This window comes from Pogona vitticeps, chromosome 9 (assembly GCF_051106095.1).
Source record: "Pogona vitticeps strain Pit_001003342236 chromosome 9, PviZW2.1, whole genome shotgun sequence".
NCBI classification, from domain to species: domain Eukaryota; kingdom Metazoa; phylum Chordata; class Lepidosauria; order Squamata; family Agamidae; genus Pogona; species Pogona vitticeps.
The window spans coordinates 18,689,384-18,797,710 of NC_135791.1; the positions used below are offsets into that span (position 1 = coordinate 18,689,384).

General features: G+C 44.2%; 7 protein-coding genes across 11 annotated transcripts; 5 read left to right on the forward strand and 2 right to left on the reverse strand.

Annotated features, from left to right (window-relative positions):
• Positions 1-2,905: 2,905 nt before the first annotated feature.
• PSMC4 (proteasome 26S subunit, ATPase 4) lies at positions 2,906-21,518 on the reverse strand. Its single transcript, XM_072980098.2, has 11 exons — positions 21,368-21,518; positions 17,704-17,802; positions 17,092-17,278; positions 16,164-16,310; positions 15,118-15,227; positions 11,671-11,764; positions 10,834-11,001; positions 7,638-7,714; positions 6,220-6,388; positions 5,318-5,373; positions 2,906-3,174 (listed from the first exon to the last, which is right to left on the reverse strand). Exons 1-11 carry the CDS (start codon positions 21,401-21,403, stop codon positions 3,061-3,063), a joined length of 1,257 nt encoding a protein of 418 aa, XP_072836199.1. The 5' UTR covers positions 21,404-21,518; the 3' UTR covers positions 2,906-3,060.
• An 882-nt stretch (positions 21,519-22,400) lies between these two features.
• LOC110089082 (uncharacterized) lies at positions 22,401-36,048 on the forward strand. 4 transcript variants are annotated; one of them, XR_013538495.1, is made up of 7 exons: positions 22,401-22,488; positions 25,466-26,388; positions 28,617-29,731; positions 31,390-31,507; positions 32,992-33,657; positions 34,292-34,449; positions 35,693-36,048. XR_013538495.1 is itself a non-coding variant. In XM_020811861.3 (7 exons), exons 2-7 carry the CDS (start codon positions 25,776-25,778, stop codon positions 35,699-35,701), a joined length of 2,646 nt encoding a protein of 881 aa, XP_020667520.3. In that variant the 5' UTR covers positions 22,401-22,488; positions 25,466-25,775; the 3' UTR covers positions 35,702-36,048. The 4 variants fall into 4 exon arrangements, 3 of the variants coding, with proteins under 3 accessions (XP_020667520.3, XP_020667522.3, XP_078236383.1); XM_020811861.3 differs by having other exon boundaries at positions 33,025-33,657; XM_020811863.3 differs by having other exon boundaries at positions 28,635-29,731; positions 33,025-33,657.
• A 1,332-nt stretch (positions 36,049-37,380) lies between these two features.
• LOC110089086 (uncharacterized) lies at positions 37,381-43,629 on the forward strand. 2 transcript variants are annotated; one of them, XM_020811879.3, is made up of 3 exons: positions 37,381-37,623; positions 40,136-41,087; positions 41,807-43,629. In XM_020811879.3, exon 2 carries the CDS (start codon positions 40,229-40,231, stop codon positions 41,054-41,056), a length of 828 nt encoding a protein of 275 aa, XP_020667538.3. In that variant the 5' UTR covers positions 37,381-37,623; positions 40,136-40,228; the 3' UTR covers positions 41,057-41,087; positions 41,807-43,629. The 2 variants fall into 2 exon arrangements, with proteins under 2 accessions (XP_020667538.3, XP_020667539.3); XM_020811880.3 differs by lacking the exon at positions 37,381-37,623 and adding an exon at positions 37,681-37,732.
• A 4,909-nt stretch (positions 43,630-48,538) lies between these two features.
• On the reverse strand, positions 48,539-61,757 carry LOC110089097 (gilatoxin). Its single transcript, XM_020811912.3, has 6 exons — positions 61,489-61,757; positions 57,107-57,193; positions 54,716-54,869; positions 52,558-52,862; positions 50,724-50,863; positions 48,539-49,093 (listed from the first exon to the last, which is right to left on the reverse strand). Exons 2-6 carry the CDS (start codon positions 57,156-57,158, stop codon positions 48,938-48,940), a joined length of 807 nt encoding a protein of 268 aa, XP_020667571.3. The 5' UTR covers positions 57,159-57,193; positions 61,489-61,757; the 3' UTR covers positions 48,539-48,937.
• Positions 61,758-67,805: 6,048 nt separating this feature from the next.
• Positions 67,806-78,057, forward strand: LOC110089081 (vomeronasal type-2 receptor 26). Its single transcript, XM_020811860.3, has 5 exons — positions 67,806-68,017; positions 69,697-70,090; positions 75,210-75,434; positions 76,562-76,685; positions 76,847-78,057. Exons 1-5 carry the CDS (start codon positions 67,806-67,808, stop codon positions 77,752-77,754), a joined length of 1,863 nt encoding a protein of 620 aa, XP_020667519.3. The 3' UTR covers positions 77,755-78,057.
• A 1,099-nt stretch (positions 78,058-79,156) lies between these two features.
• Positions 79,157-86,323, forward strand: COX6B1 (cytochrome c oxidase subunit 6B1). Its single transcript, XM_020811913.3, has 4 exons — positions 79,157-79,348; positions 81,881-82,003; positions 84,897-84,997; positions 86,114-86,323. The coding sequence occupies exons 2-4, from the start codon at positions 81,892-81,894 to the stop codon at positions 86,165-86,167; spliced, it is 267 nt and encodes an 88-aa protein (XP_020667572.1). The 5' UTR covers positions 79,157-79,348; positions 81,881-81,891; the 3' UTR covers positions 86,168-86,323.
• Positions 86,324-89,760: 3,437 nt separating this feature from the next.
• RBM42 (RNA binding motif protein 42) lies at positions 89,761-104,539 on the forward strand. The gene is made up of 10 exons (XM_072979570.2): positions 89,761-90,000; positions 91,234-91,387; positions 91,928-92,015; positions 93,494-93,559; positions 96,705-96,865; positions 98,586-98,726; positions 98,946-99,152; positions 101,398-101,518; positions 102,824-103,018; positions 104,059-104,539. Exons 1-10 carry the CDS (start codon positions 89,846-89,848, stop codon positions 104,169-104,171), a joined length of 1,401 nt encoding a protein of 466 aa, XP_072835671.2. The 5' UTR covers positions 89,761-89,845; the 3' UTR covers positions 104,172-104,539.
• Positions 104,540-108,327: the final 3,788 nt, after the last annotated feature.

Sequence of the window (108,327 nt, forward strand, 5' to 3'; positions counted from 1 at the left end):
GAATGTACAAAATGTATTAAGTAATCAGTGGCTGCAATCCAGAGAAGCACCAGCTTCCTGCATGAACAATATGGCTAAACTGACATTCGGATTTAGGAACTGAAACTCATTTAGAAGCAGGCAACACTGATAAGAGGGAGACCAAGACCTATGGGAAAAACAAATTTAAAAGCAGAAACTCTGTGCCCATTGGCCACTTACGTGGGATGCGAGAGAATCACGCTAGTTGGCCTTTATGGGAGTCTCTCCCAACTTTGTGATCCTGAGAATCTAGGAAGAGGCTGTGCTTCACTCTCTTAGACATTTAGCTAACAATAAACACGTCCAGGAGAAACCCTGCAGAGATCAGTAGGGGCAAGAGATTCAGGTTAGATCAACAAAGGGCTGCTGACAAAGGGAAATGGAAGTCCACTCAGTTAATTCTTTACCCAGCTATAGTCATGGAGGCAGATTCCACACATCATGAACCACTGCTCCATGCCCAAAGATCTTCCATTTGAGAGCCTGTAGTTAATTTCTTAACAGGGGTGCAATCAAAACATATGGTATGTGGGCGATACTTAAAGATTTATTATTAACATGACGGTGACTAATTCTTAGGGCACCTGAAAACTTTTAAGTGCTGTAAAAATTCAAAGCAACAGACTTATACGGGGTTACAAGCTAATGAACCTAGGAATTAGCTAGGGACCAAATCTTTGCAAAGTTCAATAGATATTTTTTGCTTCAACGCAGTGGTGATCAACGAAGACTCAGCAATTAGGAGAGGCACTGACAGAAACTATCTACTAACCCTTCTAGATTTTTCTACATATTGGTTACCATTGATAAAGTCTGCTTTCGAAGCTAAGCATTCTGATTTTCAGCTCTCAATCCCTTTTAGTATCATCTGCTGGACACTTCTGTGACATCAGAGCAGCTAAGCCAATAGACAGCCAGAGCAATCACAGCGGCTGTGCTTGCCATGGTTCATAGCACCTACTTATGCTGCAGTGGTACCTTTGGGACCACAGGCTCTCAATGTCTTAGACACGACAATTGAGTAAAGGGAGGGCTGGATCCATCCAAGATCATCAAACAGCTGAATCAGCACAGCTATAGGAAAATGCTAGCGATACCTTTTTTCTCAGCCTTAAAAAAATGTGAACAAGAAGCCCTGTTTGTTTTGTAATCTAATAAACCCAAAGCAAACATTGGTTGAGATTTGCCGCCCAGCTTATCAGACATTCATACTGTAAAGGCCATGCGCTGTGCTGGAATGGAGCCATCAGTAACCACCCCACGACGCTCAGCTGTCCTCCGGCATGAGGCCGAACAAACAAAGCAGGCTTGTTGCTAGACTTCAGAAAACGGACTGTTGAGGACTACAACTCCCAGAAAGCTCTGCTCAGCATGGCCTCCAGTCATAGTCCAAAAAAGGTCACTTTTGTAAACTTTGTAAACTGTTTCCTCTTCTTCATGCCCCCCCTTCTATGAATTGAAGAAAAGCCACATCTTCCGTGTATAGTTTTGGTCTCAAGTGGCCAGATGCTGATGGATCAGACTGAGGCTATGGTCTGACAATGACTTAGCAAAATACAGTACTTTCATCTCAGGCAATTTCACAGCAGTACGGAGAGCTTTCTTCTCCTCAGATGAATATTCTAGCAACCTGGGAGGCATCCATATTGCACTATAATTAAGGTCCTAGATCCAATCAAGCCTCAGCTACCTCAATGTTGAAACTGAGGCTGTCCTACTTTGGGTACATCATGAGAAGGAAGGTTCTGTGGAAAAGACAATAATGCCAGGAAAGGTGGAAGGCAACAGGAAAAGAGGAAGACCAAATACAAGATGGACGGGGTCCCTAAAGGAAGCCACAGGTTTGAGTTTGTAAGAGCTGAGAAGGGCTGTAGAGGACGAAACATTCTGATGAGCACTCATTCATAGGGTTGCCGTAAATCAGAGGCAGTCTGAAAGCACATAACAATGGCTCTTTAAAGATTACACACAGCAATATTAGAAGCACTCAGCTTGGCAATACTAAAGAGCAGTGGTGGGGGCTTCAAAATACAGTACAAGACACTGTGCTCAAATGAGTCCAGAAGGCATACATGAGATTCAGCCTACCTGGTTATATGCTTGCTTCACAACAGTAGTGTTTTGGAAGGATTCAGAAAGACATCGCTTTAAAGTGGCCACAGTGTTGAAGATGTTAAGAGGAGATGCAAGCCAAGTTCCTAGCTGAACCATGAAATAATTTCAAATAAAATGCAACCAAGTTGCTCTTCAGCAAAGGCTACTGCCATCCAGTAAAACCTAGTTTTAAAAATAAGTCGAAAACTTGGTTCTTCTGGCAGGCCTTCCCGCCTCCTATGATACAGCTTCCTTATCCCATCTTGGGTCCTTATTGATCTTTATTGCTTTTATGAACAAAGTTATTTGAATGCTGTTTTTATCTTTATATTCTGTAAGCCGCCCAGTCGATTCCCGAATCTAGATGGGCAGGGTAAAAATGGAATGAATGAATGAATGAAACAGAAGGGAAAAAATAATACTAAATTTGGCCTGGAGGTTCCAGCTTTAGCCATAATGCGTTGCCAAATACTCAGCGGGCTGCCTCAGCCTGTTATCTACTTTAAGGCAACAAAGCAGTTCAGAGAAAGAAACACAAATTCTAGTCTCTTATTTAAAGGGACTAGGTGGCTATTCAGATTTTAATGATGTGGAGGGAGAACCATGCCTGCAGAAAACTACTGCAATCCATTTCAAGTCTTGCTCTTCCATGGGTGCTGTTACATGCCATCCTGCTGCTTCCGACGTCTGAGGACTCTAGGAATGAATGCTCTCCAAAAGGTCCTGGGGGTTATCAATTCCCCAGGACGGCTCATCGCATCCCTACCACCCAAGAAGCGAGCAATCAAAGTGGTGGGTAGTTATTTATTCACAGGATCCGTTTTGCTCACAGACTCCAGACACACACACACACACACGTACATACAAAAATAACGCACGTCCCCCTCTCCCACCCCGTCAAGAACTGAGACCACCAGCCCAGCCGCCCTCCCGCGCTTCCCATCTTTATTTGTAGAACTCGTGTTCCTGCTCGTCTTTCTTGATGACAGTCTTGTAGGCCTTCTCAAAGTCCTTGGCCAGGACAATGTAGCGGTTCTCCCGCACAGCTAGCATTCCAGCCTAGAGAGAGAGAGAAAAGGAAGACGGAAAAGGGTGAAAGAACCACAACAGCAAAGGAAATAATAAGAAGAAAAAGAATGAGTTTCAAGTTGAGGAATCTCAGGATAGAGGCACAAAATGATCAGGATGCCACCACAAAGGTAGAAGATAATAGGTGCCACCGGTAGATCACATCCGGCTATGAACCCACACTGTGTCAGTATCACTTGATTATGTTTATTTTCCCCCATCTTGAACCATATTACTATTGTTGCTTTTTATTTTATTATACTGTTTTTATTCCATTTTTATTGTTAGCCGCCCAGCGTGGGCGGGGTATAAATTTGTGTGTGTGTGTTCGCACAATACAGTAAAGCAGGGTTGTAAATATCACACTCCGAGATCATTTTGGGAATGCCCGGATGATGAAACACACTCCCCATGACAGCATCACCTGGTGGCTTCCCTCGTTTGCACAGGGTTTCTTTCCGATTCTGAAAGACCCAACTGCTTCTTCAACTTGGGGTGGGCAACCTCCAAGAGCCAAACATGCCCACCTAAATCTTGGAATGCGAGCCAATTTTACATCCCTATTCCTAAAAATAAGTAGGCTTTATATATACATGCACATAATGTACACACATGGACACAAGTTCACACATATATAGTACAGTGTGCCATCAAATCAACTGACTTAGGGGCAACCCTTTCCAGGGTTTTCTAGGTAGAGAATACTCAGAAGTGGCTTATCGTTCCCTTCTTTTGGGATCATCCTGTAATTGTGCAGCTTGCACAAAGGCTATACAGGCTGGCTGTACTCCCAGGAGACACACTGGGAAATCATACTTCTGGCTCTGCAGCCAGATACCTAAACTACTGAGCTATCCAGCCAGCTATATGTATACATACCTATCTGCCTACCAGACGTCTCTCAGTCTCTAGTGGCAGCAGGAAGCAATTCTGCCATATCTGGGGCTGCTTCATACCCATCATTTTCTCTCCGAAAACAGCTTGCATTATGATGTTTCTATCCTGCATCTGCACTGCTCATACTTGAAACATTTCCCTTTTTAAACCCAAACCTATTCCTGGTATATCAAAATATTCCCAAGCAGGATTTCTCAAAGAATTCATGACAAACTCTTGGCAAAGTAAAATTATCCTTCCACATTTCTTGTTTATATTGTCTCTGACTTATCTAAATGCTCCGTTATTCTTGGCCAAGATCTTCACACATGAGCACTGCCGCATTCAGTCTGTGTATCATTTCTCCTTAGTCTGTTCAGAAGCAGAAACTGAAAACCCACAACCTGAAACAGGAACTGTTAATTACTATTCAGCGCTCAACAGTCTCGAACCGTGGTTCCCAACTTTGGGTCCCCAGATGCTCTTCTACTGCAATTCCCAGAAGCTTTCACCACTAGCCGCGCTGGCCAGGATTTCTGGGAGTTGTAGTCCAAGAACATCTGGGAACTAGTGTTCCCGGGAACCATTAGTCTAAAATTAGTTTCATGAGATGAAAAATGTGATTGATTACTTATGTTTCACTCTAGGTAACTCAACGTGTGACAGCCATTCATTTATTTTTATGAAAGAATGAGTATAGGTTTTACTTGTCTGCGTACAGACTTAGTTTTAACTATTATTTTAAAATGACAGCGAATGAATTGCTTTTAAGTTGATTTTTTCATAAAAAACAGAATGAATCACATTTTAATTACGAAGCTATTTTTCTCTTTCTTTATGAAAATGTTTATCCACACTGCTGCGAAATAAGGACAACAAAGTGTAGGTGGCATGCTCTAGATGACCTACAGAGGTTTGTGGCAGAGGCGAGATCTGAGCCTGAAGACTCCTGCCTGATAGCACAAAGTCATAGATATTATATTAGCTATCACAAATAAAAGCTGAAAAGGAACATGATTCTTTGCCAATTCATCAACCACAACACTTAATTAGAAAGGTGGGATAAAAATATTATAAATAAATGAATTAAATATAGGAAACACTCCCCTCTTGTTCATGGAGGTTGTCTTCTATTGTTCCAATTGCAAATGATACCAGATTAAAGGATAATCCTATAAACTGAGGCGAAGGACGCCTTCTGGTTTAAATTCAGCATTACAGGAATGCTAGTAAGCTTGTTAAAATTAATGGTACTAACCTCCTGACAAATCGAGTTGATGTCAGCACCTGAGATCTTATCTGGCCGTGCCACATCTGGAAGGAGGAGTGAAGGAAATAGAATGGACAGATCCTGATAGCTAAAGAATGAGGAACGGTCAACCTATGTAAGGCAGGAGATCCCGCTGAGAGCTTCTACACTTCTGTTCAAAACAAAGCATCAGAGGAAGAACTGCTGGTAACTAGCCAATGGAGCAGGAAACATACATTTCAACATATTGACGGCTGGATTTCTCCCAATCAAACTGCTCAGGTGCTAGGACGTGCCCACCCCAACCCCCAGAAGAAGAGTCCCAGAGCAACATCTGAACAGTTACAACAGTAGCCCCAAACCTTGGGTCCCCAGATATTCTTGGACTAAAACTCCCAGAAGCCTTCACCACTAACTCTGCTAGCCAGGATTTCTGGGAGTTGTTGTCCAAGAACATCTGGGGACCCAAGGTTAAGAACCATTGTGTTAGGAGATGGGAACTGTAGTTTTGCAACATCTAGGCCGGTGCTGCTTAACCTCTGCCCCACCAGTATTTTAGACTACAGCTTCCCCGATTCTTCACTGTTAAGTAGTCTGGGTGGAGCTGATGTGTGCTGTAGGTAAAAACACCTGGAAGGCCAGATGCTTTCCACCCATGCCTTAAAACTAGCATAACTGGGCAGAGACTATTCACAACACAGAGACTCATCAGCCACCTTCCATTTCACAAGGAGGGGGTTCCCCGCTTGTTGGGCAGTAGACGGTGCAGAACCCCAGCCCTGCTCTTGATGACACCACAGACCAAGTATGTTCTGACGGAGGGCATCCCATGTTCAAGATGTTTCTTCCCTCCCCAAGGTGTTGTTTTTGCTACCCCACCCTCTTTAACCCTTCGCACTCTAGCAGGATACAATCCTCCAAATCCACTTCCTCCGAAAGGTTCATCTTGCTGGTGATGGTGGAGAAGATTAACCGTTTCTGGCGTCGGTCTGGCAAAGGAAACTCAATTTTACGGTCCAGACGGCCTGGTCGCAGAAGAGCCGGGTCAAGGGTGTCTGCTCTGTTCGTGGCCATTATCACCTAGCATGAGAAGAAGGGCCAGAAAGGTGATCATGTTGTTGCTTCTGAATGATAAAATCCACACTGGTCCCCCATCCGGAGATGTTCTCCCCCACCCACCACAAGTGGCTCTCCTAGAGAAAATGCAGGCTGGGGGAACAAAATACAATTGACAAACCAACTAAAGCCGACTGTAGGTTCCAGACAGACAAGCATATATGTGGAGGTGGCAGAAATCCAGTATTTGTTGTTATCCTTAGCAAAGTACCTTTTCTAAACTCAGCAATGTGTGATTTTAGAAAAAGAAAAAACCCTTCCTTCCTTCCGAGCAATAAACAAGAGTTGAAGAAGTCCTGAAAGGAGGTTAAAAAAAAGACTGCTTGTTTTAATGTCTCATATTTTGGGATCCATAGGCAACGTCACAGCCGTGCCAGACTGTACATGTCCTATAACTGCAAACCCTCACTTGGTGATGCTGACTCCATTACAAAGCACAATGGAAGGACTGAATGGCATGGAAACCTATTTCCAGCGAGAGGCTGCTGTCTAGCACAAGACCACCAGCTTCCAGCTTCTACACAGAGCCTTAACAAGCTACTGGTTCTGCAAACAGAACTGGTCAAACTAGTCCTCTTGACTCCCAGCAGGGAAAAAAAATCAGGCCAACTGGGCAATGCACAGCCAAGCTATACAGTGGTGCCTCGCTTAACGTTAATTCGTTCCAGCGAAATCGCTGTAGAGCGAAAACATCGTAAAGCAAAATTTAAAAAACAATTGAAACCACATTAAACCCAGTTAATGCATTCCAATGGGCTAAAAATTCACTGTCCAGCGAAGATCCTCCATACGGCAGCCATTTTCGGTGCTTGTATAGCAAGGAATCCATCCCTAAGCACAGCGGGGAGCCATTTTGAGCACCCGGTGGCCATTTTGAAAACCCTACGATCAGCTGTTTTGATCGTTGTAATGTGAAGAATCGGTTCCCGAAGCAGGGAACCGATCTTTGCAAAGTGAAAAAAACCCATTTAGACCATCGCCGTGAAGCGGATTCGTCGTAGTGCACGGTAATCATTAAGCAGGGCACGACTGTAATTGGAAAACTCCCAGTCTCCAGGAGCTTTGATCTGCTTGTCAGCTTTCCTCCACCACAGAGTGCAGAGTTACTTCCCAATGGAGAAAGCTTTCAAGACCAGAGAGAAGGCAACCAGGAATTGCCGACTCAGGCCTATTCAAGCCCTTATGGCAACACTTCTTGTCTTGTCCACCTCACCTTGACATTAACGTTCTGGTCAAAGCCATCCATCTGGTTGAGGAGCTCCAGGAGGATGCGCTGAACCTCTCTGTCCGCTGTCGAGAGATGGACAAAACGTTAGAGAAGGCCCAAGAGGATGCAGGCAGCCCTCGCCCCCCTCCACGGAGCAGGCTTGTCTGAACGGCCAGTTCTCTTGTCCTTCTGTCATCAGGCAAAGACTTTCCTCCTCAGGAAGGCTTTTAAGCAGTAAGGTATCTCAGAATGACTCGTTTTTAACTTACAGGTTTTTAAATGTTTTTGAATTGTTCTAAACTTTTTTTTTAAAAAAAATACATATTATTTTTAAAGATGGTTTTTAGATGGCATTTTTAAAATCTGTTGTTTTATATGTTGTCAGCCACCTTGGGTCCCCTATGGGGAAAAAGGAAGCATATAAACAATTTAAATAAATAATGCTTTCACACACTGTGAAGAATATCACACAGGCCTCTCTGGCATGCGAGTCTGCATCATGGGGAACTCAGCCAGAGTTTTAGGCTGCCATCAGCGGGTTATGCTTAGATGGAAGAATCTATTTGAAGATAAACATTGCAAGAAAAGGACTAAAATCCCCAAACAGGCACAGTGAAATAAACCTGCTATGCCCTAATACTTTCATGTTTTTTATTTTTGCTTTTTTAAAATGGAAAATCTCTCTTAGGGTTACTACCGTTCACATAGGGTCAGCAATCAAGGAAAACTACAGAAGCTGACTCTTTCATCAGTTAACCACTTCTCACTCAAACACAACACAATCGTCAGGGCTGTTTTTCGACAAGTGAAAATGGTAGTAAGCGCAAGAAGGTATCCTGTAGAGCAGTGGTCCCCAACCTTGGGCCTCCAGATGTTATTGGACTTCAGTTCCCAGAAATCCTGGCCAGCAGAGATAGTGGTGAAGGCTTCTGGGAGTCTAAGAACATCAAGAGGTCCAACGTTGGGGACCAGTGCTGTAGATGATTCTTGAATGCTGCCATTGGCGCTGTCAATGTTCAGGCTTCCTTTTGCTATGTAAAGCTTGACACCATTTTTCCTGCTGGCAATGTGGACACAATATTGTGCAGCAATATCGGGCCATTTCCTGGCATTCTGAACCGTGGGTACAGGAGCACAATATTCCACATTCACAAACCCAAAGGTTTTTTTAAAGAACTGAATTAAGAAGAATACAGTTAAAAACACAATGCGGTATACATTAAAAAAAAACAAAGTATAAAACCAATTAAAAAACATTGAATAATTAAAGCAGGTAAAACGTTAACAACTGTAACAGCAGAGAAGTCCCATGTTGATGGTCACTGAGCATTCTCAGTCCTCATCAGGCATCTAGGGAGGTGGTCCCTCCACTAGGTTCCCGTTCCCATTTAGTTCTTAGGTACTGCTGCAATCGTTGGTGTGTGGGTTTTATTTGCTGGTGCATTAGCCGAAGGACAAATCCATTTGCCATATTTTATTTCCCCTTCCCAAGTACTGAGAGGCAACTGGTGTGATCTGCAAATCAAAACATCTATCACCTGGCTGCAGACGACTAAAAAAGGCAATCAATCAGCAGGATGAGTCTTGCTAAATGCTGGCCCCTCTGATTTGCGGGTGCTCTTTCAGCTAGCTTGGGATCCACGCTTGGAGAATAAGTTGACTGTCAGTACAGATCCCAGGCAGAGGGTCCGGTGACCAAGGAATAAGGTATCAGTGTCTCACACTTCCTTTCCCTTAATACACAATTTCCCAGAACGATCAGCTAAGCCTAGTTTCTATCCTGCACCTGCTACCTTTCGTGCGCTCTGAATGTGTCATTCTTTACAAACAAACGCATCCAGGTTTGAAATGACCAATTCCCAGAACAGAACTGCACAAAATGAGCGAAGTGCTCACACACAAGTTACCCGGTTTAATCCAGCAGAAGAATCTGAACACATGCAGGCCTGGCCCACTTCGAATAAGCCGCGGACCAAGCGCTAACCTCAGCTGGGCCAAGTCTCTGCTTTGGGAATCACACGCCAACCATGAAGAGGAGCCACTAAGCTCAACAGACAAAGAATTCCGTGCAGGTCGGGTTCTAGCACATTGTGACAACCTGGGGGAGAGAGCGGCACCCGGAGGGAGCAGCCGGAAATGCACCAACTCTGCCAGTCTCCTGGGACCTTGGCAGAAACAAGCAATTCAGGGGCAAACACTGGATTCTTAAATTGCAACCTAAAGTGGCTGCGTATGTGTGTGTAGATGGGGAGATAAGACTTCAAACTTTCCCCAGTTCTTTTGTGAAAACCCTCCTTACTGGGAGCTTTTCAATTTCACTGTATTCATTCATTTCGATTTTTTTATATCACCATTTAGGGCAAAAAAGAGACAGGCAACTATTACATATTATACACAATATAACAGTGGCTGAAAACCCATTGCAGAAGTCTACAGCCACGCCAGCTTATAACGTCCTCAGCTGTCGACTTTTATGGCTAACGTGATGCTTTCTAGTCCCCCCCCCCTTCTCCACTTTCCGAGGTTTCTCGGGGATCCCTTTTGCCCTTTGGGAGCTTTTGGGAAGCAGGGGGCAGGGAGGAAGTTTAAGAACCTGCAAACTGCTGCCAGTAGGGTTGGCAACACACTTCCCACTGGTTTCGGGCAATGAACGTGGGCATTTGGACACTTGTGTCTGCCACGCTAAAAAGTCGCTCTGAATGACTCCAAAGCATCGCCTGCCACCATGCACTCTAGAGCGTGGAAAGATAAACTTTTTATCATAATTCCCAGAACACCCCAACGGGAAAAGATTCTACTGTTAGACTGCAATTCCCAGAATTCCCCACCCATGGGAAACCGAGCCCAGGAAAGGAACTTTGTTATGATTTTAAATTGTTATACGATATGTTGTTAGCCACCCAGAGTACTGTAGTCTATATCACTGGTTCTTAACCTTGGGTTATTCAGGAGTTTTGGACTGCAACTCCCAGAAGCCTTCACCACCAGCTGTCCTGACTGGGGTTTCTGGGAGTTGCAGTTCAAAAGCATCCGAGTACCAAAGGTTAAGAACCACTGGCCTATATGACTAGATGGGCGGGCTATAAATGTAATAAATAAATAAACTTTCCCAAAGCCCTTCCCTCCAATCTCTGCTCAAGCTGCAATGGTTTCTCCAAAAACCTCCCAAGTCCTCCTCCACCTAACCCCAGTGCCTACTCACCCCCAGTCTGGGCATCAAAGCGCTTGGTGGCAATGGCATCAATCTCATCAATGAAGATGATGGCTGGGGCGTTCTCCTTGGCCAAGCGGAAGACGTCTCGCACCATGCGTGGGCCTTCCCCCAAGTACTTCTGCACAAACTCAGACCCCACCACTCGGATGAAGGCAGCTAGAAAGAAAGACCATGTTAGACCTTCCTTTTTCCAGAGGCAGGGGCTGCTCATCAAGCAACTCACCATCATACACTCATCCGGACCGTGCTCAACCAGGCAGAAACCAACTGACCCAAAGGCAAGTAATAACTGAAGTTGGTGAAAACGATAACGTAATCTAGAATCAGTTCAAAAATAAATACAGCAGAGCCCCACTACTGTATCTGCAGATCAGTTCCAAGCCTTCCCTCCCACGAATGCTGAAGAACACAAATACTGTATTAAAATGATATATATAGCGTGGCCTCTGGTTCCGTCTTGTGGCCTGTTCTGGTAACACACCTTGGAAACATCTATTTCTTGGGGTTTTTTTATTTAATATTTTCAGGCTGTGGATAGGTGAAACTGCAGGTACTGATCCCATGAACAGGGCCGTCCTACTGTACAATAAAACACTAAATTGTGTCAACAAAAGCTGTGCCTTCAAGAGCAACCACACAGTATGTGTTTCCCTGATAAGGGGGTTTGTCCGTCAACACCAAACCAGCACGTAGCTGCAGCGAGCCTGCCAGATGGACAGAAACATGTGTCATTGCTCTTGTGCTATTGTGTAAATTTCCAAACAGGAGGAGAAAAGATCAAACACAACCAGGAAGCGATCCATCCATTCCGACAGCCTCGCTCACCAGTGGTGTGATGGGCCACTGCCTTGGCCAGCATGGTCTTTCCACAGCCAGGGGGGCCATACATCAGCACTCCTCGTGGAGGGTCGATGCCAATCTGAAATAGCCCCAGAAAGAGAGAACACTCATGAAGAAGGTAGTTTCCAGGGCTGTCGCCACATTTCACATCACAGCACACACAGAGAGAGCGACACCCACTCCTAAGGAGCAGCACAAGTTTTTAAAGACCCTTTGCAATTCTAATACAAATGCAGAATGACATCTGCATCACTGCAAAATAAATCATCTCTCACTTACACTCTGGCCGCCTTCTGCAGAAGAACGCAAAATGCCCCTTGTTATTGATATTCCACCTTTCTAATGGCACCTATCATTGATACCCCACCAAACCTCCAAGACAACAAATAAAACATGTGAGCTTCTTCCGGAAGGTAGTGAACACACATGTGCACCAGACAGGGTCATATAGAAAACATCTGTTCAGCTGACCCCTTAGATCAAAGGTGGGGAACTTTTGGCTACCATCTTGGACTTCCATCCCCAATATCTCTTAAAATTGAACATGCTGGATAGTACTGATGAGAACCAACGTTCAAACAACTGGAGGGCCAGAGATTCCCCATCCTGGCTTAGGTGCTGCCGCTGCTACCGACACTGTTCCATAGATACAGGCTTTCCTAGTACTCCTCCTTCATCCCTGAAATGACCACATTAAAACCTGGCAAGTAGCCGCAATGCTGCAGGCCCTTCATACAGTGGTCATGCCCTTCACCCAGCTCACATATTGTGAGCAGTATGCACAAGGAAACTTTGCTCATCACAGACAACCACAGAAATAGGAACCAAGGAGCAAAAGGAGTTCCACTTTGATATACAGTGGTGCCTCACATAGCGATGATAATCGGTGCAGCAAAAATCGCTGCAAAGCTATTTCGTCGCTATGCAATATTAAAAAGTCCATAGGAATGCATTGAAACCCCTTCAATGCGTTCCTATGGGCTTCAGGCTCACCTTTAAACGAAAATCCTCCATACGGTGGCCATTTTCACTGCCTAGTAAGCGAGGAATCCGTCCCAGAAAACAGCGGCCGGCCATTTTTTTTACCCGGTGGCCATTTTGGAACCGCCAATCAGCTGTTAAAAAATCATTGCTTTGCGATGATCGGTAAGCGAAACTGTACCAATAATCACAAAGCGATTTTTCCCTATTTAAAACATTGCAATGCGATCGCAAAATCTTTGTCGCTATGTGATTTCATCATTAAACGGGGTGCCCGTTAAGCGAGGCACCACTGTATTCTAAAAGAATGTGAAACCACTTTCATGAGCACCGTTCTCTAAGGATAAGAACGGCAACTACATTGCAACTCAGAACTAGTGACAGGAGAGGCGCAGAACCAATCATTCATCATACTGACAGCTACCAAACCAGAAACTCCTTTGCTGCATTCTCCCATCACTTAAATTCTAGACAACGCAGGTTAGGGAGGATGTAAGTGATTTTGTTCCTTGGAAAAGGCACATAGGTAACACTGTGGAGAGGACACATTTCTCCCCTATTTAATCCCTAACCTCCTCCACCACACAGCAAAAAATAAGAATAAAAAACCTTAATGGCAGTTCTCATTGTTAAGACTAAGCAAAGGTGGATAATAATAATAATAATAATAATAATAATAATAATAATAATAATAATAATAATAATAATAATAATAATAATAATAATAATAATAATAATAATAATAATAATAATATAATTTATTGTCATTGTAAGTATATACACAGTATACCATACAACGAAATTCACAGACACCCAGAGACCAGACACATGCACACACATAACATTCCCCAAACACTCCCCACCCACTAGAAGTCCCCCACTAAAAATACAAACATGTACACCTCAGGCCAAGTAACACAGTCCAACTAATTATTCACTACTGGTGGTCTTTAAGCTCATTATTAATTGCAATTATAGCTCTAGGATAAAAACTATTTAGAAAACGTGTGGTCTGAGTCTTAATTGTTCTATATCTTCTGCCAGACGGTAACAGTTCAAAAAAGTTATAAGCAGGATGGGAAGAGTCTCTCAGGATGCTGTGTGACTTCCTCAGACAGCGGGATGTGAAGATGTCATCCAGGGTTGGTAGCTGGAGCCCGATGATATTCTGGGCAATTTTAATGGTTCTCTGTAGAGCTTTTTTGTCCGCTACAGAGCTACTCCCAAACCATGCCAGAATGCCATAAGTCAGGACACTCTCAATGGTGCTACGGTAGTAGGACAGAAGTAAATGCTGTGATAAATTTAACTTCCCGAGCATTCTCAGGAAATACAGCCTCTTCTGTGCCTTCTTTATTAGCATGTTGGCATTTATAGTCCATGAGAGGTCCTCTGAGATGTAAGTACCCAGAAATTTAAAACTACCAACTCTCTCCACTTCCTCACCGTTTATGTACAGTGGTAAATGTACATTTCTCTTCCTCCTAAAATCAATTATGAGTTCTTTAGTTTTTTTGATGTTAAGTGTGAGATGATTTTCTTTACACCATAGTATCAATCTTTGTACTTCCTTTCTATAAGCAGACTCATTGTTCTTATTTATGAGTCCCACCACTGTCGTATCATCCGCAAATTTAATAATTGCATTGGTGTTATACAGTGGGGTGCAATCATGTGTGTACAGGGAATAGAGGAAGGGACTCAGCACGCAGCCCTGGGGAGCTCCTGTACTTAGTACCAGGGTAGAAGAATGGTGGGATCCCATCCTTACTGACTGTGGCCTATCTGTCAGAAAATCCTTTATCCACATGCAGATCTCCTGAGGTAATCCCAGGTTGATCATTTTTAAAAACAACCTATTTGGTAGAATGGTGTTAAAAGCAGAGCTATAATCCACAAACAACAGCCTCGCATAAGTTCCCTGTTGTTCTAAGTGGCTCAATACAGTATGGAGTACGATGGACACAGCATCATCAGTAGATCTATTTCTCCTGTATGCAAATTGCCATCAAGAGTTCCATAAAAGGCAGTCACAACTTTTAAAACTACAAGAAGAAGAAGAAGAAGAAGAAGAAGAAGAAGAAGAAGAAGAAGAAGAAGAAGAAGAAGAAGAAGAAGAAGAAGAAGAAGAAGAGAGGTATAATCAGAGCTTGGGTGGTTTTTGACAGCTCTCTGGATCCCCTATATCAGTTCTTCTCAATCTTGGTTTCCAAGATGTTTTCTGTTCTGTTACAACTCCCACAAGTCCTGGCCAGCACAGCTAATGGAAATGCTTCTGAGAGTGTTAGTCCAAGAACATCTGGGGACCCAAGGTTGAGAACCGCTGCCCTATAGTCTAAGGAGTCTTGGAATTTTACCTCCCAAAAAAGTAATTTCCCTAAGGACTAACAAACAAAACACACATCCGTGTGCCTCTAAGTGTCTACCCAGCCAGAGATTTAGATCAAATACCTGTTTGTAGAGTTCAAAGTGGGTCAGGGGCAGCTCTACTGCCTCCCTCACCTCCTGCTTCTGAATATCCATACCACCAATGTCAGCGTACATCACATCCGGTTTCTGATCTGTACGGAGAAGAGAAAGAAGAGGTGGAACCAGGCCTGACGGGAGCTGCAGTCCAGCAGCTTCTGGAGGGGTCTCAAACTGTGGCCCTCCAGATGTTCTTGGACTTCAACTCCCAGAAATCCTGGCCAGCAGAGGTGGTGCTGAAGGCTTCTGGGAGCTGTAGGCTAAGAACATCTGGAGGGCCACAGTTTGAGACCCCTGGTTTACACATTCTTCCTGACTTACAAGCATTGTCAAGAAAGTCTGGTTCTCCTTAGGTATCTCTTTCTGCACCTGTACCCAGGGACACACCACACAGCCAGTCCTTTGTCCAAGAGAAGTGAAAGAACACGAACTTTCTCAGAGACAGCTACAAGCGTAAGCAATAAAGGAACCAGCTTATAGGAGGCGGACCTCGTTAAGCGTGCCACACTAGGACTGAGGTCCAAAGCACGCACACCCCATGGCATATACAGCGTTGTCTCTGTCTCCCTCTAATGGCTTGTTCTGGTAAAGACACCATGTTTTTTTAATTTAAAATTTTCAGGCAGTGGATAAATGGATCCGTGGATGATGATCCGGCAGATAGGTGGGCCCTACTGTATGTGGAATAGAACTTGGACTCTGTGTCCAGCCAACCTCAAACATTAGAAAGTAAGACAAAACATTCTAGACCTTAGGATGATGGGAACATCAGAAAACACACCGTCAGCCTTTCTTAGTCTTTCCTCGCTTGGGACACTAATGCCCTTCTTTTAATCCACTCATCTAAAGACAGCATATTTTACTGCCCCCCTCCTCATTTTTATCTTCATAACAATCCTATGAAGTTGGCAAGGCAAAGAAAGAGTGACTGAGCCAATATCTTATGACGAGTTTACAGCTCAGCTGGGACTATCATCCTAACCGCAACACCACACGGTTTTCCATTCACTGTGTGTTCTGCCGGGCCTTACCCGATGTGAGCATCATGATGCTGCTGTCAGCCTCAGGAGGCAATACATCCACCAAGGCATTGCTGTGCTTGTGCAGAGCCACGGAGGCATTGGGCTTCAGCAGTTCCCGGTCAATGGTGCTCAATATCCGGACGTAATAGTTGGAACCTGCAAGGAAGACACAGTCACAAGACAACAGCCTCTGACGAGAAGGCGACTGCCCTGCAAAGGAGGTGGGGCAACACAAAGATTCGCACTCTGCATCGTACAACAATGGCTAGGACCCCAGCAACCACGGCTCACACCTTCACTGGAACCCTTGTATCCTGCAAAAATCAGCTCAGAAACCCATTTTCTTTGGACTACCCCTCCCAGGATCCTCTAGGCCAGTGGTTCCCAATCTTGGGTAACCCAAGTGTTCTTGGACTGCAATTCCCAGAAACCCCAGGCAGCACAGTTGGTGGTGAAGGCTTCTGGGATGCGAGGTCCAAGCACACCTAGGTTACTCAAGGTTGGGAATCACTTCTCTAGACAGTATTGCCTCTGTCCCTGCTAAATGCAAATTCTGAAACATCTCGTTGAAAAAAATAACTTTCCCCAGCTCCGGCCCCAATCAACAACTTAAGCCAATAGTTCACAATTTTTTGTTCTGCCACACTTTCTGACCACTGGCTATGGTGACGTCTAGGATTGGGAAGTCCAAAACATCTGGAGGACCAAAGGCTGAGACCACTGCATGCAGAATAAGGCAAGAGTGGGCAGCTAAGTCTAATTGCCATTTTAGGGCTGGCGCATTCTGGATAACTAGAGCAGCCCAGCCCCCAGCCACCTGAAACCTTGCACTGGAAAGTGAGCTGCTCAGACATCTCAACACAGGGGGGCCTTCTGGATCACACCTTCTTTACTTCCCCTGCACACCTGGCGGTAAGAAAGGAGGTAGCCAAGATACCTGTGGTGGAGCCAACAATGGCCGTGTTCTGATCTACAGCCTCCAAAAACTGGCCAATGACAAGGGGGATGCTCTGGATTCGTTTCACCTCCTCCTGGGCATGCAGAAACTCTTTCTTTAAATTCTTCTGCTCATCCTTGATGTATTCCTCTTGGACCTCCAAGAATTCCAACTCTTGCTGAAGTTTCTGTAAGCAAAGCATACATTTCTAAAGCTCTTATACAGGAGGACCTCCTTATCCATGGGATCAGTATCTGCTGATTTACTCGTCCACTAGCTGAAAATACTATGAATTTTATTCCTAAGGATAGGCACCATTGCATTGAAAAAGAAACATGGTTAGGAAAATATGAGTTAGGCTGTACTGCCTTTGGAGGCTTTACCTTGAAGGTATGGAAATCTTAAATATCTGAAATAAATAAATATATTTTGATTTACGGGAGAATTAGACTAAATTTTCAAGTGGTCCATGTAAAAAAAAAATAGAGAACCTCTGCTATAAAATGACAAATATGGAGTGAAGAGGAGAAACAAGAAGCTCTCACTGTTTTGCACCACCTAGACACTGGCTTACAAAAGGCCAGGGCTGAAGAAAACAATGAGATCACTCACCTTGTAGCGGCTGTACAGATCCTCCACATCTTCAGCCTCGGGGACTAGGAAAGAGAGGCCAGTCTGAGGCCTGGAGATGGAAAGAGCAGGGATCTCATCCTAGAATCAAAGGGCAAAGACAAGAGAATGGACGGTGGGTCAGCAAACCTACTTTCACCGGTCCCACCATCTTCACAGGCACATGGCAACTTTTTAGCTAGGAGGATGTATCACATCAATATCAACACACCACAGTTTACTACTAACTCTAACAAAACGATATAAGGGCCCACTTACACTAGATTGTAACTCGACAAGCAAACCTAGGAAGGCCCATTCTTGTAATGCTGAACCACTACATCACATCCCCATCCAGCCCATAAATTTGGCCATTTGAGTCTCTGCAGAGGCCTCTGTCTCAGTATTTCTATCTCACTTGTCAGTTGTCTTTAACTTCCATCTACAGTCAGAGGAGCTCATGAAAATGTACCCAACTCTCCTTCCCACGTCTCATAATTCTGTAAGGTGGGTCAAGCTAAAAAAAGAATGAATAAATCACATTCATGAAGCCAATTGCCTGACCCCATGGCAACCCACAGCCTGGATGACCCAAATCTCAGTTCAACCTGCACATCTCGTGAGCTCTCATCCACTGCACTGGCCAAATAAGATCTCGCTAGGCTATGGAGGTTTGCAACAATATAAAGCTGTTTTTCTTTCACTGGGCAGAGGGAGAGCTCATATCACATGGAAACTAAGAACAGACTACAAATCAGATCTCTCTTTCAGATCTCACTTTTTATGACAACTGACTGAAGCTGGTTGTGTTCTGGCAATGACTTCCTCCCCCTTCTCTAAATCAGCAAGATGCAAACAGGAGAGGCTGTTCTGTCTCTGTCCCACGGTCTTCATAGGTGTGCTTGGTGGGGACACAGGAGAGGGCCTTCTCTGTGGCTGCTCCCAGACTTTGGAACTCCCTCCCACTGGAGGCCAGGCCGGTCCCACTTTTCCTGGCCTTTTATATGCAATGGTCTTTCTCTTCAAGCAAGCTTTTCCTTGGTGACTGGCTGCCAGAGTTGGGTCATTAAATGTTGTGCTTCTCCCCTTTGAATGTGGTTTTGGTGTTGTTTTTGTTTACTATTTCTCTGCATTCTCAGAGTGATATTTTGTATATTTATTCTTTTTAGCTTTAAATATTGTCTTTTAATGATGTAAGCCACCTTGGGTCTTTCTTAAGGACAAGGGCAGGGTAAAAAGTACTATAAACAAACACCTTAAAATGAGACAATAGTCACAAAGTTCTTCAAAAGTGTTATACAGCGGCTAAAACAGTAACCAATTGCCAACTCTAGAGATGAACAGGTAAATTTAAATGATAAAATTGTTCTGCCTCCAGGATTCATCGGGGGGGGGGGGCATTCCACTTCTCCAAACAGGCACAGTGGCGCAGTGGTTAAAACGCTGTACTGCAGCTAAAACTGTGCTCACGACCTGGGGTTCAAATCCCAGGTAGCCGGCTCAAGGTTGACTCAGCCTTCCATCCTTCCGAGGTCGGTAAAATGAGTACCCAGCTTGCTGGGGGGGCAATGTGTAGCCTGTATAATGAAATTGTAAACCGCCCGGAGAGTGCTTGTAGCACTATGGGGCGGTATATAAATCCAATAATAAATAAATAAAATAAATAAAAATGAAATAAATGCACATTGAAACCTATGAATGGTGACAAGAGAACAAGGTTCTTTCCCCTTATACCTCTCTTTGCTGTCCTATATAGCAGTAGTCCCCAACCTTGGGCCTCCAGGTGTTCTTGGACTTCAACTTCCAGAAATCCTGGCCAGCAGAGGTGGTGGTGAAGGCTTCTGGGAGATGTAGTCCAAGAACATCTGGAGGCCCAAGGTTGGGGACCACTGCTATATAGCACTAGAGAACTCTGGCTTGAAGCTATCACTTCCAAACCGACCTGCACTTTGCCACCTCAGTTTGCTGTTTTAAGACATACTCTTTCTCTTCACACCCACACAGACAAAAATAGGGAACAGAGGAGATCTTGAACCATCCAGAGCTCATAGCTGTTTGCAAACAGATAAGAAGAGCAAAGGGTTTTTCTTTCCCCCACAGAATATTGCATTTTGCACAGAATTCTGATGAAAGGGTTGTGAGGGAGTTGTATTTTTCAAAATAGGTATTCAACATTCATTGCTTATAACCATTCGTTTCCGGTAAAATTCAGGGTGAAATCACATCTAGGCATCCTTCAGTCTCGAGAGACTATGGTAACGTGCTCTGTATGGAGGACTTGGAACAGTGTCTAGTGTGGTTGAGAGTGGCCATCCCTTCCGCATGGAAGACAAACACCATCCGTCCCCTGTCAAGCTGCCTGATTTTACTGCTTTCGTAACTGCCTCTTTGCCTCGGCCTGCTGGACAAGGGTCATTTCAAATTGGAAGAGGCCGTAATGCAACACCTGCCTCCAGGCTGAATGCTCAGATGTCAGGGTTTCCCATCTGTTGAGGTCCATTCCTAATGCCTTCAGATCCCGCTTGCAGATATCCTTGTATTGCAGCTGGAGTCTCCCTCTGGGGCGATTTCTCTGCACTAATTCTCCATATGGGAGATCTTTTGTAATCCGACTGTCAGCCATTCTCACGACATGCCCGAGCCAACATAAATTTCTAAGAACCACATTATATTGCCTACAACTTCTTCGTCTTTACATCCTAAAGCTAGCATGCAGACTCCACATCAAATTTCCTTTACCCATACCTTTTAGAACAAGCTCAATAAAGAGAAGTTTGTAACCTGCACACTTCTGGTGTCTTTTTTTAGGGGGTCAGTTAAAATGATCTGCGTAACATGAAAATTAGAACAAGCCTTTTAAAGTTCCATGGAATTCATTATTTGTGCAACATTAATGAGCACCCAAAAAAAAAAAAAAGATGGTACATGACGTCCATGGATCTACTTAGAAATAAATTCTACTAAACTCAACTTGGCTTTGGAGAGGTTTAGATACCTGGCTGCGGAGCCAGAGGTTTGGGGGGGGGGTCTCCATTCCTCACCGTGCCTCCTGCCTGTGTGGCCTTGGGCAAGCTGCAAAAATCTCAGGATAACCCCCTGAAAAAGGGAATGGAGAGCCACTTGTGTGTGTTCTCTGGAAGACCCTGAAAAGTGTCGCCATTAAGTCAGAACTGACTTTGAGGGCACATGGTTATTATGATTTCCAGCTGTGAACCGATACAAGACTGCAACTTATTGATTGAGTGGTTGGTTGGTTGCATTTATACCCCAGCCATCTAGTCAACTAACTACTCTGGGCGGCTTCCAACATATATAATAAGATAATATAAAATATAACAACATTATAGACATCTTGACACCCATGACACCCATCAGGTAACGAATGAGAGGAAACGGAAACGTTACGATCCTTTTTCCTCATCGCCATCCACCACCACCCCGCCACCCCTTTCTGCCTCCGGCCGGGCCCGGCCAGGAAAGAAGAGTGACTCGGCATCTCTCTCTCTCTCTCGGCTTCTCCACCGGGAGAAGCTCCTGGAGCCGCCCCGCTTCCCAGGCCCCCGAGAAAGCTGGGAAGGCGAAGGGGGCGCCGTCTTCTCCCGAAGCCTCCGGGCCCCTCGCCGGGCACCGCCCGCCTGCCCTCCCTGCCTCCCGGCCGCTCCCCCACCTGAGTCTTCTCCACCAGGATCCCGATCTCCTCCATGGTCGCCGCTTCACTCAAGGCCCGGCTGCTCTCGGCCGCTTCCGGCAAACGCTCCCGGAAGGGGGCCCCGCAGAGGCTTGTGGGAGCTGTAGTCCTCTTTGAAAAGGCGGAGCCGAGACTCGCGCTCTCCGCGTCGCTCCCAGCGGAGGGTTTTTATTGCCTCCGAGGAGGAAGGGGACGACGAGGTGGTGAGGGGAGTCAAGAACCTCAGAGCAGAGAGGTGTTGCTTTGGTGAACTACAATTCCCAGAATGCCCCCGGCCGCCGCCACCATGTCCCCGCCGGCTAGGGTCTTCTGGGAGTTGTAGTCCTCAGAAAGAAAACGTTTCCAAGCGCGAATCGATCCCTTCCATGGCCGTCTTCCCTGTTCTGGTACAGTTGGGGTTGGATCGGCTATTAAGAGCCATTCGCTTGACAAAAGACCCGGCGCTTGAAGTGTTATTGAGGGTTCTGGGAAGCGGCTTCAATTTCCCAGTGAGAAATGCACGACGCGAGTCGGCAGCGAGGCTTTGCCTTCCTGCTTCTTCTCTGCAGGGCCTCCGTCCTGATACATTCGGCTTGGCTTGCCGTTGTGCCAGAAACGGACTGAACGGCTGGCACCAGAAGCTGGCACGGCTCTCGCTGCGGAAGCCCCTGCCTTCGCTTCCACTTTCGTGGAAGATTTTTTTAAAAAACCTTCATAAAAGCCAGCCGTTCAAATCGTGCAGCAGTTCTACCACAGTATATTGTGTTTCTAGCCCCGCTTTACCCTCAGCTTCTGAACCCGAGGCGCAGATTCCGCACCGCCGACTTCTTCTCTGATTGACAAGCGCGCCAAGCGAACCGCGGCGCCTCTTGCCTCTGATTGACAGGAGCGCTCGGCCACGCCCATCCCCGGTCCTTGTCCTCCTGCAAGAACGAGTAGCCGGGAGGAAGAGAATTCCATCCCGAGATCCCGCCCCGCGTCCCTTTTTTCCCTGGCTTGAGTGACAGCAGGACGAGTCAATGATTCCCTCCCGAGCGGAGCCCTAGGCTTTCCCTATTGGCTGCGTCGTCCGGGTCCTAAGCCGGAGTGGCTCCTCCCACCTTATGGTGGTTTAACTGCAGGTAGGTCGGGAGGTGGAATTTTGGTGCCCCGGAGCGGGGGTGGGGGGAGGGAGTTCCTTTCCCGAGGGGGGTGGATGGGGGGGCTCACGAGAGCGGGAAGGAGGCCGGCTGAGGTAACTTTTACCTCAGGAAACGGCGAAGGGCCGAAGAGGGAGGCGGTGTGGGGCCGTGGGTTCGAGGGAGGGACTGCTTGGCCTTATTGGTCTCCCCTCCCTCCGAGGGCGAACGGTCCCTATTTGCCCTTCATCCAAGAGCATCTCTCCTGTTTCTTCAGAGACCCCATTTACTTAGATGAGGGTGCTTTCAGGCCTGATACACACACACACACACACCTCCCACCCCACTCCACACATATATTTGAAACACGATTAGGGTTGCCAAGTGGCCAGGGGATGGTTGGGCTAAGGGAGAATTTTGCCTTTGCCCGCTCTTATTCTCTATATAGCCTCCTTCGGCCAGAAGTAAAAGGTGACCATTTTGGTGCTTGCTAGATGTCACACTTCTGTTAAAGGGACATCTGAGTTGACAGCTTGAGCTCTGTATCTATTTATCTTGACACTTACCAGAGTGACCGACAAACAGAAATATTTCAGATTCCTATGGCAGAAACCAAACTGTTTTGCTTAAATACCTCTGTCTGCCAGTCACTCTTATAAGTGGTCAGATATTTATTAACTGCATCCCTCAAATGGATCCAAGGAAGCCTTGAGTGAGGTGCTGTTTGGTTCTCGCTATCTGTCTGTCTATATGTATACTTAAAAACGTTTGGCCAGAATCCTATTGATGTGCACTTAAAGTTTGCTTAAATTGCTATGCTAGTTGCCTAGTTGATGGGGTGTAGAGCTAAATCTCAGTCCCATGCCTGACTGTGCAGCCCTGGTACCTTACCAATTAGCCATAAATACCCTGTTTCCCTGAAAATAAGACCTAACCTGAAAATAAGTCCTAGTAGGATTTTTCAGGATGCTCGTAATATAAGACCTAGCCCCAAAATAAGCCCTAGTTAAGTGAAACCCCACCCTCCACCATTGTGTGGCAACCAAAAGAAAATGACATGACAGTATTTGAATAAATGTAGATTATTGTACATGAAAAAAATAAAACATCCTCCGAAAATAAACCCTAATGCGTTTCTTGGAGCAAAAATTAATATAAGACCCTGTCTTATTTTCGGGGAAACACGGTAGCCACAGTAAGTCACTCAAACTTTGCACAAATGCCAGTAGGAATCTGTTTGTTTGTGACAGTGATCTCAAGACTTATCACCAAAAAAGTCAGTATGCCATGTGGGGCTCTCTCACACACACCTAACCATTTTAGCTTCACAACAACCCTGTTAGGTTAAGAGACAATGACATGTTAGCTTGCGAGCCAGTGACAATACCCCAGCAAGCTTCATGACTGAGTGGGGATTAAGTGATGTATTTTCCCAGTCCTAGACTAACACTAAATATGTTGGCATGTTCATGTTGGACTTTATGTGTGGGATCCCAATAATGTGTCTGACCATTTTCATGCATGCTATTAAAAGTCTGTAATTCTGGACAGGCATATATGGAAATAAAACCTGTAGACACAATCAAATCTAGTTCTGAATCAGCATATGAGAGGACAGATGGATGACTTTAATTCTATGAATGCTTACTTGTAAGTAACTCTAGAACTCATTTCTGAGGAAGCTACAGTGGAATCTGACTATAGTATGCACATGTCATCCAAGAAGTTTCCAGAGGGGTGGGAGGGGGCATTACTTTACATACATCAGTCCCCTTTGTATACACCGTTTCTGCTAGATGGATGAACGTACATTTACTATAATGTACAGGGCTTTTCAGACTCCAGCATTTTTATTTTGCTTGAAGTGTTATAGGGATAATGCAAAAATTAATCCCAAATTTCCATCTTAGAATTACAGTTCCAAATTAGGAGCCTCGTGGCGCAGTGGTTAAAACGCTGTACTGCAGCTAAAACTGTGCTCACGACCTGGGGTTCAAATCCCAGGTAGCCGGCTCAAGGTTGACTCAGCCTTCCATCCTTCCGAGGTCGGTAAAATGAGTACCCAGCTTGCTGGGGGGGCAATGTGTAGCCTGTATAATTAAATTGTAAACCGCCCAGAGAGTGCTTGTAGCGCTATGGGGCGGTATATAAGTCCAATAAATAAATAAAATAAAATAAATAAATATGCTGTATTCTCTTGGATGGTTCACTGTGAGGAGGGCTAGGGCTCTTCATCTTTCAGGAGGTTTGTTGCTGGTGGTGGTAATGTGTGTGTATGTTTAGAGAGTCAGTGTGGCATAACGCATGAACTTTCAGCTGGAAGGACTGAATCTGGAAATGGATTGCACTAATCTCTGTTAAATTGCACCTGTGGTGTCAACCTCAATTTTTGTTTAGACCTCCATTTTAAAACCCACGGAATGAAAAAAAGTATTTATTAAAATCCCCCCCTTTTTTTTTCATAAATGCTGTCTTCCCTTTTCATCTGAAAATAGAATGAAATAGTTGGGATGGGGACTACCTGGTAGTACAATCTCCTGCTTGATAAGAATTCAAAGATACAGTTCAGATTTTTTTTGACTTTTGAATTTGAGTCTGTTTAGTCTGACTACTGGTTACTCTCTCTCAGACTAAACATCTCTCACATGATTCTTTTGAAACAAAAATAGGGAAAATTCTCATGTAACCTACCCTGTTTGAACGAGTAGTATATAAATATATATACCTACTGTTCCAACCATCATTTAGCTATTGTTCCAGTCATCAGTATCATCATTTAAGCACCTGGGCATCTTTTTAGGGCACTGATCAGAGACACTCATATCTTTTTGGTTTTATTTTTTTTAATGACAGGCATACTACAGTTTATTTGACCTCTGTGAGCCCATGTGGTTTCACTTTCCTGAAACTCAGTATATATACAAAGGTTTTCTTGTTGCATTAAATAATACTTTTTCTAAACTGAGCTTCGTTCCCACAGGAGAAGCAATTCTTTACTTACCTTTTCTGAGTGAGCTGGTGATCTGCATCTGGTATGAGTGGAAAGATGTAACTATTGTGGCTGCTCTGAGTTCAGAATCCTGGTTTTGAAGGCTGCATGGTCTACACCTGTGATATGAATGACATATGGAGGTGGATCAAGCATCACCCAAAAGGCATTCTCGTCATGGATTGTGAACCCTGACTTTCATCACATTTAAATGTCCTTACCCTGTATCTGGGTTGCGAATATTTGAAGTCCTGTAAGCCTTCTGGTTTATTAACATTCACAACAGAAGTTTCTGGTTTCCATGATAACAATGAGGCGTGATAGGCCACAAGAGCGGGCCGCCAGCTGGCCAGCAGAGCACATCAAAGTGCTCCTTGCCCTATGGACTGAGGCAGCAGTCACTCACGATCTTAGCTCCCACGGGAGGAACCGTGCAGTGTATGATGGCATTTCTCAGCGCCTGGCAGAAATGGGTATTTACCGAACTGGGGACCAGTGCAGGGAGAAAATGAAAGGCCTGAAAGTGGCTTACCGCAAAGCGAAAGAAAATAACTCAGTGGGGCGGCCACCCATCAAGTGTCCATTCTATGATGAGATTGACCAGATAATGACACAGTACATAAACTGCAGACCAGGCTTTTCTTCAGAGGTTGGTGAGGGATCTGGTGTCACTGCAGACAGACAGGAGGGCCTCCCCCTCTCTGAGCCCTGGGGAGCACAGTCCAGCATCTCTGAGCGTTGGGGGTCCCAGGCCTCTGGGCACTGGCTGTCACAGACTGCTGCCTCGGAAAGCCAAGGTACTGATGAATTCAGCTATGCCCAAGCAGAGTCTCAGGATGCATTTGGGGAGATCCAAGTCATTCCAGTTCAGGTGAAGGAAGAGGAATCAGAAGATGAAATATCACCTGAGCTGGGTAAGATCCCTTTTTCATTTTGCCTGATTTTGTATCAGCAGAAATCCTACTGAAGGAAACCTCAAGTGGGACTGATGTAATGAGCCTTTTGATTGTGAAGTGCTGGCTTAATTTGAACATTTAACTGGGGCTTTAGCCTTCTAGGTCCCTAATTCACATTTGTTTCTATCTCTGATATCCACATATGTCTCAAGGACTGCCTCCTCTTAAGAATACTCTCTAGGTGTCTTGCAACATCTGCTGTCTTTGTCCCCTTATATCACAGTCTTTATGCCTAACATGAAATCAATCTTTGCTGTCTCCTAATCAAATAACCTCAGTATAAATTCTAGTCTTGCACAGAAGGCATGTCTATTATACCAGCAGCTCTCTCGACATACTGTATTGATGTTCACTTCAGCTAAGACCTACATCATTTTGGGCATCTTTGTGTTTATATAATATACTGTTTATTTCTGACCTGCCCTTAAGCCTTCTTGAGTCAGTTTGTGCCAGGGTGAGCAACCTTCAGACTCTTGGAGTCTTAATTTGGTCCCTCCGCTGAACCTTAATAGCTAGATCTGAGGAAACAGGCAAGCCTCTCCATACATATTCAGCATAAATCACAAAAATCTATTTGTGCTATCCATCACTCTTCCATTGCTGGCATAAATTGGGACCTGCCCCCCCCCAAAAAAAACAACCCTTTGTTATTGTTTCATTATTGTTACTGCCATTGCTTACTGTTGTTTTCCTGTAAATCACCCAGAGATCTATTATTAGGTTCTGATCTACCCTCTTCCCACTCCCTGCTTATGCAATGAAATCTAGTACAATAAGTCTTGCAAAATTAACATTGACAACTAGTTACAGGAATAAAATAACCAACTAACCCAGAAATACATCATACATATTTACAGCTAGAAAGCATCAATAATCCAGTAAAAGACAGATTTCGAAAAGCCCAAGAAACAAATTGGTCTTCATAGCTTTCCTAGTATCTGAATTGTGTGGCCTGATGGACTCCAGGTGGCAGTAATTCCCAAACCATGGAGCCATTACAGAAAAGGTGCTCCCTGTCTCATATGCTATCCTAACCTTTCGTGTCTAGTTGCACTGGCCACGTGACCATGGAAAGTGTCTACAGACAAGTGATGGCTCTACAGCTTGGAAAGGGGCATGAGTACCGCTCCCTAGAGTCAGACATGACTGGACAATTGTCATGCGGGACCTTTACCTTTTTTAACCTTTCAAAGGCAGGCAAGTAGGAAAGGCCTTTCTTGTGAACCTTAAAATATAGGTAAACTCATAAAGGTAAAGGAGGTCCATCAAGTAATGTAGACCCCAAAGTGTTTAAAGTTTTAAATGTTAAAATCAGGACTTTAAATTGCAGCAGATCACCTAGTCCCCCACTAATACTCAGGGCTGGCATTCTGCAGTGCATTCATAGGTTTGCTTTCTGTATCATGAATTAATATTTCTATCTCTGGCCATACAAATAAATTTCAACAAGAGGCAACCCCTTTCCAGTTCCAGCTGCTAAAAGCCAATTGAGACATTTAGAAGTAAAGACAAGTACTATATGTGTCATAGGGACGTGGTGGCGCTGCGGGCTAAACCACAGAAGCCTGTGCTGCAGGGTCAGAAGACCAAGTAGTCATAAGATCGAATCCACACAACGGAGTGAGCTCCCGTTGCTTGTCCCAGCTCCCGCCAACCTAGCAGTTCGAAAGCATGCAAATGCCAGTAGATAAATAGGGACCACCTCGGTGGGAAGGTAACAGTGTTCCGTGTCTAAGTCGCACTGGCCATGTGACCACGGAAGATTGTCTTCGGACAAAATGCTGGCTCTATGGCCTGGAAAAGGGGGATGAGCACCGTCCCCTAGAGTCGGACACGACTGGACAAAAATTGTCAAGGGGAACCTTTACCTTTACTTATATGTGTCATAGCTGTAGCATACAGGTCTGAGCTGTTATGGGCTTGAATGCCCACTGAAAGCAAAATGTCAGTATCCTTTTCTAGGTTTTCTGTGTGGGTAAGTGAGAAATATGCCTTCTTACTTGCATTCTGAAGCAATTTTAAACCTGTGAAGATTATACTAATTTGTTTTTGGTTCAGTTTGAATCTGTTCTTATTCCTTATGCACTGGGATTGTTGAGGTTGTCCCTGTTTGAAAATATCCTGAATATATATGCACTGTTACCTTTCTCTGGCTGGTCACTGTTGGCATTTTGATTTCATTATAGATGTGTCCTCTCCTATAGTTATGGAAACACAACCTGCACCAAGACATCTCATTTCTATGCTTGACCAACGCCCCCACCTTCGAACCCGGAAGCAAAAAGCACAGGGAGATTCCAGTTACCAAAGGAACTCTGGCCAGAAATGTAATCGTTCACATCAGCTGGAACTGCAGAGAATACAGAGGCATGTTGCTAGCCAAGCAGAGGAGAAGCAGAGCCTTGCTGAGTTCATTCATCATGACAAAGAGATGCGCCGGGAAGATAGGGAGTTCCAGGCCCAGCTCTTTGAGAAGCTTTTTCAGAAACAAACTGAGCTTGTTCAAGCGCTGACTCAGAGACCTCCTGCCAGTCCTACGTCCACTGCCTGTACTAATCCTCTACACACGTTTTATGTGTCCACAAAGCCTGCAGGTGGGGCAGCTGCCACAGGTCCTGGCTCACAACTACAGGCTTTGCTTGAGCAGATAATGCAAGCTGAAGGATCTGGGAAAGGATTAACCAGACTTCCAGTGAAAGAAGCACTTGGAGGAACAGTGAAGGTACCCCCTGAAGTGCAGTATTGGACTGCTGAAGAAATATTGAGGTGGCTTCTGTCTCAACAGACTCCTGGAGATCAGTGCCAAGAGGTGCTGACAGGCCCAGTACCCCCTTCTGTTGTGGGACACATGGGAACAGTTGGAAAGGGTGAGAATCCAGAAGCCCAGATCTCTGTTTTGAATCCATTGTGTGATTCCTATCAGAGTTTGGGACAACAGAATAAAGGTCACCTTCATGGCAAGGCTCAGCAACTCTATGATAGCAGTTGCACTAAAACAGTGGAAACAGACACAGATGTAGAGACACAGCGCCAGACTTTTAGACAGTTCCGCTACCAGGATGCCCAAGGACCTGGGGAGGTTTACAGATACCTGTGGCGTCTTTCTCACCAGTGGCTGAGGCCAGAAATTCGAACCAAAGAGCAGATCATGGAACTACTCGTTGTTGAACAGTTTTTAAGTATCCTCCCTGAAGAGATCCAGACCTTGGTACGTGAATGCCAGCCAGAAAATGGCAAGGAGGCTGTAGCCCTGGCAGAGAGGTTCCAGCTTCACTTTGAGTCCAAGCGTCAACGGGACCGGGTAAGATCTTATTGAAAATTATTTGTTTGGAGTGAGTGAAATAGATGCAAAATCTCATTTATGTTTATGCTTGATCTAGGGACTGCAGACTTTTAGAAGCTGCATCTACTTTCAGTGGAAAATGCTAGCCCCCATTATAAAGGAAAAAGGAACAGAAACCCTGAGGCATTGGACAGGAAACTTTGCAAAGGACAGAAGCCAGACCTGCAACTCCATTTAGTCTTTTTGGTTTTGGTAGATTCTGCATAGCCATTCAAACGTAATGGCTTGAACTGTTTCTCTCTTTTAAAAAAAAAAAATCTTGGTTACAAAACATATTCTGAGCAACATTTTAATACAGGTAGAACATATACTTCTAAATTTTTTTGCAAAAAGTATCTGGTAGTATTATTGGTTTTTCAAAAACATTGGCCAAATTATATGAGCCCCGTACCACAGTAGTTACTGTATTTTTCCATGTATAAGATGCCCCCACGTATAAGACCCCTCTCCCCATTTTTCCAATCCAAAATTAAGAAATCTAAGTGGGGCTTAGCAAGTGGAGGGGGAAAGGGATCAAAGCGCTGTAGGATTGCTTTGATCCCTGCTTTCCCCTCCACTTGCTAAACCCCGCGGGACTTAGCAAAAGGAGGGGGAAAGGGATCAAAGCAATCCCGCAGCTGCACAATTGCTTTGATCCCTTTTCCCCTCGTGCAGCTGTGGGATTCCTTTAATCCATTTCCCCCTCCATTTGTTTTTGTTCTCTCCTCAACTTACTTCCATGTATAAGACAACGCTAAATTTTTAGTCTAAAGATTTTAGACAAAAGTATCGTCTTATACACAGAAACATATGGTAAATTGTAGTACTGCAGTCAGGCCCCTGCTTATGACCTGAGCTTGATTATAATGTATTCAGGTTGACTCAGCCCTCCAAGGTTGTAAAATGAGTACCTAGTGGCAGGTGGGGGGAGTTGTTTCTGAGTTGTACAACAATGAATGCCTTCACTAACTCAACTTGTGGCAGCTCTCTAACGAGATTTACACCAACTACTTTACACAAGTGAATATAACTACAGTGGTGCCCTGCTTGACGACGGAATCGCTTAACGAGTTTTTTGTGATTGCTATAGCGATCACAAAACAATGGTTTCACTGGGGTTTTTTAGCTTCACAATGATTTGGACCCTGCTTCGCGAACCGATTGTTTGCTAGACGATGATTAAAAACAGCTGTTTGGCTGTTTGCAAAATGGCTCCCTGCTGTTTTCCGGACCTATTTTCGCTACACAGGCATCGCAAAATGGCCGCCCTATGGAGGATCTTCACTGGACGAGCAGGTATTTCCCCCAATGGAACGCATTGACCGGTTTTCAATGCATTCCAGTGGGTTTTTTCCTCCGCTTGATGACGATTTCGCTGCACAGCGATTTTGCTGGAATGCATTATCGTCGTCAAGCGGGGCACCACTGTAGTGGTATTTTAGCCATTTAGAATTAGACAGTGTCCTCAAAGGGACTAGAATTTTAAATTCTTGGCAACAAGCAGCACGTTCAAATCTGCTGGATTCATCCATGACCCAACAATAGCAAAGAACAATTTCTGTGTCTTAGTGAAGCTGAAGAGCTTTTAACTTGAGCAGCAGATGATGAATGCAGATGTGGCATTCTTCTAATTTCAGAAACAAGTGATATCTGATGATACAAGGGCAGATTCTCCCCAGGAAGAATTTGATGATGATCGGAGACAACCTTGCAACAAAGACAGTGAAGGAAACACTAGGATAACTGGTATACTTGGTAAGGATTTGCTTATTCCATTACATTAAGTCTTCCATATGACAATTGGACCTCTTCACTGATCTCTCCAGGTTTACTTGCTGTAGTCCTCATTTGGAAAAATCAAGCAAGTTTAGTGCATCTCCCTTTATGTCTCACTCCTGTTGTTTTCAATTGTATATCTTAAAATCTATACAACATCATTTTTCCTTTGCTTACTTCTGGCAAGAGGAACCCCATTCTAATATCTCTGGAACAAGATCTTAAAGAATTTAAATATAGTTTGTTTGACCCATTATTTTTTTGTTTGTGGACCTGGAATAATTTTATGTGAAATCTCACCACCCTCTTTAGATTGGTATACTTGACACCACTACAGAATAGATCAACATTCACTTAATCTCATTTAGGTCTAAGGACACATGGAATAGCACTTCTAATATAGCCACACAGGTGGATGAGATCAAAAGTGTTGGAATGCTTTTTCCTTGGGAGAGCAAGCCGGCATCCTCCCTTTTATGCTTCCACCAACAGCTGGATACCCTTCTTTTCAGGCAGGCTTTTAACAATCATGATTGAATTCCTGAATGCCTTTTAAAGTTAACATAGTTTTTAATGTTTACTCACAAAATGTTTACTCACAAAATATGATTATTCAATCATATTTTAATTAGCATATAATTTAATTGTTTTTTAATGTTTAACTTATGCTTTTATTTCTATTCTTTTAATATTTTGAGCCATCTTGAGTACCCTTACCAGGAGAAAGGTGGACTATAAATAAAACAAACAAATAAAATAAAAAATAAATGAATAAACAAATAAAAGGCAAGTTAGTCCAATTCCTTCTTCTAAGAAAGACCACACATATATTCCAAACTGCAGTTGGTCAGTTGCTCTGCAAAGGACCAAAACCCAAAATGACTCCAGATGATTCATGCACATTGGTCAAACCTCAAACAGCGTCACTAGCCTAATATTTGGGGAACTGTTCCTGCATGATCCTAAAATGAGCAGTCAGACCAACATGATCAGAACCCTAACTTATCCTAAGGGAAATGTTACTCAATGTTTTTAGGTGTGGTAAGAGCAGACTTTTTTTTGCAGAACTCAACACAGAACAAGAATAGTGATTGAAAAGTGCGCACTTAGTACAATATTTTAGTTCTTTTGGGGTATTGTAATAAGCGCCCCTGTTTTAATAAATCTTGAAGAACTCAGTTTCTTTCAGTCTCTGGTTTTGATCCGCAAAGGGAATAATTAGGACCTACTTGGAGTATTAGAGAGGAAGATGGAAGAGTGTCAAGCGTAATATTGAAAATTATTTGTGCTGTATCAAAACTCTTCCGCTGGATTTCTGTTTTCAGGTAGTTTAAAGTAGGAAGGCATGAGCCTCCAGGGATGAACGGAACCCTGCTAAATATGTGGGCCTGGAACTCAGATATTCTGATTTCCAGTTTAGGGCCTTAACCACAAGCCCATCTGTTATTTTTGTATCTTGGCAGGTCTCTCAAGATAAACTTATTCTCCATCTTCAGGTACAGAAGCTCACCTCCGGCTGAGGAAGAGACCAAAGTCAGGTCTGAGGGAACGGACTGTGGCCAAACAGGATGGAGACCACGGAGAAGCAGCAACAAAGCAAAGAAAACTAGATAAAAGTTTAAAGGAGCAGGAGATGACAGAGGCTGGGGAGAAATCAAAACAAACACCAAACTCGGTGCCAGGAAAGCAAACTGGGAAAGTAAAGGGGCAGGGAAGATCTATTCCAGGATGTAATGCTACTGTTGTTGGGCAGAGCCAGGTTGAGGGGGGAGCCAAAGTGGAGGGCAGCGGCAGAGTTTCAGAAATTCTAAATGGGGTACCCTCTTCCAATACATTGAGCAGCCAGAAGGCACTAGATGGGCTTGGTCAATCGCGGTTGGCTTTAAATAAGGATGTCACTGCATCCGGCCAACAGCATAATAATGATGGTCAGCTGTCTCCTGAGGTTGATAGACCATCACTTAGTGACAGCATTGACATTTTACTGGATTCTCCCTGGAGTGGAAATGGCAGCGGTGACATAACTCATGATGGGCCACCTGGTTCAAGGATGCTGCCACCCTGTGCCAGTTGCACCATGTTGAAGACTGAGCTAGACGCTGTACGTGAAGAACTCAGGCTAACTCAAGGTAACTATGTAGGCACAAGTGGGGAGTATCTAATGACATAGATTGCTTTTTGGTTTTACATTTGGAGAACAATGGTTTGAATAAGAAAACTTCCAGAATCCATGGAGGTTCTCCATATGAATCAGGATGTTGATTTTCTAGGGTCCCTGCTCATAGTAGAGACTTTCTTCTAACTTATCACTGATCTCATGGATTGTTCATGTTTACTTATCCTACTTAGCAAGTGTGTTTTATTATTTTCATTTTAGATTTGCTTAGTGTTGGGCATACAACATTGAGCAGTACATACTACAAGAGAGCAGTATGATAGAAGACACAAGAGAGATGTGAGCAGTAACAGAACAGAAAGCTAGAGTGATGAGAGAAGGCATAATTTGGGATAAAGAGCTTTACATAAAAGCTCTGGATTTTGAAAAATTGATCCAGAAGGCCAGTGCATCAATATAAGGCAGTGTGTGTGAGAGGAGCGGGATACATCATAAGAATCGGAGAGAAATTACTGACTGAAGAAACATGACAAAATGAAAGATTCCAGAATATTACAAGGATTGTTACAGTACTGGTGCTCTCTTGCTATCACATTATGGTTGTGGCCAGCGCCTTATTTTAATTTCCTTTCTTATCATTTGTACAGCTTCCACTTTGTATGGGCTAAGTGGTGCCTCTTTACGAGATTTATCAGAGGCTCTTGGCACTGTTGTGCATATCCTCAGCAGCAGGAAGTCGTCAGCAAAAAATGCATCCCAGAATGTTGCTGAAATCTCTAGTAGGCCAACATGGCAAGAGAGAAATGTAAGTTTACCCTCTGTGCTTAAACAAAACTGTTTCTTCTATATTATCTACCTCTTTTCTTTCTTCAAAAATGGGGATGTTGTTATACCTTTTCGCACACGACTGGTAAATAGAGCATATAGCAAGGCTTCAGGAATACAGTCGTGGCCCACATAACAATTACCCCGTATTACGACGAATCCGCTTCACGACAATGTTTTTGTGATTGCAATTGCGACTGCAAAACAATGTTTTAAATGTGTTTTTGTTTTGTTTTGTTTTGTTTTTTGTTTTGTTTTGTTTTGTTTGCGAAGATCGGTTTCCTGTTTCGGGAACCGATTCTTCGCATTACGACGATCAAAACAGCTGATCGTCGGGTTTTCAAAATGGGTCCCCGCTGTGTTTTTGGACGGATTCCTTACTATACAGGCACCTAAAATGGCTGCCATATGGAGGATCTTCGCTGGACAGTGAATTTTTAGCTCATTGGAACGCATTGTTGTTGCTGTTTAGTCATTTAGTCATGTCCGACTCTTTGTGACCCCATGGACCAGAGCACGCCAGGCCCTCCTGTCTTCCACTGCCTCCTGGAGTTGGGTCAAATTCATGTTGGTCGCTTCGATGACACTGTCCAACCATCTCATCCTCTGTCGTCCCCTTCTCCTCTTGCCTTCACACTTTCCCAACATCAGGGTCTTTTCCAGAGAGTCTTCTCTTCTCATGAGATGGCCAAAGTACTGGAAAACTGCAGGATGAGGAGGGAGTCTTTAACTACTGTTTGAGCTCTGATGAGCTCTTTGTTTGAAAGCATTTTTGCTGTTAGAATTACTTAAACTAATGGCCTCTAAGCCCTGTTTAGAGAGCACTTGAGAAAAATTCGCAAACCAGGATTTTATTGTGGGGTCAGACATTTGTTCTATTAAACACATCTTGGGTCATTGTCATTGCATATCTGGCATAGCTTAATCCAATAGTTAAAAATTCTAAGAAGACATACATTGTATACAGCTACCAAACCAAGTTCTGCTCTAATGGCATAAGCGGGCGAACTTCTTGGTACACCCAAGATTCCCCTTATAAATTTGTTCTGAACTTTTTCAATTTTCTTCTTAATATCCAGTTCTCATATTTCTGCACCAAAGATTAGTGTTGGCAATACTTTCCCTTAAATACTTTTATAACTGTTTGGAGGGAGCTGGGATATTTGAATGGACTATAGACGTAGATTTTGCTTGGTTACTAATAGTGTTCATCCTTTCCTTAGCATTTCTGAAATGTGAGAGGACCTGCACTTGATTCAGCATCAAGAAATTCAGCAGCAATACGTAACACTAGGATGAGGACATGACTTGAAAAGGAAGGAAAAATGCCCTCAGCTCTTGGTTGTCTGAGACTTGTAACTGACCTTGCTACATCCATACCCTGCCCCACTAGAACATCATGTTTAATTACTCTGGCTACAGATGGCTCTGGGGCTGATGCTCTTTGCCTGCTGTAGTGAAGGTATTGTCATTACTGTGTCTTTTTCATGTTATCCTAGGTTTTGTTTGTTTGTTTTTATACAGTAGTAGCTCTTTCTTCCCTTTCCTGCTTAGATCAAAATAAAGCAACTGGGAATGATTCTGTGTACTCTTTTCGGGGAAATCAAGAGGATGCGTGTGATGATTTCATTGCTGCACGTCCCTGGGGAGATGGAGAGTCTTCATTAAGGCATGAACATTCTTGTATGAAAGCTGTGATCATCCTCCAAAAGAAATCTTGGGCTAGACAAAGGTCTGGAGATTGTACTGTCTGCTTTTATATAAGGTTGAAAAAAAGCCCATGCATTTTGTTGAATTGCAGTACAGCATTATTGTACTTTTACCACCGATGGGAATTAAGACTCCAATAGCATCTGTTGGACCACACTTTGCCTACTACACCCTAGAAACTGAGAACTGCAGGCACCAAGCAGAACCTTTTTAAGCTCTGCTCTTCACCTTTAAAACAGGATCCCCTGCAACTGTGGAGTATATTCTAGGCTGCACTCTTAGAGCAATACAGTACTGAGTATTGCTCATACACCCTGGAAGCATTGTCAGTGCACAACCTGAAAAATGTAGGAATTCTTTATCAGGTTTGTCAGCATGGAAAAGGTCCTTCAAAATAGAAAATAAACACTGCAGTCCTTTGTGTCTACTATTCAGAATTTAGCTCAAGTGAGTACAGAACTGCAGTCTTTGAAGAACCACCTGAATGAGCTGCACTGTAGTTGTATATAAAATTCCAGCAGCCAAGTTCGCGCTGTGCTGAAAAGCAATAACGAGTAGGGTTGAGTTCATCGTGATACAGTGTTGTTAATATGCAACAGCTTCCGATGGGCCAAAGAGTTTAATAACAGTAATGATAATATTGTAGATCTAAACTCCTAGAATGTTAAGTCTTTGAGAATACATTGTCGTAGAATGGTTTGGATGTCCAAGACAGGAGACACATGACTAATTACCGCAAGTATTATATGTGAATACTAAAATCAACATTTAATCTCGGCAAGAGAAGTTTAACGGGTTTCAAGGAAGCTGAAGTACAAGGATCTTAGAAACCCTGGAAAGCAAAGCGTTCCCGTAGGTTCCAATGAGGAGACCGATCGTCGGCCGCAGCTAGCCCGCCTTCGAGCTGCCAAGGAGCGCCGCTTCTCCCCGGGGCCTTCACCCTCCTGGCACCGGAGCTTTCTACAGAAGCGGGAGCCTCGTCGACGATCGGGCGCGGACGGAGAGCCCCTCTCAGGCTCTGCTTTCCGGGCGCCAGAGGGCACAAACTCAGCAGCGTCTCTATTATCGGGCCTCGCCGGCAGAAAGAAGCCTTCATCCCCCCACCCCAAAAAACCCCTCTTCTGCCCCGCGAACCGGACGTATCGCGAGAGAGTCGCGAAGAAGCGCGCCCGTTATTGCGGGAACCCTCAGAAGAGCGCTTCGAGCCCGCAGTTGCGCCACAAAAGGCGGCCAAACCGGGAAGGGGGGGTGCGGCAGCTCCCCTCATGGGAGTCGGTGCGAGAATTGTGAAGAAACCGAGTCTCTCTGGCCTGGCGGAGGTTGCTTGGTTACCAATTGAACCCTGACCCTCCACCTTGGGCGTGCCTTCCTGCTCCCGGAAGTAGCTCAAGAAGTTCCGGGGGGCGGGATCGGAGGTTCTTAAGTAGGCCCTGACGAGACCCAGGTAGGTGCTGCTCCTGCTGAGGGGGAAGTCGGGGGGGAGGGGGGGCTTGGCTTGGCTTGGCTTGGCGGTTTCTCTCAACACATGCTCTGTTTCTCCGAAGTATAGACGGGTGGGTCCTTCTTTACGCTTCTGGTGACTGGCCATTCGGTTTGAATCCGAATAAGGAAGTCTGTTAGGGGGAGTTTGAATCAGAACCGGGATGCTCCCCCTGAAGAGCTGAAGGCGGGTCCCTTCAGGCGTTTCATCCTTGACGTGCAACATTCGTCTTCACCCCCACTACTTTCCTTTAATTTCGAAGGAGCGCAAGCGAGCCTAACCCCCCCCCCCGTGCATCGTTTTTGCCCCGCGAGGCCGGAACCGCCTTCGGGGCTCTCGGCGGAGGGGGCCGCGAAAGGTGGTTCCTGAGGTGGGGGCGTGCGTGGCGTCGGCGAGGCCGGGCCCTTTTCCCGTCCGGGAGGGTCGCTGGCCCCTGACCTCTTCTGAAGGGGGGGGGAGCCGGCTAAGGGGACCCCACAGGGGGAGCGAAAAGAGCAGGCAAGGCCTCGCCGGGCTGTCCTGTGCCCAGTCGCGAGCGGGGGGGGGGGGTGGAGGTGGGAAGGCGGGAAAACCACGGTTTGCTCATTGGTGGGAGACTTTAGTTCTGTCGGGCAGGAACTCTGATAAACCGGAGCCGTCTTCATCCCGCTCCTAATCGGTGTCCTTTGGCAGAAAAGCGGGCAGATCAGTGAGGGGGTTGTTTACCTGCTGCCAAGTAGCCTCCCACTCTTGGGGACCCTATGAATCGCCAAAAGGTCTTGCCCTCAACTGCCCTGCTCAGCACTTGTAAATTCAAGCCTGTGGTTTCTTTTAAGCAGTTACTCCATCTGGTATTTGGTCTTCCTCTTTTCCTACTGCCTTCCACCTTTCCCAGTATTACTGCCGCCTTATCGTGAGCCCCTCCCCCCCCGTCGCTTGTCCCAGCTCATGCCAACCTAGCGGTTCAAAAGCATGCAAAATGCAAAAATGCGAGTAGATAAATAGGTACCACCTCAGTGGGAAGGTAAACAACGTTTCGTGTCTAGTCGGGCTGGCCTCGTGACCACGGAGGATTGTCTGCGGACAAATGCTGGCTCTGTGGGTTGGAAACGGAGATGAGCACCGTCGCCTAGAGTCGGACCTGACTGGACAAATTGTTAAGGGGAACCTTTACGTATTGAGTGCCCAACGTAGGACAGCTTCCCTTTCAGCAGTTTCAAAATGTTGAATGAAGGATTGTTAATAAACAAATGCAAGGCAGTAATGCTGTGTCCTGTTGTAGACATGGAGATTAATGCATGCATTGTAACAAAGGGCTGTGGTTCTGTGGCTAAGGCAAGCGATAAAAGTTTAGCTTTTGGATGAATTCTTATGATGAAGTATAAGGCCACGGGGAATAAAAATGCAAAAAATACTGGCACTGACCATTTCGTTGCTGTGCACAGTCAAGATTTAATTAGGTGTAATTTTTTTGTGCATCAGCTTGGGAAAAACTCCATTAAACGCTTGGTAGGCATTCTTGAGAAGGATGTAGGAATCTGACCACAGTATTTTTCTATTGATTCTTCCCTCTTTTTTTTGTTGAGGGTTTCTGTCTGTTTAATTTCTGTCTAGTTGCGGAAGTACTTCTTGAAAAATGATATGTGTAGTAAGAGGTCACTGTTTTCAAAACTATATGTATGCATTTATAATATGATGTAAAACAATTGGAAACAATTACATTACAGTTACAACTGTAGACAAAAATACTGGCTGTAAATCCTGTAAATATTTGTATGCAGATAAGCTCAACTGGATGCAGTGGGATTTTCTTCTGAGTAAGCCTGCGTTATTGCTATTTTAAGGCACTAAAACGGATCTTGTCTGGAGCAGTAGTTTGACAGGATCTCAGAGCAAGTTCTTCCCCTCACTTCAGTTACTTCAGGTTTTTTTTAAGTGGAGATAGTGGGATTTGAGCCTAAGACATTCTATATGGAAAGCAATCATACTAAGCTACAGGCTCTTTTAATATCTCTCTATTTTTGGAGCTTGACTTGTGTGGAAAGGCTTTTTCTTTGTCTTATAATAATATTGTGCCATCAAGTCAATTCTGATTTATGACAACCCTTTCCAGGGTGTTCTAGATAGAGAATACTTAGAAGTGGTTTACCATACCCTTCTTCTGAGGGTGCCCTGGGACTGTGCAACTTGCCCAAGGGCACATAGGCTGGTTCTACTCACAGGAGGTGCAGTGGGGAATTGAATTCCCGACTTCTGGCTCTGTAACCAGATACCTAAACCACTCGGCTATCCAGCTAGCATTAAAGATATATCATTCCTCCTCTGTGAGTGGGGTACCTATCTATGTGCCAGGGCTTGCCTTATTTTGGAAAAACTGCCCATTCTTTACTCCCCTCTTGAACACGCTTGTGGGCTTTGTGGTTCTCAAAAGTAAGTTTTTGAGGGTCTGAATGTAAATGGTCTGTATTTTCAAAGCTTCACTTTTCCCTTCCTGCAGAATTTTGTTGAAGGAGAGCAAAATCTCAGAATCTGCTGAGGAGGCCTGTGTTCCCCTGAATACCTTAACACAGGTGGAAGCTTGGCAGGAAGAATGGCAACCAAGGTGCAAGAACAGAGTCTGGAGGCTTCCTGCTCTGACCCTGTGGAGGAGAGGGAACCAGGTAGTGACATTGGAGCCGAGCATCCGGACTTGGATAGAAGCGAGCCCGGCCCATCCAGCAAATGTTCAGGAGCCAAACGTTCAGAGATGCCGACCCAGCCTGTGACCCAGTGTTCTGCTGCAAATTTGCAGGTGAAACAGGAAGAGAAGCCAGAGACTGAACAGCCTGCCGTGGTGGCTCGTTCTGCCGAAGTTACGGCGCCTGTTCCTGCACCAGCACTAGGAGAAGGGAAAGGGGCCAAACGGATGATGGAGGATGATGCCGATGGCTTTAAGGAAATGCCAGATGTCTGCCAGGAGGCCAGGGAGTCTGGAAGAGCAATGGTTCTGCCAGATCTCTTTGGGGAGGCTCACCAAGCTTATACCAGCCAGGGCGGAGGCTGTGCCAAGGTGGAGCAAGCAGTCCCCTGCCTTTCCAACATGGGCTCTGAAAACCAGCGCAAGCGCTTCCGAGGGTTTGCGTACAAAGAGACTGAGGGCCCGCAGGTGGCCTACGAGCGGCTCCAGGAGCTCTTGTTCCAGTGGCTGAAACCCGAAGCCCGCAGCAAGGAAGAGATCGTGGAGCAGCTGGTCCTTGAGCAATTCCTGAACCTCCTCCCCGAGGATGTCCAGCACTGGGTCCGGGAGCGTCATCCTGAGAATGGTGATGAGGCCGTTGCCCTGGCGGAAGACTACCAGTTTCTGCACCCTGAGCCTGGCAGACGGCCGTACCCAGAGAGGACAAGGCAGAGGGCATCAGCAAGGAGTTGGCTGCGCTGAACTGTGGGCCAATGGGCAGGGATGGTTATCAGTAAGTAAGAGGAAAGGAACTATTACTGTGTCACAGCAAGGATAGACCGCTGTGGCCCTCCAGATGTATTAGGCTCATGACTTCCATCAGCTCTAGGCAACATAGCCAATGCTGAAGACTTACAGGAGCTGCAGTCCAAAACTATCAGGAGAATCATTGTCGCCTATCTGAGTGCTAGGCCAAATATTCCTTGAGAGTCTGGTAGCAGCACCATGAGAATATTCCTACCACTTTGGAATTTGTACCATATTTGGAGCTAAGTTGTAGTGATTTCAATAATAACAATAATAGCAATTGTGTGCAGCCAGGACATTTCTGGGTTTTTCAGGTAGGGCATACTCAGAGGGGGTTTACCATTTCCTTCTTCTAGGAAAGTCCTGGCACTGCAGTTTGCCCAAGGGTACATAGGCTGGCTGTTCTGGAGGCACAGTGGGCAATTCAACTCCCAACCTCAAGCTCCTCAGCCAGATGCCTAACTCACTGAGTGATCTAGCCAGCTGGAGTGATTTTAGGCATCTGCTTTACTCGTGTGCCACATTCTCTTTATCTAGTTCTTTATGTGTGTAATGGCCTTGCATTTCTTTATTTCCACCTGGCAGTATTGCTTTGAATTTGAATTCTTGAGCATCTTTTCCTGCAGTTCAGTGGGAGAGCACAAACGGGAAATCTATTGCTCATTCCTCTCCTGTTTCTGACAAGTTCTTGTTTGTCATTTACAGATGGAGAGAATCAAAGACCTAGTTATCTACCAAGCTGGAGAGAAACCTAGATGGGCAAGAGGAATCTGAGAATCCGGAACCATGGCATACATCTGCTTTACACAACCTTTACATTTTTCTTCCCTGCTTAAGGCCATTACCTGGAAGGAAGCCTACACCTCATCTGTTGGATGTGTGCTTGTGAGGATGTATGTGCCTGTGTATGTATGCGTGAGAAAAAGCTGACAAAGCCATGCTTGATCCTTGCTGCAGCCTATAGAGAGTGAACTGGAGCAAGAATAAGGCATGGTCTGGAAAGAGCTTCAGGTCTTTGTAAAAGTTTGTGTATGTGTGAGAGAGAAAAAAACAACTGAAAGTGAGGAAAGACTAGCATGACATGTGTATGTACATTTTTCTAGGATGCAAAAAAAGGAGGGTCTTGTAACCATGGGAATAAATACTCTATTCCAGCTTAGCTGTGATCTGGGGGATCTGCTAGCTTTCTATAGTCCCCAAGTGTGAATTATGCAGAGCTTGGGAAAAGGTGTGTTTGTGGGTAGTTGGCAACAACTCCCAGGATTCCCCAGTGGTCCTCCTCACTGTGGGATTCTGGAAGCTGTAATCTAAAAAATGTAATTGTTCCCAAGCTTTGGGGTTACGTTTCTCTGTTATCCCTAGAGGTGTGTAAGCCCATCTCATCCTGCCACTCAACTTCCATGCATTTGCCAAGAAAACTGAATATTGGTTTCTCCTTTTCCCTGTATTCAGCGCTGTGCCTCATAGTTTCCAAGAAATCACTGCCCTTTCTGGGGAATCTGTGTGTTTTGGCAGGGAAACCCCCAGAACATCACTTGGGTGTCACCCTGAGATAGGTCTGTTGGGGGAATAACACATCAGCAACCCTTCTGCCACAGCCCTGCCTCTTCAACAAACTCATCAGTTTGTCCAGCCAAGCCAGCTTGGTATGCAGTAGCTCCATGGCATTGGGGGACTGCAGATGGTTCCACACTATGTGGGTTTGTGTAATTACACAGCTGTCCTGGCATTCTGTTCCCAGGGAGTTTCAGCATCCTGTGGAGAAAAAGACCCCCTGCAACTTACTGCGCCTTCTTTATACCTGTTAGTCGGAAGACTTGTTACATGTATAGGCCAGCCAACTTGGTTATGGAGCCTTGCAGGCCCGAGCTCAGAAATGTTACATTTTGGCACTATAATTGCCAGGGCACTCAGCCGGCATGCTCCATGGCCATGTTGCCCCATACTGGCTGGGAGATTCTTGGAGTTGCGCAAGGGGAAAAATACTTCTCCAAGATTGGGGGGGAGGAAAAGTATTTTAAATAGCAGCTAAACCATATTCTTAACATGTGAGATCACATCTACCTTTATGATGAGATGCGTCTTCCTCCTGGCCTTTTACTTATCAGAAGGCCTGCTGCAATGACCAACATCCTTATTCACAGCATCCTCTCTCCCTGCTTGTTACTGTTGTTTAACGTTTTGTCAGTTTCTTGGAGAGGAGTTGAAACCTCCGATTCTGATTTGAAAGCCATCAAGATCTGATGAGTCAAGAACTTTGGGATGTTTCAGATGGGACTTCTGAAAGGGTGCTGGGGGAATAGGATGGAAGAAGCTCTTCTATCCCCTTCCTCCATTCTGCCCCCTGTTTATGCTAGTGTCTCAAACTTCTCATAGAAACTTAAGCTTTTGAAATTCTTTAGTGACCTGATGTGATGTATACTCTTGCCTTGTATCAGATGGTTGCATCTTTGGCTCTGCTTTATTTGTGTAATACTTCTGGTGTGTATCTGTGGATGAGCACATGGAATAAAAGGTCTTTTCCCCCATGCATGGGTCCTGTGTCTTCTGATGCAGAGCTTCTTTTTCTGTTTCTTTCCCAATTGCCTTCCCTTCCCCTACCCCCAAAATTCAAAGCAAAAAAGGAAGTTTGTGACCATGTAAGCTGCCAGTTATTGAATTGGTGGCCTCTTAATGAAGCAAAGCTGTGGAATTATGGATTTTTGCCTTCCCGAAATAACCTGTGGCCCCAGTGGCTTGGAAACCCTTGGAGATTCTTTGGAATGGTTAAGAGCCATGTCAGATAATGTACACTTTCCCTGCCTGTACTTTTAAATGGAGATATGAAGACCTACTGCTGTTTGGGCAGAAATTACAATATACTGTATTGGCCAAAATCAAAGCAAAAAGTGCTGCTTATATAGTGCTTCAAGCACTCTCTGGGCGGTTTACAAGTTAATTGTGCAGGCTACACTGTTGCTTGGCCTAGTAAATCACACTAGAGCACCACTGAATCTGAGGATTTGGTGAGTCAACTCCGTAGATCCCATTGATTCAAATGGACTGCAACTTAATTTGGCATTGTAAATTGCATTTGAAATCAGCCCATTTCAATCTGAAATGTATGGAGGAGTTGATTCATTCAATTTCCATTGACTCGGTGGGTCAACTGTAGTGTTACTACACTAAGCAACAGGATTTTGGCCATTGCACTCTGTGGAATTTCTCTAATGGTTCTCTTTTTTAAGGGAACATTATTGGCATTTCTTTCCTCTAGACATTTACTTTCCTCACTTTCTCCTGGTTGATTTTTCAGGATGTTGGGGGCTTTCAGGATTGGAGACTTCCCTTTTAATGTTCCCTGTAAATATTCCCTGCATCTAAAAAGAAGATTGGACCAGTGACTGAGCAGGAAAGCATTAGGATCGCACTGGTTGGGAAGCCAGTGGTGATTGGATCACAGATCATCCCCTCCAGTTATGGATATGTAAAAAGGAACAAGGCAAGAGCTGTATTTGCCATGGGGGCTAGTGAAAAATTAACCAAGACAGTTGATCAGCTGAGATAATTTTTAATCATGAGACCATAGTAGATTTTCTTACAACCTTGTGCACTCTGTCTGCTCCAGTTCACGTTCTGTTTATTTGTTCATCGGCTTTCTTCCAGAGAGCCTTGCCAGATCAGGCCAAAAGTTCGTCTAGTCCTACATGATGTTTCTCGTAGCAGGAAAAAGATAACTTTCGCAAGCTGAACCTAAAGAAAACAGTCTTCCCCAGCTGTCTCGTTCACCTTCCATTCCCAGCAACCAACATTGAGGCGATAACATGCTTTTGAATGTAGCGGAATACCTGGATCACATTGTTGGTTTATCTGGCCCAATATTATCAAATGACTGGTAGTAGCTTCCAAGGGTTCCATCAGGATTCTTTCTTACCCCTAGCAGGAGTTCCCTGATTGTCTTCCATCAGCACAGTATCTAGAGCTGAGCCTCTGGTCATGTGCCATCCATGTTAGGTTGATTCCAACCTAATGGCAACTCTTAAGGAGTCCTCTCTCAATGCCACCTCAGTAAGTTTCAGTGACTGAGTATGGATTTGAACCTCGGTGTTCTGAGTCTTGGCCTCAGATCCATCCACTACACCAGTGGTTCTTAACCTTTTTGAAAGAAACACCCCCTTGAGCCATTGAGGAAGTTATCATCGCCCCCCTCCCTGCGGTGATGATATTTATTTATTTATTTGTTTATTTATTTAAGACACTTAAATCCAATGACCCCTGAAAATAAAATTAAATTCTAAGAAAATGAAATGCCCCCCAAAAAGTAACATTTAATGATTTAGTTGCAAGTGAATTTTAAGACGCAAAAAGAAATATAAAAAGGGCCATAAAAACAAATTCAGGAACTAAAAATTTCAAGACAAAAAGTCTGAAACTAAATTAAAATTGGAGGAAAATACTATATATTCATGCACAATGTAAAAAGGCTGCAGCCATCTTCACAGCTTTGGCTTGCTCCAGCGCCCCCCTACTGCCCCCCTTCTGCTCTAGCGCCCCCACACCGCCCCTTTTCGTTCTACCGCCCCCCTGAAAAATGAAATCGCCCCCTGGGGGGCATTATCGCCCACGTTAAGAACCACTGCATTACATACCTCTGTTCTTGCACACCCACTGCTTCAAGTGCTCCTGTTGCCTCTCAATTTTTAGAAGCTTCTTCATTACAATTTACTGCATTGCTTCCTTTTCTTAAGCATTCTTAGCTTCTGCAGGCGGTATAGGATCAGTGCAGATTGCATGGGATGTTGCATTCCGTTACAGTGGCTTCCTCTCATTGTCGTTTACTAACGATAAATACATACCTTATGATTTTATTGTTCAGCTCCCAGCATTTCTCACCGTGGGCTATGCTGGCTGATGGGAATTGTTGCCCCAACATCTACAGGGCAACACATTTCCCACACTTGATCTAGTCCTTCCCGTACCATGTGCATATTCCTTTGATATCTTTTAAGACATCCTCCACCATCAGAGGTGATATAATTAGTAAATCCCTCCCAACACATACATTTTTTTTTTAAAGTAGCGTTTCCAAACTAGAAAATCTTTGAAAGTCTTGCCATAACTTTACCTCCCCAAGGATTTCCTTTAACTTTGTAATTAGATCATCACTGAATGCTGTTCTTCATCTTGCCAGCTGCGGTTCTGTCCCTTGCCATCCAGGCTGTGACAGCAAACAGCTATTTTCTCACTGTTTGACATACCTCTTAACCTGCCTCTCAGAATTGGCTTGTTGCTTCTTTCGAATGTTGCCACTGGAGAGATAATTTTGTTTCCTGTCATTACTAATTGCAAGTCGGAACTGTTGTCTTTTTAATGGTGTGCTGGGATGTCTTGAACCTCTGGTGCATTAATCTATTGCATTCAAAATCAATTCCACAGTGATCTAGCAAGATCAATTTATAATTTGGGTGATGTTGTTTTAGCATTAGGCTGAAATGTATAGCAGCAACTTTTTCTGGTACAGTATTAAGAATACAGTACAAGGTTTTTGACAAGGATATCCCAAACCTGCCTGTTCATGGCATGTGTTGTTCTTGTTATTGCTGCTGTTATGTGCCGTCAAGTCACTTCTGGCTTTTGGCAACCTTATGAATGAGCAACCTCCCAAATGTCCTGCTCAGCTCTTGTAATGTTCAAGCCTGTGGTTCCTCGGTCCATCTCATATTTGGTCCTCCTCCTTTTCCTGCTGTCTTCCACCTTTCCCACCATTATTGTCTTTCCCAAAGAATTCTGACTTCTCATAATGTGCCCAAAGTAGGACAGCCTCAGTTTTAACTGTTTTGCCTCCAGAGATAGTTCAGGCTGGATTTGATCTAAGACCCACTTGTTTATCTTTCTGGCAGTCCAGGGCATCTGCAAAGCTCTCCTCCAGCACCACATTTTATTCCCAGGTTTGCCAAGTGAAAAATTTCAGCCAGATTTCTTTTCTTTCTTATTTCACTGTGGGAGGTAGGAGGCGAATTTTGAAAAGTAGAGGAGAGGAAGGTTTAAGCCATCCCCTGGCCCTGGTGTGTTGGTTCTGACTGAGATCAAGGCTTTCACTGAATGGAATGGAAATGATTCTTGAACTGTGTTGTATATAAGTAAGGAACACTCTTTCTGTGAATACAGTTGGGATGGGGAACCATTAGCCTTCTGCTCGCTTTGGTCTGCTGCTCCCATCAGTGCTACCCAGTATGGCCAATGATTAAGGGCCTTGAAGCAGTCTACAGTCCAAAAAAATCAGGAGGGCCAAGGACTCTGTAAGTAAGTATTCAGCCGCAGAGCCAGAAGTTGGCAGTTTGATTCCCTGCCGTGCCTTGGAGGAGAGCCAACCGATGTGGTCTTGGCACTCTCTGTGGTCCCACAGCACCCCCAGAAGAAGGGAATTGGAAACCACTTCTGAATGTAGTTCTGAAAAGGGTTGCCATGAATCAGAACCGGCTCGAAAGCACATAATCGTTATTAATTCCCAATTAGTCACACATGGGATTGCATTGCCTGTTGTTAAGTGAACCAAGTGGAACATTTTAGATGTTAAAAGTTAAAGTTTAAAAAGAGATTGAAGAGTAGCCTAATTAACAAAAGATCCTTTTTAGTGTGTGTTATGTGCCATCATGTAGACTCTGATGTATGGTACCCTAGCAGGGTATCAGAAGTACGTGAGATTAAGGAATGGTTTTGCCAACACCCTCATCCCCCTCAATGAGTTTTCACAGCCAAGGAGGAATTTGAACCTCCTGATCCCAGTGCCATAATCTATTAACTACACTACATTGGCTCCCATTGCTCAGGAGCGGTTTATCATTCCTGTCTTCTGGGAGCAGTCTACTTGGCAGCTTCCCCAAGGCTATGCAGGCTTCTCCTGGAAGGCACAGTGGGGAATCGAATTCCTGACCAAGTGCTCATGCTCAGCGGGTTGTCCCGCCAAATTTAGTAGCCTCTTCCAAACCATGTGACTTGAGACTACATCTGCTCTTTATCAAATGTACCGTATTTTTCGCACCATAAGACGCACTTTTTTCCCACAAAACGGGGTGAAAAGTCTGTGCGTCTTATGGAGCGAAGAAAACAGATTATATTTTCCTGTTTTCTTCTCCTAAAAATTGGTGCGTCTTATGGAAAGGTGCGTCTTATGGAGCGAAAAATACGGTACTTCTGCTAGATATTCCCTTGCCAGCGCTTGGAAAAAGTTCCCTTTTGGACTGCTGCTCCCAGAGTCTGTTGGCCATCCAGGCTGGGGAATTTTGATCCCAAAGTATTACAAACAAAATATGACATCAAATTCTTGTTTGTCAGTGTTTGGTTCTGGCCAAGTCATATTGGGGGAAGGAACTTTTAAGAGGAAAAGATGTCCATATGCTGTTCCCTTGCTAGTGCTGTTACCTCTGGAAGATAAGAAAAGAAGATGTAGATTGCTGATTAAAGAGTCTCCTTGTTTTACTTTATTTAGCTTTTAGAAAGGCTATTCAGATTAAAACCATGATTCTTATAAACCAAGAGAGTCAAGATAATAATGCTTAGGGGGAAAAAAAGAGTATCTGGGGAATTCTTGTTCCGGCAACAGTAGGACCGCAAACCTGTGCTCATTTATCAGGGAACAGGTTTTTCATTCAATGTAATTCATGGCTTACTTGTAAGTAAACATATGGTATATCCTAACAGGAGATAAAGGTGGCATATGGTGCCATCCAGAACTACACTTTGCATTTAGTTTGATGGTAGCTCCCAGGAAGAGATCTGTCTAAATTTATAGCTATAAGAAAAAGGAGACTTTTGCAAATAGGTGGCACCCTGGTCCTGCAAGCAATGTGATATTACTTAAGAGCTTCCTCCAGTAATATTCTGGATCCAAGCATTATAACTAAAGACCTTGGCATAGATGCCAGGTTCCAGGGGCTCAGCACAAGGGAAGCCCCCAAAAGATACAATGCCCTGGAGTTCGCCATCACAGATAAGAGGTCCTCCAGAGTCTCCCTGTGGAAAGAAGAGCATAATTGGTTAATTAAATTAACAATTGCTATCCCACCTTTCTCCCAAAACTGGGCAGATCACAAGAAGATTAAAACCTGATACAGAGAAAATCACAAACATTCATAAGGTCTCAATTGAGCCCTAACTGAAGTAGGGCTGCGGAAGCAATAACTGAATTATAAGCCAAAACTTAAGGTAAATCTTGATTTATTGGATCTACTGTAGTTGAGGCCACCAACTGGTTTAGGGCACTGGTTCTTAACCTTGGGTTACTCAGGAGTTTTGGACTGCAACTCCCAGACGCCTTCACCACCAAATGTGCTGGCTGGGGTTTTTGGGAGTTGCAGTTCAAAAACATCTGAGTAACAAAGGTTAAGAACCACTGGTTTAGGGCACTAAGTCGTAGGTCCGTGTCCTGTTCAATAGTTGCAGATGTGGAGTTTGAAACATGGACAGCTGCGATGGCGATCTGACAAGTTACTAGGTACATGGCTGGCATCTCTTCACAGTTGGCTTATAATCTCCAAAAGACTGGTATGTCAAGGGTGGAAATGTAAACACCCATCTTTCAACAATCAAATCTCATTAATTTAGTTACTCATATATATGAACTTCCACCAATGCCAACTCCAAACAAAATCTTTTTCAGGCGTGTGGTTAGTTTATATCAATGTACACATCTCACACATTCCTTCCGTCCTATGGCCACCAAGAAAGTACAGTATTAAGAAATGTCTAGCTATTACTTCGGCTGTAAAAAGACTGGCCCAAATATTTTGTTACTTAAGGGAGAAGAGCAAACGACACCACCTTATCCCCACCCCCTGCTGAGGTACCTAAAGCCGGACAAGTTATTTCTGCACATACATAAATACATACATACACACACACATACACACACAGTTCACACTTGACAGCACATAACAATTTTTAATACTTTTAAATCTTGCTTCATTTATTTTAATTGTTGGTTGATTCTAAATTTTATGTATGCTACCTTAGGTGCCACTAAGGGAGAAATGTGGGACAGAAAATCAAATAAACAAACAAACATCCCTAGCCCAGGTCCATGTCCATGGATCCGTGAATATATTCCTCAGAGCCACATAACCTCCTCTTTCTTCCCTGCCCACCACTGAGTCTCCCACATGTGGCTGACCCCTGTGAGAAACAGTGGCCATTATAAGGAGAGCTCAGAAGTCACCGGCTGCCATTGACAGGAGATGACTTTGCTCCGAGAATTTCTATAGCAACATCTGTTGTTATTCTTTCTTCCACAATCCGTGGAATCATGGCAGCCATTTGTAGAGTCCACTAAGACGACTCCCCGCCCACATGCAACACATTTCTGGCTGCTTTGTTGTTCATTTGTAAGCATGTCCGTTCTGTCTTTGTGAATACATCTTACAGCTGGAATTCGGACCCTGCTGAGCACCCTCAGGACGTCTTGTCCTGGGTTCAGTACTCGGGAAAACGGCTGTTTTGAATAACAACTCCCAGGGTCCCCCAGCAGTGGCCACGCCAGCTAGAATGTTTGGGCAGCCATTGCGGGAAAAAACTCTAATGAAGCGGAGTTATTGGTGAACAGAACTCTCTTTCTCAGGGACCCTGTCCACAGAGGAGACCGCCTTACCCGGCACGAATCCTTGCCTCCTTCCAGGACTCCTGCACAAAACGTGTGGCAACTTCCTTCCCACCATGGGTAAGCAGCCTCACACACTGCGCCGTTGAGGATCTCAATGTCAACACAGTATGGAACATGGGGGTACGTCTCTGAAAGCCAAAAGGAAGATCTAGTAAGACGCGTGTGAAGGTCCAGTTTTTCAGGGGATACATTTGAAGAAAGAGAGATGTTGCTTCAATAATGACAGCAGTACCAACAGTGACAGCTTGCCCTCGAATGGTGATGATGGGGTCCTGCTTCTGGACAGCTGGGTCTCAGCAGCGAGGTCTTAGCAAGCTGAGACTGGTACCAGCAAATGTATATGCAGCCAGTAGGCAATCCAGGCAGGGGGAATCCAGAAGCAGACTCAGAAGGCAAAGCAGAGGCCAAGCTACAACAGTCCTACCAGCAAGCAGGTAAATCAAGGGAGGATGATACAGCAGCATTTCATAGTCTACAACTGGTCAAGTTCAAATAACGGTACTGTGGTGCCTCGCAAGATAAATGCCTTGCAGGAGAAAAAACTCACAAGACAAATGGTTTTGGCAATGGGGGTTGATGACTCGCAAGACAAATGTTCCTATGGCCGTGCTTCGCAAGACAAATGTTTTCCGTTTTTTGTTCCTGCCTCATGTTTGCTGATTTTTACATGTTTTTCTATGATGTTTAAAAAGTTAAAGTTTTTTTTAATTGAAATTTTTGAAATCATCTGCACCATATGTATGGCTTTAAAGAGCACTTCATAAACCAAATTTGACTTTGTTCTGACTTTTTTTGCCCATAGGAACGCATTAATTAGATTTTAATGTATTCCTATGGGAAAACGCGTTTCGCAAGACGAATTTTTCGCAAGAAAACATTAACCGTGGAACAAATTAAATTCACCTTGCGAGGCACCACTGTAGTTGAAACACCAAGTCATACACAACATAAGGTCAGACATCGTCAGATCATCACAAAAAAGAGAATTGAGCAATGTAGGAACTGCTGAAGTCCTGAGCACAATGTTTGCAGCAGCTCATGCAGTCTGGAACGAAGATTTTTTTGCAGCTGTTGGGATCCCACCTAGGCTCAGCTGGAGGCAACAAAATATCTCTCAATATCAGTTTCATACTAAATATTGATTGGCTCTTGGATGTACGTTACATTTACCTGCAGTAATTTATGACTTCTGTTGTTTTAGGGTTCTGTTGTAAAAATTCCTCAGGAGACAGAAAACAGACACCAAGCTTGGTCAAAGAGGAGAGAGAGAGAGATTTGGGTGGGTAGCGTTTGAAAATTTTTAAAATCAAGATGGAGAGAAAAAAATATTAAATATAAAGGTGAAAGAACATGGCAGAGGAATGACATGTTTTAATGTAGGGAATATCGACAGTTTTTACCTTTAAGCCTTGTAATGAGAGATGGGCTGTTATTAAGAGGAATGAATATCTGCTAACCAGTCACTAGCAGGTTGGGCCCCATGTGAACGTTTCTTCTTTCATGCCTATGAAACTAGTTTAAGATAAGGGTGAGTATATGTATGGCTCTTCCAGATGTTGCTGGATGACAAGGTCCATCGTTCCCTGTCATTAGATATATTTTCTGATGGAAATTTCACCCTGACAAAATCTAGCAGGCCACAAGTTGTCCACTTTGAGCTTATTGGGTGACCTAATCCTTCAGAAAGCCCTCTCAAGACTTCAGGTCCAACCTGCCCACTTCTCTCACCAGGCACAGAAGGACTTTGAGCCTGGCCTATGGATTCCACCCAAGCCCTGGTGAAGAAGAAAACCACATGGCAGCATCCAGGCGTGGTTCCTACCTTCTGGCGTCGTGATGGAGCCCCAGCCCATGACCTTGCAGGTCGTTCCCACAGGGGAAGGCTCAGTGGGCAAAGCGATGGGGCGAATGTAGTCATTATAAACAACAGAGCTATTCAGCTGGATCAACATGATGTCATCATCTGCTTTTGTGCATTCAGGGTCTCTGGGACACTCGACGGTGTAGGAGGGATTCGAACAGCAGTTATTGTCAGGGCAACAGACGATATCCGCACCAACTCTTAACTGCTCATCCCCTCTTGGATTTTCTCTGTTGTGCACTCCAAACCTTAATTGGATCTCACCTCTGGAAGAGAAACGGAGAAGGTCTTAGATGGATTTCAGGTAGATGGAAGCCTAGCTACACCTCTGTATGGGACATACATGTAATCCACCCGATGCTGTTGCACTCCTAACATGCCCTAACCATTGACTAGGCTGGGTAGGGCTGCTGGGAGCTGAATGCCAACAACATCTGGAGGGCCATGTTGTGCCCACTCTGGATCTATTCCTTCTGTAGTGTGTGCTAAAAGCAGGTTTAATTTTTCCTTTATTCCAATCTTCCAAGTGTTGGTCACCATTTCTGCAGTAAGAGATGGTGCCATTCCCTACAAGAGACAAACAATGATTTTTAATTATGCATTATGATGAAGTCAGTTTTTCACCATTGGCCATGCCGGCTAGGGCTACGGGGAGTTGCAATTCAACGACATCTGGAGTGCTGCATTTTGCCCATCGTGGGGACAGAGCTTTGCAACTGTACCCATCATCACTGTCCGGCCAATCAGGGTTGGAGAACCTTTCATCCTTCACTTGTTCTGGCCAACAACACCCACAAACCCCACCTAATGTGGCCAATTGCAAGCGATTCTGGGAGTTGCAAGCTGACACGTCTGGAGGGCTAAGGTTTCTCTAGTCTTGGTATTTCCTATGTCAGGAGACTAACTGCAGATCATGGCTGTCGCTCATCTCATGCCTAGCCAATGTGCTGGAAAGGAACAGGGATGGCAACTCTGTGTCTTTGGTCACAGATACTGTGGGCAATATGTTTAGCTAATTAATACACGACTGAGCCATGTAATAGACATACTGTGGATTCACAGGTGAACCTATCATTAGATGATTCCCTCTCAACCTTTATTGGCAACCAAGATACTGTTGGAACAGAGGACTAACTCTGAATGAGGTCGGTTGGTGGGAAGTCATAGGTAGAGAATGTGTGTATGTTTTCCCCTTTTTCTCTTGTCTTAAGCTACAAGTAATGGTGCCCCACTTGATGACGATAATCTGTTCCAGGGAAATCACTGTTAAGCGAAATTGTCGTCAAGCAAAAAAAACCATTGGAATGCTTTGAAATGCATTCCAATGGGAAAATACCTCATCGTCCAGCAAAGATAGCCCATAGAGAACCGCTAATCAGCTGTTTAAAATCACTGTCTTCCGAAACTTCTGTCCGGAAAACAGCCATTTTGCGAAGGGAGGGAAGCCATTTTGCGAAGGGAAGCCATTTTGTGGAGCCGGAAAAAATATCGTTTTGCGAACAAATGGTTCGCAAAGCAGGCACCTAATTGTAAAGCGAAAAAAACCCATAGGAACTCATCATCAAGCGGGGTCGTCATCAAGCAGGGCACCACTGTAAAATAATAATCATATGCCATCAAGTCAATTCTGACTTATGGTAACACTTTTCAGGGTTTTTCATGTAGAGAATACTCAGAAGTGGTTTCCCATTCTCTTCTTCTGGGGTTGCCCTGGGACTGTGCAGCTTACCCAAGGCCACACAGGCTGGCTCTCCATATAGGAGGCACAGTGGGAAATTGAACTTCCAACCTCTGACTCCTCAGCCAGATCCCTAAACCACTGAGTTGTCCTTGTGAAAAAGTGATCTCAAAATTATTTACCCATGTAATCTTTCTGAGAAAGCTCTAATCAGAAGGACAGGGTATTTTTAGTGTGTGTTTGCTGTAGGTTCGTCCTTGTTAAGTCTTACACAGAGAATACATTATGCTGTAGTTTCTCTGAAGGTCGAAGCCAATTGTTGCATTAATCTGGATCACTTCAAAATGCATGCCATGATTACTAAAGATTAAGTAAGAACTGTTTTAAGCATTCATAACGATTTGAAACTGGCTTTAAAAGACGTTTGTTAGTGTATCTCACCTTATATAGCAGTGAGCAGCTGTGATCACCCAGTTGTTATTGAGCAATATTCCAGAGCAGTAGGGCCCATTGGCGTTATAGAGCAACACCAGCCAAGGATGCTCAGATTCTGAGCATACTTCACCCCCTATGATGCGGTTACGACCTGCTGACACTGCAATAAAGACCGAGAAAGCACATAACGTGGCATAGCAAAGCTGTTCAATAGACAGTTGGAGCACAGTCCTTCCAAATCACTTGCCCAGCTACATTGGAAGGGGCAGCTCTATCATTAGGTAGCTGCCTCGGGCACTGGATGCTTGGTGGTTTGGAGTGAGCATTGGTAGAACATCGCTGGCCTTTCCCTTCTATGGAAGACACAGCTGTGTTTTCCAACAGTCTGCTCTGTCCTCTGTAAAGCAGGATGCTGCCCCTATATGAAATGAAGAATGCTACCCCACCAGAGCTAGTATGAGATCCAGCTGCCAACCCAAATGGTTTCTGTTCATGGAGTGGAAAGTGCACCATCTTCTCTTTTACCTTGAGCACTGACATCTTTCGGCTTGGCCTGTTAACTGGATTATCTCTTTACATAGGTTACGATTAGGAGGCCAAATTGTCCCAGGCTGGATTAGGATAAATCGTGCTCAACAGGACCACTTTCAGATGCAGCATATCATTGGAGGTGATTCTTACATCCACATTCAAGGACTGAGTGGTTTGGGGACAGAAAAATACCCCACACTTTCAACCATAATATTTGGCCCTTTTTCCCTCTAAGGGGAAAGAAAAATACAGTAAGATTACCTTCAAACAAATCTTCATCCTTGTCCCCTCCTGTCTTCTCCTCCATGAGGGAGTGGGAGGAAGCTTTCAATTTTGAAAACATCATTTCAAAATGGCATAGCACTTAACTGGTTTGCTGAGCAACCAATTCAGCATTGCCTTACAAGGGCTTAAAACATAATACTGTAATAATAATATTTTAAAAAGACTTTGCATCCTCTCTCTCCCCCTCCAAGGAGTGGGTGGAAGCTTTCAATTTTCTGATTTCATGAAGGGGCAGTTTAAGTTATTTGCTTTGGTTTGTTTCCAGCAACCACACATCCTGGGACTGGACCAAAATGGATTGATCCCACCCTCACAAAAGCAAAAACGAAACAAACCAGCCAACAAAGAACACAGTAGCTCCTGACAAGGACTCAAAAAGTTCCAGGGAAGCATGCATCAGGGACCAGCTGCTTCATGCCTGCTCATACATCACATGGACACTGGGAAAAGGAGTGAACCAGCCCATCCTCAAACCAGATTTATGGAACAAATCCTTGTCTGGCTGCACCGTTACTTACGAAGATAAAGTGAAGGAATATCCCACACCTAATGTTCTTGTTAAAGCTTGGGGCAGAATCTTGTTAGTTTAATCTCATGCAGGAAGGAAATTGCAGATGCTACCGAGATTAATGGACAACATGCCACTCACACGCTGATCACATGCCTGTTCATACGCCTGGCATTGAGTGACCTCCCTGATATCCCTTCCATATATAGTTAAAAGAAGTAAGATTCTGGCTTTGATCTACAAGGATGCATCCTAGACTCAGAGACCAATCAGGTTGCCCTCTAAATAAACTGGCTGTAGAATTACAGGAATCCCACTCCCCAAACATCTGGAGAGCACCAGTCTAGGGAAGGCGGTTTGAAAGTGTCAGTTTAATGGGTGTTTTGGGTAGGCGGGTGTTATTTGGATGTGGTGGCGCTGCAGGTTAAACCACAGAAGCCTCTGTGCTGCCGGGTCAGAAGACCAGCAGTCGTAAGATCGAATCCACGCGACGGAGTGAGTCCCCGTCGCTTGTCCCAGCTCCTGCCAACCTAGCAGTTCGAAAACATGTAAATGCGAGTAGATAAATAGGTACCACCTCAGTGGGAAGGTAACAGTGTTCCATGTCTAGTCGTGCTGGCCACGTGACCACGGAAACTGTCTTCGGACAAAACGCTCGCTCTATGGCTTGGAAATGGAGATGAGCACCGTGCCCTAGAGTCGCACATGACTGGACTCAATGTCAAGGGCAACCTTTACCTTTACAGGAAACAAAATGACCTGGACGACGACCACAACTTCTACATGGAATTCTGAAATCTATTTCAAGCCCTGCTAATTTATACCACTACTACTCCCCATATGCTGTGGGTTACGGTTTCTTTGCACCCCATTAATATGCAGAGAAAGTAAGGTAAGAATAGAATGGACACACATCCCTTCAGTCAAAATCACAGGGCTTTTACAAATGCAACTCTTATACAACCATTTACCTATACACATAGGCAGTTAAGTGGAAGAAAAACAAGCCAGTACATACACACATGGCCACACATTCCACGTAGGAACAGTGCCTTCAAAACGGTAATTCTTACCAAAAGACAGCGTCAGCAGCAGGAAAAATGTCCGCAGTCTGGTGAGCCCCATAGCGGCAGATCTGCCTAGTAAAGCGTCTGTACCTACTTTTGAAGTGAGAAGCAAGTTCAATGTTTAAGAAAACGCAGCAGAGTTTTTCCCCCCCTCCCCTTTGGCTCAATACCTTGTTTCCTGTTTGATTTTTTACCCCAAGGAAAGGCCACAGGTGTCCAGAAGGTGCCAAGTTCTCACCACTCCACACCTGGTTTAACCAGGTAGCCATGCATTGAAAAACAGGGTTTGGACACGAAGCCATGCAGAGAGAAAACAGGGTTGGACCTCTAAAGGTAAACAGAAGTGGAGCCAGCATCTTCTACGAAGAGGCGAGCAGGATTGTTTGCTGTGAGGGAGCTCCAAAGAAGAACTGGCGCAGCTGGTCCAGAAGAACGTTGGAAAGCTTTCAGCGGGCCGACATGAAGGGGCAATGTTTCAAGTGATAATGGAGGAAGAGGGACAAAGGAAAGGAATCGCTTTGAGATGGAAGTCCCAACAAAGCTTAAATTAGGGCTGGTCCTCCATTTGGACAGAGTGAGGCACTTAACTCAAGCAATGCGTGTTGGGAGCCTGGCAGGCTGTCTTATAAAAAGAATGTACAGTTACGGATCCAAAACGTGCAAAACAAGTTAGCTTCCAGTGTATGGCAATCCTATAAATGAATGACCTCCCAAAAAAAAATCCTGCCAGTAGGAGCTTTATTCAGGTCACTAACGACTATTACATTTTAAAAATAATGCCTTATTTAAAATAATACAAGAGCCTTGCAGTGCAGTGGTTAAACTGCAGTATTGCAGCCAAAACTCTGCTCACTATCCACATTTGATACCAGCTTGATGTTGAATCAGCCTTCAAGCCTTCTGAGGTCAGTAAAATGAGTACCCAGCTGGCCAGGGGTCGGGGCAATGTGTAGCCTGTATCATTAAAAAATTGTAAACAGCCCAGGGAGTGCTTTAAGCACTATGGGGTGGTATATAATCAGCACACTTTGTTTTTTTGCTTTACTTCATTTTTCTCTAAACATTTACTTAGTTACTAAGAGTAAGAGTAACTAAATGCTACTTTTAACTTTCAGTACTTGTAGTTACACAGGGCTTTTCCAGACAGTGCTTTGATTTGCTTCTTATTTGTCCCTGTTTTACAGCTGTTGTGAAAGATCATGGGATTTATCATGACTGGGACTTACATTAGGCCCAGTAGTATTATGATATTGTTTGATTGCAGGACAAGCTTTCTAACATGGAAATAACATGCTATTTCCTCTCTCATCAAGCCCCCACTTTCTCTCTGTGCTCCACCTTATGTCTGCTCTGTTTTGCTCCTACTCTCTATGCGGGGCATATTGTTCAAGATAATGCTTGACCTGTGTCACATTGCTTCTTATTTCTGAATTCTTAAGGCTATCATTTAAATCCCCTTCATGGATTGCTGCCATGTTGTGGCGAAGGGGCTTGAGTAATTGAGAGAAGCTATGGGCTATGCCATGCAGGGACACCCAAGGCGGACAGGTCATAGTGGAGAGTTCTGACTAAATGCGATCCACCTGGAACAGGGATTGGCAAGCCACTCCAGTATTTTTGCCAAGAAAACTCCGTTGACAGAAACAAAAGGCTAAAAGATATGACACTGGAAGATGAGCCCCTCAGGTCGGAAGGCGTCCAACATGCTACTGAGGAAGAGCAGAGGACAAGGACAAGTAGCTCCAGAGCTAATGAAGTGGTTGGGCCAAAGCCGAAAGGACGCTCAGCTGTGGACGTGCCTGGAAGTGAAAGGAAAGTCCGATGCTGCAAAGAAAAATACTGCGTAGGAACCTGGAATGCAAGATCTATGAACCTTGGGAAGCTGGATGTGGTCAAGCAGGAGATGGCAAGAATCAAGATTGACATCCTGTGTGTCAGTGAACTCAAATGGATGGGAATGGGCGAATTAAATTCAGACGATTATCATATCTACTATTGTGGGCAAGAATCCTGTAGAAGAAATGGAGTAGCCTTCATAGTCAACAAAAGAGTGGGAAACGTTGTACTGGGATACAATCTCAAAAATGAGAGAATGATTCCAATACGGATCCAAGGCAGACCTTTCAACATCACAGTAATCCAGGTTTATGCACCAACCACCGATGCTGAAGAGGCTAAAATTGACCAATTCTATGAAGACTTACAACACCTTCTAGAACTTACACCAAAGAAAGATGTTCTTCTCATTATAGGGGACTGGAACACTAAGTAGGGAGTCAAGAGAGAAAAGGAACAAGAAGTTTGGTCTTGGAGTTCAAAACGAAGCAGGGCAAAGGCTAATAGAGTTTTGTCAAGAGAACAAGCTGGTCATCACAAACACTCTTTTCCAACAACACAAGAGGTGACTCTACACATGGACATCACCAGATGGACAATACTGAAATCAGATTGATTATGTTCTCTGCAGCCAAAGATGGAGAAGCTCTATACAGTCAGCAAAAAGAAGAAGAAGAAGAAGAAGAAGACGAAGAAGACGAAGAAGACGAAGAAGACGAAGAAGACGACCTGGAGCTGATTGTTGCTCTGATCATCAGCTTCTTATAGCAAAACTAAAGAAAGCAGGAAAGACCACTGGGCTAGTCAGGTACAATCTAAACCAAATCCCTTATGAATACACAGTGGAAGTGAAGAACAGATTTAAGGAACTAGATTTGGTAGATTGCCTTAAGAACTATGGATGGAGGCTTGTAACATTGTACAGGAGGCAGCAACAAAAAACAGCCCGAAGAAAAGGAAAATAAATATTAACAACCTCACATATGCAGATGACACCACTCTGATGGCAGAAAGTGAGGAGGCATTAAAGAACCTCTTAATGAGGGTGAAAGAAGAAAGCACAAAAATGGTCTGAAGCTCAACATCAAAAAAACTAAAATCATGGCCACTGGTCCCATCACCTCCTGGCAAGTAGAAGGGGAAGATATGGAGGCAGTGACAGATTTTACTTTCTTGGGCTCCATGATCACTGCAGATGGTGAAAGCAGCCATGAAATTAAAAGATGCCTGCTTCTTGGGGGGAAAGTGATGACAAACCTAGACAGCATCTTAAAAAGCAGAGACATCACCTTGCCGACAAAGGTCCACACAGTCAAAGCTATGGTTTTTCCAGTAGTGATGTATGGAAGTGAGAGCTGGACCATAAAGAAGGCTGACCGCCAAAGAATTGATGCTTTTGAATTGTGGTGCTGGAGGAGACTCTTGAGAGTCCCCTGGACTGCAAGGAGAACAAACCTATCCATTCTGAAGGAAATCCCCTGAGTGCTCACTGGAAGGAGAGATCCTGACACTGAGGCTCCAATACTTTGGCCATCTCATGAGAAGAGAAGAGAGGACTCCCTGGAAAAGACCCTGATGTTGGGAAAGTGTGAAGGCAGGAGGAGAAGGGGACGACAGAGGACGAGATGGCTGGACAGGGTCATCGAAGCGACCAACATGAATTTGACCAAACTCTGGGAGGCAGTGGAAGACAGGAGGGCCTGGCATGCTCTGGTCCATGGGGTCACGAAGAGTCAGGCACGACTTAACGACTAAACAACAACAATATTTAAAACAAATTGTTAGAGCACTAGTGTTTAACAATTTCAATGGTATGTGTTTGGTCTTAAAACTAAAGGAAGAAGAGAAAAGAAAGAAGAATATAGAGAAACTGGGAATAGAGGAGAGAGGGGCTATTCCCACAAATCTCATTGCCATCATCCTATTAAACCTGCAGAGCTGGAAGGGACCCTATGGATCATCAAGTCTAACTCCTGTCAAGGAGGGACAACGGGGAATCAAACTCCCAACCTCCAGCTCCCCGCAATTCTCTAGAAACACTTCCAGCAACAACATTTGTTAGAGAGATGTACACCAGGAAATGGAGACATAGAATCAGTACAAAATGTAACAAAAAGCAAACGCCAGTTGTTGGAGAAACAAAAAATATGTTGGAAGTTGTGGGGGAAAGTGACAAACAAAGCAAGACAGAAGAGATTGTGTTTGGAGGCTGAGGGAGGTTTGAGGAGATCCCTGCCCAACCTGAACGTAAAGGTACAACTGAAGTTCTCATTGCACTGCACAAGGTGTGGATTTATCCCTTGTTAAATTACATTCATAACCTTATACCAGATTTACTGTATTTTAAAAAGCAATAGACTTCCGAAAAAACTTGTTATAAATAACCATTTATAGGGGCAACAAGAGCATAACAACCTTCCTTTTATTGAATAACTCGACGAGAATAATAATTATTTTCTGTGGCTAGCAGCTTATATTTTACTCATTGCAACTGCATCTCATTTACTTATTTATTTATTTGCATGCATGAGTGAGGGACTAGGACTGCTTACCTTAAGCACACAAGGTAGCTGACAGGCTCAGTGACTCTATTTTCTTTTTCTTAACACAACGGGTCCCACACCTGTGCAGGATTCTGTCTTCGATTAACAGTGCTGCCCAAGAGAATCTTATGCATCCGTTCCTTTTCTGTACGAGACAGGATCGCAACCGATTGCTCCAGAAGGTTCTAGCCCCCTACTTTCTGGAGTGGATGAGACAACTGCTCTCCAGACGCTCCAGGAAATACTGGCCAATCACATTTCCTGTGGCGCAAAGTGGCACATCGCTCTGTGATGCCACAAAAGATTCTTTCATCCAGCGCGGCGATAGCAGACAAGGTCCCGTATTGTGCACAGCGCTACTATGCAAGACCCTTGTTTTAAATATCAAATCAAATATCAAATAAATTGATTGTCGTTGTAAGTATATACATACAGTACTTATACACTAAAAATAAAGAGCAATAAGCATGCCCCAGCTGCCCTGAAGATTTAGAAAGGAAGACTACCCTGCAAATCAATAAGAAATAACACAACAGGTAATGCCACCAGCGATGCAACATCTCTCTGGAGCCCCACTTCAGATAACAAGTTGACTCATTAAAACTAATGTGTCACCGACCAAACTGCGATTAAACCACATTGTCATGGTTTGAACGTTTAAACAGATCATGCACGTTTGCTCCAATAGTATCGGGGCAAAGAATGTAGCATAAGGAGGAAGAGGCAGGAGAAGAGCCCATTGAAAGTTGAATAACCAGTGCAGACCTGGAATGCTCCTGGGGGGTCCAACCACTGGCAAGGTTTCAGAGAGAGGTCACTAGGATCTACCTACCCCCCTGCCGCTGCTCAGGCAGGCACTTAGCATTCCTTCCTTCCTTCCTTCCTTCCTTCCTTCCTTCCTTCCTTCCTTCCTTCCTTCCTTCCTTCCTTCCTTCCTTCCACCAATCAATGCTTTTATATTACACTGTATTGGGCAGTATGTGTGTGAGGATGTGGTTGGATGAATGTGTTCTTTCTTGTGTGGGCTTTGATTAGGTAGGTCATTATCTCTCCCCTTCTGCTTTTTCCCATCCGTTTTCCTTGTTGGTGTGCGGCAAAGAAATGCCAGGGTCTGTAGCTCCTGTAAAGGCAAAATGTGCTGCTCAGATACCACCCCACAGGGCTTAAAGCTCTATGCGGTTTGCAACTTAATTTCTCAGACTACACATCACCACCTCCCTGGTACTAAATTTACCAACCTCAGAAAGATAGAAGCTGGATACCTGAGCTTGACATCGAACTCAAGTTGTGAGTAGAGTCTTCACTGCAGTATTGCAGTTTAATCACTGTGCCACAAGGCTCAATTTATGGGCAGTAATAAAAACCACTAAGTATTGCTCAGTTTTCACTAGCCTTTCACGGCCCTGTTAAACCTATAATGCATGTTTTCATCCCTGGAAATAAAATCCTTATGCCACTTTTCCTAGGCATATTTCGGGAAACTAGGTTGACAGAATCATCTACATGCCACGCCCTTCTCTGGATTCTCTGCTGTACAGGGCTGCTGCATTGCCATTTAGAGTGGTCTGGCAGATTAGCCCCTCCTGATGCAAAATGTTACTTTGGAGGCAACTCTCCCACACACCCAAAATAACACATGACTGAAATGCAGGCACACTGAACCTCTCTATGTAAGGTGCACCATCTTAAAAAAATATATAAGATAGTACTGTATAATACCTGGTTTCCCAGGTTATAACAATTTGTTTAAAAAAAAAACTCTGATCCAGAATTCTACAAATACCTACATGGATCCAAAAGCGAACCAGTTTAGACCACCTCCAAAATAGCTTTGAGCATGCTGGAGGTAGTTCCAAAAGCGTTCTCTATCACACAGCCTTTGCAGCCATTTTCTCTCTCTCTCTCTCTCTCTCTCTCTCTCTCGCAATAGTTCTGGCTAAAACCATCACGATAGTCCTGGCTTTCACAGTCACCAAGCTGGGGAGCAAAGCATAAAAGCGGACGAGACACAGGGCTGCAGAGCCTTTGCATTGACTGCTCCTCTCATCCAGGTTCCTCTTCTGCATTCCTATATGCCGATTTGTAGTCAGAGCCCAGACACATCATTCTTGAGTGCAGTGTGGACTTAATCACTGCTTTCTACTGCATTTCTGCCTGCCGGCATCTGCTAGCTTAGTTGACCTTCATCATTGCCTTCTTAGACACTGCCTGATAGGTTCAATGAAGCCAGGTTCATTAATTTCGGCATGCTAGTGTTCTGCAGCATCTCGATGTCCTTCATCTCAACCTACTTGAGCACCAAAGAGAAATACATGGTGGCTGTGGAGATCTTCTCTATTTTGACTTCCAGTGGCAGAGTGGCTTGCCTGCCTCTTCCTAAATGCTATATTATTTTTCTGCAGCCACATAAGAATTGAAAGCAACATATGACCAGCAAATACTGTCCAGATAATAAATACAAATGAGTCTGAAACTGTTCCTTATTTGAACATCAACGGGTTAGATCCTTCATCAAATCTTGTGTGATGGAATTTCTGGAGAATACTTCTGGATTTGAGAAAGATAGACTGGGAACGAGTTATGTAATTACATTGTTTTAAACTCTGGATCTAACAACAGTCTTATGGTGGGGAACATTTTAGAATCTAGATGGGCTATGTGTTATTTCCTTTGCTCCAAAGTGTGGCAAAAGAGCCTTGGTATAATGTAGAGGTCTCCCGATCATTCTGTTCAGGTCACCGTCCGACATCTGCCCCCAAGTCCTCCCATGATGGTACTGTTGCGTTGCTCATAATGGAGTGAGGCAAAACTGGATTGCCTTCTGCTGCAGTTCTGTTTCCACTTACCTGAGAATAAGTCCCACAGAGCTCAAAGGGAATTTGTTTTGAGTATCCTTGTATACAAACATGTGTTTAATCTGCCGTCTGATGTACACTTGGCTACTTGAATGATGCTAGCTGGGAATGAGGGGATTTGCTGCTTGCCAACATCTTGGTTGTGCTGTGGGGGAGACAACCCCCTCCTGACTTAGGCTGCTATTAGGGATCTTAAAAACCTTAGAAAGAAAATGATGCAATGGAAGCAGGGAATAGGAGACAGAAAGTTGGGGAAATGCTGCATTGGCCACAGTGGACAAGGAGAGTATGCTCTTTGCCTTAGAACTTATACTTCTTTGCCTTTACTATTGGTTCAGTCATTAAAGTTCATGCTGTTTAGAGATGTTTTTCTGCAGTAATCCAGTATCCGCCCTAGCAATCTTCAGGCTGTGGCAAGAGGGGTCCGCAGCACCACTTATTTCAAATCTAGGAAGAGAAGCAGAACTCATTTCAAATCCTTCAAATAAGCTTACTTGTAGTGCCGGTGGGTGGCCAAATAAAAGTCTGGGAAAAGAAAATTCCATGTTGTGTGAAGGAAATGCAGACTTCCTGCATTGCCCTTTTAAGAAAGAACCAAAGAAGACTGTGCCCATTGCCCTTTAAAGGTCTCTCACTTACTCTCTTCTCAGTGGCTGCCTTAGAAACACATTCTGCTCACTGATGAGATCAGGGCTTTCTCTGCAGGCAGGCAGGCAGGCAGGCAGGCAGGCAGGCAGGCAGGCAGGCAGGCAGGCAGGCAGGAAGGAAGGAAGGGTGGGTGGGTGGGTGGGTGGGTGGGTAACGGGAAAAGAGGGAGAGAAGATGGAGATAGGGGCCCAGAGTACTCAGCTCAGTTGATCTTATTGGTAGGGATTGACTTCAGGTATCTAGTAATAACTCGAGAATGATAATTGAGTGCTACGTCCATCTGTTTTGTATAGGCTAAACTATGCCACACGGGGCTGATGTATTCACCTGAGGAGTAGTGTAGTGTCAAGGCTGTAGTCCTTAGGGTGATTTACAAAGGGGGCAGTGTGTTCTGGTAATCAGACCAAAGAACCCTGAAAAGTTTGAAAAGTTAGAGAGATAAGATTTAAATTTGTGGGACACCTATTGTTCCTTTAGCGGGGTTTGTGCTTCTATGTGCTTGATCATGTATGTGATGCTCGAGGAGGCATGGCTTGGCTGCCTCCCACCTGCCTTTCTTTCTGTGAAGAAGACAAAGAGGAACAAAGCGACATTCCCGGCAGTGCCGAACTGAAAGGGCAACCTTTGACATTAAGTGGCATTTTCTGTGTCCCCGATATCATCAGACAGGAAGAGATCTGACTCAGCAGCTTTAATCAGTTCCCCAGCAAGGGGATGTTGGCCACTGAGATACCCAACAGGCTCACCAGAGTTAGAACTCCAGATAATAAATGTCAGAGAGCGAGCACATGGTACAGTACAGTGGTTCCCACCCTAGGTCCCCAGATGGTTCCCATCCTAGGCCCCCAGATGTTCTCCCAGAAATCCTGGCCAGCATAGCTAGTGGTGAAGGCTTCTGGGAGTTTTAGTCCAGGAATATCTGGGGACCCAAAATTGTGAACCACTGACATACTGTAGTACATGGGAGCAGTGTTAACTTGGAACAATTATTTGAGCACACTTTATACCCGCTTTATAAAAGGAACCACAGTAAGAACTACAGCCTTGCTTCTGTGCTGCTCCACAGGCGAATATGTGAGCCCAGTGCGGTACAGTTCACTCCATGCAAACCGGGTAGAGGTAGCAGTCAATAAAAGCTGAAGAATAATTACCGGATGTCTGAAGCCAACCTGTATTGATAAAATCAATGACCTAGAAGGCTTCGCCAGTGACACACACAGATAGGGAGCAGTTAATAGTGAAAGACTCAAAACATCTACATCAAATGCGTATCTACTCTTTGGTGACCATCCCACCCCTCCCAGTTTAAAATCAAGGAGAAGTTTTTTTTTCCCCTCAGAACTTTTGTAATTCTGGAACAAACAGCACAGAGTATCAGGATGATAACGTGGAAATAAGGAACCACCCACCTCTTAAAATGGATGGAACGTCAGGAAAGTGCAGTCACATGGACAATTGGGTTACTGAGAGGTCACTTAATAGGCCATGGATGAGAGTTGGCAAAACCAAAGGAAACCTAAGACATTGGGGATTTGTTTTATTTATTTAGTTTATGTGTTTAAACTTATTTAAGACACTACTCTGGGCAGCTCCCAGGAAATAACAAAAATATACAGCAATTTTTTAAAAAATGAACATATAGAAACAAAAACCCCTTTAGGGCCAGCATAAACTCACATCAAAATTAATATTACAAAGAGGTGAGGTTTCACACTGACACAGTCGTTTGTGAGTGCAGAGAAGAGCAGGCAATTTCACATCTAGATTAGGGTACTCTGTGTCCCTCAACATATACATACTATGGAAGACTTTATGATAGCTGCCCCAAGTGCTCTTTATGTTGCCCATTTCTGGATGTAAATTATATCATACACAGTAGGACCCTCTTATCTGTGTGATCAGTATGCACTGATTCACTTATTGACCGTCTGAAAATATTAAAAGAAAAATCTTAGAAATATTTATAAAGATAAAGTTACCAGAACTGGCCACTAGAGGGAGACAGAGACCATGGGATGTACAGTATAGTGCTTGCTATTAAAATAGTGTTTGCTCTAATCCGTGTTTTTCTGCATCCATGGACGGGGGGCTTAGAACTGATCCCCCACGGATACAGGGATCCTACTGTTCTTATTAATATTACTGCAGTGCTTCTGACATGGACAAAGAAAGAAGCCACTGTTGGAACTTGGAGGAGCCTTTTATCTTATCTAGTTCTTATACTTATCCCTTCAGTGTTTGTGACCCCCAACCCTAAAGAGGGCATTTGCTGTGGGAGAGAAGAAGGAACTTCTCTTGAAAGGAAAAAGAACAGGAAAAGAATCAAGAGACTCAGTCTTAGGGGAAAACCACAGCCGTCTACCTTGGAAATACATGCTTTCTAATTACATTCTGCACCTGCCTGAAGCAAGCCGTACAAACATGTTTGTCCTCTCCACTGGAGGACAATAATCCCTGTCAAGGAACTGCCCAGACCTGTAGGATGGGGACTCACCCCTGTCTGGGGATCGGTGCAATAACTGTGATCATGGTTTGTCCACCTGCTTTGAGGCAGCCAGGGCTCTACAGCCTGAAGCAAGGAGGAAGAAAAAAGAGAGACCACTCTAAATAAGACAAGAGCCTTTGCAGACCTCCTATGAACCAGCCTCTGTCACTCAGAATGGAGTCCCGTCAAGTGGTGGATCGCTGCATGAGATGAAACAGGTTTCATTGCACGGCTGCTATGGATGGCTCTGTTGCACTCCATGAAAGCTCACCCCCCTTTGAAAATGGGATGCTTTTAAGCTGAGTTTTGATCCATGATCATCTGAAGATACTCCAGCCATGACCTCGCTCTTCTTCCTCTTGTTGCTTCTACCCTGTGCTGCTCTCAGGTTGGCAAAGACACAATGTCACCTGGAGAGACCCTACACCGAGGGATATTACCAAGACGGCGATATTATTATTGGCGGAGTATTATCTTTGGCTCACCAAGGGATCCATGAAATAAATTATGACATTCGCCCCGAGATTTCTCCATATAATGCTGAAAGAATGTAAGACTTTGGTTTCTTATTAACAGGCGGGGATCCTAAAATTTCTAAAAAGTGTAATGGCTGGTCTCAAACAAGGACCTCTACCAGCTAGCGTTGGAGCTTCTTATATCCACATCATCAGCCCTCTGAGACTTTGAGTTGGCAACTGGGTCAGATTCTATATGGCCAAGATATTTTCTAGGCTGTGGGACCAGTCTGAGTATGATAAATCAAGCCCCATAATCTAATAGTGATCAGCCAACTTTCAGTCAAGTGGAAAGTCAACAAACCCGAAGACCTTCCTTCCAATCTGTTTTGGCCATTAGAGCAGTTTAAGGTCACTTTGTGGAGAATTCAGGGCATTGGGTATCTGACTACAGAGCCAGAGGTTGGGTGTTTGGTTCCCCACGGTGCCTGCTGGGAGAAAAGTCAGTCCGTATAGTCTTGCGTAAGCTACGGCTGTATATACGGGCTGAACCTTCTTTCCAAGAAGAAGGAAATGGTAAACTACCTCTGAGTACGTTATACCTTGAAAGGGTCCCCTTAAGCTGGAACTGGCTTGATGGCACACAATTTTAAAAAGAATGTTGGAAGTGAAGGCTGCTAATAATCCTCTATTTGGAGACACACTCTGTCCGAAAGGCTGGTCAGTCAAGGTCCATATTAAAGGTTTACAACCACATGGAGGAGGGACAGAAGGGATTTGAAGCTTAGCATCTGGATAGCAGACTAAGAAGACAGGATTGTTCTTCAAAACAGGACAGGACTGCCAAAGGCAAGAGTCACAGTCATGGAGGAAAGGCTGGAGATCTGCATTTGCCTCTCAGTTCTGCGTTCTTTATGCTTTTCCACAGCCCTCGGGTGCAGTGAAGGTACTGCCCCAATGGCTGATAACTCTTCTGCTAGCCCTGTCCCATGGGCCTGTACAGTACGTGGAATGCAGGGGTAGAAGGGAGTAGAAAAGAAGTGCGTATTGGGTGAGGGACAGCCAACGGATCACATGGGGAAACATACCAGTAAAAGGTGGATTTGGTTTTTCAAGTTCGGCTCAGGTGTTAGGAAACTCCATCCTAGATGCAGCATGGCACCAAATACAGAGAAGGAATCCACCGGGGCCAAAACATTTCTCTCTAACATCTGCCTCTTGTTGTTGTGATGTGCCATCAAGTTGTCTTTGATTTACGGCGACCCCATGAATGAGCGGTCTCCACCCTGTTCTGTCCTCAACAGCCTTGCTCACCTCTTGCACACTCAAGCCTGTGCCTCCTTTAGGGAGTCATTCCACCTCATCATCTTACAGCATCATCTGCTGTTCCATTTTGGATTGTCTTATCACAGGATTTTCATGGTAAGGGAAGTTCAGCAGGGGTTTACATTGCCACCTGCTGCACAGAACTAACAAAACAGAATCAATGCTTCTGTTTCTTCTGTTATTGTGAAGTTTTCTTTCTGTGTTTTGTACGGCTTTGTAGCCAAGTAAAACTTCATTTTGCTAACCCTACAGTTCCCAAAATCATACTCAAGTCATAGTGAAGCTCTTGTTAGCAGTACTATCTTGTCTTTCCACCAAAGGCAAAAAAAATGTCTTGGGTTGCCCTACCCAGATTCCATGCTAGGGCCAACCTGTGTCGCTCTGTGTAGACCTCATTGTTTATCACTGCAGTTGAAATGTGTTTTTTGTTCTCTCCGTCTCCATACAGCTCCATGTCTAAGAGCTACCAGCATGTCCTGGCGCTGGTCTTTGCTATAGAGAAAATCAACAGCGACCCCCATTTCTTACCCAACCTCTCCCTGGGTTTCCGTCTCTATGACGACTATTACAGTGGGAGCCAAAATTGTGAGAATGTCATCAGTCTGCTGTCAGAAAGGGACACGCTTGCTCCGATCCCACCACCTCTCTATCTCTATGGTTCTAAATATTTTTATGGACAGTCACTTTATAACAAGATGGTTGCAGAGGCCAGCAATAAGGTTAAAATATTTCCCAACTATAATTGCCAGGGCTCAAAGAAGATGGTGGCTGTCATTGGAGGACAGACTTTGGAATCATCTCTATGGGTAGCCAATATGTTGGGTCTCTACAAGGTGCCACAGGTAAGGGCTTAAAACATGTCTTTTTCATTTGGGCTTTTAATGTGTGAAAAAGGAAACTCCTCCTTGAGACGCTGCTGTTAAGGAAATTTGTACCTCCTTGAATTGTACATCCATGTCCTCCATGCCTTTGAAAAGAGCACAAGAGGCCACTCCAGCTGACGATCCAGTGGTTATCGACATCCATCCAGATCAAGGTGGATGGCAGTGAAATCTAATCAGGGTATTTTTAAGACACAAAGCAGAAAACTGTAGCAAAGCCCCTGTCTCCAGGCATAACACACCAATTTATGAACTTAGCCCAAATTATTTTAGGAGGATGATATTTGCAATAGCAAAATTTTATTCATATAGGCTTATTTAACAGGGCCTGATTGTTGAAATAGATACTGAAGGGTGGAAGGCGTGATTTCTTACTTCTTTCTATTAATGTATGTTGAGTTTTTAACCAATATGGTTTGATGTTTCATGAGTATTTGTCTTGAATTATTGTCATGTCTTGAATTATTGTGAGCCACTTTGAGCACTATTTACCGCAGAAATCAGAATGGTTGCAACATAAATTTAAGAAATATTTATTTAAAAAATTACCCCGCCTTTTTCCTTAAGGAGGAGTCAAGGCGGCTTATATCTTTAAAGACGATATTTAAAGCTAATAACATAAGTATACAAATACTGAAAAGGACCAAATAAATACTGCTCTAAAAGATAGTAAAGAAGAGCAACACCAAAACCACATTCAAAGCAATAAGGCACAATCATCCATTAAATAATCCCACTCTGGCAGCCAGTCACTCAAGGAAACCTTGACTGAAGGGAAAGTTTTTTGCCTGCTAACAGAAGGACGACAAAGATGGGGAAGGAGTTCCAAAGTCTGGGAGCAGCAACAGAGAAAAAGGCCCATTCCCATGTCCTCACCAAACATACGTATGAAAGTGGTGGAACCAAGAGAAAGACATTTCCTGATGATCTTAACACTCAGGTAGGGTCATGAAGGTAAACGCAGGGTTATTTTGAAGATAGAACAGGGGCAGTTGGCTAGGAAGGCCTATGAAGCTCATTAAAAGAATTAGGGAATATAATGGTAACCAATGTTGGAAGATCTAAATAATGTTCTATAAAGGCTGAATGCAGCTAAATACCTTTCAGCCTGCAGGGCTATCCCTATTTGTCCTTTCTGTTCAGCAGAAAAACCATCCTTACTATTTACCCTGCTACAACCACATAATATTTTATTATGGGCTTCAAAAAACTTATTTTTGACAGGTAAAATGTTTGAGTTTGATCCCATTGGGACAAATTCTCAACACCTCTGTTGGACAGAAAGAAAGGGCCCAAGAATGTTTCATGTTTAATTATAGACTAGACCTCAGGTTTTCAAAACAACAACATTCTGCATTGGCTGAGTCCTTGAATTCATGTCGTACTGACTGTTGCGAGGGCATCTCGGAATGCTTTGTGTCTCCGCAGATCAGTTATGGCTCCTCTCATCCCCTCCTAGCCAATCGAATTGCATTCCCCTCTTTGTATCAGATATATCCAAGTGATGACTTTCAACATATAGACATCGTGAAATTGCTCCTCCACTTTGGTTGGACATGGGTTGGCCTTATCATTTCCGAGTATGGCAGAAGAACGAACTTCCTCCATGACCTAGAAGGAGAAATGGAGAAAAATGGGGTCTGTTGTGAATTTGTATTATTGTTCAAAAGAATTATTCCATATTTGAACGAACTGGAGTGGAGAAAGGAAGAGTTATGGCGGTCCTCAAGCAAAGTAGTGGTCGCCTATGGCGATGCTTTCTTCTTCTCCATGGTATATGAACGATCTCATGCCATAATAGCAGGGAAAGTGTGGCTGACCACTGCTAAGTGGGACGCTAGTCTGCAAGTAAGGTCAAGAACGTTTTCTGGTGCTTTATCCTTTAATTCCGCTAACAAGTTTATTCCTGAATTCCGGACGTTTCTTCGGTCAGTAAGCCCAAGCAAATACCCAAATGACATTTTTATTAAGAAGTTTTGGAGACTAGAGTTTGATTGTAATTTGCTTCCCCCTTATGCATTACCTCCAAAACTTGGAATCAAGTCATGTACCGGTCAGGAGAAGCTGGATGGTGCCGTTGCATCACATTTTGATGTTGACATGAGCCCCCTAAGTTACAGTATCTACAAAGCAGTTTTTGGAATTGCCAGAGCACTGCACAAGCTTCTTTTGGGGAGAACTAAGAGGAAATCAAAGGGAAACGGTCCAGGCACTGGAAATTTCCCTCTCTGGAAGGTAATCCTCTTCGATAACATAAATGAAGGACTGCTGTCTGTTGAGGTTACTGGGAGTGAAAGTGCAATCAAACAATGAGAAAGCATCACATCTGATCCCACTAGGAAATGTTGTTTTGCCACGAGAAACCTTCATTAAAAGCAACCCTTCAATCTATGAAGGAATCGCTTCAGCATGGCCCCTAAAAAGAGTAACCCTATTGCTGAACTTTAAAAAGTCCTGCTTGGATACGGATCAGGATCAGGCCAGTTCATGGTCTCACATGTGTTGTGTGAACACTGGGAAACAGCTTGTGCCACACTGTGTCACCAGCAGTCCAAAATGAGAGCTTTTCCCTATATGATTGAACCCACAGTGTGCGGTGGCAAAGCATTTAATACATATTTTGTGCTTTATAGCACAAAAGTTTCCCAACATGGTTTTCATAAGCTCAGCAACAAACAGGATTGTTACTGCCGGTGGGTTACAATCTAAAAAAATACAGCAATGAGAGAAAGCAATGTGGAGAGAATGAAGACATGCCAACCTAAACATTAATTCTTTAAGTAATGTAATGGTTCTTTTAATGATCAGATGGAATGGAAGTACAGTAGGACAGCAGTATCTGCGTGATCAGTATCCGCTGATTCACTTATCCACAGTCTGAAAATTTTAAACATATTAAAATAAAAATTTCTGGAAATATAACTTTCTAATGATGAAATTACCGGAACTGTCGATTAGAGGGAGACAAAGAAATTTACTTCCATTGTGTTATTATCAGAACTGGCCACTAGAGGAAGCCTGAGACCGTTCATGTATAGTACAGTGGTGCCCCGCATAGCGACGATAATCCGTTCCGGATAAATCGTTGCTATCCGGAATCGTTGCTATACGGGGCAAAAACCCCATAGGAACGCATTAAACTCACCGTTATGTGAAGATCCTCCATATGGCCGCCATTTTCGCTGCCTTGGTAAGCGAGGAAACTGTGCAAAAACGCTGTGGGCGGCCATTTTCTTCACTCGGTGGCCATTTTGGAACCGCCGATCAGCTGTTCTGAAAACATTGCAATGCGAAGATCGGTAAGCAAAACGCTTACCGATCATCGCAATGCGATTTTCACCCATTCAAAACGTTGCAATAATAATAATTTATTGTCATTGTAAGTATATACACAGTATACCCATACAACGAAATTCACATGCGATGCGGATTCGTCGTTAAACGGGGCACTCATGCGAGGCACCACTGTATTTGCTATTATAATAGCGTTTGCTATAATCCATGTTTTTCAGCATCTGTGGGGCAGGGGTGTTTGGAACCAATCCCCTGTGGATAAGGTGATCCTACTGTAATTGGAGAAGAGGAGGAGCTTAAAGGCACTTGTGTCTTAACCAAGTTGACACAATTGTTCTGAGCTGGAGGGGTGAGGACACGGGAGTTTAATGGGCCCCACAGATCTTGTGCGTTCCTTTTCTTTTAGCTTTTAAATATTTCAGAACACACGGCATGATCAGATGGATCACATGAAGAAGAGCTACTTTGCTGGGTGCAATCTCATTTAAAGGAACTCTTCTGTGCCAACTCAGTGTGGTCCTCATCATTCCAGCTTAGCTCCGAAAAAGGTCACCTCCAAAGTAGTCTGGCTGTTGAACCAAAAAAAATAAGTCTAGATGAGCACAGACCAGAATTGGGCTGGTTTGTGATATCCTGTCCATCACGTAGTTGCTGGGAAATAGATGAAACCACACCATGCCAACAGCAGGCCAAAACTGCCATATACTGTATTGCATTTACATGTTTGCTTTCAGTCCAGTATTTCATTCTTTCATATGACAGCCGTAGGTTTTAGTGTTTGAAAAACAGTAAAAGTGTGCTAGTGTGTTGTTAAATGAATAAAGCAACTTTGAATAGTTTTGGACCAGGATGTCTGAAAGGTTACTGTACCATGCATGTACCAGTCCAGAGTCTCAGCTGCCTTCTACTGTACTGTGGGCTTGCTGAGCTTCATCTTGGTCTTCTTTTCCCTTAAAACTAATGGTTCTTTCCCTTTAAAGGGAAAGATTTCTCAAAAGCGTTAAGTGGCTGGCTGGTTATGCTTTTGCAGAAGCCTCTTGATGATCTTAACAATCTTGATTTTGAAAAATGAAAAACTTTCACTCGACTCTCCCTTGGAGGGGGAGACAAAGGTTTCCATTCCTTTTCAATGGTTGCTAACTGACACAGCTCACTAGCAATGCTTTGACAGGGCTTTTTGAAAAAATCCTTTTAAAGCATCTCTGATACATTAGCAACAATTTAAAAAAATGCAAGCCTTCCTCTCCCCTGCTTTTTAAAGGAGAACCAAGCAGAAATTATTCATTTCTCTAGATCAAGAGGCAAGATTGTTAAGGGACTTCTCCAAAGGGACAGCCAGCCAGTTGCTTTGGTTAGATCCCACATGCTGAAATCAAACCAAAACAGAGCAGTCCTACCATCACGTTAAAAAAAAGAGCAGCTCTTGACAGGGAGCCAGAAAAGAGTGGGTACAAATGCTCCAGAGATGGGCTGGTTCATTTTGGCACTTATGTCGTCTGGTTGCCAGCAAAAGGAATGAACCAGCTGAGCCACAGTGTTGACCGAATGCCTGTAAAGTCAGATATTCGGAAAGTAGCTGAGAACAAGAAATCTTCTGAGCATTTCCCACATCTTTGACATATGGAATACGTCATCTGGTCCCATGTAAAACTCTGAAGAAATGATTGCCTGGTAAAAGCATTAGAACCAATTCCCTGAACACTTTGGTAGAGAAGGCATTTTTAAAATGATAACTTTTTGACACTTCTTCATGAAAATAAGTCCCCCTGTTCTCTATCACCTTCAGCTGCATCAGTCCCTTAAGAAAACAGTTTTCAACAACAATGCTATGGCGGAAACTCTTTTTCACAAGAGCGGAGACTTGGCAACGTACAATGTATTTAATTGGATTCTACTTCCTAATCACTCTTTTGTGAGCCTGAAGGTTGGTGAAGTGACTCTTCATTCTCCAGCAAACCACAGTGTCACCATTCATAAAAAGATGGCCTTATGGAGTGGCATGTTTCTCAAGGTGAGGCATAGCTCAAGGACTGTCTGTAAGATGTTTTTATCGTTTATTATTTTAAGGCTACTATATTGCTCTTCTCCCACAAAAGTGAGGTGCAATGGTAAAAATATGAAACCTTGAGATCCCTCCCCAGTGTAACTGAATCATATTATATCTTAATTATACAGCAATTATATAAATGTATGAGACATAGCCAATATCATAGTATACCTTGAAGTGTAATATTCCTTGTAATATAGTTACATTCCAACGATAAGCTAATGATACATTAGCTTATCATTGGGAAAATAGCCATCCCTTACCAAGCGTAATGACACGTATGCATCAACAAAGAAGTCTCATAAAACAATAAATGCAGGCTTCTTCCTGAGGCAATACCATTTTATCATGTTAGGAAGACAAGCTAGATGCTCAAGGATTTTTATTTTATTTTGGGTCACATCCTTGTAAAAGAACTTGAAAGAAACACTGATTTTAATTACAATAGGACCCCTTATCCACAGGATTCAGGATTCACTGATTCACTTACCCATGGACTGAAAATATTTATTTTACTGGTCAAAACTTAATAATTAATTTAAAATATTAAAAGAAAAAACTATTTTTACATATATTACCAGAACTGGCCACTAGACGGAGCCATGGCCCATGATAAGATTACTTGTTGGTGAACCATACAGTACATAGTATGATCTCTGGCACCCGCTAGTGACCAGTTCTGGTTATGAAAATGTGAAAATATTTTTTCTGGTTATTTTCACCTTTTACCATTCTGCATACAATGTATAGAATTGGCTATTATCCACAGTTTTCTGTATCCATGGAGGGGGGCTTGGAACCAATCCCCAGTGGATATAGGGGGCCTTCTGTACCTCATATAAAGCTATCTTAGGCATTTGTATCTCGTATAAAGCTATCCTAGGCATTATTGGTTTTTGGAATTTCTCTACTGACCCCTTAGCATGTATTGATTTCCACCAAATGATAACTTTGAGTTTTCAACTTATTGAGAGCACTAAGGGAATCCAATGAACTGCATACACAGACAGATGTCTAGGAGTTTTGCCTTCAGACAAAAACCAGATCTTCTCTCCATTTGACTTAAAATTTGTCTCTCTGCATCCTCACAGCCACCTCATTCAGTGTGCAGCCAAACCTGCCCACCCGGATTCCAGAAGGTCCCCTTGAAAAAGAACCCCAGATGTTGCTTCCAGTGCATTGAATGTCCTAAAGGAGAAATATCCAACCAGACAGGTAAGCGTGGCTACAGAGATACAGTACATGCCCCCACTTTCCACATCAAAATGACCTTGAATTGTCCTTTCCATAGGCATGTGATGTAATATGAAGGTAACCGCCAAGGAAAATGTATAAAGGCAGACTGATACAAATGAGATCTAATTTGTTCATTTTAGATATGGACCACTGTGTGGCATGTGAAGAAGACCGCTATCCAAATGAAGCAAGAAACCAATGCATCCCCAAACACGTCACCTTCTTATCCTATGCTGAACCCCTGGGGATCGCTGCAGCTTCCACCGCCATTGCTTTCTTGCTCTTTGCTTCACTGGTGCTGGGAACCTTTATAAAACATAGACATTCCGCCATAGTCAAAGCCAACAATCGCCATCTCAGCTACATCCTCCTCTTCTCCCTCAAGCTCTGCTTCCTCTGCTCCTTGCTCTTTATTGGTCAACCACAGAAGCTCACCTGCCTTCTTTGCCAGTCGGCCTTTGCGGTCATTTTCTCTGTCTCTCTTGCAACAGTTCTGGCCAAAACCATCACGGTGGTGCTGGCCTTCAAGGTCACCAAGCCAGGCAGCAAGGCACACATGTGGATGAGACCCAGGCTGGCAAATGTCTTTGTGTTGTCTTGTTCTCTCATCCAAGCTCTGATTTGCACACTCTGGGTGGGAATTTCTCCCCCATTTCTACATGCAGATTTGCACTCGGAGCCTGGACACATCATCCTTGAGTGCAGCAAGGGCTCGACTGCTGCCTTCTACTGTATTCTGGGCTACCTGGGCTTGCTGGCTGTGGTGAGCCTCACTGTGGCTTTCTTGGCCAGGAAGCTGCCCGACAGGTTCAATGAAGCCAAGTTCATCACCTTCAGCATGCTGGTGTTCTGCAGTGTCTGGGTGTCCTTCATCCCAACCTACTTGAGCACCAAAGGGAAATACATGGTGGCTGTGGAGATCTTCTCTATTTTAGCCTCCAGTGCTGGGTTGCTTGTCTGTATCTTTTCCCCAAAATTTTATATTATTCTCTTCCATCCAAGTAAGAACGAAAAAGAGCATATAACTAGCAAATATTTTCACAAATAAATATATCTGAAACTGTCTTTGTTTTGAACTTCAATGAGGTATAACCTTTCTAAGATACGTTGTGTGATGATGCAAACTGCAGACTTTTGGAACGGAAAGTTGCAGAGTACTTCACATTAGTAGTGTTTATAGCTCATTGTACATTCAGGACTTACTGGTCTTTTGATGGTGCTAGTGGCTCTGTTGTGAATTATTTCACATTTTGAAATGGGATAAGCAGCCATGTTGAATCTGGATACTCTCCTGTTCATTTTGTTGACCAGAACTCTGGATCTGCACCACGATGAAATTAATGACTGCACTTGTTCACTTGTTCCTGTTTGGTCTCTAAATCTCAGAAATTCTCCATTCTGAGAGATCTGGCTGTCCGACAAATGCCTAAATTGTGCTCACTTGAAGGATGGCTGGGCTGGAAGGGCTCACGGGCCAGGACAAGCCCAAGTCAGGCCTAGTTTCTTGTTGGAAAAGCAAACAGCAAAGCAACAGCAAACTAGGTCCAAGCTGGCTCCATGGAGGAAAGGAGGAACTGGGGGGAAATTGTGGATAAAGGCAATGAGTATGCGCTGCATCATTTTGAAGATCTAAAAGACAAGGTCTGCGCTGCCCTATTACATGTATTTGCTTTCCATTCGTTTTTTTAGGCCTTTATAGTGATGCAGCGCATATTCTCTGATTTTATATACACTTAATCCCACGCTCCTTCCTTGGCCCCTCTATGGAGCCAATAAAGTGATCAATTTGCTACTATTGTGAGGTGACTTTGAGCTATGTCACAAAGGGGCCACCCAAAGATCACCAAGGGCTTGGCTGGCTAAATTCCTGGCCTCTTTCCTTTTTTCTCTCTCTTTATTTGATTTATTTTTATGTTTCCCATCTCATAGAATCATCTAATTAATTAATTGTTATAAATTTTTTAGAACTTGTTATCATTTGTTGTAAGCCACCTAGAGTGGTCGAAATGACTAGATAGGCGGGGTATAAATAAATAAATAAATAAACAAATAAATAAATAAATAAATAAATAAATAAATAAGGTAGGGTTACACGCCCGGCTACTTGGGCGAGGGGCATCATCCTTCACACGCTGCCAGAGAGGCTGGAAAGCCACTTCTGAATCCTTTATTCCTAGAAAAAAAAATGGAGAGGATCGTTTTTAAATTGGTATTAGTCGACTGACGCAACACATCTTTATTATCAACATCTTTATTATTAACAGTTCAACCATTCAGGGCAGAAAGGTGGGGGCGGGGTTAGGGTCAGAGCTTCCCTCAGGCCGTTCAAGGCCTTGCCTCTGGATCGAGGGTTCGATCGATAGGCCAACCTGCTGCCTGTCAACGCCGCTACACCCACCCCTTCCGGCGTCACCAAGGCGACCTCTTCCTTCCCGCCATCTGAGGCGGCTGATCTTCCGCTTCGGGCTTATCCCAGGACAGAACCCTGGGAGCCGCATTTCCGGTGCCGCTCCATCTCCTCCTCTCGTTTGTTCCTGGGTCTCCGGCCGTGGCCAGCCTCCGGTTGAAAGTCACTTTGAGGAAGTGCCGTTAACGGTCGTTGCCGTTCCAGGGAGGGGGAGAGAGAGAGAGAGAGAGGGAAGGTAGGAAGGGAGCCGCTACAGGCCACGAAGGGGAGGGGGAGATGAGCCGGGGGGGCACGTCTTGCCGGGGGGGGGGGGTAAGAGAGAGGGCAAGAAGGCCGGGGGGGGGGCAGGAGGCCCAACCGGGGCATCTCCTCTCCCCTCCCCGGCTCCGTTTCCCCGGCGGCGGGCGTTGAGCTCCCGGTGCGGGTGGTGGGCACGGAAGGGGAGTTAGAGGTTACGATCCCCTTCCCTTTACAAGGTTTAAATGCAGACAAGCAGGGCTGGCCGTGTGGGCTGCACTTCCTAAATCATATATGAATTACTAATTCCTGCCTTTTCTTTCGATTATTTATTTATTTATTTACAATATTTTTAGCCGCACCATTACCAGTGGCTTTTGGGCGGCGTACAACAATATAAAAACATTAAAAAGACAATATAAAGTATCCTATATTAAAACAATTCTTAAAACAGGAATATTAATCAAAAATGTGTTCAAGCTTTCCAGACCTGCGAGGCTGTTTTCAAAAAGAGAAAGACAGGTTAGGTGGAAAAATTGAGGAAAAAAATCCCACCTTACTATTTTAAGTTACACTGAATGTACTGAAGCATTTAAATGTCTCTAGAGAGGAACCGTCTCCTTTCAGTTTCTTGAATTTTTGCAACTCCTGCCTTACCTCAGCTCCTCTTTCTGTCCTGCTTCTCTCAAACTGGTTTGAAACCTCTCAGCGGGGTGTGGAAGAGAAGTCTTTATCGGCTGTGCTATTATGGGGGCAGAGAGATTGCATATAAATGTATTGTATTTATCATTTTAATTTAATGTTTTAGTTTGAAGGTATTTTAGCCTGTTTTGAAATGTAAAGGCATCCTAGAATGGCAGCTATAATATCAGAGAGGCAGGGCTAAAGGTGCAAGAACTTTATTTCTGTTTAGGTAAAAGACAAAGCCACCGAAGTTGTATTTTTATAAGTAGGGCAGTGGGCAGAAGAAATTCAACTGCTAGGGATAGTAGCTATTATGACTCATAAATAGGCAGGGGTTGGTGAACCCATAAGACCAGAAATAGGTAGGGTGAGGTTCCTGCTTTCTTCTGTGTTTATTTAAAAAAATATATTTTTATCCCACCATTCTCCTTAAAAAGGACCCAAGGTGTACATCATTAAGAGAACCTTTTTAAAGCTAAAAACAACCAATACACAAAGGTGGCTTACATAATTAAAAGACAATATTTAAAGTTAGAAACAATAAGTATACAAATATTGAAAAGAAACAAATATCACTCTGAGAAATAGTAAACGCAAACAATATTTTAAAAAAAACAGTAAGGTATAACGATCCATTTAAAAATTTCATTCAGGCAACCAGACACTGAGGGAAAGCTCTGCTGAAGAGAAAGGTCGTCTCTTGCTTGTGGAAACAAAGATGGGGCCAGCCTGGCCTCCTGTGGCAGGGAGTTCCAAAGTCTGGGAGCAGTGACAGAGAAAGCGCTCTCCTGTGTCCCCACCAAGCATGTCTATGACTTCACTCTCAGACAGCAGAGGATAGGAGCGCTGCTCTGTTGGGTGCTGGTGATAATGTTCTCAAGTAACATTGAGAGTGTAAAGACAAAATGCAGGGTGGATTGGATTTATTTCACAATTTAAGTTTAAAAATTAGGTTTTTTGATGATTTAAATGTTTTAAAAAATCAAGTTTTAAATTTACCTTGTGATTTAAATCAGTCTTGATTTTTTTTTAAAAAAAGATTTTTTTTATCCGCCCTGCAAAATATACTTGAAGAAGTAAGAGAGAAATGATATACAAAGGAGATGATGTGGAACACTGTGCCATTCAAGCAGATGAATTTCTTTCTTCTTCTTTTCTTTCTTTCTTTTGCACATTATCTGTTTTGTGAGATTGCAGGTCACATTTTTCTCAGTTATCCTAATGTCCCTGTTGGATTAGCAGGGGTAAAGAGAGTTCCTGTGTCAATTGTAGGAAAAGCCCCCCACTCAGAACATAAGCCTCTGATGCTTATTTGACCTTTGGTGGAGATCTGTATGAATACAATAGGTGGGCAACATTTGGCATTAGTACTGCACATGTTTTTTGTCCCTCAGCCTCATAGCTTTTACACAAACACACAAAAAAGCCCTAGCAGAAGAAGGCTTTTTTATGTACAGTATGTGTTTAAACAGATTGCAGCCTGTGCCAATCTTTCAAAATGTGAAGTAGACATCTGCCCACCTTCAATTTCACTCTTTTTCAGCTGCAAATCACATTGTGTTAATCTACCTTTTTATTGCCTTGGCTAGTCATATGTGCATGAGAGAGAGAGCTGTCTTCCCCTTCTTGGAGTGCTGATTGAGGGTAAAAATATCACTAGGAAACATGATATCTTCACACAATCTATTTGGATGTGTTATAATAGTTCCAAGTGGATCTCAAAGCAGGATACAATCAATAAAAGCAACTTGACTTATCAAAAAACAACCAATCATGAACTTTGTGGGTTAATATTGTGAAGCTCCCAGAATGTTTTTTATGTTGCTGGTTTCCTTTCTACTTTCAGATAAGAGAATCATGTCTGAAGTTGAAGCAATGAGAAAAAAGCTGGCGGAGTACACAACAGCTCCATTCGATGCGAGGTTCCCCAATCAAAGCCAGGCTAAGAACTGCTATCAGAACTATCTTGGTTAGTACAGCTGATGTGTGTGAATAATTGCACCTTCACATTAGGGATCTGACAGTAAAGTGCTCATGTTCTGAAGTCTTCCGTTGTCACAAAATAGGAAATATTTGAAAAATAGCTCTTTTGTATCCTCTGCTAACAAGTTTAAACATCTAAGACATTTCATTTTGGGATGTATGCAGGATCCATATTGAATAATAAAAACCTGCTTAAACGTTGTGGCTAGGAGGCATTCTAGATTCTGCAAATAAAATGAAAACCATTGATAAGTGTGTACAGTAGGAAAACACAACAGAAAGGAAGACTGGACATTTTTCCCTTGAATTGCCTGGGTCTGAACAGCACAGTTTTGATTATTTCCTTTTTTCACAAAATGAATGCAAAATAAATACATGACTAAGTATTTGGTATATAAGTATTCAATAAATATTGTGCCCCATGAGTTCAACACTGAAGCCATCAAAGTGGTCTACTCACTCCCAAACACATAATCTCTAATTCAGCGTCTCGATCAGTGCGTCATGACAACCTTTAAGGCTTATTATACACAGTACTGTATGGAAAGAATTGTCAATGCTAGGGAAGAGAACGCCTGTAGAGAGAACTGTTCTGTTTCCGGGCGTGTTGATCAACTACTTGTGTTGTAGTTACATTTGGGGGGGCATAAGAGTTATACATGGATTAACTGCACAGGGATCTGCTGTCCCCAATGCCCTCATTGTTGAAGGGGGAAGTGTAATCATGTTTGCCTGTTAACATGCAAATGACAGAATGTTTTAGAGCTCCTTAAAGACCAACATATTTTATTAGGGCATATATTTTCAAAGCCTAGGTCCCCATAAGTTGTCTTCAAGTTGTGGCAGCTGATGACCAGTGTGGTTGCTGGGATTGAAAACACAGCAACCAGAGAGGTGGGAAGCCAGAGATAAAAGTGGGTATTCATCCATCCATCTTCCTCATGCACATAAATACACAGAAATAGGCAAACAAGGATTCACGCATACACACACTGGCCCTCTGCCTTTGGTAAGGAGACAAACAGGAGTGGCCTGGCTTGGGCTAGCCTCAGGTGTGGCTTTGCTGCAAAGGCTTTAATGAAGAGGCAGCCACTGTCTTCACAGTGCCAGCTGGTGCTCCTACTGTAAGTTGACAAGAAAGACAAGCTATAAAGTCTCGCCTAAACCATTATGCACCCTGGAAGTGGTAGGTGTGATCAGACACAATCACTGTAGGCTTAGAGAGCCAGTGTGGTTGAGTAGATAGTGTGCTGGCCTTAGATTTGTGGAAGGTAGGAAGGACAGATCCTGAAGCTGAGACTCCAATGCTTTGGCCATCTCATGAGAAGAGAAGACTCCCTGGAAAAGACCCTGATGTTGGGAAAGTGTGAAGGCAAGAGGAGAAGGGGACGACAGAGGACGAGATGGCTGGACAGTGTCATCGAAGCGACCCAGATGAATTTGACCAAACTCCGGGAGGCAGTGGAAGACAGGAGGGCCTGGCGTGCTCTGGTCCATGGGGTCATGAAGAGTTCGGACATGACTTAACGACTAAACAACAACAACAAGGAAGGCTTTGTTTCAAATGCTGTCCATCCACAAACTTTACTGAGCCAAGCACAATTTTTCAGTCCAGCTACTTTACATGATCATTGTGAAGATCAGGGGAGAAGCATGTGTGTTTTTCTGAGCTATTTAGATGAAGTTACTCAATGTGGTGTATTTGATTTAGCGACGGACTAGGGTTCTGAAGGTCTGGGTTCAATCCCCACCCAGCCATGGAAAATCACTGGAGGTGTGGAGCTGATAAAGCCACTCCTTAAATGTATCACATAGCTTGAAAGCCCTACTGTATTAGGATCACTATAAGCTGTTTCCTAACAGGTATAATGCTAAAAATAGATATCTTAATTACCTTATTTTTGAAAGAGGGAATCATGTGAAGGAAGAAAATTTGAGTGAGAATTCCTATTCTAATTGGTGATCACCTTTGCTTTTCTCTTTCTGTAATCAAGGGAAGAAATCTTACGTTAGGGTGGGAAGAAGAGTTTTCACATTTGTGGATGAAAACTAGGTGGTATGAGGACACAAAACTAACACTGAAAATGGTAGCCCCATATCTCCTTTCTCTTCTCAGTTTTACTGTATTAGAAACACATGTACAGTGGTGCCCTGCATAACGACGATAATCCGTGCAGCAAAAATCACTGCAAAGCGATTTCGTCGCTATGCGAAAATAAAAAGTCCATAGGAATGCATTAAAACCCGTTTGATGCGTTCCTATGGGCTTAAAACTCACCTTTAAGTGAAAATCCTCCATACGGTGGCCATTTTCGCTGCCCGGTAAGCGAGGAATCGGCGCAAAAACACAGCGGGCGGCCTTTTTTTTTTTTTTTTAACCCGCTGGCCATTTTGGAACCGCCGATCAGCTGTTGGAAAATCATTGCTATGCGATAATCGGTAAGCGAAACAGCGAACCGATCATCGCAAAGCAATTTTTTCCCATTTAAAACATCGCAATGCGATCGCTTTTGCGATTGCAAAATCTTCATCGTTACGCGGTTTCGTCGTTAAACGGGGCGCCCGTTAAGCGAGGCACCACTGTAAAGTTATATTGAGTCTCCGGCCCCTTCCTCAGCGAGAGCCAATAACTTAGGAAAGGGAAAACATAGAATGCTGCCCTGCATCGTGCAATTCTCTTATTATGTATTGTGGAACAAAGATGAAGGACTTAATGCACAGTTCATTGTTTTCAATAATAAGGGATGCTGCCTTCTGTGTTATATGTAGGGAAAATATTGACTTTGCAGACTGTTGGGGGTTCTATAGAATAGATGATTTCAGTCCATGTGGACCCCAACCTGTGTTCTCACAACTTTGATATGATTCTCTCTCCATAGATTTCCATCGCTGTGAGAAATCCTTGACTGCCAGGGGAAAAGATACTTATGTCTGCCAGTGGTACAAAAGGGTCTACCAATCCTTATGTCCTACATCCTGGGTAGGTATATGAAACTAAGGTGTGTTCAGAGGCTTATGTGTGTGAGAGAGATGGATTTAACAGCAAAAGAATTGACTTAATTAGTGATGTTTGGCACATTTCAAGGTTCTACATATATTTGTCATATTCAGTTGAATGGGAGGTGCTGTGTTCCAGTCATACCAAGATACTATATTTTGCTTTCTTGAAGTTTACAACAGTTATGGAATAGCATAGGTGTAATAAAACAGCAGTATACAAAGACTATTACACCTCTTCTGATAACAAGTTTTCATTACATTTTAAGCATTATTGAGAACAGCTTGTCCCACACTTCATTATTGAATAGGTGTAAAGACGTGCCCCTTCCGGTACCACAGTTCCTTCAGAATGGACGTAACATTTATTTTTGACTGTTCCAGATGTTCTGAAGTATTGGAAATTCTGAAGGGCCTTTCTGATATAAAACTGGCATCGCGGCTCCTGCCACGGCTCATGCTACTTCCAGCCACTGATATTCTCATGCTGTCTTCAAGAGAATGGAAATTTGGGTGCTCCCTGGCGGCTTGAGTGTAGCCACAGTAGCAAAAATGATTAAGATGGTGGGGAAAGTGCACAGAGGATAGTTTGGTTGGTTGTGTAGGATATTGAGAGCCTGTTTTTTTCTCTCTACATTGAATCAATTGGGGGAAAGGATGCAAGACAGGTAATTGGTAAGGAAAGAACAATCGAAAAAAAAGTTACCATAACCTATTAATGTTTAATACAGTATTTCTCTGTAACCTATTAATTTTTATGGTCCAAAAAGCAGCCTAGATATGCTCAGAAATTGGAACTGAAGTGCCAATTTGCAGGCAGTAGAACCTTGTTATATGTATGTAGTTTCCTGTCTGCACATGAGAAAGGTTGTTTATAGTTAAAGAATAAAACAAATAGTCAGAACTGATGAACAGGGTAGGCATGTCATTTCATCATTTTTAATGGATGAAAAAAACCCCAAAACAAAATTTTAAATGGAAGTTGCAAAAGGTTGTGCACAGAAAATCTTCAGTCCTAGCCACTTTGGTACAATATTGTCCCTCATCAACCATCAGAAGATAGAACTGATGACACTAGAAACTGGTTTGCCTTTTGCAGGTTGATCAATGGGATGAACAGAGGGAAAACAACTGCTTTCCAGGTAATATCTGATTGCCGTGTGACTGCAAATTCCGTCCTCCCATGTGGTGACTGAAGGATCGTCTGAAGTATCTGTTTTTTTCACTGGTTGTCCACTTGAGCACCGGACATCCTTTAACAGTACAGAGTCTTGAATGTTTCAAGTTCTAATTAAAGGCATAAAATCCATGTCTGTGTTTGTTGTGTTGGGATCAACTAATGTGCAATGAATCTTTGATTCTTTTTCTCTGTGGCAATGCTCCCAAAAGTTGAAATAGCCCTGAACCCTCTTTTGTATCGGTCTTTATACTTTTTCCACCACGCCCTCACCCCTCTATTGCATCTGAGCTAAGCTTTCCCTCCCTTCTGTTGAATAAGCAATCTTGGAATACCCTTAGCTGAGAACCTTTCTAGTTACTTAAAGCAGAGCTGATTCTCTCGGGGTCAATTCTTACAGCTGGCTCATGAAAGGCAAAGGAGATTTGTGAGGACTGTTTGAACACATTCTTAGTGGACCTTTGAACCAATAATAAAGGCCATGAACTACTTTCTAACTGGGGATCCAGGTAAAACCTTCATCAAAGTTTTAAAAGGATCAGCTATGAATTGCCACTTGCTATTTACAGTAGGACTGTGGCATCCACGAGGGATCAGTTCCAAGCGTACCCTCTGTGGATATTGAAAAACATGGAAGTATCAAATGCTGTACATTGCACAGTCTGGTAAATACACTCTGGGATTATGTATAAGTATTTATTTCTGTGGTTTTTTATTTAGTATTTAGAGGCAACAGATAAAAGAATCAGATACTGATCCGGGAGATAAGAGGATCCTGCTGTACTGCAAATCCTTAAGGTAGCTGTAAACACAAAAGGGAAGAATTTGCTTCAGATAGTGCTGATACAAATCTTACGTATGCTTAAGAAGCATGGCCTATTACATTCCGTGGATCTTCCCTCTGAATAAATACACGATAATCCACAAGCTTCCTTCTTCACATCTTTCAATGAGGTTTCTACTGATTCATAGCTTTGAAAATATAACTTCTAATTGATTATATCAAACTAGTCCATTTGAGGAAAGACATTTTTAAAGAGATCTGTATACAAAGGTGGGAAGGAAGTATGGATGTACTTTAAGATTGTTCCTATATAAAACCAACCCATTGCCTTGGCTGCATTTTAAACACCAACTCATGTGCCAATAAGAGCATCTATCCCTCTCAAATGTAATTGAAACAATTTGTTTCAAAGAATTGTGTGTCTATAACAGTGGTTCTTAACCTTGGGTTACTCAGGTGTTTTTGGACTGCAACTCCCAGAAGCCTTCCCCGCCAGCTGTGCTGGCAGGGGTTTCTGGGAGTTGCAATTCAAAAACACCTGAGTAACCAAGGTTAAGAACCACTGGAAAACCTAACAATTATGAAAATGAGCATTTTCAAAAAACAAAGCTGCAGGTGGCTCTGTGAGTTTGTGAAGGCAACATCAACTGCAAAAAAATAGTGAAAGGTTTTATTTTACTGTAATAATCATGACTTACAGTGACCCTTTTCAGGATTTTTCAGGTAGATAATATTCAGAAGTCATTTACTGTTCCCTTTTTCTGGGGGTGTCCTGAGACTGCGCAGCTTGCCTAAGGTCACGTGAACTGGCTCTACTGGCAGGAGGCACTGGGGAATCGAACTCCCAACCATAACTAGACCACTGAGCTATAATAGGCATGTGTTAATGGGCAGTTGTGTGGATGTCAGTAGAATGGGGAAGTGGGAAGGAATGACTTTAATGAATTTCAGTGATGACAGAGCATCCTGTGTTCTCTTGCTAGGAAATGAATCCCATTGAACTTGGTGAGTTCTCCCTTTGAGTAAATTACAGATGAATTGGTTCAGAATACATGAATCATAAAAATACATATAATCTATTCAATTTCTCCCATATTTTATCATTTTTTCCTTTGAACCTAGGAAATCCTTTGCTTTCACCAAAACATTGTGGAGGACTGACAAGGAATCAAACAAAAATTAAAAATCCTAAAAATCCTGTATTTTCCAAAGCTTACTTTAAAATGACCACTGGCTGCAGCTAGTTAGTTAGGAATAATTCCAGTGCAAACCTATCTGTGATAACTCAGAAGATAGGCCCACTGACCACAGTAGGGTTTACTACAAATATGTCCGTGTATGGAATTACAGTGGAGTTTATTTCCGTCATTTATGCCACATGTTAAAAAATTCCACACTACTTTCTAAATCAGGCTCCGCACGTTCAAAGAAGACCAACCCCTAATGGTACGATCAAACCCTGCTAGCGGTCATGTTCAGCTCACAAGAGCACATGTGCCATAAGTGATCTCCAACCCATCCTTGACAAGAATACTTCATTCTCTCAAGCCATATGTGGCAGACCTCTTCTTGCTTACAGACACTCCTCCATCCTAAGCAGCTACTGACACAGACATGGGGACTAAACTCTGCTACAAACCCAGATGTCAACTCTGCCTCTACATTTACCAGACTTAATGTAACTAACACACCACATCAAGGGCACTATTGCCTGTTCCTCTGCCAATGCAATCTATGCCATTTTTTGCCAACAGTGCCCATCTGCACTCTACATAGGACAAGCCAAACAGTCTCTGTGCAAAAGAATTAATGGACCCAAACTGGATATCAGGAATGGCAATACATAGAAAGCCATTTCAAATGATTTTAGTTTGCCTGGATGCTGCACAAGACGTACATTGCCATTCTGGAGAAGAAAAAATAAGGCTTCAGAGAGACAGCTGAGCTAAATATACATACATGTTTAAAACCCATCTGAATGGACTCAATATCAGCCAAGGTTTCTTAGGTTTGTTATAAAATGCAAAATATCGTGCTACATATGCTGAAATTCCTGGCTATATTTTCTTAATATCTACCAATGCCAACTCAAAAGCCCAGTTATAGACACTCATTACAAGCTTGGTCCTTCTCATTACCTATAGCCCGAGATTAATTTAGTCACCAATCCTTGTCATTGTCTACAGAGCAATGCTTCCTGAGAGGGGAACTGAATATCAACCGGGCTCTGAAAGGCCATCGCTCGGTGTGAAATGCTACACTATTAACACCTTGTGCTCCAATCAGTCTTTGATTTGGGGAGCCATGTATAAATATTTGCTATTTAGACACACTTTGATTTGGGGAGCCATGTATAAATATTTGCTATTTAGACACACTTTTATGTCTGAGGAAGTGGACTGGTCCATGAAAGCGCATAGTAAAATATAGCAGTTAGTCTTTAAGGTGCCACAACGTTTTTGTCTTTAATTTAAAAAAAACAAAAAACTTTTCGTTTGGTTTCTGCTCCGCCCTTTCTCTGCAAAGTCTCAAACCAAGCTTCCTCCTGGAGGAGCGTGAAGTCACCATAGAGTTACATAAATGAAGATTTTGGTGATGGACAACATGTAAAAAATGTGCACCAAAAAGGCAACATGCAAATATAAATAATCCCGTGTAAGGTTCCAATATCAGACGTTTTCTCAGTCCGTGGCTCTCTTCTCTCTTTGAGAATTCTTCGGGTCTGTCTCTATTTTCATACCTCTATCCCACAGAAAAGCGCCCTGAGGGCCGGACGTCCTGATGATGTCATAAGCGGGCGCCGGAAGGAGGGCGGATTGGAGCGTCGGTGCTTCTCCGGGAAGCGGTTTTGCGGCCCCAGAGCTTGAGCCATGGCGGCTCCTGCGATTCCCCCGCCGCCGGGAGCCCCCCCGGGCGTTCCTGGGGGAGCCCCGGGGCCAGGGGGGGCGGCGGCGGCCGGAGGAGGAGGAGGAGGCGCGAAAAGCGGGGAAGAGAGGATGAAGGAAATGGAAGCCGAGATGGCCTTGTGAGTAAAGGGGGGGGGGAAGAGGTAGGGAGCCTCTGTGGGGCTTCAGGGGAGCGGGAGGAGGAGGAGGAGGAGGGCGACGTCTGGGTTTGGACCCTTCAGGCCGGGGGTGCGTGGCGGGGGCGGGTGGGGGGGGTCATGAAAGAGAGTATGGCCCGCAGATTGCGTGGCTCTAGTCATCCCTCAATGCGAAGGGGATGATGATGAGTGGCCGTGAAAGCACAGTCAGTTGGATAGCCGGTAATGGAGCCAAAGGTTGGAAGTTCGACTCCCACCTGGGACTCCTGCAGAAGAGTCAGCCTGGCTGCACAGTCCCAGGGGGCCCTCCCCCCCCCCGGAGAATGGGAATGGCAAACTATTTTTGAATATTGCTGTCTTGGAAAATCCTGAAAAGGGTCACCACAAGTCAGAATTGACTTGACAGCACATGATTCCTATTAGCTGGCTGGAGGGCTGAGCGGTTTAGGTAGCTGGGTGTAGAGGCTGGGGATTCGATGGCCCACTGTGTGCTTCCAGCGGGTAGATCCAAGCCATGTACCCTTGGGGGAAGCCGGGCAGTCCCAGGGCAACCCTAGAAGAAGAGAACGCCAACTTCCATGTATTCTCTATCTGGAAAACCCCAAGAAGGGTTGCTATAACTCAGAATTTACTTGAGGCACATGATGACGACGATGGCTACTACTAAAATGGGTTGCAGGCCAGCATTCATCCAGTGGGCTACAAGTTTGTCACCCCTGGATGTTGATAACATTTTGAGACTAAGAACAAGAAGGGGGGTGGTGGGTGGTCCCTGGAAACTTGGCCTTGGAACTTTGTCAGCTGTGTAGCAAAATATTCACCCTTTTGCTCACTGTTGTGGAAGTTTTTATGCCAGTGGTGTATTACGTACTTGTTTAAGTTGTACATCTGCCATGGCATCATACTCTTAAGTGCATTCTCTTTTCCTCCCACAAATCAATTGCATCTCTCTATCTTTTACATGCTAATTATATTTAATCTGAACTTTGTGCTTCTCAGTTTTCCCTCATCCATAATTTCTTATGGTAGCTATTTCTAGTTCAAAGTATTTCATTGATTTGTTGGTTTGTTTTAAATCTTCTCTGTGGGGTTCAGAATGGTGTACATATCCTCCTCCTCAGTCTCTACAACAGTTCTTGTGATGTGGTCTGTTTGCTTGAGAGATAATGGTTGTCCTCATGGACTGAGTATGTGAGGACTGTATGTCATTTACAGGTTTGAGCAGGAGGTGCTGGGAGCTCCAGTCTCGTTGCCTCCAGTTGCCCCTGTGGTGGAAGCTGTTCCTGTTGCCCTGGCGGTGCCAGCTGTATCGGCAGTGCCCCCGGTTCCTGTTATCCGACCTATCATAGCTACTAACACCTACCAGCAGGTGAGTCTGCCACATCCAGCATACATGCTGGAAAGATACGATTTCTTTTCAGAAGAATCACTGAAATTTAGCACATCTACAGGAGCTGATACATTAGGACTAGAGACCCAGTTTATATGGACTGAAGATTTTCAAGCTGTATTAATACTTCCCTCTATTTTTCTACTTTGTTGACAAAGGAAATAATTGGTTTAGGCTTAGAAATTGGATGGATTCCAGGGATCAACGGCAACCAGTCATTGTGATGTTGTGTCTTTAGGGTGTGCATGCCCCTGCATTCCAGTTGTTAGTATGCAGAAGCAGTGGGGTACGATCGCTGTTATGCCCTGTTGACTGGTTTTGCTGGAGCGTATGGTTGGCCACAACAAAGCAGGATTCAAATATATATATATAAGCCTTTGCTTTTATTCAGCAGGACTGCTCTTCTCTTTTTAAGAGGCAGCAGCGAACCAGACATGTGGAAGAAGGCTATATTTCTGCACTTAATTGCTCATCTTCCCTGGCTAACACTCATACTTAGTTTTTATTCTTCCCCAACAGGTTCAGCAGAGTCTGGAAGCCCGAGCGGCTGCAGCAGCCACTGTAGTGACCCCTATTGTGGCTCCTCCAGTCCCATTTGTAGGCCCAGGTACAGCCAGCATCTTTTTGACTTTGTGTGTCCAAACTCTTAAGACAACTGCCAAGCCATATGTTTGTGGTTTTTTACTGGATACTCATTCTAGCTCTTTTGCCACCTCTCAGGTACGAGGTAACCTACTCAGCCTGCCTCCCACTCTCTCTCTGATGTTACTAAATGCCAGATTTGCTCAGAATAAAGCTCAGCTTATTCAAGATCAAATCCTGGATGAAGGGGTAGATCTGGCTTGTATCACTGAAACCTGGGCACTGAGTCGACGCATGGCCCTGTCCTTAATATGCCCACCTGCTTATTCCATTTAATATCAGGAGAAACCGGAGGGATGGTGTGTGTGTGGGGGGGGGAGAGTCCATTTCCATAGGCATCCTTCAGTCTCGAGAGACTACGGTAACATGCTCAGAATTGAGGAGTGTCCTCTCCAGAGCATGAAGCCTGGGTAATTTTTTATAAAAACACCTTAGATGTTCTCAGGCTCTCTGGTGATTCCAACTTGGAGGCTCTCCATGTGTCTTTGGGGGCAAGGGATGAACTTGGGATTGTGCTGGTTTATCGTGCTCCTCACAAAACAGAACTCTCCCTTCCAGAGCTATCAAACTTTGTCTTGGGTCCTTCACCATGTTGGCAGTGTTAGTCTCAAGATTAGACTACTGCAGTGCTTCTCTACATGGGGCTACCTATGAGGCTCTCACAGAAACTTCAACAAGTCCAGAGCACGATGGCCAGACTATTGAGTGGAGTGAATAAATTTCAACACATCACTCCAATTCTTGCCATCTTACATTGGTTACCTGCCCATGTTCATGCCAGCTTCAGGGTGATAGTTTTAACTTAATAAGGTCCTAAACAGTTTGGGATCTCACCAGCTTGCAGAACGCCTGATTCCAACAAGATCTGCTCATCCTACAAGAAAATCCTAAGCAGGCTGGCTGAGGATGCTAATCGCGGGGAAGAGAGAAGATCCAGAGTGAGAAGACGAGAAACCGGACCTTCTCAGTGGTTGCCCCTCTGCTGGGGAATGGAATGGATTAGTTCCTGCAATTCGCTTGGCCCCTTTGCTGGCAATATTTAAGAAGTCAGTAAAAACCTGGCTATTTAGGCAGGCATTCAAAAACATCATACTTGCAAGCTCAGCTAATTAGCCTATTTGTCCAATGACCACTATCTTAAACATTTTAAATGTTTTAATTGCTTTGAATGTTTTAAAATCTTTCATTTTGATGTATTTTTATGTTTTGAGTTTATTGCTTATTTGTCTTTTATTATTTCTATTTTTTGTTATGTTAAATGGTACTTGGTGGTATTTCTATGCTGTAAACCACTCACAGTGACCTCGGCTAGATGAGCGGTATAAAAATTAGATAAATAGATAGAACGCTAGAGACTTGTAGGTTTAATTGCATGACAGCTCTATCAGTAGTGGTTTTGGAAGGCATTTCAGTGAGGTTTCAACCCAGTTTTGTTCTCTGCAGCTGTCCCTCCACAGCGCCCTCCCATCCTCCGACCCACCTTTGTGCCTCACGTCCTACAGAGATCTGGTAAGCTCTCTTCTCCCCTTTTGTTTGTGCCTGTTGTACTGCAGGGAGCTGGTGTGGTGTTTTTTTTACTTTGTCTTAGAGGTATCTGGTGGTTGTAACACTAAGAGATGGAGTCAGAAGTGATGGGGAGAAGCCTGCTTTGCAAACCTCAGGCTACTGGTTAGTTTCCTGGTTGAGTCCCTGATATATCTCTTGTTTAAAAGAAGAGTTTTAAGTAACCAGCTAGTTTTTGCTTAAAGACTTTGGAGAACCAGAAGTCATTATTAGCCTGTTTCAATAAAAGGTGGCTACTTGTTGCTGTGGATTCTCGTCATCCCTGACCTTCAGCCATGCTGTTTGGGGCTCCTGCACATTGTAGGCCACAGCATCTTGGGAGATTTTTTGTTGGGGAAGGAGCTGGCTAACATTCTTTCTCTGGTTTTTGAGCTATTTGCCTTGCTACCAATAAAGGAACGTGTGGTTCATTTGTTATTGCTGAACACATACATTTGTGTTTATACATACAGTGGGGTCTTGACTTAAGAACGGCTTGAGTTAAGAACATTTTGACTTAAGAACCACTCTCATAGGAAAATATTGACTTACATACTTAGATTTGAGTTAAGAACTGAAAAAAAACCACGTGGGAGGCAGGGAAAGTGCAAAATTTGAACTTTCAGTTAACTGTTGGCCAGTGAAAAGGGTGCCTGTCTGCTTCCTCAGTCCTCCCAGCATTTAGAGAGTGGATTGGGAGACAGTCTTCGGACTGCCTGGTACTGTCCTGCCTGGACTGTATTTTCTCTGCCTTCCCTGAAACTTTCTTGACCTAAGAAAAAAAATAAACAAAATATCCCCCTCTAGTGGTCGAAGGCAGAATAGCAGCTTCCCATTAGTTTCTATGGACGGAAAAGAGCAGATACGGATCAAATGGTTTTCAATGCATTCCTATGGGAAATGCAGATTTGACCTGAGAACTTTTTGACTTGAGAACCGCCTTCCAATACGGATTAAGTTCTCAAGTCAAGACCCCACTGTATGGAGTGCACAGAGAGAGCATTCCATAGGCCGATGTGGTCTGTGAATGAATATAACACAACAAAGTTATTATTAAACAGAACTTAGACAAGGTGTGTCAGGCACAAAATGCTTTAGCCAGAAAAATAGAGCTCTGTGCAGTTGCTGACCACATTGGATTTTGCACCCTTCAGAAATAAGTCTTTCTGGTAATGGAGAATCTTAACTTCAACAACAGGGAATTCTTCCAGGAGCCCAGAGGGAGTTGTAATCAAAGACCTGATAACACTGGGGAGCGGAAATCAGAATGGTTGTATGGCAAGTCACCTGAATGCATGGGAGTAGAATGAAGGGTGAATCTAAAGGCAGAGCTCTGACTTGAAACACAGGTAGTTCAGTCTTAAAACCAATTTCAAGGCAAAGTATTCAAGGATGTGTATGATCTCTTCTTGGTCACACTCCCATCCAAAGCCTACTGTTGCCTGTGTGCCTTCTGGGGTGTGTGCATGTGCATATGTAGTTCACAACCTCCTTTATCATAAGAAAGTGTCAGTTGTAAAATGCTGGACTTCTACCTCCTAACCAAAGTGTTACGGTCTTTAGGTAAGGAGAAACAACCAGAAGTATGTTTGTCAGTTCCTAAACCTCCACAGAAGCATGCACATCATTGCTGGCATTAAGCCGTAGCTTGGCACTCTACTTTCAGTCATGGCTTCTGGGTCCACAATGTCCATTCAAGGTTTGCACAAAATCCAGATGCATTTGGTGGGGACCCAGAAGAGGGCCTTCTCTGTGGCTGCTCCCAGACTTTGGGACTCCCTCCCACTGGAGCCTTTGCTGTCCTTCCACAAGCAGGCAACGATCTTTTTCTTCAAGCAAGTTTTAATTTAATGACTGGCTACTGAGTGGGGTTTTCAAATGGATGGTTTTACCTTACTGCTTTCAATGTTTTCCTGGCATTGCTTTTGTTTACTGTGTTTTGTTGTGGCATTTGTTTGATCCTTTCCAGTATTTGTATACTTACTGCCTTTTAATAATGTAAGCCCCTCGAGTCTTTCTGAAGAAGAAAGGCATTTTTCCGACAGACGGACAGAGGTGCTTCCTTGAGTATTTATAACCCTAATTATAATTATAAAGCCGCCCAGAGTGGTAGAATTTACCAGATGGGCGGGATATACAGTGGGGTCTTGACTTAAGAACGGCTTGAGTTAAGAACATTTTGACTTAAGAACCGCTCTCATAGGAAAATATTGACTTGACTTAAGTACTTAGATTTGAGTTAAGAACTGAAAAAAAAACCACGTGGGAAGCAGGGAAAGTGCAAAATGTGATCTTTCAGTTAACTGTTGGCCAGTGAAAAGGGTGCCTGTCTGCTTCCTCACTCCTCCCAGCGTTTAGAGAGTGGATGGGGAGACAGTCTTCAGACTGCCTGGTACTGTACTGCCTGGACTGTATTTTCCCTGCCTTCCCTGAACCTTTCTTGACCTAAGAAAAAAAGAAAAAATATCCCCCTCCAGCGGGCGAAGGCGGAATAGCAGCTTCCCATTAGTTTCTATGGACGGAAAAGAGCAGATACGGATCAAATGGTTTTCAATGCATTCCTATGGGAAATGCAGATTTGACTTGAGAACTTTTTGACTTGAGAACCGCCTTCCAATACGGATTAAGTTCTCAAGTCAAGACCCCACTGTAAATCAAATGAATGAATGAATGAATGAATAAATAAATAATTTTGTGAAATGCTTCTTCAAGCGCAACTGGTTGTTTGGTATGGTATCCAGACTGACCTGTAGTCTTTATGCACCAGCACAGAAGTAGAGAAAAGATGTGTGAGGTTTTCCCTGTGTGTCAGGTTGCCCTTGGCTTAATGAGGTTGTGAGAAGGGGCTTTGTGGGACTTTAACAGAGTGTATGGGAGAATCAAGTATTCCTGCCTGTTTATTTTCAAATGATTGTGAGCAGGAGCATCTGTGGCAGTCTTGGAAAGTACTGCTTTTAAATCAAAACCCTTCCTAAGCTACCCAGCCAAGAGCAAGATTACTTAAAACATGCACATGTTCCTCCTGTATTTCCAGATATATTTTATTGGCTGCTGTTACCAGTTGCTGGATAATGCTGTCTCCTAATTCTGATTATTATTGTTCATTTTCTAGGTGGTCCTCGCCCTTTGTCGATGCGTCCTCCTCATCACCAGGCCATGGTGGGCCCCCCCATGCCAGGTCCCCAAGGCCCACCGATGCTTATGGGGCCACCCATGCAGAGAGCACCTGGCCCACCCCTGGGAGGCATAGGCCCCATGAGACCCGGTCCTCCGGTGAGTGTGGCTTCCTTTCTTGCCTTGGGGGACAAAGCAGGGTAACCCAAGATCACCATTGTCATACCTCTTGGGCTTCCCCTTTCTCCTTAACGGAGGCTGTATCCTACTCTGTGCAAAGTACAGAGAGAGAGAGAGAAGAATACGTTTGATCTTGTTCAGGCATGGTGGCCCTCCAGGGTCTGATGTGTTTGCAGTTCCATGAGAATATTTGTTGCCTACCCTGAACATAGACCAGCTGGAAAAGAGGTGCTGCTGTGAAACAGATTCTTCAGTCATTTTCTCTAATTGTTGTTGATACTGGAAAGCCTAATAGAGCATAACTCTGAGGAATCATAGAATAATAGAGTTGGAAGAGGCCTTATAAGGCCATTGAGTCCAACCCCCTGCTCCATGGAGGAATCCAAATCAAAGCCAATCTGACAGGTGATTGTCCAGCTTTGTCTTAAGTGCCTCCAGCGTTGGAGCACTCACTACCTCCCAAGGTAAGGCTTAGGAAGTTTTTTTCTGATATTTAACCAAAATCTGTCCTCTTGTAACATAGTCCATTATTATATGTCCTACACTCTGGGATGATAGAGAGCAAATCCTGCCCCCCCCTCCATATGATAAATATTTAGAAAGTGTTATCCTCTCTCCCCCTTCCCCTTTAGTCTTTTCTCAGGCTAAACATACCCAGTTCATTCCTCACAGGGCTTGGTTTCCAGTCCGCTGATCATCTTCGCTGCCCTCTTCTGAACTCGTTCCAGTTTGCTGGCATCCTTCTTAAAGTGTGGGCTCCACAACTGGCCACAAGACTCAAGTTGAGGCCTAACTAGAGCCAAATAGAGGAGAATGAGTACTTCACAGGAGCTAGAGACTGTACTTCTGTTAATGCAGTCTCAAATAGCATTGGCTGCTTTTGATTGGCAGTTGCTTCTGGAGTTTCTAAGGATATGCTTCACCGCAGCAAAGGGTACATAGTCCTCTTGGCATTTTGTTTGAGACCTACTGTTCATAGCTTCAATTATCTCTGCTATATTACCAGTATAAATAGTTCTGGAGAAAGCACTAGCACCTGTGCTCTGAAGTGTCACACTTTTAAAGGTGGGCAGTAATTTTCTCTCAGAATTCCCTGGGAATTCAGGAGTCACATGCTAATAATTGGAGAGAACCTCTCTGGCAATCTCTATATCTCTTCCCCCCCCACACACACACACATGTCTTTTCTCCGCCTTGCCAGAGTCTGCTCATTTACAGGAGGGTTTCCCCACTCTACCCTGTTCTCTCTTCCTTTAATTGTTGTAGTTGGATGTTCACAGTCTACAGATAAGGTCTGTATTGATGATTGGGGCACCTGAGAATTGTTTGTCCTTCAAGGATAGGTTAATCTTGTAGGGTCTCAGACAAAGGGGATCAATTTGAAGATGTAGAGGGAGATCGGAGTGCAAGACCACACTTGAAGGGACCAGATGTTTTTGGCTGCAGCTGTTCCTTTGTTAACCTTCCCCGGAGTTAGCTGGCTCTCTCTGTGGAAGGGACTGATCATGGGTTGGCACCATTCATCCCAGCGGCCTCTGTGTCATAAACCCCGTAATGAACGCACAGAGACAATGAGATCTTGAATTGCAACTGTCGTATCCAGTGCTTTATGAACTGTTCCATAGGGTATGTTTGGGTGCGCGATGGAGCTTCAGCGAGGTCAGGTGAAACTAATGTAGCTTTCCTTCTTTTCCATTAGGTTGGGCCAGGGATTCCCGTTGGCCCGTTGGCTCCCCTGGTGCCTGTCCCTCGACCTGTGGTGGCCCCTCCAAAGGTGAACCCGACAGTCATCCAGGCAGCCCCAACAGTATATTCTGCTCCGCCGGTGAAGAAGCAAGAGGTCAGTGAATATGCCAGTGCACTTCATTTGCACCCATGTCCACACGGTGAATAGTTTTGCAGCCTTAACTGCAACCCTGGGGTGTGGGCCCATATGGAACTCTGTGCCTGGGCAGTCTTTCCTTGGGGGGTGGGGGCCCTCTGCAAAATGCTTTCCATGAATTTCCATGTTATGTGTTCTTGCTTCTCCCCCATCCCCACCTCCCCATCGCTTGTGCAGGAGGAGCACAGGGAGCCCCCTCCGCCAGTTGTAGAGGAGAAAGAGCCATCTGGCCCCGAGGAACCAGTGATTGGTCCAAGTATGCCAGACGTGGAACCTGTTCCCTTGGTAGATCCACGGGGACTTCCGTCACTGCGCGGCCATGACCTGGGATCGGCACGAGGGAAGCGCCCCCGGGGCACAGATGCTGGATTTGTACCTGTTGAGGTAAAGAATAGCAGTTATTCCCTATTAAGGGCATTGGGTCCCAACTTTGAATGTGTGTGAAAGACAAAATTGAAAGGGATGTGTGACGCTGAAAGATCATCCTTTACATTACTGAGCCACATGACACAGTGGTTAAACTGCACTACTGCAGCCAGAACTCTGCTCATGACCTGGGTTCAGTCCCAGTAGCCAGCTCGAGGTTCACTCAGCCTTCTATCCTTCTGAAGTCAGTAAACTGAGTGCCCAGCTTGCTGGGGATGTAATGTGTAGCCTACATAATTAAATTGCAAGCTGCCCAGAGAGTACTTTAAACACTGTGGGGCAGTATATAAGCAGCTCACTTTTGCTTTAAATTTGTTTTGTTTCTATTGCTGTCTAAGATAGATTTCGTTTTTATTCATGTTCTAAAAGGTGTATTCCATTTCTTTTAACCATTCTCATCAAGAAGAGCAATCTGTTACTGTTCTTAATTTAAAACAGCTTGTTAAGTTTTATACTTAATTTTAATTTTAAATTATGAATTGATTTTTTTTTTGCTAGAACTGTGTCGGGTGATGATAAAACAGAGAGAGGAGGAAGTAGGAGGGGGTTCCTGAAAAATCACAAAAAGGGTGCAAAAGTGAAAAGTTTTGGAACCGCTTCATTTGTGGCAGGGAAGGAAATGGTGTGATCATTTGTCTGGTGTCACTTATGTATCTGGTCTGCTATTGAAATGCAAACTGCTGAGCAGCAGTGAGTGAGAAGATGTGAGAGCAGGATAAATGATAGTACAAGGGAGAGGTCAGCGGTTGGAGAACTTCTTAAGGGAGTCTTCTCTCAACTTGTGCAGGAGGCCACTATGTCTTGTCCTGTCTTCCCCCCCCCCTCAGACAAAAAGGAACTTCTAGGTGGTTTCAAAGCAGGCAGTGTGTGTGTGTGTGTGGTGTGTGTGTGTGTGTGTGTGTGAGAGAGAGAGAGAGAGAGAGAGCAGTCAGAGTAATTGGTAGCCTTTTCTTCTTAAGAGTGGGGTGTAAAAGTTTCCAAACCTTGCTGCAAGGATGCCTGAGGCTGCAGCTTCAAGAGGACTGGGATTGCTTCTCACACATGCGCCATCAATTTTTGGACTCTTGTCTACAGTTTTTCTGCACTATGCATGAAGGGATTGGGCTGAGCCTGAAGAAGTGGGTTTTTTTCCACGAAAAGCTTGCCATTTGTATGAATTTTCAGTGGTCCAGAAAAGGTATTGCCCACCCTTACATTTATATAATCTTGGGGATAACAAGGTCTTGTCCTTGCTTTCTCAACCTGTGTCCCTTCATCTGTGTTGGGCTATAATTCTCACAATTCATGGGAAAATCATGGAAATTCTGGCCTGACACATCTTGGAACGTCAAGGGTGGAAAAGCATAGGTGAAATCTAGACTCTTTAAAAGTTGCCAGGGATTGAACTGGAGACTTCATGCATGCAGAGCATATGCTGCTATCTGTTAAAGGAGGGATTAGTGGCATATTAGAATATCTTGATCAGATCAAAAGTCTCTAGTGTTGGACTGAGGTTTCGGAAGACCTAGGGTCAAACTTGTATTTAGCCATGAAGGTCACTGGGTGATTTTGAGCTGGTCATGCTTTCTCAGCCTGCCCTCAAAAAAGTATTGTGAGGGTAAACTGGAGAGGAGAAGGAGAAGAGCTTTGTATGCCACCTTGAGCTTCTGGGAGGAAAATCAGGATATAAATGTAAAAAATAATAATAACAAAAGGTGGCTGACCTCAGCAAGACATGAGGGCCATGGTTGTCCACTGTGGCTTCCTCACACAAGTGTGTGCTCCGGTGTGTTGCCTTGAAACCTGAAGTTACAGTGCAGGAATTGTGGCTAATCACTTCTCATTCTTAACTGTAGCCTTCCCACCTTTGTGTCTTCTGGTTATGTTGGACCAAAACACTTTTGCTGTTTAGATGGGACTCTCCATCAAATCTGAGGGGAGGGCGCAGAGTTGGACAGGACTAGCCTATGTTTTTGCCCAGAATGCCACCTGAGTGGTGGGTTCAAGCCATTTAGCGGCATGTTGCAGGAATTTTGGAGTCTTATCCAGTGATCTGAGCCAGGTATGAATTTTTGAGATCAGGGTTGGATGGGGAGAGTTCCCAGTTTTGAGTATCATCGTTGTGTGCTTAGAATCCAGTGGATTAAATGTAGAATTCCATTTGAAACAAGTTTCTGGTGGTAACAGATCCATGAGTCAGCCCTTCCTTCCTTCTTCCCTGTAGCCTGTAGCCGAGAGTGTCCCCGAGGACAAAAAGAAGACCAAACAGGAGAAGCTGAAGCGCTGCATTCGAACGGCTGCTGGGACCTGTTGGGAAGATCCAAGCCTGCTTGAATGGGATCCTGGTGAGTGTTGGGGAGGGGGGGGTGCCTGTAAGGACACCAGGTGCTGCTGAGGCCCCAATTGCCACGAGGGTTGGGAGACCAGGAATTGGGATGCCCACACCCAGAGTGAGGGTGGGATGTAGAAAGGGTGATAGAGACCATAGAGACACACAGAGGAGGATCCTTGGATCAGAATGATTGTGCAGCTAAAAGGGCCCAAGTGACAGTTTTCAGCACTCAAGTGTGTATTGCCACCTAACGTATGGTGGAATCTGCAACGAGTACCAGGCGCATCAGCTCCAACCTGGTGAGCCTACCCTGACTCAACTGCGGTGCTGGGGAAGGAAAAGGCAGAAAGAATGCCAGCCACTTCTCAAGCGGTGTCCGCCACCATCCCAGGCCTGTAACTCAGACTAGGAGTCAAGCATCACCGAGCACCACATTGCAGACAGGCAGGTCCCCACTGCTCTGAGCCTCTAGCTTTGACTCCACGTAGCCGTCACCCGGTAAGCAGAGCCAGAGGTAGAATGTAACTACTCAAAATCCTTGTTTCAAAAAAACAAAGGCACAGGTGTCAAGATCTTTTAAACTTAGCCTTCATGCTACATTGGGGTGTGTGTTTATGTTGATCTCTTTTTGAATTTGCTTATGGTTCTGAGTTTTATGTCCTGACCACATACCTTATTTGTACAGGAAATAAGCACAGTAAGACTGTGTAACTTCGCATAGCAGGAAGGGGGGGGGTGTAGATCAGTGTTTCCCAGCCTGGGGTCATGTCCCCCAAGGAGATCACAATGCATTTTCTGAGGGGTCATGGGTCATCTTATATGTGTTGCTGTTGTTGTTTAGTCATTAAGTCATGTCCGACTCTTTGTGACCCCCATGGACCAGATCACGCCAGGCCCTCCTGCCTTCCACTGCCTCCCAGAGTGTGGTCAAAATATGTTGTAGCCCTTGTTAAATAGTTTCTTCCTTGACCTTTCAAAGTGGGATATTAAAGTTAGCGTGTACATGTATGTATAAGAAGCGGGCCCTTTGAAGGAGAAAGAAGCCTCTACTTTCTGAGAAGGGGTGACTTCACGCCATTAAAAATGCCTTTTTATGCAAAGGGAGGAGGGGGTCACAGGTTTCCTGGCTGTTATAAAAAGGGGTCACGACTCAAAAAAGGTTGGGAACCACTGTGATAGATGGTAAATCCTTCTGGGCTGGCCTTTTGCCCGCATGCTTTGAAGGCTCTCTGTCACCTTGTGGGCTTGGAAGTTAATATGCCACACGAAGCTTTAATAAAGGCCAGGTTGTTTAATGTTCTGGCCTTCTTTTCTCCAGATGATTTCCGGATCTTCTGTGGGGATCTTGGGAACGAGGTGAATGATGACATCCTTGCACGTGCCTTCAGCCGCTACCCGTCCTTTCTGAAGGCTAAGGTGATCCGGGACAAGCGCACTGGCAAGACGAAAGGCTATGGCTTCGTCAGTTTCAAAGACCCGAATGACTATGTCCGAGCCATGCGGGAAATGAATGGTGAGATGCAGCCCTTGTCAAACGCTGTGCTAGAACCTCAGTTGGTGGGTTTGTTTAGTTCCCATGAAGAAGGGGTACATGGTGTGGAATTGCTGTACATGGTCTGGAACTGCTCATTTGATTCCCAGCAGAAATCCTTGTCAGTGCTTATTGGAAGTGCCAAAGAACTGCAGTTCACTGGCAGAGGATGTGCTTGGCCTGCAAACTCCCCAGGTTGGATTGCTGGCATCTGCCACTAAAGACCACGTAGGACGTGATAAGACGGGGTCTGCCTCTAGCCTGGGAGTGCTGCAGGCAGTGTGTTGTACTAGATAAAAGTCATTTTGTGTAAGAGGTTTTATCAAGCAGTTCCATGTGGTTGAGATAGCAAGATCCCAGCACAGTGGTTCCCAACCTTGAGTCCCCAGGTTTTTTTGACTAAAAACTCCCAGAAGGCTTCACTACTAGCTGTGCAGGCCAGGATTTCTGGGAGTTTTCGTCCAAGAACATCTGGGGATCCAAGGATGGTCAAAGTGGTGTCCAGCTTCCTACCCATCACCTTGGATGGCAAAGAGGGCTTTTCTTTCCAGTTGTGTCTGCTTTGGAGATGCCCAGGCACTTCCACTGACCTGAGCATGATGTAACATGGAAAAGTTTCCTGCGACTGCTCAGGAAAGTGTCGGATGCAATCCCAAACTTTCACTGATTACCAAGGTCACACGCAAACTGGTCTAGAATGAGTCTTGCAGCCTATAAATCTTGGTGGTGGTTGTGAATTGTTTGAGCTTATTGCCATAGTTCCATTTGGTGGCGTTGCTGCTACCAATATTCATGATCTCCTCATTGGCTCTTTGATTGTGTAGCTGGAGTTGATTTGTATAGGCAGAAGCTTTATTATTCAAGCTAGTGTTAAGATGTTGGTGGCAATCACAGACAGAGCCCAAGTGTTCACTAGAAGATAGCTGGACGAGAGCCCTCACCATTCAAGAGTGGCACATTTCAGCAAGACCATCTTAACTTGAATGCTCCTCCTTTTTCTTCTCTCCCTGTGCTCTTAACAGGAAAATATGTAGGCAGCCGACCCATCAAACTGCGCAAAAGCATGTGGAAGGACCGCAACATTGACATTGTGCGCAAGAAGCAAAAGGAGAAGAAGAAGCTGGGACTGAGGTAGCCAACTGAAGGTGACAGAATCTGCCGTTTTGCCCCAAACCCCAGTAAGTGGGTACCGCGGTATATTCTCAGTCCTGCCCTTCTCCTGGGGAAGATGAAGATCATAGAAGCTCTTTGCTAGCCGGAGGTCAGAGGTGCTCTGTAACTACAGTCATAGCCATCCCATCAGAGGCGTCGTGTGTTCCAAAGACATGTACCTGCTCACGTCTCTTTCCCAAGAACTCCTACAGACTAAGAGTGGCTCTCCAGGCTTTCTATGAAACAAACACAACCCGTAGTCCCTGCTTGGGATAGTTTCTGGATAATAACAGCCTTCTTGTGTAGAAATGTTCTAAGACAATAAATTTGTGTGTAACTTTTGGTTTCTTACCATGAGAGCTCAGTTTGTGTTTTGTGTGGCCTCCAGTGTTGTCCCTTTGTTCCAAACGTTTTGTTTTACTGTGTTCTTTTGGTGGAAGAGGGTTGGGTGTAGTTATAAATGCTAGCGCAACTTATCAGAGGCATTAATTTGTCAATTATTGGAGACACGGCAGAGAGGGGTTCATTGACTTCATGGCAGGAGTGCTGGACTAGAAATGCCACTTGCCGCATCCAGTTGGATTTTTGTCACATGTTGGCATGTCTCTTTTGCAGCATTGCTACCTCTTGCAAGTTTTTTGTTTTGTTTTGAACAAATGTCTTAGTGTTCAACACAGTCAACAACAACTAGACAAGATTCTCTTAGGTTAATAATATTTTAGTGGAATGGTTCCACGTATTGGGTCCCCAGATGTTCTTGAACTCCAGCTCCCAGAAATTCTGGCCAGCACAGTTAGTGGTGAAGGCTTCTGAGAGTTTTAGTCCAAGAATATCTGGACACCCAAGATAGGGTACCACTGCTTTAGTGTAATCTCTCACTGCCAGTAAATAAGCTTTAAGGGAGGCTTTCCATTTGTTTAGAATGGGGAAGATATATACATAACTCAGAATACTAGCAAAGGAAGCTGGCCTGTGAAAGGGGAGGAAAGCCATTTTTGAGGACTCCAGTTTCACTAAACCTTTCTCCTCCATTGTCAGTCTCTTCAGCACCCTAGGGAGCCCCCTTGCACCAAAGAGCTGGGCACCTTGCTGCTCTCCAGATGTGACCAGCCTGAAGGTTCAGTCTGTCTCAGCCGGTCTAGCCAATGAGGAGGAAGCCATGGAAGATGCAGTCAAGCCACATCTGGAGTGCTGCAAGTGGAGCATCCAGTTGTACCAGATCAGGCAGCTTCTCGAGTCCATTATGGTTGACTCAGATCAGCAGCAGAATTTTCTTTTAGGCAACCAGCTTTCAAACTGTTCCAGGTTTGAAAAGGAAGTTAGGGTTTCCTGGAAGCTTCTCCAGACTTTTTCCATGCAAAAACAGGGAGACAACCACATAGCTCAGGGGAAAGAGTGCATGCTTTGTGTATGAGGATCAGGCACTAGCAACTCTAAGAGGGCTACATGCTTTGCAAAACCTGGGATTATTGTTGCAGGTCCTATGTTTTTCAGCACAGTCTACTTCTCTGTTCAGATGCCCGTTCTTACTCAGTACTATTGTAGTGATCTTTATGACAACTGTGGCATTGCTTCCTAAGAGAACTGATCCAGTGCCTTCATAAACACAGCTTGTCTACTGAGTTCAGGTCCGGCCATGAGCACAAATAGGAACACTCTGATCAACTGCAGAGTCTGAGCATGAAACAGCAGCTAGCCTGCCTTCCATTCCATCTCTTCGTTCTCAAACATTATTAGCAAAGGTGAAGTGCGAGAAACATAAGATTGTCAAAGTGGAATTTTCTCATGCTTCCTGCATCTTGTGAATTATTTTGCATGGTTTGCGATTGGTAAACCTGGACTTCATTTGCAGGTGTGGTTTTTCAGACCCACAAGCCTGCCAGAGTCACGTCTTTAGAACACTTATTGTCGTTTCAGCTAAAAGAGTCTGTTTTCCATAATACAGAGTTTGGCCCTTAGCAAAGCGTCTCTCTTCCTCCCTGTGTGTCATTCAGAATGGGAAGAGATGCATTTCACCACCACCACCATGAGAGATAAACAGAACCAAGCAAGGGAAGGGACGTAAGCCTCCCCATTTGTTACTCCCTGACCTGCCTGTTCCCTCATTGTTCTGCCTCTCTGCCTTGCTTTTGCGAGACAATCTGTCTGCATTGTCCTGGAGCTGGACAAACAGGAAAGGCAGCTGAAGCTTAGGGCACAAGAGCAGGAAGCAGATGGGATGAAGCAGCAGGGAGGCGGGAGCTTTGACCACAGCAGAGGAGGAAGGCTACGGGGCAGACAACAGCTGCTGAGGTGGGCCAGGCTTTGCTCGGCTCCCTTGACTAAATAAATAAAGGAGCAGAAGCCAGGGAAGGCATGGGTTGAAAGACTACAGCAGGCCACCTCTGGGAGATTCTCTCTGCACTTTGCATCTTTAGCAAAATAGTCTTGAAACTCTTGTTCTATAGCAGTGGTTCCGTAATGCTGACTTGGCTGTCTAGATATTTTATTTGCTTATTTAAAATATTTATATGCTGTCTTTTTAAGGATTCAAGGCAGCTTACAGTATTAAAAGAAAGAAAAGCTAAATCATAGATTTTTACAATATATAGTGGTGCCCCGCATAGCGATGATAATCCGTTCCAAAAAAATCATCACTATACGGATTTGTCGCTATGCGGGGCAAAAAAGCCCATAGGAACACATTAAAACACGTTTAATGCGTTCCTGTGGGCAAAAAACTCACCGTTCTGCAAAAATCCTCCATGCGGCTGCCATTTTCGCTGCCCAGTAAGCAAGGAAAGGGTACGAAAACACTGCAGGCAGCCATTTTTTTACCTGCCTTCCATTTTGGAACCGCCAATCAGCTGTTTAAAAAAACATCGTCATGCGATAATCAGTAAGTGAAACGCTTACCGATCATCGCAAAGTGATGTTTTCCTATTTAAAACATCGTTATGTGATTGCTTTTGCGATCGCAAAAAACATCGCTATGCGGATTCGTCGTTAAACGAATCGCTCGTTATGTGGGGCACCACTGTATATAAAAAAGCATGAAGCAGCTATCATATTAAAACGCCTAATAAGAATAATATATAAAGCTCAACGAATAAACCAATCCTTTTTAAAAAGTCCCCTTGGTCAACCATTCATTTAAAGGAGAGCCTGCTTAAAGCGAATGGTCTTTGTTTGCTTGTGGAAGGACCACAAAGATGGGGCCCAGCCTGGCCTTATATGAGAGAGAGTTCCAGAGTCTGGGAGCACGGACAGGGAGGGCCCTTTCCCGTGTCGCCACCAAATGCGTGCCTGTGAAGGTAGTGGAACGGAGTGAAGCTCCTCTCCTGATGACTGTAATACCTGGGAAGGCTCTTAGAGAGGGACACAGTCCTTGAGATAGCTTGGGCCCAAGCCAACCCATTTTGGAATTCAGCTTCCAGAAAACATTTAGAACCCCTGGGATTGAGAGCAAGAGGCACATGCTTTGCACATCGTGTACCCTTCCAGAGTCTGAGCTGTTCTGACCGAAGATTGAGGGAATCAGAGTCGGATGCTCAAGGGAAGGCTGAAGCAGATGGTCCGGTGGTGGTGAGTGAGACTGTACCGGCTCTTCAAAACTGACCATTAAGAAGGTACTGGCTTCAGTTGCCAATAGGAGGCAGGACTGGGAAAAGCTGGAATCCTGAACAGTAGTGGTGGCTTTCTGAACATTTTTGTCTGCCACTTGCATTATCCCCCACCAGTTACCCAACAGGAGAGGGATAATGGACCTTGATAGCTAAAAACATATGGAGGGTCTCAGTTGCTCACCTCTAGTGTAGACAACACTGATCCAGATTGGCCAACAACCTGAATCACTGTAAGGCAGCTTGCTATGACTGCTAGATAGCTCAGTGGTCGAGGTATCTGGCTGTGGATCTAGATGTTGGGAGTTTTGATTCCCCACTGTGCCTCCCTGATGAGCTGGACTCAGTGACCCATAGGGTTCCTTACAGTTGTGCAATTCTAAGATACACATGATGACAAAGCAGGAACTCATTGCTAAGAGGCACACTTTGTATGCAGATGTCAACTGTCTCTGGATAGGGATAGGAAAGATGCCACATGATGATCCCGGAAACCTGCTGGTCCATATAAAGAAAAATGAGGACCTTCTACAGAGT

What these genes read in the sequence shown, in the direction of transcription:
- LOC110089081 (XM_020811860.3), top strand. Translation starts at nt 67,806, where the DNA reads ATGACCTCGCTCTTCTTCCTCTTGTTGCTTCTACCCTGTGCTGCTCTC. An exon ending in CCATATAATGCTGAAAGAAT is followed by an intron (nt 68,018 to 69,696) that starts GTAAGACTTTGG and finishes GTCTCCATACAG; the next exon opens with CTCCATGTCTAAGAGCTACC. An exon ending in GTCTCTACAAGGTGCCACAG is followed by an intron (nt 70,091 to 75,209) that starts GTAAGGGCTTAA and finishes TATCACCTTCAG; the next exon opens with CTGCATCAGTCCCTTAAGAA.
- COX6B1 (XM_020811913.3), top strand. Translation starts at nt 81,892, where the DNA reads ATGTCTGAAGTTGAAGCAATGAGAAAAAAGCTGGCGGAGTACACAACA. An exon ending in CTGCTATCAGAACTATCTTG is followed by an intron (nt 82,004 to 84,896) that starts GTTAGTACAGCT and finishes CTCTCTCCATAG; the next exon opens with ATTTCCATCGCTGTGAGAAA. An exon ending in CCTTATGTCCTACATCCTGG is followed by an intron (nt 84,998 to 86,113) that starts GTAGGTATATGA and finishes TGCCTTTTGCAG; the next exon opens with GTTGATCAATGGGATGAACA.
- RBM42 (XM_072979570.2), top strand. Translation starts at nt 89,846, where the DNA reads ATGGCGGCTCCTGCGATTCCCCCGCCGCCGGGAGCCCCCCCGGGCGTT. An exon ending in CGCCGGTGAAGAAGCAAGAG is followed by an intron (nt 98,727 to 98,945) that starts GTCAGTGAATAT and finishes TCGCTTGTGCAG; the next exon opens with GAGGAGCACAGGGAGCCCCC. An exon ending in AGCCATGCGGGAAATGAATG is followed by an intron (nt 103,019 to 104,058) that starts GTGAGATGCAGC and finishes TGCTCTTAACAG; the next exon opens with GAAAATATGTAGGCAGCCGA.
- LOC110089086 (XM_020811879.3), top strand. Translation starts at nt 40,229, where the DNA reads ATGGCAACCAAGGTGCAAGAACAGAGTCTGGAGGCTTCCTGCTCTGAC.
- LOC110089082 (XM_020811861.3), top strand. Translation starts at nt 25,776, where the DNA reads ATGATAACAATGAGGCGTGATAGGCCACAAGAGCGGGCCGCCAGCTGG. An exon ending in CCAAGCGTCAACGGGACCGG is followed by an intron (nt 29,732 to 31,389) that starts GTAAGATCTTAT and finishes TTCTAATTTCAG; the next exon opens with AAACAAGTGATATCTGATGA. An exon ending in AGAACTCAGGCTAACTCAAG is followed by an intron (nt 33,658 to 34,291) that starts GTAACTATGTAG and finishes TCATTTGTACAG; the next exon opens with CTTCCACTTTGTATGGGCTA.
- PSMC4 (XM_072980098.2), bottom strand. Translation starts at nt 21,403, where the DNA reads ATGGAGGAGATCGGGATCCTGGTGGAGAAGACTCAG. An exon ending in ACTTTGAACTCTACAAACAG is followed by an intron (nt 11,765 to 15,117) that starts GTATTTGATCTA and finishes GGGCTATTTCAG; the next exon opens with ATTGGCATCGACCCTCCACG. An exon ending in TCAACTCGATTTGTCAGGAG is followed by an intron (nt 3,175 to 5,317) that starts GTTAGTACCATT and finishes CTCTCTCTCTAG; the next exon opens with GCTGGAATGCTAGCTGTGCG.
- LOC110089097 (XM_020811912.3), bottom strand. Translation starts at nt 57,158, where the DNA reads ATGGGGCTCACCAGACTGCGGACATTTTTCCTGCTGCTGACGCTGTCT. An exon ending in GCTGCTCACTGCTATATAAG is followed by an intron (nt 52,863 to 54,715) that starts GTGAGATACACT and finishes TTTCTCTTCCAG; the next exon opens with AGGTGAGATCCAATTAAGGT. An exon ending in GAGGCAAGGATTCGTGCCGG is followed by an intron (nt 49,094 to 50,723) that starts GTAAGGCGGTCT and finishes TTCTTTCCACAG; the next exon opens with GGAGACTCTGGAGGACCTCT.